This window comes from Halichoerus grypus, chromosome 4, assembly GCF_964656455.1.
Source record: "Halichoerus grypus chromosome 4, mHalGry1.hap1.1, whole genome shotgun sequence".
Taxonomy (NCBI): Eukaryota; Metazoa; Chordata; class Mammalia; order Carnivora; family Phocidae; genus Halichoerus; species Halichoerus grypus.
Genome location: NC_135715.1, coordinates 72,895,793 through 73,039,971, shown reverse-complemented (window position 1 = coordinate 73,039,971; position 144,179 = coordinate 72,895,793). Strand labels below are relative to the sequence as shown.

At 41.7% G+C, this 144,179-nt stretch overlaps 2 protein-coding genes and 1 pseudogene across 7 annotated transcripts; 2 read left to right on the top strand and 1 right to left on the bottom strand.

Annotated features, from left to right (window-relative positions):
* Positions 1-45,875: 45,875 nt before the first annotated feature.
* LNX2 (ligand of numb-protein X 2) lies at positions 45,876-124,239 on the bottom strand. 6 transcript variants are annotated; one of them, XM_036077037.2, is made up of 11 exons: positions 124,042-124,238; positions 116,002-116,041; positions 81,568-82,081; positions 69,918-70,165; positions 68,489-68,688; positions 63,210-63,578; positions 59,536-59,676; positions 55,899-56,076; positions 53,093-53,324; positions 50,033-50,191; positions 45,876-48,174 (listed from the first exon to the last, which is right to left on the bottom strand). In XM_036077037.2, exons 3-11 carry the CDS (start codon positions 81,972-81,974, stop codon positions 48,039-48,041), a joined length of 2,070 nt encoding a protein of 689 aa, XP_035932930.2. In that variant the 5' UTR covers positions 81,975-82,081; positions 116,002-116,041; positions 124,042-124,238; the 3' UTR covers positions 45,876-48,038. The 6 variants fall into 6 exon arrangements, with proteins under 6 accessions (XP_035932930.2, XP_077926662.1, XP_077926663.1 ...); XM_078070536.1 differs by lacking the exons at positions 116,002-116,041; positions 124,042-124,238 and adding exons at positions 90,813-90,888; positions 105,132-105,177; XM_078070537.1 differs by lacking the exon at positions 59,536-59,676 and having other exon boundaries at positions 124,042-124,239.
* LOC118526064 (transcription factor BTF3 homolog 4 pseudogene) lies at positions 111,707-113,221 on the top strand (annotated as a pseudogene).
* Positions 124,240-124,486: 247 nt separating the features above from the next.
* Positions 124,487-127,259, top strand: LOC118526065 (DNA-directed RNA polymerases I and III subunit RPAC2). The gene is made up of 2 exons (XM_036077042.2): positions 124,487-125,726; positions 126,682-127,259. Exons 1-2 carry the CDS (start codon positions 125,701-125,703, stop codon positions 127,055-127,057), a joined length of 402 nt encoding a protein of 133 aa, XP_035932935.1. The 5' UTR covers positions 124,487-125,700; the 3' UTR covers positions 127,058-127,259.
* The last annotated feature ends 16,920 nt before the right edge of the window (positions 127,260-144,179 follow it).

Sequence of the window (144,179 nt, the reverse complement as noted above, 5' to 3'; positions counted from 1 at the left end):
TTGTGAAATGATAATCACGATATGGTTAGTTAACGCCTCCATACCCTCACATAATTACCATTTTAAATTTTATGTGGCAATAACATTTAAGATCCACTCTCTTCACTTTCAAGTATATAATACCATATGGTTAGTTACAGTCACCATTAAATAAATTCTTATCCATTTAGAGATCAGGTATGTATGTTTTCTCATGTTTGTATTTTACTGTGGGTTCCATGTGGAATTTTAGCCTACCTCGTGAGATAAGAATTTAACTTTACTTGAACTAACAAGTAATAACTTGCAAAACACTGAAACAGAGTCCTGAGCTGAAATCCTGGTGCAGGCATAAATTCCTGTGTGACCTTGAACAAGTTACTTAATCTCTCCAAACATTGGTTTTATCACCTGTAAAATGGAGATAATAGCACCCATTTAGCTGAATTATAATGATTAAATGATATAATACATGCAAAATTCCCTACAAGCAGCCTCTTGTCAAGAACTGTGAAGAGTCTGAGATTTTACCCTGCTTTCCAGCTAGCAAGTTAGCCGCCACACTTCCAACGATGCTGATAGAAGACACGAGACTCCGGTATCAGAGACAAAGGACTTTGTTACTCAAGGCACGGCGGCAGCAGGAGCATCACATATTTGCCTCAGTACCCTGGCCCCAAGGCCCCTGGCAGTGAATGGGTAGGCACAGAGGGTGCATTCCAGAAAAGGAATCCTGAGTTTAGGGAATCCAAAGCTTCCATAATGCTCAGTGAGCATGCCTGCTCTTTGCTCTAAGGGACTCCTCTGTATTCTGAGGCTCTTTGCTATATGACCATCCTTAAAACGATGGTCTGGAACAAAGAACAGTTAGCATCTCTCCTGCAAGACATGCAGAAAAGTGAGAGACCCGTGGAAAATTGTCTCCCAGCATCTGCGTATAGAAAATGTTCAATAAAGAGGATCAGGTTGTTATCACCTATTAATAGATATTGTATTGATTGTATATACTTGGGTCTGTCTCTGGGCTCTTTATTCTCTTTGACTCTTTTATCAGTACCACTTTGATGTAGCTAATCTTATATTCTATGAGAAAAATCAATGTCAATTTGAAAAATTACTTTGATATAAATGCTGAACAAAGGACTAACTTAAATAAAGTTGTCCATCGAATAGCTGTTTTAGTATGTGTCAAGGAGGAAAAATTAGTTCACATGGAAGCCACCCCCCACTTCTTTCTGTGCTCCAAACACATACCAATGATAGACAAAAACATCTTTCAAAACAGTTTGAAACATCTTTAAAAAGTTTTTGAATAACCGTCTCAAAAACAAGATAAACACGTCTTCGAATCAGAACCAGGATAGAAACAGGGAAAACCACAGGTGGACTTGGCTCGAGGTCCAGAAACAGGACCACCCTGTGACAGCACTAGGGGGCAGTATTTGCGCTCATGTCTATGTAAATGGCTTCCTATGGGGTACAGCGAGCTGGGCCAGGGGGCCGAAAGGGCTCCAGAAGAGGCAGGATCTGGAGGCAGGTTTGTTAGTAAAACAACCTATAGAACAGTGTGAAGGGGTTTAGAACACTGCTCAGGACGGGGGCTGGTACTGAGCTGCATGTCTGCTGGAGTAAACACTTGTCATTTGGGGCTGCTTACTACTTTGACCACCTCTCCACATTGTGAGAATTCTCTATATGGGGTCTTGCCTTTCTGAAGTGGAAGCCAGAAAATCTCCATTCCAGGAATTCCCTGAAACCAGGCTCCAGGTGTATGGCCTGGTTTCCGCCAATCAGGTGAGTCCCCGTGAGGCCGGACCCCGTAGTGAGCAAGGTGCTGTGGACCGACTTGTGTGCCTCCAAAATTCATAGGTTGAAGCCCTAACCCCCAGTATGACTTGTTTGGAGATAAGGCCTTTAGGGAGATAATTAAGGTTGAAATAAAGTCATAAGGATGGGACTCTAATCCAAGAGGCCTGGTGTCCTTACCAGGAGGGGAAGGGACACCAGGGACTGGTGACTGGATAAGAAGCCACGTGAGGACACAGTGAGCAGGCGGTCACCTGCCATCCAAGGGGAGACACCTCAGGAGGAACTGATGTTGATCTCATCCAGCCCCCGGAACTGTGAGCAATAAATTTCTGTTGTTTAAGCCTCCCCATCTGTGGTGGTATTTTGTATGGCCACCCGAGCTGACCAAGAGGTGAGATGAGGCGGCATCCTGCATGCTGGCAGAGGCATCTGTTTCTTTTGGAGGTGGCCGTGCTGAAGGTTCTGGAACCTAGCCCTGAAGTCCATCAGGGAACAAGCAGCAGAAGTGCTGTTGCCAAAAGAACAGCTGCGATGTCGCTGGGCTTTGTTCCTAGTTGTGTGGCTCGGAGCTTGGAGTTCCAGCCCTGCCAGAGACCCTGGAGCTACCCAACATCCTTTAACAAGTCTCTTTTCTCTTTCAACACCACTGTGATTTGCACCTTTGAACCCCAGCCAATGTAGTGATTTTCTGGAGAAGCCAGTGTCAGAGAAGACCTGACTATAGTGACTTAACCATGAGAAGTTTGTGTCACGCACCAAGTAGACTTGAGGTGGGGAGTCCCCAGTGGGTCCGGTGGCTTTATGAAGGACTCTCCCTGCTCTGTTGTCCTTAGTGTGTGGCCTTGATCCTCATAGCCGTGAGGGGCCCTCTACATCAAGGGTCAGCACGCTTCTCCTGAAGGGCCAGAGAGAGGCTTTCTGTCACAGCTGACCCACTTGGCTAGTGTCACACAGAAGCAGCCGCACACATGCAAACCAAAGGGCAGAGCTGTGTTCCAGTGAAACTCCATTTACAAAAACAGGTGCCGGGTGGAATTTGGCCGACAGGCCGCAGTTTGCCTATCCCCTGTTCTACAGCTGCGCTCCAGGAGGAAGGAGGAAGAGCAAGGGTCAGCACTGGGTGCTGTCCGCTCGGGCTCATCAGCCAGAGCTGTGTCATGGGACCACCTCTAGCCGCAAAGGCAGTTGAAAGACTGAGCATTTGTTAACATGCGCAACCTTCAGGGCCGCGCTTCCCAAATGTCTCATGCCGTGTGATGCATAGAAAGTAACATTTGTGTAATGTACTTGGTCAAAGCTACTCATGGCCAGAGCACACAGACCAGGGGCCAGAGCTGTCCCAGGTCCCCCCCGCCACCTCCAGGGCTGGCGGGATCCATTTTTTAGGCACACGTGTAGCTCATTTGCAGATACTGCTTGGAAGGCTCTGCTCGTGAGTTATCCAGGCAAGGAGGAGGGTTGCAAGACTGAGCAGCTTCCCCAGTGTGTGCACAGCCTCAGGGGCTATATCTTTAAGAACCTTGCAAAATGGAAACCCTCAGCCACTGTGGGAAAACTGGTTTTAATCAAATACCTATTTTAATTTTGATCGTAAATATCTTCATAAGTGGAACCATCTTAAAATGTTTTGTGCTATGGTGTGACGCTCTCCCTGTGGTGCTCACCAGGAGGTGGGAGGTGACAGTTCAAGCTGTTTCTTCACCAGAAACAAGGACTTCTTTGTGTACTCGGTGAGTGACAGACACCCCAGGACTGGTCCCAAACCACAAAGCTCCATATTTTTGGACCAGTGTGGCTGTTTTAAAAATAATTCCAAACCAAACCACAAAGCTCCGTATTTTTGGATCAGTGTGGATATTTTAAAAACAATTCCAAACCTTAAAAGTCTTCCCTCTGCCCAGGCCCACCTCCTGGTAGGTCCTCTTTGCTGTTTGGTGCTCAAGTCCCTTGCTCTATTTCCCCTTTGGGCTTCCTCCTTGTACTGGCCCAGTGGGAGCAGGTGCTCTTGTACCATAGCTGGAGGCCTGTTTCCTGACACACCTGTGAGGCGTTCCGCGTGCCTCACCTGTGTTTGCATTTGGCTGCAAATAGTAGAAGTCTTTGTTCGGTGGTACTTAAGCCAGAAGGATTCATATTGTTTATTTAACAGGAAGTCAGGAGGTGAGCAGCATAAGGATTGGTTTGACAACTCAACAATATCACCAAAGACCAGACTCTTTGCTGTCATCCTTAGTAGGTCAGGTGTGCTTTTTCTTTGTGGACACAGCATCGACTTCGCATGACAATGTCCAAAGCATGAAGGAAGAGGATGGGGTTCACGGGTTTTCTCTCCCTCCTCCTCTTTTTTAGAGAAGCCCCCGCTGTATTTCTCCGTATGTCTCATTGGCCACGTGTCCAACCTTAGAGAACACGATGGCAAAGAGAAGAGGCGATTGGGAGGAGACCAATCACAAGTCAACCCCCATGACCGAGCAGACCCCACTGACCAGACAAATTGGGGTTCTGTGGGCAAGAAAAAGGAGGAAAGGCTCCTGGGTAGGTAACGAGCAGCACCTTGTCCCTTCAGCGCTGACTTGTTCCTTACAGGTGGACCCTTCCTGAGCTTAGCAGGGGTCCCGTCTTCTGTGTCTTTGTTGTCCCCTCTTGTAGTCCTCTAGAGCGGTCTATCCAAAGGGAGACCAAATAGATGTTTTTTAAACATATATATGTGTTCTTGTGGAATACTACTCAGTCATAAAAGAGACAAATTCCTGATCTACGGAACAACATGGGTGAATGTCAGATGCTATTGAGTGAAAGAAGCCAGACACAAAGACTCCCACTGCATGATTCCATTTATATGAAGATCTAGGACAAGCAAAAACATTTTAAGGTGAAAAAAAACAGATCAATGGTTACCTCTGAGGATGTGGGGATTACCCGCAAAGGGATAGGAGGGAGCTTTCTGCAAGAAGGGAGATGGTCTATTTTGTGATAAGGTGTGGGTTACGAGGTGTATCATTGGTCAAAATTGTCCTTCCGAGCTGCGTGCAGTCCAATGTATATGTTCTGCGGTGAGTAGGGAAGAGAGGGTGAGCATACAGAGGTGAAACAGCAGAAAGTTGCTCATTGTCAGAGCTGGTTGATGGGAACACGAGGTTCATTGTTTTCTTTGTTCTGTTTATGTTATATTTTGAGTTTTTCAAAATTAGGAAAAAAGCATTTTCTCCTATCTCCTTCATTTCAGTTGGGTCTTTAGGTTGCTTCTCCTCACTCTGAGGCTTCTCTCCAGAAAAGGACCTGGTCAGCTGCCCTTTGCTGCATTCTGGCACGAAGGGTGGGAGCCTGGTGGTCTAACTGGAGGCACCTGGGTCGCTGGGCAGAGGTCCAGGTGCAGACTGCCCCCACCACTCCATGAACTCTGTGGCGTGCACGTGAGGCCTGCAGATGGTTCTAGATTTCCAGAAGAACATCGCCAACCTCTGCTCGCTGGGGCTGGGCCAGACCTCGAGCAGGGAACGATGGAGGCCTCTCCCTCAGGATACTGAAGCAAAGCTCTCTAGGAGATGGTAGGACCCATTCCCTACTGAATGCCTACCATGTGCTGTGCGCTTGAGGTTTGATGTAAAAACGATCTTGTATTACTCTCATGAATTACCTAAATATCCCCACTTTACAGATGGGGAGACAGAGGCTTGGAGCAGGTTCTGCATGGAGATAATAAAGTGCACGAACTCACTCAAGATACCCCATACCCAGTGTCTCAGGGTCAAAGCCCTCAGCACCGTCCAGGTGACTGACTCACTCCGGCCCTCCAGCTCAGGGACTAATACACTGCAGCTACAGCTGTGGGGCCACAAACCCCATCCCGTGGTCAGCCAGCCTGTGTGAGGCGAGAAAGTCTGAGCACGTTATCGGGTTGAGGTGCCATCCCCCCGAGGAGACCCTTGTATCCGTTTCCTGAGGCTGTCGTAACACATCAACACAAACCAAGTGACTTATCACCACAAAAATGTACTCAGTTACAATTTCAGAGGCCAGCATTTGGAAATCAGTCTCCCTGAGGTGTTGGCAGGGCTAGTTCCTTCTGGAAGCTCCAGAGGAGAATCCGCTTCCTTGCCTTTTCTGGCTCCTGCAGGCTCCTGGCATTCCTTGGCTCTGTCTGCCCATTACTCCAGTCTCTGCTTCTGTCCTAGCATTCCCACCCCCGAACCTCCACGACTTTGACCTTCTTCCCTCCCTCTTCCAGGAGACTTGTTTGTGATTATATTTCAAATAAACCAGAAAAAGCTCCCCATCTCAAGAGCTCCAAGTTAGTCACATCTGCAAAGTCCCTTTTGCCATGTAAGGTGACCTTTGCATGTTCCTGGTTTCAGGCCATGAACATCTTGGGGGACCATTATTCAGCCGACCCCACCCAACATCGCCACCAGGACCTGGTGCGAGAGGGCTTAGTGGGCAGGGCCAATATGGTAAGCAAACAATTCACTCGAAAATGTAAACTTCAAAATATTATTTGTAAAAGTATAGAAGAGAAAAACCATCCCACTAGTTACCCCTTGAACAAGTCGACAACTATTCTTTTTCCTGTTCTCCCTCCTGTCCTTGGCTAAACGCAGACATACCATCACGTAATTGCTGTCATAAGCTTAATGTGATTTCTGTGCTGCCTTTTTCACTTAATATGTATTTTAAAGTTCTCTGTAACCGAGAACTTATTTTAGCTTATTCTTCCATGCCAAAGAGGGGGTGGTAACAGACTTCTATAAAATACCAGGGGACTACTGAGATTAACAGGTGTTCCTAGGTGGGATTTACAGCATGCTTCTTTCCCCCAAAGTCAACATCAGGGCCCCGGTCCCCGGTCCCCTGATGCCTCACCTCCAGGACAGCTTAAGATGTTTTCAGTTGACCTCAGAAATATATCTGTCCCCTACCCCCCCTTTTTTTTGTCATCTGCAACCCCCTTGGCTTTCTGCTGGATGGGAAGGACCCGTGGGAGCCACAAGGATGGTGGGGAAGATGAAAAGAGAAAATGAATGTCTGAGAGGACCCATTGGACAGACACTGACTTGTGTATCATTCCAAATTTATTCCCTCACTCACCCCCACCCAGCAGCTGGGCTCTTAGAAGACAGTGTTGGCTAGACATTCAGGCCTCTCTTATTCTGGAAGGATTTCTTGCTGAAATAGCAGCTGCGGATGCCTCCCACAGAGAAGGGAAAGGCAGCCAGCATGAAAGTTTATTCAATTCCCAGGTCCAAAGGTTATTCTGATTCTGCCATCTTTTCTTTTTAAATCCTATAAAGGTAAAGCAGGAGCAAATTTTACTGTAATAGGAAAAAAAAAAACAACAACCCTTGGGCCTGTGGTTTCAGTAATTAGCTCAATGTGCTAATGAGAGTCTTCAGGGAGAACAGCATTAATTAATGGGTGAATTTCACTTTAATAAATGTATAGGCAATTTTCTAAATGCAGATGGCAGAGTGCGCTCTGATGGCTCTACCTAGAGCCACTCAATATGGTAAGTGTCTGAGGAAAGTGGTTAATTTGTAAAATGCTTCATGATCCTGATTAGAAGAGAAATAATGCTTATGTTTGCTTTCCAATGTATTATTCATCTCTCCCAGGCTGAGAACCCATCTTTCTCCCACCTCCATGGTGTCCTTTTAGTTGCTCCTATTGTCCTGAGTGGGAAGACACCTCCCTTCCTCCCTCCTGGACGCCCCCCTCCTGAGGGCTTTCTCTCCCAAGACCAGCCCACCATGTCTTTATCTTCCCAATCTCTGAGTACCAGAAAGGGCCAGAATGTAGTCCAGGCAAGATCAACATCACTGTCTCAGCGAAGGAGTCTTCCGGGAAATGTGACACGCCCAAGTCATCTTTCTTTAAGAATAATTAGCTAGTTAGTAGTTAGTTAATGACATTGGAAACCACCAGCCAGCCCTGACAGGGAGCTAAGAGAAGTGAATTCCTCTCTTCTTGTAATTAACCTTCTGGTTGGGTTCATCCTCTTACTTCATGGTCATGTGAACCTGGGCTCCAATTTAAAAACAGGCTTCCAGGCCTTCGGAACTGGCTCTCTCCTCAGAATTTCCTAGGCATGTTCATGGGCACTCCTATGGGGAAGTCACAAGCACGATAAAATTCAACTGCTCTGGATCAATAAACTTGAACACTTGTAAGAAGTCAAAATTCATCACAACCATTATCTTGACAGTAAAATCTCAGCTTAACAAATTCTCTATTAGTTAGAATCAAACTAATTGGAGTGTCCAGTTAAATGGAAATGACTTGGCCTGTGATTCCATGTTTTAAGAGTCAAAACAGTAGGGGCGCCTGGGTGACTCAGGCGGTTGAATGTCCGACTCTTGGTTTCGGCTCAGGTCATGGTCTCAGGGGTGGTGAGATCCATCCCCGAGTCAGTCTCCACACTCAGCAAGGAGTCTGCTTGAAGATTCTCTCCCTCTGCCCCTTCCCCAACTTGCATGTGTGTGCCCTTGCTGTCTCTCTCTCTCTCTCTCTCTCAAAAAAATAAATATTTTTAAAAAATAGAATCAAAACAGGAAACTGCTCCGGGATCATTGCTCACAAAAAAGGGATAAATGACAAGATCACCTGTCTGCACAGGATCAAACTCCTCCCTCACTGGGCATTTCCCACACTCACTGGAGACTGTCACCATCATGGACCCCATAAAGCTGTGTTGATATTTGGGAGGTGACTCTGAGGGACAGCAGGAGCCTCAAAACAGAGCCCACCCTGCCCACCTTTGGATGGCATCTCCCGAGGGCGAGGTAAACTGCCACATTCCAGGGACACTTATGTTCATGAGGTGGGATTGCCTCCCCCTCAACCCATGATGAGTAGTAAACTAAGTTAATTGGACATTATGTTCTCATAAATAGATTTGGAATCTAGCACAAAAATCTAACACAATCACAGAATCTGTACGGTCCCAAAATCACAGGGGTTTTTTTAGGAACAGAAATGGAATGTGGGATTATTGAGTGTTCGCAGCCCACATAAGAAGGGCGAGTCCTGGAAGGGCAAGGGTCCACGCTCAAAGCCAGCCAGGTGGAGCAGAATGAAGCACAGACCCAGCCCTCAGCCTATAGATGAAGGCACCAGTCTCGAAACAAGGGGACGCCAGGATCTGCCTGCTTGCTCTTTCCTCACCAACCCCTCAGTCTGCACACTTTGACCCGGCCAATTAGTACACTGGCACCATCGCTCTAGGCTTGGCTGGATTCTAGTCTTTGAGTAAATAGGCTGCTAAATTTAGACAAGGGGAGCAGACTTAGCAAAGTCAAGAAACCATCATTGTCACGTCAGGATACACAGCAGCCTTACCAGATGCAATTGCTGTTATCTGCTGGAGATGCCCTCCTAAGTCATGGGCTCTTGGAAGGCAGGAAAACAGTCCCCCCCACCCTTTTTTTTTTAAGATTTATCTTTTTAGAGGGTGGGGAGCAGAGTCTCCAGCAGACTCCGTGCTGAGTGTGGAGCCTGACATGGGGCTCAATCTCACGACCCTGAGATCACGACCTGAGCCAAAATCAAGAGTCGGACACTTAACCAGCTGAGCCCCCCAGGTGCCCCCAACAGTCCCATTTTATAAGCAAGCTGAGAAGAGAAATGCAGAAATGCCTGCCTGACTCCCTTCCATGATATCGGTTATGGAGACTTGGACAATTTTTTAGAATGTGCTTAGAAAATTCTTGCTAAGGGTTAGAAGAAAGAGTGTGTGAAGGGCCAGAGACATAACGACCCCTCCTCACTCCAGCTGGACCCCATTCAGAGGCTCCGGCTGACACCAGGCATGTCCCTTCTTCTCTGCTATGAGAAGGCAAGGACGGCTAACAGTTGGCTTCCATGGCTGAGGCTGTGTCATTGTTTAATGGTCTATTCTGAAAAACCCACTGGCCCACATGAGCACTGAGAGGGACACTATTTACTGATCCACTCTGAGGGCAGTGTTTGAAAGTGCCAGGGGAATGGTGCCTGGGTGGCTCAGTCCGTTGGGTGTCTTGGTTTTGGCTCTGGTCATGATCTCAGGGTCGTGGGGTAGAGCTTTGTGTCGGGCTCACACTTAGCACAGAGTCTGTTTGGGATTCTCTCTCTCTCCCTCTCCCTCTGCCCCTCACCCTACTCACTCTAAATAAATAAATAAATAAATAAAATCTTTTAAAAAGGAAAAGAAAAGAAAGGAAGAGGAGAAGAGAAGGGAAGAGAAGAGAAAGAAGAGGAGAAGAGAAGAGAAGAGAAGAGGAGAAGAGAAGGGAAGAGAAAAAAGATAAGACCAGGGGAATTGCAGAGACCGAGAGACCAAGAATGCAGCCTCAGCTGTGAAGCCGGGTTTATTGTCTGCCAGGTAGGGCTACCGTGGGCCTCCAGTGGAATGATGCACATACAAGTGCACAGTGCTTGCTTCACGCAAAATGTTCGCTGTGGGCTGGCCAAGAGCTCTTGGCCAGAAATTCAGATTGTTGAGAGCAATTCCGTGTATTTGATTAACAATAACAGCGATATAAGCAGCACAGAGGGCCTGGGAGTCTATCATAGAAATACGGAAGCAGAGTTCAAAAAGTCAGGCCGATCTCAGACAGAAGGGTCCTGCAGGTCAATGGGCTGCCGCAAATGGAGCTGTGGCGGGTTGTGACCGTAGGGCTGACCCTAAGGCTCCGCCTTCCGTTTCCTGTGGCAGCGAGATAGAGGTTGTGGGAGGATACAGACTGCGCACGGGAGTCAGGGAGAACTTTTAAGAGTTCTGAAGTTAGAAAGTTTTCCTAAATTTTCCGTCTCGCTCACCTTTATGCAGGACAAGCGCAATCGAGGTCGCGTTCACTCCTGCTTGTGAGCCCAGCTATTCAGAGGGAGACGAGACCCAGTGTTGTTCTCTGCCTAGATTTTCACTGGAAGCCTGAGAAGTGAGGATGCCTGTCCTGTGCATGTATGCAGGAGAGTTTAAGTTCATAGTTTAGGTTTTAAAACTGCAATTTGAGCCCATTAGAGAGATTGGGCTGTGCTGACATACACGGGAAACAGTGCATTAGCCTATTTCCTTCCTGTAAAGACCTGTAAAAGCCAGCGTGATGTTTGCAGAATGAGGTTGTCGCAGCCAGTAATCGGCTCCGACAGCACCAGGAGCCCTGAAATCAACCAGCCACGGGGTCACAGAGAGCTGGGCTGGCCCGGGGCTGGAGCGAGCCTCCGCGCCTGGTCCGGGAGGTGAACCAGCTTATCTTAATACTCACAGAAATCGGATGGGGTCACAATCAGCCCAACTTTAGGGACGGGGAAGCTGAGGCTGTCCAAGGTCAAAGGGGAAGGAAGTCCTAGAGCCAGGATGCTGCTAACTCCCATGAGCGGTGGAGGAGGCTCAGAGAGGGAAAGCCTCCCCGGAGAGCCCAGAGCCTCTCAAGCAGGACAGACGGACCCTGCTTGCAATCCCACCTCTGCGCCCGCTAGCCACACAGTCTTGGGCATGTTTCTTGACTTGTGTGTCCTTGGTTTCCTCATGTAAGTCAACTTCCTTCACAGCGCAGTGGGGCCGATTAAAACAGACAATGCACAGTGCGCCTAACCCAGCGCCTGGCTCTTGGCCTGTTGAAGGGAAAAAGATCAGGTGTCTCAGAGCCTTCTCCCTGCCCCCAACGACCTTGACGAGAAGCTTCAGGCTACCCCAGGACTCTCTGCCGCCCACCTCCAGCAGCTCTGCACCGGCCCACGCGCCCTCTCCTCTGCGGGCACACGGCTCAGGAAGCAGCCCCTGGCTCGTTTCCTGGACTTCTTGCCTTTTGGGTCACCCGGCTTCCTCACCTAGAGGTCATGAAGTGGCCCACCCTTTGGGGACATTTTGAGAATAGTTGATATGATGATTGAGAGAGCTCTGAGCTCTTGGAGGTTAAGGTTTGTCACTATCATGATCACCACTGGGTTAGTGGAGATACTTACTTCACCTTATATCTTCCCCAAGAACCATGTCTTTGAAAAGCAGTATTTGTAATTTTACAAATTGGATGGCCCCATCCCGCTCAGCAGCCCACCAGGTGACTTTGGAAGTAAGCCGAGGAGGGTCCTGGCCTGGCGTCTCTGGGCCTCCCCAAGGGCAGAATGGGGACATGCCACCTCCTTGAGGGTCCTTCGCTCCTGCATCAGCAAATGCCACAGCAACACAGACTCCAGAATCAAAGAGGGATCCCGCAGAAAGTAGCTCGTCCTAAGCTGTCAATGCCCGACGGCCCGGCATTCATAGGAAGCCCACTCCCCTCCTCCTCCCGGGTCCATGGCCCGCCTGCATTTCCCCCCAGGTCACCGCAGCCAGAAAACCCACCTCGAGGCTCTTTGCAAGAGCATTTATTTATGGAATGCTAACTCTGTTCTAGGTGCTGTGGAAGATAAGGAAATTAGATATTCCCTCTCTCTCATAGGCTGTGGTCACAGAGGGGGAAGAGCAGACCATTTGAGGTGGAAGATGGGGGGCTGGGTGTGGGGAAAGAAGGGAGGGGGGACTGTGATGATTGCAATGTGGGTTTGAAGGGGATGCTGAGGGCCATCTTGCCTTTCTTTTAGGGTCTCAGTGGACCCGTTAGGCAGGAGTTACGCCTTTTCTTAAAGGATTCCCGATTTTGCAGTCCCAACGCTGAATAAGTCTACCAATGACTATGGTTTGCAGTTAATGAATATAACGGGCCAAGGGATGCTCACGGGGAGAGGGAGCCGGGACCACACGCACGCACACGCACGCACACAGTCCCTGCGGATACCTTCACTGGTGCGGAGGAACAAAGTGGTCCTGTAGGAAGGATATGGGTGAGAGAATCCAGATATCAGGGATGGGCTCTCACCTCTGCTACTTGGTCTCTGCTTCTCAGCTGGCCATTGGAAGGCTTCATGTCTACGTTCCCTTCTGGCTGATTCTGTATTTTACCCACCTTGGCAGACATGACCTTATGAAGCTGATACAAATCAAAGCTCTTGTGTAAAGGGGTTTCTGAGACGCCTCCAGCATTGCTGGGTACGCTGCACCTGTTCCCCTTTGGGACCTCTTTTTTTGTCTCTTCTTAGTAGTTCTATTGTTGCCTGAACTCCTCATGTGTTCTGGGGTCTGTGGAGATCCAGCATATGGGCATGAGTCTCATACCTCCTGAGAGCCTTTGGGTTTCCTGCGGCAGCACTGAACATCGGCACCCTTGTCCCAGCTGGAAGAGGGGAAGGACAGCTGGGACTGGCCACCAGGCCATTTCTGAGTGGTATCCACAGAACAGTGTGTTCACATTCCCCTAACAGGGGGCCACACGGCCCTGGGAGCACCGAGCGCTCGCCTGAGAGGGCTCCTGAATCCCCCACCTCTTTATTAACTGAGCCTACACAGCTCCAGGCTGGGCTGCCGCCAGATGCAAAGCTTACAACGCCATGGAGCTCACGGGAGCAGGATTACGTGACTATTTCTTCTTAATAAATCACTCACTGCCTTGTCAGGGGCCATGATTTCCCACTGATGTCTGATTGAGGGAACGCAGACCTCCGCTGTGGACAGTCTCTGAGTCATTGGTCCTAAAATATTAACCCGGAGGCAACCAGTGGTACAGCCTTACCGGGGAAATGGGGGCCTTCCATGGTGTGGCTTTGAACGACTCCGAAATCATGGACCCGAGCACTGGCAGAAGAACACCCAGGTTCAGACCAGCAAGGTAGTCCTAACACCTCTGCACGGCACTACTCTGGGTGGTCCAAAGATGCAGCCGCAGGAGTCTTGCCCCGCAAGGCTTCCCCCCGGGGAGGGATACGCTCCAGCGCTGTCCAGTGGGTGATTGTCGAGCTCGTCCGAGGGTTTTCTCTGCAGAGCTTTTCACCTGTGCGGCTTATTATTCTGTTTCGAGCTCCTTTAAATTAAGACAATCCATGTCAGCATGGTCCTGTCATTGTTGCCTTTGGTCTGTTTACTCCCAGCTCTCTTTAGGGAGAAAAAGGCTGGAAACTGCACCCTAATGGCTCAATTAGTCCTAATGCTGCATAGTGTTGACTGTTTAGTTAACACCATATTGTGTACAGAACTAATTGTGGTGAAAGCAAATGAATGGTCAGGAAACAAACAGGCTACTAGAAAATAATTACTTGGAGTGTTTCTCTTTAGTACCTGTGCAGCGGATTTCATTATAGTCAACAGCCTCTAAGCTGCTCGAAATAGTGGTATTTGTCATTTTCATAGAAACTTGATAATGACATTAATTTATCTTAATGGCCTGTTCTATTGTTATAAATAGTAAAATTAGCTTAAATTGTCTTGCTTTTGCTGGTTTTGGATGGCTGCAGAGGGCCCTGAAGCAGCCGACGAGTAGATAATTTGGTGTGCTTGACAGATTTCCAATAATTTGTTATGTGGGGCATGAGTAATGCTAGTACCATTAATGTTCATTTTCCTCTAAATTCATTACTGCCCTTTTCCCTTTTATCTTTTTTAATGTCTGGGCCATTTTTCTATATTTCAAGTGGAGCCACAGAGCCTATTCAGATTCAGCCAGCTATTAACATTCTGCACATAGCGAACATCCTGTAGAAAACAACTCTTTATGAAATGATGAGCCTGGTCGCTATTTATGACAGAAAAACAGACAAAATGGGGGGCTTGCTGGTATCAGGGCCTGGGTATAATTAAGTCAAATGTAATTTTAAAGAAATTTAAATGTTTTCATTTTACGGCAAAGGTAAAACATACTCAAGGGAGACTCGAAGAAGGTGTAAATGCATTAATCACACTCCCACCTCCCGTCCATGTCACTCGTATTTCAACCTCACATGGTATTTTATCAAAGGTTAGCTTGCCACATTCCCTATCTATTCGATTCTAATTAATCCCTAAAAACTGTTACGATTAATTTCATCTCTGCTCGCGGATATGTTGCTATACCATCTGGAACCAACATAAAGGCTATTTATCATCAGGAAAACTGCTAGGTTTTAGTTTATTTACTCACAGATCCCAATCTCTGTCTGTGTTGCCCCAGGGATTGGGAAAGCCCACAAAGTCAGCGGCTTTGGCCTCTCAGCCTTTTCTAAATACAACTTCCCTTCCGTCATGTGATATGAAGCCTACCAAGTAATGGAGAGGCTGATTAGAGCCTTTTATAATTTCAACGATGTACACATTTGGGCTAAAAAACATGAAAAAGTGTGCAATGTTTATCCTGGACAAGGGAGAGACCACAGCAAGTCAAAGCCGCTTTCTTTTGATAATCTTGGGCTGAACGATGGTGAACGCTCAGTGCTTAGAGAATCTTGTTCCTAGCCTGAGTGCCACGGCCCGCCCACCCCACCAGCACCACCACCCCAGGTGAGAACGCCCATGTGGGGTGCAGTGAAAACATAAGCAAGTATGGTGAGAAATGGGCTCTTTTGTCAAAGTTGTTATTCAAATTCCAGTTAGCTAACCATATGGTATAATATTTGTTTTGGGCATACAATATAGTGATGCAACCCTTCCATACATCACCCGGTGCTCATCACGACAAGTGCCCTCCTGAATCTCCATCACCTATTTCCTCCATCACCCCCACCTGCCCTCTGGTAACCATCTGTTTGTTCTCTGTAGTTAAAGTCTGTCTCTTGGTTTGCCTCTCTCCCTCTTTCTTTTCCCCTTTGCTTGTTTGTTTTGTTTCTTAAATTCCACATATGAAATGGGCTTTTAGATCAAAAACTGCATCTTTTAAAAAATGAACTTAACCATAAAGAAAAATTGACTTTGTCATGATGTTTTATTCTCAAGATAAGGGAGATGCTCCTTTTGGGATTGTGCAAAACTTCTCCCAGTGCTGATGGTCCCACTGGGCTTGTCAAGGAAAGAAGATGCACTGAATTTTTTTAATGACACCCTGAACACTTCTGTCAAACCAAAAGTCCTCAAATGGTGACTTTCACACTGAAATAGCAAATCAATGTTTAAAGAACTTTTCCTATTCACGAAACAAAAGTATTTCTTTTTTTCCACTGATACAAACAGATTTTAAAGGCAGCCTGTTCAATAAAATCACCCAAATGTACTCCTGAGTGTATGCCAGGCCCTTCAAACCTTGGGGAGGGATGAAGGATAATGTACTAATAATGTGATGTATCAGAGGGGCAATTCATAAAATATTTATCCTAAAGCAGAAAATGTGTCTGTCTGCCTTGTTCATTTATAAAATAATAGTTTAGGGGAATTAGGTACCCCCTAAATCCCTTAGTCAATGTGGTTGGTTTCACCCAGAGTCCATTAGACTAGGTTATGTATCTGCTAAGGAAGACGCAGCCTGTCAGTGGTGCATAATGGATCATGAAAGATAAATGGAATTAGGCAATTGAATAATTAGAGTAGTGCCCACCGGAGAGGCTCTAAGTAAAGGGCTGCAAGGATTTCCATTAGAAACCTCCATTTCAATGGTTAGAAATCCATCTGGGAAAATTTGGCTGGTGCTGCAAGTTAGTGCCTGGTGGGGAACTCAGGGGAAAGAATCTACCCAGGGGGCATCCTGGTACCCAAAAGCCAGTGTTTTAGGAGGGTGATTTAGGAGGGACTTGAGCCCTGCCCCCTCCCCCAACTAAGTAAGTCTCCCAAGCACTAGATTTGATGGAATTGAACATTTCCCTGGACAGGTGGAAGTCTGATCTGCTCCTCTGTCCTCAAGCCTAGAGCACTCAGCAATCCCTTAGGGAAAGGCTGTGCTATGAATGGTGTATCCTCAGACTGTGCAGTATACAACCTACACAACTGCTCCAGCCCCTTTCAAGGGCCACATCTCCAAAACAGCACAGCACCTGGCAATTAGTGGCTGCTTAACAATACCTGATTAATGAACAAATTACTCTGACCTTAACTGAATCCAATGAGAAAAGAGAGAGAGAGAAACTTTGCAAACAAAGTTGGCCCCCGGCTTGACAGACAAGGTTAGAAGAATAGGTACGGCTTTCTAGAGATGCATTATGAGAAGAGAATAGTCTCTGGGCCATTGGTAAGAAGGGCAGGATGCATTTCTTCACTCAGCAAGTATGTATTGAGCAGCTACCATGTGCCAGGCTGTGCTGAGTGATAGGAATGCAAGGATGGGACACTGACTCCTGTCTCGAGGAGCTTTGAGCGTCCCGTGAGGACATCATACTGGAAGAGAGGATTGTTCCCAGTGTGGGGAGCATGCTGAAGGAGGGCCCAAGGAGTCTAAGCACATGTGTATGCAGTAAAACCCGCACATTCGAGTGCCTGTTTTAATCCGATAGGCTCTAGCTCCATCCTGAACACTATTGCTGGAAGCAAAAAAGGGTTTTGTTAAAGGTGTCACTATGTATAGAGGGAAAAGCAAAGTCACCCGGCCCCAAGCTTGGCGTCTTATTAACCAGGTAACCTTGGGCAAGACTGAACGTCTGCAAGCCCGTGTTATCAACATTCATGGTGCTAATAATAGCCAACTCCCAGGGCCCTGGGCACGACGTGAGAGGCGATACACCGAGGGCACTGTGAATGCGAGCGTACACAGCTCAGCTGTGGTCATCAGCACCTCCCGGAAAGGCAGACAAGTCCCGCAGCTTTCATGCGAGAAACACATATGCATCTTGTCATACACTGCACACGTTTGAAGTCGGTCATGTTGGCCCCGTTCTAGAGGGGAGGAGACGTCAGAGGGCTCAGGAATGTGCTCTACTTCAATAGCTGGTGACTAATGACGCGGGCAGGACTCAAACTCAGGTCTGCCTGCCCAGCACACAGGCTTTGCTCAGCCACGCCCAACAGGAACATTCTGGCCCCCCTGCTTTCAGACAGGATCTCCCGTGCAAATCCCTGCCTTCTTGAGATATTCCGAGGGACAGACGCTCCTGACAGGATGCTGCTGGGACAGGTGTGGGACCAGGCCTGGCTTCAGAGAGCGAGCCCTGCCCACTGGAAGCTTTCTGGGAGGACCCAACAGCCCCCCTGCTGTCCCAGTATTTGCTTTATGGATACCTTTTGCCCAGAGTCTCCCATGAATGATTCAGTACCTCTTAGGTTCTGTTCGATAGAGACATGCTCACATTCCAAGTTTCCTCCATCTTCAGTTCTCCTTGTCCCTTCCCCCCTCCTCCACTGGGCCCTCCCGTCACCACACATACTCCTCTGTCCCCCACCCCGACCCTCCGCTTCCCTGCACCATCAACCATTTGTCTCTTCTCCATCTCCCACAGGCTCTTCCCCAGCTCCTGCATGGCAGCTTAAACACAGCCTGTCTACCCAATCCTAAAAATGCATTCCCTGAAGGACAATCATTTAGCCCTTCTATTCTGTGGGTCCCTCAGCTACTGCCCTAACTTCTTTATCTCCCAAGACTGTTGCTTTCTCACGAGAATCCGGTGTCGTTCTGCTCCCACCACCTCCCTTTCTGTCCCCTTCAACCTGAAGCATGCCCAGTACTCGGCAGCATCCATTTTTGCTGTGGTCGTTGACGACCTCCTCCTCCAGATCCACTGCCTTCCACCCATCTGCAACACAGTGGTCCCCGCCATTGTCCCCTCTCCCCCAAAGCTCTCTTCTCCCTCAGCCTCCCTCCGACGCCCCTTGGTTCTCCTCTACATGCCTGTCTACATCTATATTGACTCCTCTTCCCCCTCCTCTGGCCCTGGAAGATGTGGTATCACCAGGACTTTGTCCTGTGGCCTCAGTGCTGCGTGCTGGGCAGGGGCAATCTTGTCCACGTGCCATGTCTCCTGATGACCGGTCTGTGTCCAGTTTCCATTGCCCTCAGGCTCTCCCTTCTCACACTTTCTGGCCTCCTTCTCTTTCCCCTCCCAACATTTATTTAGCACCTGCCATGTGTCTGGTCCTGTGCTTGGCTCTGGGTACCAAGAAGGACTGAAGTAGGGTCCACTCTAGTTCCAGACCTGAGTGTTCCTTCTGGCCCGGGAAACATGGGATCACCGAGACACCGCCCGGACCTGCTGAAGCCTCCCCACTTTCCACCTCTCCCTCACACGCCACATCTAATCCACCACCAAATACATTCAACCTTATCTCGGAAGTAATTCCTCCCTCTGTCACTGCCCTCTTGCATTCTTCCCATATTCCCCAAACTTGGACTCCTGCGAAGTCTCCCAACTGGTCTCTCTGCTCCAGCTTCACCCTTCATTCTGTTTTCCACACTCACCGCCCCCCCAAAAAAACCTTTCTAAAATGTAAAACGCATGATTTGTTACTTCAAACCTATGTGTGTGTGCCTGCCACATGCCAAACATCACTCTGGGGACACAGCGCTAAAGGAGCAGGTGAGGGGTCTGCCCTCACGGAGCTTACAGTCTGCTGGAGAGGACACCATAGTTAGCGGCGGGGGATTTCACAGGGGGAAGTGCTTGTCTGGGAGCCCTCTATGGCGCTGACCAGTTCAAACCCAAACTGCTTACGTGACATCCACGCCCTTCAGGATCTAGCCCTGCCTACATTAGGTGAGGTCATCTACTGCCATCCGTCAATTGTGTCCTTTGCACTCACCACACTCAACATGTCACCATTCCCTGAAAACACCAGGCTCTTCCAAGTTTCTGAACTTAGGTGTGCCCTTTTCTGCCAGGAAATTCTCTAATTTTTTTTTCAATTGTAGTGAACTACACATAATGTCTAGTTGACCATCTTAAAGACGGTTAAGTGTACAGTTCAAGAGTGTTAAGTACATTTCCGTTGTTGTGTAGCCAATCTCCAGAACTCCTCACCCTGTGAACTTAAAACTCTGTGTCTGTTAAACAACACCTCCCGCCTTCCCTCTCCCCACAGCCCCGGGCGACCACCATTCCGCCTTCCGTCCCTATGAACTTGACTACTCCAGGTACCTCATATCGGTGGAAATCATACAGTATTTGTCATTTCATCAAGCGTGATGTCCTCAAGGCTTATTCATGTTGAAGCTTGTGTTGGAATTTCCTTCCTTTTAAAGACTGAATAATATGGCATTGTATGGCTAGACTGCCGATCGTTTGCCCGTTCATCTGTGGACACTTGCGTTGCTTCCGCCTCAGTTATTGTGAATAATGGTGCTATGAATGTGGGTGTACAAATACCTCTTCAAGACCCTGCTTTCAGTTCTTTTGGATATACAGCCAGAAGTAGAATTGCTGGATCGTATTCTATCTCTATTTTTAATTTTTTGAGGAACCTCCCCACTGCTTTCCATAGGGCTGCACCATGTTACATCCCCGCCAATAGTGCGCAAGGATTCCCATGTTTTCACATCCTCACCAATACTTGCTATTTTCTGATTTTTTGATAGTGCCATCCTAATGGGTATGAGGTTGTATCTCACTGTGGTACTACTCATCTTTTTTTTTTTTTTTAAGATTTTATTTATTTCTTTGAGAGAGAATGCGGGGCGGGGAAAGGGGAAGAGGGACAGGAAGAGGGAAAGAATCCCAAGCAGACTGTGCTAAGAGTGGAGCCTTATTTGGAGCTCAATCCCATGACCCTGAGATCATGAGATGAGCTGAAACCAAGAGCTGAGTGCACAAGGGACTGAGCCACTCAGGCACCCCATGGTTCTATTCATCTTTTAAGACCTAGCTTAAACCTCTTCTCTCCTGCCCAAATTCCCCCAGTTTCCCCAAACAGAGTTAGCATCCTGTGCAACCTATGTGCACCGTAACACCTGTTCCCGACCCCATCGTGCTTCATGAGGTTCTGTATTTATATGCTTATCTATGTCCCCTGCAGGATTTGAGTTCCTAGATGGTGTCCTATTCAGTCAGTGAGGTGTCCTCAGCAACCAGCACACAAGAGGTACATTACAAATGTTTGTTGAATGAATAAAAGAAATCTGTCACTCATATTTAGCTTAACATTTTTGTTGGTTCACTGGTTTTACTTTTTACAGAGCTATAAGCCTTACGTAAATGGCACAGGCCTTAAGTGTGCAGCTCAGTGACATGTAAGTTTATACTTGTGTAACCATAATCCAGAGCAAGACAGAACATTTCCAGTACCCTAAAAAGTTCCTTTGGGTGTCTTACCAGTCAAATACCCACTCCCCAAAGTGACTCCTTAGATTTTTTTTTTACCCCTCAATTGCTTTGCCTGTTCTTACATGTCATATAAATGCAATCACCAGGTACTTACTTTTCAGAGTTTTACTCCTTTCACTCAACCAAGTATCTGGAGATTCATCCATGTTGCTGCGTATGTCAATGATTCCTTCCTTTCTCTCACTGAGTAGGATCTCATCGTATGAATATATCGTGGTTCATTGAACCATTCCCCTGTTGATGGACATTTGGGTTGTTTCCAGTTTTTGGTTATTGTGATTAAAGCTGTTAAAAATATTCTTGGCCACTGCAAATAAACATGCTGTGTCTTGCACACGTCTTATGAGGGATCTATGCACTCATTTTGTGCTTGGTCATATGCTACATGCGTGTGTAGCTTTAGCAGTTCGCAGTTTTCCAAGAGGCTGAGTGGATTTACACTCTCCCTGAACAATGTGTGGGAGTTTCCAGTGATTCCCTATCCTCACCTACACTTGATATTGTCAGTCTTCTGATTTCAGCCATTCTGGCGATGGAACACTGCTTTTTCACGATCTTTTATCAAATTTCAGATTTTTTTCTTTGTAGCAAAATTGTATTTTTATATTGATATCTAAAAATCCATTTGTCACAGTATTTTTCTTTTTAGTGTCAATTCCTTCTGCATTTGAGATAGATATTTACATATTTGTTAGAGTTTTCTTTTCTTTTCCTTTCAGGGCTTTTAAAGCATAACTATTTGAGCAATTAGCTTAAAGCCCTGGCTTTGTAATGTGAGAGGAGAAGCAGCAGGGTGTCGGGAGGGCGGACCTGAGACTGGGTGCTTGACCCGGTTCTGCCGCTTAAGTTGCTCTGTGGCTTTGGACAAGTTTTTACAGGCTCTTGGTAACTCAGTTTCTTCATCCATGCAATTGGGATGATAATAGCACATGCCTCGTGAAGTTGTTAAATAAGGTCTTGCACTTAGAATAACCCCTGGCACAGAGCTAATACTCATTATGTATTAGGTATTATTGTCACTCAGTTTCGTCAATGACATTTATTAAAAGTTACTTCCTTTCCAATTTTTTATTTTTTTAAGATTTTTAAAAATTTTTATTTATTTGAGAGAGAGAGAAGGAGAGAGAGGGAGATAGAGCATGGGGGGTGGGGAGGGGCAGAGGGAGAAGGAGAAGCAGATTCCCCGCAGAGCAGGGAGCCCTATGCGGGGCTTGATCCCAGGACCCTGGGACCATGACCTGAGCTGAAGGCAGACAACCCACTGAACCACCCAGGCACCCCTTTCCCATTTTTTTCTTATTCCAGGTTAATCCTGGGACTTCATGAAGTTTAGGCATATACCTGGAATCTATGCTTTATTTTATCTTATTGGCTTTTTTTTTCCTGTTCTTAAGCCAATGTGATACAGCCTTATTGATTGTCATTTGATAATATATTTTATAATTATCTGGGAAGTGAGTTCTCCTGAGCTGCTTTATTTTTCTCCCTCAATGCAATACTCTGGCCAATTTATTTGTCCAGGTGGATTTTTAATATAATTGTTGTGAACATTTTATTTCATTTTTGAGCTCTATCTATAATGAACTGCAGGAGCTTTTTGATCTTTATCATGGGCGTTGGAGCCGATGGGCCACGCTACATCTTCTCTCACAACCTGTATGGGACACCTTGGGCAAGCAACCATCTTCCTGGAGCCACAGAGTCTTCGCCGGTGATGATAACATGGGGTAATAATACTAGGGAGGACTTGTGCGGAAACTCCAGAGCTTCTTTCTTTCTTAAAAATCATATGAGCCACTGGGTATATGCTCAAAAGAATTGAAAGCAGAGTCACAAAGAGATATTTGTAGACCCACGTTCATAGCAGCCTTACTCAGAATAGCCAAGAGGTGAAAGCCACCCAAGCGTCCACAGATGAATGGACAAGCAAAGTGTGGTCTATCCATACAATGGAACGTTATTCAGGCTTAAAAAGGAGCAAAGTTCTGACATGTTCTATAACATGAATGAACCTTGAGGACATCATGCTAAGTGAAATAAGCCAATCACCCAAAGAGAAATATTATATGATGCCACTTACATGAGGTACCTACAGTAGTCAGATTCATAGAGACAAAAAGCAGAATGGTGATGGCCAGGGGCTGGGGGTGGAGGGGGGCCCAGGGAGGTATTGTTTAATGGGGACAAAGTTTCAGTTTGGTAAGATGAAAAGTTCTGGATGGTGGTTGCACAACCGTGTGAATGTATTTATTGCCGCTGGAAATGTTGCACTTAAAAATGGTCAAGATGGTAAATTTTGTGTGTATTTTTATCACAATTTAAAAAAGGATATTTTAAAAACAGGGCGCCTGGGTGGCTCAGTTGGTTAATCAGCTGCCTTCGGCTCAGGTCATGATCCCGGGGTCCTGGGATCGAGTCCCGCATCGGGCTCCCTGCTCCACTGGGAGCCTGCTTCTCCCTCTCCCTCTGCCTGCCTCTCTGCCTACTTGTGCTCTCTATCTCTCTGTCAAATAAATAAATAAAATATTTAAAAAAATAAAAAAAATAAAAAAATAAAAACATACAAGCTGGAGTTGGCATTCTGGAAACACATCCTTAGCAGATGGGAATTATCAGTGCAAATGAAACATACGCTATGCCCCCAAAACTGTAGTGCTCAAAGTCACCGACAAATGTGGAATTGTGCACATTTTACATCTCCTGATACGCAGTAAAGGGGATCATAATTGCTCCTTTCTTAAGTTGGCAAGTTAAGGAGGAAATCAATCCTTCTACAATCTCCACGGGTGGGGAGGGGGGTCACTGTGGGGGAAGGGGTGACAATACCAGGTGAGAGAAAGGAGGACGCCAAGCCGCAAGTGTGGAATAATCTTATTTGTAACATTAATAATAACAAAATTGACAGTGAGTAGTTAGTCTTTGTGCTAAAACATTTTGTAATTGTTATTTTATTTAATATTTGTAGCAACCCATGAGGTAGGAATTATTCCAATTTTCCCAACATGAAAACTGAATTTTCGGGAGGTCAGGGAAGAGAGAAGCAGCAGTGTATTTTGCTGTTCTTGCAAATAGGCTTCTTCACTCTGTGGGGGGCACTGAGGTTGTATTTCTGGGTGAATTTTTTTATTTTTCCAGTCAAAGGGGAGAGAATGGGTTATTCTGTCCCAGGTTCAGTTGGACGGATCCCACTGAAGAACACTGGTGGACCTGTCTTGGGTCACATGTCCTTTCCTGAAGCAATCACTACGGTCAATGGAGATGGAGCAATATGATTGATTGACTCAGTGAGAGAGGAGGCCCTTAAATCAAACACACACCCTTGTCTTGTTCCTGATTTTAAGGGATATGTGTCTGGTCTATCACCATTAAAAAGCATGGGTGACAAAAGAAAAGAAACAGATAAATTGAACTATATCACAGATAAAAAACTGTGCTTCACTATCAAAAAAGTAAAAAGACAACCCATAGTATAGAGGACAGATATTTGCAAATTTTACATCTGAGAAGGGACTTATATCCAGAATATATAAAGAACTCTCACAACTCAACAATAAAAAGACACATAACCCAATTTAAAAATGGGCAAAGGATATGAATACACATTTTTCTGAAAAGGATGTACAAATGGCTAATAAACACGTGAAAAGATGCTCAACATCATGAGTCGTTAGGGTAATGTGGATCAAAACTATAGCGATAGCACTTCACTTCCACTAGAATGGCTATAATAAAAAAGACAGACAATAACAAATGTTGGCAAGGATGGGAGAAACTGGAACCCTCATATATTGCTTGTGGGAATGCAAAATGGTGCCACTCTTTTGAAAAGCAGTTTGACAGTTCCTCTAAAAGTTAAACATGGAGTTACCATATGACCCGACAATTTCATTCCTAAGTATTCATCCAGAAGAATTGAACACACATGTCCACCCAAAAATCTTTACATGAAGATTCATAGCAGCATTATTCATAATAGCCAAAGAGGAAACCATCTACATGCCCGTCAGCTGATGAATGGATAAACAAAGTATGGGACATCCATACAATGGAATATTATTCAGCTGTAAAAAGGAATGATGTATTAATACATGCTAAATGGAGGTGAATCTTAAAAATACAATGTTAAGTGCAAGGAGCCAGTCATATGAGATTGCATATTGTATGATTCTATTTATACAAAGTGTCCAGGATAGGCAAATCTATAGAGATAAAAAGTAACTTAGTTGTTATCTGGGGAAGGAGAATGGGGGATTGATTGTTAATTGATACAAGGGCTCTTTTTGGGGAGACAAAAATGTTCTGGAATTAAATAGTGGTGATGGTTGCACAACTTTGTGAACACACTAGACTGTACACTTTAAAAGGACAACTTCTATGATTTGTGAATTTTCTCAATTTAAAAAATTAAAAAACCAATTGGATTTCCATGCATTAGCAATAAACTTAGAAAATATAAAAGTATATTATTTACAATATCAGCAAAAGCATCAAATATGTAGGAATAAATTAACAAAAATAATTTTTTCTTTTTAGAGAAGAATTTTAAAGGCATTGAGACATTTATTTTATTTATTCATTTTAGCGACTTTTTAAAGATTTGTTTATTTTATATATATAGAGAGAGTATGTGCAAGCGGGGGGAGGGGCAGACAAAGAGGGAGAGGGGAAGAAGACTCCCCTCTGAGCAGGGAGCCGGTCTTGGGGCTCTATCTCACGACCCCGCAATCATGACCTGAGCTGAAACCAAGAGTTGGACACTTAACCAACTGAGTCACCAGGCGCCCCTCATTGTAGCAGTGTTTTTTTTTTTTTAAGATTTATTTATTTATTTATTTTGACACAGAGAGAGAGAGAGACAGCGAGAGAGGGAACACAAGCGGGGGGTGGGAAAGGGAGAAGCAGGCTTCCCGTGGAGCAGGTAACCCGATGTGGGATTCAATCCCAGGACCCCAGGATCGTGACCTGAGCTGAAGGCAGACGCTTAACGACTGAGCCACCCAGGCGCCCCTGTAGTGGTTTTTAATCAAAGTTTAGGATTACTTTATCCCTGCATCTTCTCAATTGTTTTTTCCTTATATTCGCTCTTTTCATTTCCTCTTGACAAGATTTGACTTTACGTTCAAGGATCTTTGGGGGGTTTTTGTCCAGTTTTGGTCTAGTGTTAACAACCTTGCGAGGATGAATGCCACATGGAAAGTCGTGCCATTAGTCTTCTGCTGCACCTGTTCAGTGTAGAAGATGGAGCTCTTGTAAACCTGGACTACGTTACCAATTTGCTGACCTTTGTGGTGTCTTCAAAACCTGAATGTCATCATCCTTTTAGATGGGCATGGACTGAACACTACTTCTGTCTCCACTCTTTGGGCAGAGAGGAGACATACTCTTGCTGCAAATGTGGAAATTGGTATTGAAATGCCCTTTTTGGTTCTTATTCTGGTCAGAAGTCACAAAGGAATTGAACTTCATTTTGGCCGCTGGTGCTTTAGCAGTGGTCGCAAAAGGGAAGACTTGAGACGTATTTTAAAAGACCAAAATCAATGTAGAAAACATGAAGTTCATGGATAGCAGATATTGACATTGTAAATGCAATATTGTGAAGATGTCAACTCTCTCTGAATAATCTCAATGCAATTGCAATCCAAATCCCAGCAGGCTTATTCAAGGAATTTAGCAAGCTGAATCTAAAATTTTATGTAAGGGTAAAGAACCAAGAAGAGACAAAGAATTCTTGAAGAAGAAAAAAGCAGGACTTTCATATTGAGTATAAGGTCTCATTATGCAGCTATTTTTATAGGTGAAAAATGAAACTGGATCTCCATCTGACACCATGCACAAAGTTCAGTCCTGGTGGAAGAAAGGCTGTAATGTGAAAGGGAAAACCTACATATAGGGGAGCATCCTCATGACATAGGCACAAGGAAGAACTTCTTAAACAAGTTCCCCAAGGTACTAATTATAAATGAAAAATGCAACTACATTAAAATTAAGAACTCCATTCACCAAAAGACAACAGAAAGGGAATTAAGACAATTGACACGAAATGCATGGTGGTATCCTGCAGGGATTGGCTCCTGGAACAGCAAAAAGACATTACTGGAAAAACTGGTGGAATCCACAGAAAGTCTTGAGCTTATATTAATAGTAACATATACCAATGTTGGTTTCTTTGTTGTGACAAATGCCCTTGGTAATATAAGATGTGAGCATTAGGGAAAACTGAGTGAAGAGTAGACGGTAATTCTCTATACTATCTTGGCAACTTTGTAAATCTATATTATTCCAAAATAGAGAGTTTATTCACGAGCTGAGCACTGGTTTTTAGAATATATGTAATCAATAAAGGAATAATTTTGGAGAACAATAAAAATTCAGTAAGATATAGTCATGCCATCCAACAATAAAATGGGCCACCAAAGTCACGATCAACTATCTATCAGAGGAGAAGTAAGTGACAAATAAACTTAAGGCAAGATGACAATCCCATCTTAGGAAGTAGGTAACTGTAAATGAGCACCGCAATACCATCCCATCTCCATCAACCCTCCGGGGAACTCTGCTAGGAGGGAAAATGGTACGGCCACTCAGCAAATAATTTGGAGCGGCAGCAACTTTTTTTCTAGGTTCATGCTCTAAGGTCGCTCTTGCTCTCGCACCATGGTGCCAAGGGGCATCTGGAAGAATGTTCGCAGCAGCACTGCTTGGAATAGACAAAAACTAGTGACAACTGAAATGTGTCCATCATGGGGGAATGGATAAGTAAATCATGATGAGATCACCCGATGGAATATTATACCGTGGTGACAATGGATGTCCGTCAGCCACATGCAAAAGTAAGGATGAATCTTAGAAGAAATGCTGAATCAAAAAAAGTCTCAGAAAAGCCAACATAGAGTATGATATTTTATGAAGTTCAAATCATTCAAAATTAAACTTCATGTTACAAAACTGTAAATAAAAAAACAAGGAGCTGATACAGAGAAAATTTAGGAGACTGGTTATCCCAGGATTAAAGATGAGGCAGGGGGATGGATTCAGGGAGGGATACTCTTGTTCTTGTGACCTTGGTGACATTCCTGTTCTTAGGCCCGGTGGTGGGTTTGTGTTATTCATTTTATTATTATGCCTCTATCTTATATGTATTATTTTGTATCTGTTAAATGTTACAGAATCTTTAAAAATAGAAAGATAGGTTAAAAAAAAAAACAATCAATGGGCAGAGCAGGCATGTTTCCAAAATTTATGAGAACATGTTTTTTAAACTCTAGTCTTTTTAGAGGAAAATGGAATCCTTTAAGGTTTCCAAGAGACAATAGAAGCATCCACATGCCTTCTCAGCTGGAATTTATGCCAAAAATGGAGTAAAGCCTGCTGATCTTAGTTTGTCTAGAGTCAGTTTGTGGGTGGATTACAGGTGCAATGCTGAGCGGCCCCCCAGCAGACCTCCACCTCCCAAGTTTGGTGAGCGCTGCCCCACTGGGGCTCTGGGCCATCCCCACAAAGAGCTTACAGGGAGCAGCAGACCTTGCTGCACAAAGAACATATCCAAGAAAGCCAAAAATGATATGTTTGGAACACATGCAGATCATGTCATGCCCTTTGCCTACCTATCTCCGAGGGCTTTCTGTTGGCCCTGGGATAAAGCTCAGCCCAGTTTCGGGCAAGGGAGTCCCTTCTCTGGTCCCAGTCCTCTGCAGCCCCAGAGCTGGGTAGCCACACTCCATCTGTTCTCTCTGAGACTCTTACTGAAGTCCCTTTGTCCCTGGAACATGCCCAAGCTCTCCCTTCCCTGGGCTTTTCCACACTCTCTCTGCACTGTCTCCTGCCATTTGCTCTACCCCAATGAGTCCTCCTGACCTATGCAGTCTCCTCAAAGAAGCATTCTGTGAACACTGGACCCCAGTAACCCATGGCTGCCCGTGTCTGTGGGTGCCCCATACTCCTGTCAGCTCCAGTGTCAGTCTTGTTCACCATGGGGACCCCAGCAGTGCCTGATCCATGTGTGCTGGATTAACTGCATATATCGTAAGCATTCCATCCAGATTACAGAGCCGGAAGCGATCAGTGTGTGTAGAGGGCAGAGGGGGAGGGCTTCCAGGAGGAAGTGGCGTGGGATGTTGGGACACGGCCATGACTTGTATCAGCTCTCAGTTACCAAGATTTGGTCACACTGCGGGTTGTTCTCAGTGGGTGGGCTGGTTCTCCCTGCAGTGACAGCGGCGCTGGGGAGAAATGAGCTTTCTCTCCAGGCCCAGTTCACTAGCTCCATCTCTGGGATGCTGGAAGGGGGGAGCTCTCATCTGCCCCATGTGCTCCATCCTTTCCTGGTTCTAGCACAAGGTCACTGTATCCCAGGGGGCCTTCCAGTCTGGAAGAAGCTCTGTGTCGATCTGGAAGGACTCGTGGCCACCTTGTGTTCCAATGGCGGTGCTCTGTCAAACCCAACCCAGAGCTACAGTTTCCCTTCTCAGCCCGGTCAGGCCTGGCGTGCCCACAACGGCAAGTCCCGGGGAGAAAAACCGGCCTGGTCGGACATCTGTGCGCTCAGGAAGGAAAGGGGCGTATGTGCGTGGAAAGTGCACAAACTCGTGAGCTCTGCATCTGCAAAAACAAGAGAAAGGTCTGGTGGCGCCTGGGTGGCTCAGTCGTTCAGCGTCTGCCTTCGGCTCAGGTCATGATCCCAGGGTCCTGGGATCGAGCCCCGCATAAGCTCCCTGCTCCGCGGGAAGCCTGCTTCTCCTCTCCCACTCCCCCTGCTTGTGTTCCCTCTCTAGCTGTCTCTCTCTCTCTCTGTCAAATAAATAAATAAAATCTTTAAAAAAAAAAAACAAGAGAAAGTTCTGTTGTGGCGCTGCCTTCAGGTGTGGTCTTTGTGAAGTCCAGCATACATTTATGGTCTGGGCATTTTTATTTATCAATGTTATGTTTACATTTTTAAATGTTAGAAAAACGTCATGCTCGATTGTCAATCCCCTTTCTAACTTAAAATACATTCAAGAGGTTGGATCGGGGGGATGGTCTGGCTGAAAGTCCTAACTTCATTGACGCCAAGGGCTGATGGGCTCCCCTGGTTGAGCCGGCAGATGGCACCTTCCTTGCTCACTGCCTGAGACCCTGCCTTCGGGGAGGGACACACTCCCCAGTCAATGGCAAAAGCAAAGAGGCTTGGCATTTTTCTGTCGAACCATGGAGCCAGCCCCGGGCCAAGAAACAAAATATGAACAGGGTCGCAGAAGCCCTACCCTGCATGTCCTCTTCCAGTATCTTCTCTTTAAAGTTTTGGAAAACGTCCACTGTAAGGTGAAAGGGGTAAGGAGTTTCCTGCACACGAACCACCTGTTCCTTCATGCCCCCAAGTACTACCAAGACACACATTGTCTCAGAGCTCCCTCTGGTCCTTGGGACCGTTTTCCTGGGCCCCACTTAGCTGAATCACCATGCTTAAGATGCTATAAAAATCAGAGAATGCGGGAGTGCCAGAGCTGCGTGGTTCCTTGGAGAGCACCTTGCTCAAGAAACCGTTCTGGACCTCAGTATGAATCTCAAGCAGTGTGGGGCTGGACCTGGGTCCTACCGGCCCCCAACAGCCCACTCTGCGTTCAGCGACACCATGCTGACGGCCTGCAATTGGCCACAGAGGGACTATTTCCACCAGGGGCATCGGCAGACGCTCCCCATCAGGGCTCCCCCTGGCATCCCCAGCCCCCCACCCCCTGCCGGGGGCAGGGTACCAGCACCCCACGGACAAGTCGAGCTCCATGCGTGAGTCAGAAATAAATTACCCTTGGCGGAATGCCACTGGGGTGACTCTCGGAACGAGGCTGTGAAGTAACATTTGCTTTTAAACCAAGGTGTGGCTCAGCACGCTCTGCGCTCGGAGGCGTGTTCTCCGGTGTCTGGTTCAGCTAAGTAACAGAAGACATGTCGGCTCAGAAAGAGGCTAATTTGCAGGCTGTACCAAGAGACTCTTTGTTCACGCGTGTTGGCGCAGGCTGCTGGCTCCCCAGAGCCCCAGGCCAGGGAGGGGGGCCACTGCGGTGGGGAGGCAGCCAGGCAGACTCCCCAGGATGACCTGGCATCCCCAGAGCGCTTGTGGGTATCACTTGCTGACTTCTGTCAGGAGGCCAAGTAGGCGGCCCTCTGCCAGGAGGAAATCCCATTATGCCTTTGGGCATGGAGCTCTTCACAATCATTGTTTGGCTCATGGGATTCTTACACGGGACCTGTCAAGCAGGTGCCCTGACCAGGCAAGGAAACAGAGGCCGAGTGCAGGAAATGGCTGCCACGGGTCACGTCTGGCTCCAGATTCCCTGTTTCCAGCTTCACCCCATGTCCGGCCCAGCTGGTGCTCTGCTCCTGTTCCCTCCTGAGCAGCAACAGTACTTACACCATGGGTAAGCCCAGTGCAGGGAAAGGACGGTAGATAACCAGCCCTGCGGGGAGCGGACGGCGATGGGAATGACCAGAGTGGTGGCTATCCCTCTGATAGCCCAGCAGTGCTCCCAGCCCTGCAGGAGCCAGCATCGGGGCTCCAGGCTGGAGGAGAAGCCTCCCCACTAAGGACGGACGTGCACTTGGCTTCCTTCCCCTTATTCTTTTTTTTTTTTAAATCATCTTAATTGGGATCCCCTTTCCCCTAGGCCTCACCATCCCGTTTCTTATCTGTCAGCCTGTGTGGCGGGCACAGTGAGGACGTGGGGACGACATTGGGCTTGAGATCGGGAGACAGGATCCTGGTCCTGACTCTGCCCAGCTCTGGGAAGTCACTCACCTCTAAACTGGTGGTTGGTCTTCACCTCCTGCTAGGATGCCTAAGTGATCCACAACTCCCCGCTCCTTCCTATCCTGCCCACCATCCCTCACTGGGGAGCAGCACTCCCCGCCCAAGGCTCCCTTACTATTAGCCAAGTTCCACTAATAAAGGCAACTCCAGCCCAGAAAGTGCAGAGGGACCCCACTGTAGGGACCATCGGTACAACGAAATGCTCCGTAGAATAGAGCTATTCTCTTGTCCCTAGAACAGTGCCCAGTGATAGTGCTTGGAGCTGACTGCCAGGAGGGCCCTACAACAGCTAACTTGGTTCTACACATTCTTTTCTCAGTCAGTGCTACCCTCCTTCTAGAAAGAATGGGAGGCGGGAGGAGAAGCCTTTACTCTCGTTGATATGACCTCAAGCACTAATGGCGCTCCAATACTCTTCCCTCAAATATTCCCCTCCAGAAACCCCTCTGCAAGCCCCAAATGCTACCCAAGGAGCATGGAGGATGAGGCTCGGTCCCTGGCAATGCCCCCTCAGTCCCAGTGGCACCAGCCAGAACCTCGGAGTTGGAAGGGTCCTCCGAGGCCACCTCATCCCGCTTCTCCCCCAGTGGAGGGCCCCTCCCTACATCCACCTGGTCTCCACACGAAACCTTCCAGAGATCTGGCTACATGCTGAAGCGCCTGGCATTGGGAGGAATTCCCCTCGCCCTGAGTGCCCATCGGCCTCCCTGTGTTTGCCGACACCAGCACCAGCTCAGCCCTCCGGAGAGGTGCAGACTACGTCCTCCCTCTTCCAGACGGCAGCCTTGCAAATTTATGAAGACAGCAGGTGTGTGCCCTGGGTTATTTCAGGGTAAACATCTACGGTTTCCTCAATCATACCTCGGATGACAAGGCTCTCAGAGCTGCCTTCTGGACACAGTCCAGATCCCACAAGAACTAGATGCCATGTGCCTAGAACAAAGGACCACGGGGGCCACTCCCTCCCTTTCTGTAGACTCTGCTCCAACTGGGCTAATATAGCTGAAAACTGCCCAAGTAGCGAATGACATGTTAATCATATGGGATTTGTGGCTGTCTAGAACTTCCAACTCCACCCCCATCTTCTCTTTACGTCTTTAATTATTTGAACTGAAATGAAGCACTTTACCTTTTAAAAGCTTATCCTTTCCTTATCAGCTCATCGGGATCTTTTTCCGGTCCTGATACTCGGTCATCTAACCTATCAGCTCCCCCACGTAGCTTTGTGCCATTTGGAGGTAGTAAGTCACGTGGGGTTACCCCAAAGACAGAGCTCTGACTCGTGACGTTATAGTCTCTTCTCAGTTGACCCTGGAGCATTGAAAAGTAGTTAATGTCACTTTCCAACTACATCTTAACGGCTCTGAGTGTAATAACATTTATTCCACATCTCAGAAATCTTTTGTTTTTTTAAATCACATTTGCCATGGAGATTGTGCTTGGAGGCCATTTCATCACCAGTTCAGACAGGCTGGGGATGGGGAGGTTCTTACTAAAGTGTTTGCACCGAACCTAATGCCCACTACGGCCAAGCCTGTGGGATGTCCATCACCGCCTCTCACTAATTTTTCCAGAATCTTCTACTAGGGTTCTAGGTGCAATGTTTCTATGCCACTCACTCTCTTCCTAGTGTTTCATGGGTGAATGAAATAAGGCGTGAGTGTGAACAGATGTGTATGCAACATCACAAGGAGACACAATTGTGCCTTCCACAGAGGAATTCCTGAGTGAGGAGAGGCTGAGAAGAGTCTTCTCTTATGCGTCTTTCTTTCTTTCTTTTTTTTTTTTTTTTAAGATTTTATTTATTTGACAGAGAGAGCACAAGCAGGGAGCGGGAGAGGGAGAAGCAGGCTCCCCGCTGAGCAGGGAGCCCGATGTGGGGCTTGATCCCAGGACCCCGGGATCATGACCTGAGCCGAAGGCAGTTGCTTAACCAATTGAGCCACCCAGGCTCTCCTCTTTTGTGTCTTTCTTAACATTACTTAAAGTCTTTTCATCTTTATCCTTCTTAGTTTTCTTTTAACCACCAGTGCCCTGACTAACCTAATTTTGAAATTTCTCCCAATGTCTACACCTTCTAAAGATGAGATCTATGCCCATTCCCTCCTAACCCCACCCCTCCCAGAAGCAGGCAATTTGAATTTGGTGGGGAAGGAGTCAAAATTAAATGTCCTGAGCTGAAGTGTCCCTCAAGTCCCTTCCCAGCCACAGGACCAGGCAGGGGTGGGAAGTGCCAGCTGATGGGGGGAAGAATGGAGACACTCCCATCCTGAGATTGTATCTCCCTCCAGGTGTCTCCAACGGGGAGGGGCTGCCTGGCTGGAGGAGGTATGCTGGGCAAGTTACTTTACTTAATTCTACATCTGTAAAATGTGAATGATAATACTCACTGTGCAGGGTTTGCTTTGCTCTTGGTCAGTAGGCTGGACCCCACTTTTCTCCCTCTCCCGTCCTAGGTTAGTGTCTGTAAAGGACACGCAATCTGGCCGAACATGTTTCTTCCTTGTCAAATGAGGAGATCTCTCGCAGTATTCAAGAGCATGTGCTAGACGATTTACCTGAATTCCATTTTCATCAGAGTTGCATGCAGACTGAGGTACGGTTAATCATTCGCTAAGTAGTTCAGTGTTTATTTCAGAGAAACACCTCCTGCACAGGGTATGCATGAGAAAGGTTTGCATTGTATGAATTATTTTCCCATTTGAAACCCAGAATCTCGCTCAAATGGCTTTCCAACCCATATTGTACTGAAGTATCCTGTTTGTTCCATTAACTATTCACAGAGTCAACTGGGGAACCGTTGTTATTAATTTCAATGGAAAGCTAAAATGCAGTTCATTTTCTATAATTGCAGGCCCGCGGTCTAAAGAGCCAGCAAAAGCTTTTAATCTGAGGCATTTTTAGAGGAGTATGATCAGAATTACATTGAACATCTTTTGAAGGTACATAATTATGAAAACCTCAATAACATTGACATTCAAAGAGCCCTATAGCATAGATGCTAAACTCACATGCAGTGAAGAAGCCGGATTGCCGTCTTAGTTACTCTTCGTGGAGAAATGCCCACGGGAAGGTCGACAGTGTTTGCACACCTTGCTTTTCTAACTTATTCAAGCTATGCGAGCTCTTCATACCACACGGGTGGGGATCTGCCCACTCCCTTCTACACGTAAGATGTTTGTAGCTTCGGAGAACCTGCACCGGACAGGGGGTTACAAACACCGGGGCGCAAGTAAGGGTGGGCACAACCTCCAGCCACCAGAGGGCGTGAGAAGGCGACACAGCGAACCACGGCTCGTCCGGAGCGCATGCAGGATGCCCCGAGCCCCCGGGATTCTGATGCTCGGCTGCTCCACTTGGCAGAAAAAGCTAACCGGTTCCTCCACTTGCTACCTTCCTCCAGACTACTCAGGAGTCACAAGTGTTCGGTCAGGGCTGTCATCCCGTGGGTCACAATTCCATGAGGATGGAGCCCTGCACCTCCTCGTCCTCCCCCGAAAGGAGGACACTAACAGAGGGAAGGGGAGTGACCCTGAGCAGCCACTGTGAGGCACCTCGCCCCCCCCAGGCAACTTAAACATCATCAGCACCACGACAGGTGGCCCGGAGGCTGTGGGAGACGAGGTGCAGGAGAGATGTCGCTTTCATTCCAAACTGAAGTCCCTTTTACAAACACACCCGCTGCTCGGTACGGGGAGTGCGGGCAAGAGGGAGGCACATCAGCCCTGTTTCAAGTCCACACCGACACCTTCATGGAGTGAGGGTTAGCGTGCTGGGGAAGCAGGGACAAGGGACACGGGCGGCCAGGAAAGGTCGCAGGAGGCAGCTTTGGCAGAGAAGATGTCCAGGGTGCAGGGCTTCAGAGAACGGCAGGAACAAACGGAAGAATGGAAGAACGGGGACAAGTCCCAGGGGGAGCAGGTAGGTGGGGTGAAGCGTCAAAGGCAGGTGGGGGAGTGGGTGGCGGGTCCTGTAAGTCGTAAGGCAGACCGAGGAATCTGGGTTCTATTCAGTTGGCCACGAGAAACCGGCGGTGTTTCCAGAGCGTGACATGGTCAGATGTCTGATTTAGGATGCCCACCCTGAGCCTTTGCTGTCACCACAGCTGGCTGGGTGAGAGGGAACAGTTTAACCACGGTGAAGCAAACACACACGCCCCACCGGTGCTCCCTGCTGCCCCCACAGTCCCTGGGGGGCCACCCTTGTCAGTCTCTTTGAATGGTGGGGAAAATATTAGAGTTCTATTCACTTTTTCCTTAAAACTAAAAAACTTAAACTTTAACAAATAGTTAAAATACCGGCACTGTCATCCACTCTGCATGTCAAAGACATGTCATGTGGTAGATGAGAAAAGCCATTACAAAGAGGTGATCCTCAAAGAAGGGTGTCGGGGGAATCCTCACCTCTCTATTCATTTTCAATACATTGTGACTTATTGCGGGGTGTGTGTGTGTGTCTGGTTAAGGGGACTAAAGATATTATTATTTAATGTTAAGTACACTGAACCTGGAAAAAAGTGATAGGTGGCTTCAAAAAAATCACTGCAAAGAAACCACAGACGACAATATTAGTAGTGAAGACACAAGTAGACACAAAGGGGCCGCCGAGACTTCTGCTTCTCCCGGGAAGAGCCCTCATCAACCACCTGGCAAAGAAAGTGGGGAGGGCCTAGCCCATCTGGCAGGCTCAGGCCACCAGCGTTTATTTTAAAAAGCCAACAAATCCATCATTTCAAGAAAAAGATGCTTTAGCAGTAAATGGAAACACAATTCTTTTTTTTTTTTTTTAATTTTCCCCCAGAGGAAATGATGCTATTGGGATAGCGTTTTGAAAATGAGATGTTTGGAAATGTCTTACTGTCATGGCATTTTTGTTGTCGAAAAGGTTAGATTTGTAGTTGCAAACTATCAAAACACTCCTACGTGCACACTTCAGGTTGAAACAGAGTGACCCTGAGCAGTAATTTCTAATTACATGAGAATCTCCTGTACAATGTTTTGAAACCATTTGTCCAAAATGTAAAATTGCAAGAGCTTCTAATTAGCATGCAAAAATAGACTGACATCAGAGGAGATGGAAATTCCCATAGCTGAATTGAAACAACAAACTGTATAATTGGTGGATGGACGCAGAAGTGAGGATGGGGATAAACCGGTCTCAGAGACATGTGACAGCTGAGTACCAACACAGATGAAATTCTAGAACCAGTTCTTTTTGTTTTGTTTTGTTTTTTTAAGATTTTATTTATTTATTTGACAGAGAGAGAGACAGCGAGAGAGGGAACACAAGCAGGAGGAGTGGGAGAGGGAGAAGCAGGCTTCCCGCAGAGCAGGGAGCCCGATGTGGGGCTCGATCCCAGGACCCCGGGATCATGACCTGAGCCGAAGGCAGATGCTTAACGACTGAGCCACCCAGGTGCCCCTAGAACCAGTTCTTCTAGATACTGTATCACCAAATACAAAATTAAGGTTTAAAAAAGAAAGAATGATATATATCCAATCAGATTATTTTCACTAAAACTTATTAATAAATACTTCAGCTCAGTCAGTAGAGCATGTGACTCCTGATCTTGGGGTTGTGAGTTTGAGCCCCACGTTGGGCGTAGAGATTACTTAAAAAAAAATTAAATCAAATCAAAAAATAAATACTTTAGTGAGGGAAAAGATTTTTTACACTTTTAATAAACTCAAACCATTTCACTATTTATTTTATCTTTTTCTTCTATTTTCACATTTTGTCTTATAATGAATCTCTATATTAGTTGAGTCATATATATATAAATAATAGATTAATGTATATGTATTGAGGGGGTGAGTGCTCCTAATTCTTTACTGAGGGGATACACAATCTTAAAAGTCTGAAGAAACCTGCTCTGATGAGCAAGCATGGTTTGTGTCCCTTCGCCTCTGGGTAGGCCTGCCCGATCCCCCAGGGCACAGCCATCCCGGAGAAGGGCTATGAAGGCCACTCCTGCCCATCCCCCCCCCCACTCTCCTTTGCTCTTTGTGTTCTTGGTGGGAAGAATCTTGGGTGCCTGCCTGGGGTCCGTGAGGAATGCTCTCAGCTGGGGAGGCTCATGGAAATTTTAGAATGGAGAAGGCTGTCCTGGACACAGAGATGGGCCGGGAAGAGGCGTGAAGGCGAGTGGGACGCACATGGCAAGGAGGGATGAGTCTGTGGTGACTGCCCCTCCATTCAGCACATCATAGAAAGACAAGGGGGGCCGATGGGAGTAGGTGTGGGAAGGGCAGGGAGTCCGTGGCTGCCGATGGGACCTGGACCTCCCGCCACCCGCAGCTGACGCATCTCCCGCTGAGGCTCGGCACTGATCTGTGCCTTCTCTGGGGCAGGCACCTTGGAGCCCTGAGAAACAGCAAAGCCCTGGTGCCGGGCCTCAAATTGCCCAGAGAACTTTCGCCCAGGTGAGAAGGTACAATACAAGATAAATAAATAAATAAGAGAACATAAAAAGAGAACCAAAGCTCAGGTGGAGCGCTAATGTGGGCCTTCCCTGGGGGCGGGGGGGGGCGGGTTTCTGAGGAGCCTGAGAGCTGGTGGGGGTGCTGGGGGCAATGTAAGAGGAGCACTGGGGGTAAACTGAGCGGCCCCACAGGGCTGGTGTGGGGGATCAGATATGAAAGAGAAGAGAGAAGGATGGAAATGAAGGAACCAGGGGCTCCCGTGTCCCCCAGGGGGAAAGTACACAGTCAGACCTTTGAAATTCAGCCACAGACACCTTGAAAACCCGGCCAAAATGCAACAGAAAAGAGCTGTGGGAAAGAGATCCAAGATACAAAGAAGGTGTGGTTCAAAGCAGTGTCGTTTTCAGGCTGGGGAAGCAAAAAAGAAACAGAGCAAAGAAAGCAAGGACCAAAGTGAAGGAAATGAGGGATGGACACAAAACAGAGACAGACAGGATGAGGCGGGGGGTGGGGAGGAGGAACGCAGCAGGCCGGAAACCCTGGCTGAGGATTCTCGCATGATCTTGGGGTTTTGTTTGCCTGTTTGTTTTCTTCTTGGGTTTTACTTACACTGAGCTGTGTCAGTCCTTCCCCCGTGTATCCACAAACCACCCGGGCAAGGCCTTGACCAAGAAAGGCACTGATGCTGCCCGCATGGAGCCTACACACACGTGGGCTAAGGAGAGTGTCGGCCGGCTTCCGGCGGAACAGCCCTGAGCCTTGACGGAGAATGCCTTGCTCCTTGTTCCTGCGGGCCCAGCCCCCAGTGTAATCAGACCTGCAGGAGCGTGGCCAGCCGGTCCTACCTTTGGAGAACGGGCATTTTTGTCAACGATACATGATGTTTCTAAGAAGCTCTTTTTCACATTTACTTCTTGACAATAGGAAATCCCATCTATGAATTTACATGAAAATAATCATGCCTTGAGTATAGTTCTCATCGTCAAGTAGCTGGGACAGATCATACCTTCTTTCCAGCAGAAGGAACCGTCCAGGGACGGGCTGATGCAATTCAGGTCTGGCCCGCTGGGCTGCTGCTGGTTCAGTCTTCCCCTTGCTGTCTGGCCACGTCAGATGTCGGATGGTGACAAGGGAAAGGTGACAAATAGGGAGGCAGATGACAGACAGGAAGACGAAGGCAAAGGCCGGGTCAGAGTGCAGATTTCTGATCCCTGGTCGGGGCTCACACAGAAAGCCCAAGGAGATGAACCCTGGCCTGGTATGGATCCTGCATGGCTATCAGTATCACTGTGGGACAGAATAGAGCTCAGTGGGCTCATCGATCCACCAAGGCTCCGCCCTGAGAACTCAGCTCCCTCTGCCTCAGCTTTCTCGGCTGTGGAACTGGGATGACTGCAGTATTTACTTCGACAGCTTGTGAGAAGGGAGCAGATAAATGCGTGTGAATAATGCTTGGCATAGAGTCGACTTTCAATAAATGTTAGTTCTTATAATTTCAACTCCACCACAGAAACCAAAGGGATTTTCTTCAGGTGGAGATGCTGTATTGATGGAGTTCTCCAAATCTCTTACTGAATTTCAATGTCAAGTTCTCAAGCTACTGTGTCTGAATCCTGAAGTATACTTGAGAATTTCTGCCAAGATACATAATGTCAGAGCCAGGAGCAGGAATTGAGAGGGCACCTCCGATGAGGTTCCCTGTTCAGAAATTAAAATGGAAATGTGAAAGTACACAGCTAAGACCAAGAGGATGGGCTGAAGTAAGCTGGTTGGGCATTACAAACTAAGAATGCCCGTCTTTTTCAAAGTCAAGGATAAGAATAAATCAGAATATAGACTTAACACAGTTTGCAACCTTGCAAAGCTCCTACTCAGTAGAACGTTAACTCCTAGTCTCGCCAAAGGTCCAGCAGAGGACAGTGACCCTGTTCCTGAGATGACACTGCAAGCCTCCCAAGGGACAGGGCTGTCCTACTCATTTTCATTGTTTGTTGAATGAATGTTGACTGTGGCACAGCCCTCCTCCTGGGGAGGGCAGATGCAAAAAGAGGAGGGAAGCAGCTCTCTCCCCTATTTTCAGGATGAGCCTGTGCATCAGGGCACAGACGGTGTGTGCTGGGGTAGAGGCTGGTCCTAGGCAGCCGGGTGTGGGTCCTGGTTTCTGCAGTGTATTTGTCCATTTGTCAGTTGCATGCAAATAAGTAAGTCCCTTAACCCCCGTTTTCTTCATTTATCAAGTGGATATATCTACACCCAACATTGTAAGGTTATTATGAGAATCAAGTGAAAAATTTATGATGAATGCAAAGCGTATACAAAACGATGTTAGAGTGTAGTGAGATAAATGCATGGCGTGGGCGTGTTAGTCATTTGTCACTTGCACTCCTTGAAACACGTGTAGAAGATGAGAACCGGCAAACTTGCCTAGGAATTACACCAAAATAGGTAAGCAAAAAGAAGGAAATCACAATCTTGTGTTTTCCCGTACTGATTTCAAACTACAGAGGTCTGGCTAATGATGGCATTTTTGCTCCCTTCCAAACTTTTTTGTTGCTTTGTTGCTATTGTGCTATTTCTATTATGGAAAATTCAAAGATTCTCTTACTCCCTTCTTTCTACTTTTCCCTTACTCCCATTTTTCCTTCTTTGTTTGCTGGAGTGCTTGCAAGCCCGTCCCAGACATCATGTCATTTCACCCACAAAGACTCGCACATTCTGCCAAACTTGTTGCGAGAACGGCCCAGAAACTCCTCAGCTGCTCCGCATCCACTCCTTTACCCCTTGGCCTCTGGTCTTCGCAGCCCTACCCCGCTGCGGGATCTATTCTCTTAAAAGTCACCAGTGGCGCTATCCAGAGGTGTTCCTCAATTCCCATCGTCGGCTTCTCTGCAGCCTTTACACACTGTTGAGCGTTGCACAACACCACGTGTCAGGCGCTATGAGGCGTGTGGGTGGCTGAATAGCCAGACCGCGAAGGAGCTCGTTGCTGCCGAGGGGCACAGTCTGTGCGGGCTGCAGCGGGGGGCAGGGGGCAGCGACCGAAAGGCAAGCACACGGGAGGGGCCGAGGGGGCAGACGGATGGGGCAGACGGGCTGGGAGAGGCAGGGGGGAGGTAAGAACTTGGGCGAGCAGCACTGGGGAGCTCTGCGGCAGCTGACATTTGGGCTGGGCTGGCAAGGACTAGCAGGGCCCAGTGGGCTGGGATCAGGCATTCCTGGAGGGGTGGAACAGCATGAGCAGCATCCTGGCCTTGGGAAAGCTTAGCACCATGTTTGGGGAAAGTGAGTCACTTAGGTGATTAAGGTGCATGACAGAACCTGCTGGTTAGTGTACCGTGTTTGGAAAAACACGCACAATACTGAGTGCAAACAGAAGTTTGAGTTCAGAGGAAACTCCCACAGTAGACAACTCACTCACTTCTAGTGATTCTCGGTGACTCCTGGGGATGCGGAGCCAGTGTCTCTGTGTCTACACGTTAACTATAGTCTATTTCACACTATGTGTCAACCACCTTATACGTGCAGTCTCTCAAACTTGCACCTACCTAGCGAGGTAAGCTCATTCTTCTCATTTGCTACATGAGAACACTGAGGAGCTGAGATTAAATGAATTGCTCCAGGTCTTTCAGGCTGGTAAGTGGCAAGCACAGACCCCGGCCCGGTTGGTTCCATCCACCGGGCCATCCAGGTGGCCTCCCCCTAAATTAGTATCACGTGCGCCCCAGCATACATCGGTGCTCTTGTTGCAGAGTGGCAGGAAAGGAGGAGTGGAGGTCCGGCTAGCGTGCCCAGAGCCCATCACGTGGGCACAGCCGGCCCAGGTGAGTGATCACCACCACGTGATCCGGTGGTCTCTAAACAACCCACAGGTGCACAATCCAACGGCAGCAGTGAGCCTGTATTCCGCCTGTGATGCTTTCCCTGACCACCTCTCTTGCACAGCTCCCTCCCCCTGCATGGCCTCCGTCCACCTGGCTTTTGCTCCTTCCTAGCATTATCACCACCTAAAAGTAAACGATTTCTTCATTTTATTGTTTATGCTTCCCCTCTTTAGAATGTAAGCTAAGAGATAGCTGGCGACTTTGTCTTGGTAACTGATGGGTTCTGAACCCCTAGCACGGTGCCTGGCATGTAAGCAGATGCTAAATAAATCTTTGTTGAGCGAAAGGAAAAAAAAGTATCAGTATTTCGTGTATTGTGCCTGCCTCATATTCATTTAAATATTAAAGATAACATGAAGAGCTATCCCCCTCTCCTGAGTGTCTACACTCTAGCTGGGGAGAAAGGCAGGGGCAAACTATTACCGAAAGCAAGCATTTACAATTACAAACGGAGTCATGAGGTCCCTGTCATGGAAGCATTCAAGCAGGGGCTTGATGACCATATTATAGAAGTGATTCCTGTATCAGAAAAACACGGATAAGGACTTCCTGACTAAGGTTCTATGATTTGGGGTCAATGGGGGAGGAGACTATCGAGGGTATGGGGACTTGCATGCCACAAGGTCATCGCAGCCTTTGGAAGGACTTGTAGGTAAGAGGAGACGAGAACTTATTTTCCTTACACATTCACTAACTCTCCACAGGGTGAGCTTTGCTGCCGTGAGCACCCCCCTCTCCGCACAGTGCTCGCCTTTGTTAGCACAGGCTGGGACCCCAGGAGCAGGAAGAGAGCCCACGCTGTCACGAGGGCAGGCGAGACCTGGAGGCTTGCACCATGGAGGAAGGAAAGGGGCACAGAAGGAAGGGGGCAAATCTGCAAAACTGCTCTGGGGTGTCGCTTCCCCGGGAGGGCTGGTGGTGGGAGGGTCGCAGCCATGGGTATGTGACTCAACACCTCCCACGACCTTAGACATGCTTGCGGAGCTGTGGGTGAGAGAAGACTTCCTAATGAAATCTCAGCAAAGATGTCCGTTACTTACTTATTTATTTTTCCAGCTGCCTCCACCCTCAGGACCTTGACACTGGACAACTGTGGCTTCCCTACATCAGAGTCCGAGCAACAGATGTTTCCGACATGACCTCTCTTCAACTAGGGGTCAGTTTTTGGGCAATTCAAGGAAGGGTTGTTGTTGGATTCACCCTTAAAACTGAAAACTTTTGAGGAACAAAGCGAACGTACCGGTAGGAATTTGCAAAACAGCCCAACTTCAAAGCACGACGTGCAGGCAAGTCGTTAGGGTTCAAACGGAAGTCTGGGAGCGCTCGGCCCCTCCGCATGTCACCCTTCTGGCTGGAGGCCTGCGCTCTGCTGTGTGCGGGGAGGTGCTACGTCTTCAGGGGCTCCAGGGTACTCCGCGTGTGACTGCACTTCAGCACCTCTTACCTTGGGCGATTTACAGCCGGTAGGCCCTGCGCCTACATGTTCAACTTTACTTCTAAAGAGCTTTTGTGTTGCAGAGAAATTAATTGCTAGCATAGTTCAGTGGAGATTTACACTGTAAGATGGCCAGAGCTTTCTAATAAGGACCCTGAGGAGTTGAAACCTTTCGTTCAGCAGGCAGGGAAGAGAGATTTCAGAGAAGGAGCTCACTTCCTGACTTCCTGGCCTGTGACTGGGCAGCAGTTCACTCTGCCATGTAACCTATACGGTTTTATCACTGAATAGGGACAAATGGAAGGTGTGAATTAAAAGATGAAATCAGGCGTTACAAAGAGGTGATCCAGAGCCTAGGTGTCATGCACACAGTAGGTGCTAGGTGGACTCTTGTTTACATGACTACATGGGAGAGAGAACTACCAGTCACTGGAACGGGCCTGGGTATTCAGGTGCTTAAGGCAACTTGGAAACTGTATACTTCAGATGCAGCTTAGATATCCCACTCTCACTTTTTAAATGTTGATTTAAGATACTCATTCTTTATATAAAGTGCCAAGGTAACTGCAACTCTGTTTAAGCTTTCAAATTCCACATTAGTTAAGTCTGAATTAATGGGACCTTGATGTATTATCGCATGGGTGCTTTCGGCATGATGTACAGGCTGAAGTACCCTTAGCAGCTGAAATTCAGGTTTGTTAACTTCAAATTTAAACCATCCGCTTATCTGACTAAGGCTTCAAACACTTGAGGAATCATAAAGCAACAGCCTGCTTCAATATACAAAAAGAATGGAAACCAAGGCTGGAAGTTACAGCAATAGAATCTGCAGACCACATTGTCTTATCGTGAGAAAGCGCAGTAGCTAGTTGGGAGCGTGAGGACTCCACTGTTTGAAAACTGCTCACAGGGCACAGGATCCTGAGAGAATAAACCCTCTAAGTCCTCTGGATTCCGTTCTTTCCACCCACAAGGCCTCCCTAAGCAGCACCAGAGACCCTCTCGTTCTGCTGACCAGCTCAAAAATAAGTGGAGCATATAATTCTCCACACCTGTGCGGGCTGTGCAGCGTGACTTCCGTCCAAAGACGACAGTGCAGAGGGAAGAGCAACTTTACTGTGGAGACACCCGACACACACTCTACTTAGGCCAGGTGGACAAGGTCAACACCAATAGCCACAGGTCATGCTGATGGTAGGCAGCCTTGCTGTACATGAGGGGAATGGCACTTTACCTGCAAACCCATCACCCCAATCTAATCAGGAGGGGGGAAGAGCAGACAAATTCCAATAGAGGGCATCCTACGACATCCCCGACCAGTGCTCAACATTGTCAAGGTCCTCCTCAGCAAGGGAAGTCTGAGAAAATGGCCCTGGCATGGGGAGCCCAAGGAGGTGTAACTAGATGTAATGTGGCATCCTGGAGGAGATCCTGGGACACAGAAAGGACACCAGGCCTACATTCTCCCTCTAGAATACCCGGGCTCTTCAGAAGATATAGAATCTCTGATATTTAATGTCCAATTTTAAAAACTGCTAGAGACAGTGGTAATCAAGCACCTACCTGCAAGTTTTTCTTCTTCCTAGTACGCATCCATGACCATAAAAGTATAGTTTAATAAAACCTTTTAAAAGAGAGGAAAAAAAAGGGCTAGCCCCAGGAGGTTTGTGAAGATTTCCCAAAGAGAGGTAATGCCACTTGAGCCAGGTCAGCCCGCGTAGGCACAGGCGTGGTGGCAGTTCTTAAATGAGGCAAGGAGTGGGGAGGAGAAGTTATGGGAGAGATGGGGGTGGGGGCAGATGGTGAGGGGACTTTTCTGCAGTGCCAAGATCCCTCAACAGTGAAATGACCGGAGCAATGACCAGAGTTAGGGTTTGTTTTTGTTTTTTTAAGATTTTATTTATTTATTTGACACAGAGAGAGAGAGAGAGAGAGAGAGAGACAGCTAGAGAGGGAACACAAGCAGGGGGAGTGGGAGAGGGAGAAGCAGGCTTCCGGCTGAGCAGGGAGCCCGATGCGGGGCTCGATCCCTGGACCCTGGGATCATGACCTGAGTCGAAGTCAGGCGTGCAACGACTGAGCCACCCAGGCGCCCCTAAAGTTAGGGTTTAGAAAGGTTGCCCATAAGAGTTCAGAGTGAGAGAGAGTGGAGAGAGATAAGCGCGTGAGAAAACACAGAGTCGGGGTGCAGAAGTGAGGTTGGGTGCCTTCAGTCTGCAGACTGTGGGAGCCACAGCGCCAGGGCATGAGCGGCCTTCAGAATTGCAAGGTGGCATCAGACGGGACTTACAACTCTGAGGGTACTTAGGTCAGAGCCATATAAAGGCAGATAGAGGCCTGTGGAGATTCACCCTCACACGGGGGGTAATTCTCTCGAAAGCGGGGAGTATCGGCCGGAGAAAGCTAGATGGGCAGCGTTCAAGCTACACCTCCCAATATGGCACACCCTGGCCACGCACAGAAGGGCGACTACAGGCGTGTGTGGAAGCAGGACTGAGGGTGTGGGCAGCCTGCTGGGCCATGAACAAACATAAAGATCACGTACTGAGTCAACGTCTGCTGCTTAAGAAAAGAGACAATATCACTAGTATGGAAAGGATGACTTTTATTTCCATCCTAAATGATTATCACACCATTATTTAAACACATTTGAAAAATCCTGAAATAATTTAAACCGAAGGCACAGAACAAATCAAAATATTTGAACTATTTACGTTAAGATGAGAAAATTCAAATATTTCAACAGTAACAATAAATTATGAACAAGTTTCCATCACCAAATATCATTCTGACCAAAAACTATCATGTTTTGTAATAAAACCAAATTAGCTTAAGCTGAGTCTGAGATTTCCATGATAAAAATAAAGTCGAAAAAAGTGTCTTCTTTCAAAATACTCATTATATCCCCAGGTTCAATGTAAGTATTTTATATATAACAAAGTAGCCATTGGGATATTTGTTGATGGATGGCCACTCCCCAAGAAATGATACATTCTTACAAAATTTTTAAAAAAATAGCAAAGTAGGATATAAAATTTCTATTTGGGGAGCAGGAAGAAAAAAAACTTGTTCCACGTCAATTAGAATATCAAAGCATTTCAATACCAAATCCAAATCAAAAGCCGATCATCACGTAACAGTAATATACTGTATGGGGCATTCCACTGTATCTTGGTTATATGTTGACCGTACAGTGTAGCTAAGGGGTTGGACAAATCCGTAGCAATTACTATTGCCATTTCTTATTTATTCAAAAGCGATATGTTTAAAAAAAAAAAAAATCACTAAAAAACTAACAGGAATAATCAGTGACATGCTGCAGACACAATAAGCCCCAGCAATACAACTGCCAGTTTGAAAACAAAGTGGTCATGCTTCATAATATACTGTAGTGTTTTTGAAACACATTCTCTGATAATCAATACCATTTATTACAGAGGGCACTTGTCAAGGAGCTCAGATTCTGAACTAGGTTTCTAAGTGAAACTCTTTTCAAGTATGCTTAATATTAAGAAGGTAAAGAAATTTTGATCTTATTCGCTTCTTTATGCGTTCTTCCAAGGGACAATCAAGTGGAATGAAGGACTAACAAAATGGGCTGGCTGTAGTTTTCAAAAACATTTAGAAAAATAAGAAATAGCCTCGTGACCAAGAACTGACTGAAAGATATTAACATCTAAAACCTACTATTTTAGATAAAAATCCAGGACTTTCCAGTCTTTTTCTTGAAATAATTAAGCTCACAAGAAATAATGGGGAAAAAATAAGGATTTCTAGAACACTGAAGGCTCTTCTCGGAATGAAATAAAAAAAGTACACCTTCTCCTACACTGAGCTGCGATATAGGTGAACGTGTGTGGAAGAGCAACACGGTTTTATCTTTAGTTTAACTACAGGAATCACAAAAAGCACGTCCAGCCAAGACTGCTGATAAGTACAATACAGACTCTAGAAAATGAATTTTAGCAAAATCTGCTTCAAAATTTCCCTGCATAACAAAACATTCCTTTGGAAAGGAATCTTTAATGCTTCTGGACTTCTGCAAGCAAGTGTGGCTTTTACCATCTCCAGCACTAAACTATAATTACCTCCCAAATGCCTCTGTCAATGGAAAACGTGACCTTTGATTATCTAGTATTCTAATTAATGGTACATTATTTTTTAAAAAGCTCTTTAGTAGTGTCAGACTTCCCTAAGAAATTAAAGGGGAAACAAAACAGTCAGAAATATCACTTTATAAACAGTATGAAGTTTTGAAATGTTGGCACTGATGGGGAGAAAACGGGAAAGGGCTACAGCTAAACGAAGATGTATCCATTCGTGGCACCGGCTGCAATAGGGGCAGCGAGGGCCACAGCCGCGGGCTCCACTGGCTCCCACGCTCGGGCACCCGGCTCACTCTGTGATTCGGCCGGGAAAACCAAGGACCGCCCTGAGCCCTCTAAGCCAGCTGGCTGGACCGCAGCCCGCGCGCACTTCTTTCATTATTTTAGGTCACATTCTGACAACGGAGAGTCTGAATTTTGAAAACACGAGCTTACAAGGGTTAGTGGAAGACCAAGCTAAAAGAAACGTGGCTAACTGGAGGAAAGCCGTCTTACTAATAACAAAAGGACGACCTCAGTGGTTTTGGGCCCTGCAAACACCAGCTGTGCTGTAGCCCCCAAGCAGAAACACAATCCAACGGAAGGGGTTTCTTTCCAAAGCCTAAAAAAGGAAGATGTTCGACTCACAACCGATTTCAAATCCTACACCAGGCTTCCAGGCCAGCAGGTAACTGTCAGAGTGACTTTGTTCCTCTGCTCCTTCAACATGGGAACTAGTGCGGAGTGGCTCATGCCCACCGTTGACAGGCCGTTGACGGCTACGATCATATCTCCACATCTGGCCAAAGACAAACGGAAACGGACCGTTAACTATCTTCATGCGATTAGAAAACATTATCCTAATGGAGATTTGTTTAGCATGAAATTCACAGTTTCACTTAACCATCAGCTGTCAATGGTGAGGGTGTATTTTCTACTTTGCAAGACATCTGGGGCGATTTTTAAGCCTGTATTGGCCTTCCCTTGCCAGTCACGGGGCACCCCTGGGCCCACCTCTCCTCTAACTGCTGGGTGATTCTGAGGGCAAGCAGAATAATTTTCATGTAAGCTTAAGCAAAATTTAATTAGGAGAATAAATGTGCTGCCTCTTTAAGAATTACTAAATAATGCATTTGGAGGGGGTTGCTTATTATTTTGACGGTTCTTTCTCTGTTCATTCTTAGAACTCATACATTTGAGGGTTCAATTACGTTGAGAGTAAGACCCACACCTCCTCTTCTTTCAGCTGCTGATGCCTGCTGTCCTCTGACAGGATTATCACAAATGGATGATAAATCTGAAGGCCTTTCTCTCCTTTATGATTTTTGCTCTTTAGTTTATAATAGCAATATGCTATTTTATTGTTAGCTACTACAATTTTTTTGGAAGTAGGTGGAATGCAGATTATAAACTAATTAACTGAGACCCAGATTGGTTGAGTAACTCAGCTAAGAGAATGGTTAATTCATTTCCCCCCTACTCTTTCCACCTAAAATACTGATTTTTTTCACCCATCTCTGTCAATGTAAGACTGATCAGGAGCATACTGACCCTGATCAACTTTTCACAAGACTATTCGGATGGCACTTTGTCTTTGTGATCAGTACACACTCTCCATTTGTGTGGCCCTCTGTCTAATATGTCAACAGTTACTTTTTAAGAATTGGCTCTTCCATCAAAAAACTAAGCACTAAGACCTTACACTAATCCATTTCCTCTCTGTTTGTAGAATCTCTTGATCTAACACCTCTTTCTTCTCCCAGTGCCTGAGCTTTGATAAAGGAAAGAGGCTGCATGAGGTTGGCTGAGGACTTCCTGCCCAGCAGAGGGGTAAATAGCCCAGGCTCTGGAGAGAGAGTCCTGGGTGTGAACCGCAGTCAACCATTTCCAGCTATTTGACTGTGGGCAAGTTTCTTTATCTTTCTGAGACTTAGTTATCTCGTGTATCAAACAGGAATAGCAATGACAACACTCACCTCACAGGGCTATTAAGAAGATTCAATAATACAACCCCAAGCACTTAGCACTGTGCCTGGCAGCTCTCACACATTCATTCATCAAATATTTATTGAGACCTTATCATTTACACAAGGCACTGTTATGGTGACCAGGAATGTAACAATAAATGCAACAAAGCCCCCCACCCACACCCCTTCATGGAGCTTGCATAAATACAATGTTAGGTAGACATAAGTGCTGTGGAGAAAAATGAGCAGAGTCATCTAATGACAGGACTAGACCTAAAGGGTGTGTGTGGAATGACTGCTCGGAGCTAGCTGTCATATCGAATGTGTTGAATCAGATGACTCAGGTTTGGTCCCTGTTATTAGATTAGCAAAATAGAACTATCAGCGGCAAGATGGTCAAAGTGATGCTTCAGTAGAGATCTGGCCGGCACATTGTTTCTGTAAAGGGCCAGTTAGTAAACAAGTATTTCAGCCTTTGTGAACCACATGGCCTCCGTCACAATGACTCAACACCACCACTGTGGCTCACGGGCAGCCATGGAGGATGTGTAAGCAGATGAATGCAGCCATGTTCCAGGAAAACTTTATTGACAAGGAAGGACAAAGGCTGGGTTTGGAGCTGACCCCTGGTCAAGATTGTGTCCATCACAATAAACATAAATCACATTATCTGATTATCACAAGACTCACTTTAATCTTCCATCATAATAAGCAGGAGTCCCCAAGACGATGGTTTTAATGAAGAAAGGCTGATTGGTGTGGTTCTCTTCATATCCACCAACAATACTAAAGCCCCAACTTCCCAAGTAGCTTCTTCGTAAAACGATATCATGGCAGCTACGAAGGGCACTACAACGAACACAAAGATCCAGAACTAATTAGTGTGGAGGCCTTTACACCCCGTTCACCTTTGTTGTAACTCCATGCTCATCACTGCTGGGAAACGAAAAAGGGCTACTTTATTTCCTTCTGAACACATTATTCTGACAACCCATTTTCTAGCACAGACTCAGTCCTAGGTAGACTGGAATTTCTCCAACGTTTTTCGGTCTTCTTTTCCCAAGTGAACACACACACACACACACACACACAGCTAAACACACCTGGTTACAAGTTACACCACAGAAAGTCATATAAAATGGTTCTGTGCCTACGTCTGCCCTCTGCACTGCCAACAATGTCCTCAATTCGGATATGCGTCTGTATCTACAGAGTTTGTATCTACAAAACAGTGGTACAGAAGGGACCCAGTCCTGCTAATCTCAGAACTCAAATGAAAGAAAAGTAGAAAACTTTCTCTCTTTTTAATCTATGCGAGGAGTTATTTGTTGTTCTTTCCTCCTTCCCTTAAAATGCACTCATTTTAAGGGAGACGATTGACAAAATAGAGAACTCAATCTAGAAAACACTAATGAAAATCACCTCTTCCTTTCCCCCTTCCCTTTTTTATTTTTATTTTTAACCAGGGACACTGTGACGCTTCAGTTAAAATGCCACTGTCAGTTGGAGGATGTGAGCTCGATGAATAAAAACTTAAAAATAGAAAAAAACCCCACCTAAATGATATAGAAAAAATATCTCTTTATATGAAAGAAGTATCTTTCATTTTTAGATGAAATTGGATCTAGTCATCTAAGGCAAGGTTTCCTGTTTTTAATCTATTAAAAAGATTTCTTAATAAAGCCAATTCTGTAAGCGATATATGAAATACTAGAACTTTTAATCTGGTCCAGTTTCTTAGCTCACCAATAAGAAAGGGCTTTTAAAAAGGCTTCTGGCATAGAGCAGGGTCCCAGGCATTAGCCTGGTACTTTAGAGACGATATAGGTTATTTTCATGGTTCTGAATCTTCTGCAAAAAACAATCAAAACAACACAACAGAAAACAAGTAACTGTTCTGTCTGGTACAGCCCTAGCCAACTGCAGAGGAAGGACCTCCCTTTTCAGACAGAGCAGAGCTGCTACCGTATGTGATGTGGAACCTGCTTAAAGGAGGTTTCTGACTCGTGGCCCTCCTGACATGTGGTTGTGAGTACAGGTCTGCACACAACAGAAGACCCCAGACCTCACAGAACAGTGTGGTTGTGAGTACAGGTCTGCACACAACAGAAGACCCCAGACCCCACAGAACAGGGACCGTTGACTGACAGGTACTCTTTTGATACAGGTGGACCCCAAAATAGGTTTTATTATCCTGTGTGTTTTTCATCTGAAATACTCATTAGTCTTGCTGGTACACCTGAAAATGCTCTGAAGACAAGAGGTAAAGTGCTGACCGCAAAGCTAGCCTGGAATACAAGATAACGAGAACCAGATAAGGAGCCCCAGCGCGGCACAGCGCCAGCGTCTGCCTGGCCACCAGCAGCGGTGCGCATGTGCACGGCCACCGCGCAGCAGGGGAGACCACTCTCACCCACTGGTGTGGGAGGGGGCCTTCCTGACACGCTAGGTTTCAAGTGACAGGTCAGTGTATTGGGCTGAGTACTTAACAAGATAAATGAGTTCCCTCTGATGGCTGACACCTCACCATGAGGGAGCACGTCTGCAGTTTCTTAGCAACCATTTGAATCGATCCCTACAGGTCCCTGAGACATGAATTCTATTACAGTTTCAGGCCTTTTTAGTCTTTTTCAACCAAGAGGACAAGTCAGAAAGTTAGATCATTCATCCTTGCTTTCTCTGCTATTCTTTATGTGAAAGTACTTTTCTTTAGTAAATCATATAGAACTATACAACTGCTAGTTATTACAAATTACATCCAAATGAAGCTAGATGGCTCAGAAACTGGCATTCCTATTGTTTATTTTTATTTTAAAAAATCAGTCATTTTCATACTTGGCTCAAGAGTCAAAATGTTTCCTCATAGTTCAGTTTTAGGATTCCTCTACACATTAAGAATCTAAAGTGATCTGGAAACAAAGACAGTAACACACATTCTTCCTATCTCAATACCGAATTATACAACCCTCAGGAGGTTGCACTTTCATGACCAGACAATGACCAACTGCAGAATGTCTTGGCAGGTGACAGTCCTGAAGCAGTGAACTCTTCACTAAGGTGGTGAGGGGCACCTATTCTTGAACACCAATGGTTTGGCTTAAATGTCCAATAAAAACCGAGTTTTACATCCTGCCTTTTTAGGGAGAGTTAAAAAGATTAAGAAAGGGGTTTTAGAAAAGCTTCTGGAGTAGGGAAAGGCCCCACACTTTGACCTGGTTTTTCTGGTGAAAAGTGCACATGAAGTCTAAGCACGTATCAGAATGCATGGTGGTAAATGACAGCTTTTCTAAAGCAAGAGACTGAACATGGCTGGTCCACTTGAGAACCTTAATAGGAATGGACAGAACGGCTTTATTCATTTTTACAAACAGATACAATAAGTCTTTTTAGCCTAGTTCTTATTATTAAACTTACCTTAACTTACCTTTATTTTTTAAGAATGTTTTAATTTTTTAAAAATTAAAAAAAAAATTTTTTTTAAAAATTCACGACCCTGAGATCAAGACTGGGCTGAGATCCAGAGTTGGATGCTTAACTGACTGATCCACCTAGGCACCCCTTAAATTTACCTTTTAAAATATAACATTCTAAGAAAAAAATACCATTTTCTTTTGTAACTTGATACGCCATTGCCACTTTTATCTCTGACTAGGGCCTTTTTCCCCCTGGATGAGTGAATTTACCGTGTTACACACTGAGAAAGGTTGTCACTACGATTATTCCATGAAACCACCAAAACGTTGTCAGTACCTTGGAAGCCCAAGCCACATGACCCATGATGGGGACCAGGTGGCATCATATTCATTCTCACTGAAGGTGCCGGGCTGCTCTTCGGTGGCCTGGGATGCCTCCTCAACAATCTGGACCTCAAGTGCTTTCAGGACAACAGCAGGGGATGCGGCACTGGCTTTCAGCATAGCAACGGCCTCACTATGACTTAAATTGGTCAAATCAATGCCATTGATATTCAGCAATATATCACCTGTCCAAATGAACAAACAAGAAAAATGAGATGAGCTACCAAGTCATCATCTTCCCTGTACATCCTGTTATTTGTAATTTTTTCACTTCTCTGTCATTGTTACGATACCGAGGGAAAATCCAATTCATGGAAAACATTCCAAAACAACTCAAAACTTTAAGATAATTTCATCATATATAGGAAAAAGTGTGGCTTGAGGCACTGTGATTCGACAGGAAGTCCAAATCATTAGACCTAGTTTTGCTATGTGCAGGACCTGGGCACGTTCATTTCTCTTCTTTGGGCTTCAGTGATTTCTATAGTTCTTTTCTGCTCAAAAATTATTTGATCCTTTGCTCTTAGAAATGAATTTGTAATATATCCTGTCTTATAGTTACGCAGTTTTATACATAAAGATAGCCCTACATAGTTTGCTCAGCGCGAACATATCAGAATACTTAAAGAGAAGAGATCCTTGGGCCTACACAAAGAAATGAAACTTGAGATTTGAACATCTTCTCTTGCTTGAGGAAGAAAAAAAAAGTGTTTGTTGCCCTGCCAAGTAATATAATAAAAAAAGGGCAATGAGGATTATATAAAAGGTTAGGAAGGAAAAGATTAGTTTTGTAGGTACCAAGAAAGTCTATGGAAAGTCCTTCTCTCCCAATTCATCACTGATTTTTCAGATTATGAAAACAAAACATTCTCATTGCAGAAAACCTGGAAAACAAATAAAATTACCCTAAATTCCACAATTGGGCAAATAACTTTTTTTTTAAAAAAAATAGCAGCCTTATGAAGGTATAATTCATTCCACTCATTTTAAAGTATACAATTTTTGGTTTTTAGTACAAACACATTGTTGTGTAACCGTCACATATCATTTTTAGATCCCTCCCCCCAAGAACCCTGTATTCATTAGCAGTCACTTCCCATCTCACTGCGCACCCCCCGCCCCCAGCCCTGAGCAAACTTGAACTATTCTACTTTATGTCTCTACAGATTTGCCTATTCTGGACATTTCATATAAATGCAACCAAACATGGTCTTTTGTGACTGGCTTCTTTCACTTAGCATAATCTTTTCAAGGTTTATCCATATAGTAGCTTGTGTTAATACTTCATTCCTTTTTTTTTTTAAAATACTTCACCCCTTTTTATGGCCAAATAACATCCATTGCATGGACATAATAATACATTGTGTTGATCCATCCATCAGGTAGTGGACATATGGATGATTTCTCCTTTTTGACTATTATGAAAAATAATGTATAAGTTTTTGGGTGAGATGTACATTTTCATCTCTCTAGGAACAGAATTGCTGGGTCATGTGGTGACCCTGTTTTTAACTTTTTGAGGAACCGCTAAACTATTATCCAAAACAGTTGGACCATTTTATGTTCCCACTGGCAATGTCTGAGAGTTTCAATTTCTCCACATCTTTGCTAATATTACAATATTACTGTCTTTTTTATTATATTCATCCTACTGTGTATGAAGTGGTTTTGATGTGCATTTTCCTAATATCTAATGACACTGAGCATCTTTTCATGTGATTTTTGGCTGTTTGTGTATCTTCTTTGGAGTAATGTCTATTCAGATCCTTTGCTCATTTAAAAACTGGATTATTTGTCTTTTTTATTACTGAATTGTAAGAATTCTTTATGTACTCTAGATAGGAGTCCTTTGTTAGATATAATGATTTGCAAATATATTCTTCCATTCTGTGGGTTATCTTTTCACTTTCACTATCTTTTGCTTTCTTGTGGTGTCCTCGGTAGCACAAAAATTTGTGATTTTGATGAAGTCCAGTTTATCTCTTTTCTTTTTTGTGTTGCATGTGTCTAGATGTCATATCTAAGAAAACCACCGACTAATCCATTACCTAATCCAAGGTCATGAGGATTTATGCTTGTGTTTTTTTCTAAAAGTCTTAGCTCTTACTTTTAGGTCTTGGATCCACTCTAAGTTAATTTTTATATATGATGGGAGGTAGGGATCCAACTTCATTCTTAGAAAAATAGCGCTTAAGACTCACTTTCCCATATGAACAAACCAAGTGTATGGAGAATGCTCTTTTCACTACTACCACCCCTACCTCTACAAATTGTACAGTACTGGTGGGGGGTGGGGGGGGCAGGGAATGTGAAATTATGAGTGAGTTAATCCCTAAAACTATGCCTTTTTATTAAGATTGTCTTCCACTCTACCTCTTCTGTGAGACCCCTCCTACATAGGTACTTTATCATATAAGTAACATCTGTTATTTTAGTGAGATAGTCCTTCAGAGTATCCAGTCTGCCAGGATATGAGAAGCGTTAATCTTTTAGAGGGTCTTTTCCAACATAAAATAATCCAATGATCTGAGTAAACATTAGAAAATAATGGAGACCTCATCAAACTGCAGCAACTTTCCTTCACATTAGGCATTTTCCTAACCTTATAGAGAGGTTTACACTTACATATGGAAGGGACATTTTAAAGGATTAAAAAAAGTCATGTTTAACAGAAAATTTTGTAGATACTTGTTATTTTTTAAAACATGAACTGAATGAAGGGAGAAGATGTAGCGAAACTGGTCCCGACCCTATCTTACCTCTCCTGATGCGGCCATCACGAGCAAGGCAGCCATGAGGTGGCACACTGGTCACAAAGATGGGCAGTTCACCACTCTTACTTCCTCTGCCCCCAGCCACTGTCATTCCCAGGGACTCGTGTGGTTCCTTCTTTACAGTAATGTGTTTTTCTTGGCATGTAACACACTGGGTAAGATCCTAACACATGAGAGGAAAATTTATTGGATAATACATAATACATAGCTGAAGTAAAGTAAAGTAAACTGAAGGAAAAAGTACCATGGCAATGATAAAGTCATTTTTAAAATCACTTACTATAGAAGTAATACACAGTTCGTCATGGTACAAACACGACACCAAACACTGTGGATCACAATGTCAAACTTTGGACTGCTGTATTTTCATATGACTATTTATGGAATGGAAAAAACTCAGGACTGTTGACATATGGAAGTCAAAATAAAATAAGCACATCATTTGTATAATTATCTTGGGCTCCAAGATATGATCAATTCTACGAAAGTAAATAATGAATTTATTCTGAATGCATTCTGATTCTGAAGACAAGCCAATTAATTTTATTTCCATCTCTCTCCTCTGTTCTTTGAAAGAAATGTTGACAGAATAGAACAAAAGTAAAGTGAGGATTTCATTAACTGCCAGAAAAAAGCTACAGATCTATCTTCTGTTTCTTACTCATGAGGATTATCAGAATGCTCAATCATGAAACAGGTGCAAATTGATCTTCAAAACCTTCATGGAAAGCTATAAGGATATGAAATAACTGAATTTTTTCATTAATGAAGAGAAAAAATTCCCAACAAACTATGTTCTCAGGAAAAAGCAATTTTTACTGACAGTTATTGTTGCTACTTATGGAGACACTCCTAGAAGAAAAGGAGAATTTAAAACATCACCTTTCTTTTTAATTAGAATGCAATAAAAAACAAGGTGTACATATGCAATATCAACATTAAAACAGCAATAGTAACTACCATGTATTGAAGATTTACTATATGTGTAAAGCGAATGGCTTTACATGCATTATTTCATTTTAATCTTCACAATGGTCCTGAATGTAAATCCTATTGTTGGCCCCATTTTACAGATGAGGGAACAGCCTTAGAAAGGCTGTTTTGTGATTTGCCCCACACTATACAGCTATATGTGACTACACTCGGATTTGAACTGATTCAAGTTAAAAAAAATTATATACGCACACATATATAGTATGTGTCTATACATATACATGTATTCATATATGGTTTGTGTATGTTCATGCAGCACGACGCACTACGTATATACTGGTTATATGCATCCACACTACAAGGGCACTAACCCCTTAAATGTAACATGGAAGTTAATGTCTCAAAAGGTTCCTAACACTTATCAACTATAAGAGCATACTGTAGATAATAACTATTAACGTGATTAACAATATCAACAATAGAACTAGATGAATTCTATTTATAGAACTATAACATTTCCTTGAGTGACACTACTTCAGAGCGGACAGGTACCTGTCTGTTAATCAAGCCCTGGAGCTGCAGGTGCACTTGCTCTTCTCTGGTCCTGGAACCCATACTCTTAAAATTTTATTAAGGGAACTACTCATAGTCAACAGCCTAGAGTTCCTAGAATTTTGACCTCGTAGAAAACCTGTAAACAGCTAAAGGTGGTATGCTAGCCTTATGACATCTATGTTAGCATCCTTCAAAATTGGGCAAGACCCACGTTATTATGAAGACAATCCAGGTAAACTCAGCGGTGAGTACATTTATTTCAACAGTTTTGGCTGTCAGGTATTTAATCAATTAGAGGCGGTTGTTTTATTCCTCTATATGGCTGAGATGTATGCATCTTAGCCAAACTTCACAGATTACACTTGGTACGCTTCACGGAAACTTCTAAGGGCTAAACACTGTATGAATGTTTATCCAAGCAGTTATGCAGAGGCTTAGTAGTAGACTAACGTGCACTTTAATTTTTAACAATGATTATCCTCTGAACAGGCTCTTTTGGTGAATCTGTGTTTGTTTTCCCTAGGAGACCTTTATTTTTCTAAATCAGGACTTGGCATAACAAATGCTATATGTTAACATTAAATTGTTAAATTAATGCTTAAAAGTACATTTCATGTGGTTGTTCCAACCAATCAGGTTTGTAGAGTACCTAGAATAAGAATTCAGCATTCCTATTTAAAACACTGCCACATAAAATTAACGAATAAGAATTAGTAAAAAGAAAAAATGTGCCTAAAACAAATAAAATGAGATAAACAGTTCTCTATATGAATGTTGAAATGATTAGTTTTTAAAATGTCTTAAAATTATAGTGTCTTTGGACACCCATATTTCAAATTACTGTAGAATTCATTGATATAAAAGATTCAATGATCAACTTTTGCCTTACATTATAATTCTTTAGGAATATGTATATATACGTAACTTGTAAAGCAAGGACCAGCTATATGAACAACTCCTATTCAAATTCCTTTTCAAAACAATAACTGCTTTTCATAGCCATCATTGTGAAAGGAAAATTAGAGGTTTCCTTCACACATTTCATCTTCTGTTCAAAAATAAGAACAATTTTGTGGTTATAATTTCTTAGAAGTATTAACTGAACCAAAGACCAGTGACAAGTCTATACTTCAGCTCAGAAAACCAGATAAACCCAATGGGCCGAAAACACTTGTGCCTTTAAGCGATGCTTTCTTGGGCACCTGTGACATTCCAGAGGTACTCTCTCAAATTGTACTTACATTAAGAATCCACTTTAAGCTAAATAAGAGCTTCTAAAGTCATTCTCCTTAAGTAAAATTAAATTGCTTTACTAAATAAAAACTTATTTATTGGTCTACTTAAAAACTATAGGAAGTTTCCTATGTGCAATTTTCACACAGTTGGTAAACAGCATTGTTTTAAAATGTCTGGCCTAGTGGAAGTTGAGTTCAAATGAAAGATCAAATGAAGTAAATAATACTGAGAACACAGTAAAGTACCAGTTTTTTGATTTCTACTGATTTCTACATCTAAAGTGAGACAGAATCAAAATTCTTAGCATAGATAAATGACCTAGGAATATATTATAAAAGTGGTGAAATAGTAAAGATGCAGCAAAAAGCTCAACATAAGGGAATTTAAAATGATTTAGGGTAGTATTCCTATAAGCTATAACATAAAGAGAAATGCTTTACATGCTTTGCATGTACCCTATCAGAATGTATGATTTATGCTTAATATTCACATAGAGAATTCTGTTGTTGTGGGCAACCTGCCCAACTGCTAAGTATGGACTTGTCGATCATTGTCTTCGTTATGCTTTTTCAATCACATAACCAATTGTTACATTTGAATGAGCAAACCAAGATAAATCCCACTTTAAAGGAGGACCAAACAAAGAAGTTCTTCTAGAAGATCAAACACTTCTCCTCCATCACCTGGCAGAGGGAACTTCTTATTAAGAAACCACCCCTACTGGATGAGGAACTGAGACTGCACAGTGACTCTCCAGGCAGCCCAATCCACATTTCACCTCCCAAACACTTGAGTGCACCTTTTCCAACAGAGTAACAGCCCTCATTTAAATCTTACCGGCTTGTAACGAGGACCCTTGAGGGTAGATGAATGAAAACATGCAAACACAACGCCTCACCTTATGTGAGCTGGGTCTGTTGTTACACAGCGGCTGTGCATGATGCTGGCTGCTACTCTGAGCTCCTGCGTCTCGGACAGGGTTACCAGGCTGGGATTTCCCTGGTCTAGCAATTGTTAAATCCACCCTCTCTCCACTAGCCTAGAGAAAACACACATACATAACCACCAGTCATTAATAATGCTTCTCACTTAGAAAATTATAGGGAGTGTAATTTTCAGTGCACTTATCATCACTGTACCAGCCTCACCTGAGTGGTGACTGCAGACACCTGCTGGGTGTGGGGGGGGAGGGAGTTCATTTCAGGAGCTTTAAAACTTCTGCAGTTAAAACACCCACACACAGGCCTCTTGGGTAGGCCTTCCCTAACCCTGGAAATACCAAGGACATAACCAAAGCAAAGCAGTCAAAGGGTGACTGAAGGGTAACTGTCTTTTCGTACTTCTTTCCCCTGCAAGACTGACCTTGGCACTGAGAGAAAGAGAGCAAAGGAAAGAAGATAAAAGGAAGAACTGATTCAAAACTGGATTAGAACCCTTTGTGACTTCTGAAATAAATTCCAGGGTGGCTACTTTGAGAGTGATAATCAATGAAATTATGTACAGCTTTGTTTCTGCTTGCTACAGGTTTAAATTAAAAACAGGATATCAGCTTAAACAGTCCTGAAAAGAATGATAACAAAGGTCCTGTAAAACGAGATTAGTATTTATATACACTGCATACTGTGTGCGTATATATATCACATACGTGCACACACACATAAATGTTATGTTAAATTATTTTAGAGGTTATGACTACCACCTTGAATTTAGAGGTCCATTATCTGTATTTATAGATCTATATTTGAAACACAGATTCACATCTATTGTATTTTTTAAAGCTATTTTATCTTTGCTTTTAATGTACAGCCCCGATCTATTTGATGCTGATTCTTGGTCATGACTACAAGTTCCCAAGTTTACTATTATTCCTACGGTAAAATCTGACAGCCTGCTTTCAAGAAGCTGTGGTGGAAAGTAGAACCCTCCCCCATGATTATAGTCAATAATGTTAAGAAATCACTCCATTTTCAGTTCTCAAGTTGGAAAATGAGTGAAAACCAATTTTTTAAAAAGATTTTATTTATTTATTTGAGAGAGAGAGAGAGAAAGAGCAGGGTGGAGGGGCAGAGGGAGAGGGAGAAGGCAGCTCCCCGCTGAGCAAGGAGCCCAATGTGGGGCTCGATCCCAGGAGTGACGTGAGCCGAAGGCAGCCACTTAACCGACTGAGCCACCCAGGGGCCCAAGTGATAACCAATCTTAAGGCCCTATTAAAAATCATTTACTTATTCAAGCATTTCATTAAACCAGTTTCAGATAATTCTTCAAAATAACTGTAAGAGTAACACTTCACATGTGGCCAGAGTCTGGGGACTTGATCTAACGGGTAAATGCCAAAGTAGAACATTTAGAATCCTGATATTTGAGATCCTGACACTTCCAATTATTAGATCACACAGTGTGAAGGGTGAGGAGCCCCTTTGTGATCCCATTTCAATGTACAGAATTGTTTGCTTTATTGCGTAACACTCACCACCACCAAATACTCTATAATCAGTAATTCAGCTTTATTGGAAGGCTGCTGCTTATGCAAACCCATTAACATTAACAAACAAATCCCTGATCTTTCTTGATTTCCTGAAAGACAAAATTCTGGGCATGTGATGGAAGTGGACATATAAGCTTTAAACGATGGTTCTACATTTCGGTTTAGGCTAGTTTTAAATAGACAGCACATCTAACACTTCAGGGTTTCAAATACAACAAAAGAATTCTGTAAAAGTCAAGATTTTGAAAAATGCAAGATGCCTAAATGACAACACCTGTATTTCATAAAAAAGTGGCATGCCCTATTGCTGGGAGTATATATTGGTATGATCTTTCAGGAGGGAAGTTTAGCAAAATGTCTTAAACTTGAAAACAAAACATTGAAGTCTGTCAACAGGGGAATGATTAAATAAGTTTTAGTACAACATGCCTACTATACAGCTCTATCATGAAGAGTCTATTTTCAGGGTAAGAAGTCCACAACACTGCTGACATAAAGAAAGGTTGGCAAACTGAGAATGTGCAAGATGAGTGCACGTGTAAGTATCTATGTAAATATGTATCTATTTATTTGCAGGCCTGTACAGAAAAATGTAACGATGTTCTCCAAAACATTAACGTCGCTTTCTTTTTTTTTTTTTTTTAAAGACTTTTATTTTATTTATTTGACAGAGAGAGACACAGTGAGAGAGGGAACACAAGCAGAGGGAGTGGGAGAGGGAGAAGCAGGCTTCCTGCTGAGCAGGGAGCCCGATGTGGGGCTCGATCCCAGGACCCTGAGATCATGACCTGAGCCGAAGGCAGACGCTTAACGACTGAGCCACCCAGGTGCCCCTTAACGTCGCTTTCTTATGAAGTTTAGATTGAATGTGATTTTAACTTTCTTTATTTTCTGTATTTTTTCTTCATTAGTCTCCTTTTTAGACATGCAGTACATGTTACTTTTAGAATCTAAAACAGTAAGATTTAGTTTTTTTCACAAAGAAACTTCAGCAATATATTATATTTGATATTATATATATTATAAGGTATCTGTATCCTATTTTTTTAAACCTCAAGTCTGTGACATGAGACCAATGCCTGAATCTCCCTCCTAATGCAATATGGCTACTGGGTGTGTGTGGGTGTGGGTGTGTGTGTGTGCGTGCACGCACTCAAGTGTGTGTGCGTGTGTGTGTTCTTATGGTTATGATGAACCAAAAATTTGTGAAAAGGAGTAAGTTAAATGGGATTGAGATTGGGTTTTCTTACACAGTAGCTTAAATCTTGTTATTCAATTCTGTCTACTATACACATTTCTCAGTGACTATCAACCTACTTTAATTCCTGATGCTCGATTATGTTAATGCTTTCCTTTATGTAAGAGTATTTTCTTGTGTTTACTTAAAAAAAACAAAACAAAACAAAACAAAAAACCACACACATCTTTGTTTCAGCTTTATCACTGTAGGAGATACCCATATCGTTAAATGCTGTGGCAGGTTACAGAACCGGAAGATCTGCTCTGGATGATTTTCTACTTTATCTATATTAATGCTCTTATTGAAAAAAAATTTTTTTCTAATAATAACAGTACATATACTGTAAGAACACAAGTTATGATGTGTTTGAAATGCTCTGAATGCTTTATAAAAAAGGCACTATAGAGATTAAGAGTTATTCTTAATAAAAAATTATTTTCCCCCACTTGTATGGAGCTGAAGCGGAGAGGGAAAGTTACGACAGGAGGTAGGAACTTTGGAGCCACAGCTCCTTCAAGCTTCGCTTATCTCACCTGTTAAATGTGGACATCCCCGTTTTTATGTCTGGGCCTAGGTGGAGCCCAGGGAGCAAATGAAAAACCCATGTGAAAATGTAGAGCCTTCACTGTATGTAAAGAGCAAGGCTGAACGTCCAAAGGGATACAGTTTTCCAGAAAGGATTCTACCCGTAATGAAGTTATTCTATTGTGCATTTTGAAGGATTTGGGAGCCATGTTTGATTTCCCCATGAAATACCAAATATCCCTGGGATTCTCATGTTATGAAAACAGACATCGATATACGGTAATAAAGGCTGAGCATTTTGGAAAGAACATCTGGCGTGTACCTGAATGATCTGGGCGGCAAGCTCAGGGGTCCCATGCTTCAGGTCATGTCCATTGATGGCGAGCACTCGGTCATTGCTGCTCAGCCTTCCGTCCTGTGCAGCCAGCCCCCCCTCCAACAGGTCAAGAATAAAAACGCCTGCCTCATCGGTCCTTCGTACGAGTTTAATGCCAAGCTGTTCACCAGAGTCCCGTTTGTGAAGGACCACATGGAAGACCTCTTCCCGTGGAGAGCTCCCATCGGGGTGGCTGTATGTCCGGTTCCCAAAGCGCCTCTCTCGCAGCACGGTAAGCTGCAGCGTGGTGCAGGGCTGGGAGAGGGCGGCTCTGGCATAGTTGTGAGATACATTGCTGATGTTACAGTTGTTGACCTGGAAGACAAGAATTATGACCAAAGTGTGACGATCTTTTATTTTCTCAACTTGTAGAAATGTTTATATACCATTTCCAAAAGAAACTAACTTTGGAAAATGACACACAGTCATTATTTACAAAGAAAAGCACTCCAAAGATGTTTGAAAATACACAGTTCCTAAGCTTCACTCACAATGACTAGCATGAAGTAGAGAACGGCAGTTAGCATCTCAGGCTTCAGTGATAGTGTTGAATCAGAGTCCTTGGTTCTGCCACGTGCTAGTGGGACGGATGTCTGAGTGTCCCCTCAGAGGTGAGATGGGTTTACTCTCCATTTCACAGGACCAAGAGGAGAATGCAGAGACAGCAACAGCATATGGCAAGGGCTAATAAAATACTAGTTCTAGTAGAACAGAAACCGAAGTTCTATTGGATTGAAGTGGCTTTTCCAAATGAAAAACACTTAAGCTGGAAAAAATACACTGAGTTTTATTTTAAGGACATTCCAGATACACAACCTGATCTCAGATCAGTGATTTTTTACTTCAAAGAAAAGCAGGTAATTACAGTTTCACTCTAAGTGTTCAGCACTCAAGTGTAATATCTAATACAATAAACGTAACTCAGTACTCACAGAACATTTATTTACTAAACCTTATGGCCCTGAAATGAGTACAGTGACTGACCTTGGACATGTAACATCACTAAGAAAATACACCCAGCTTCCATTATTCACCTAGTCAGAGGAAGGGGTCGGCACAATTCTTAGTATTTATCACAATTAGAATTCCTCTCTTCATCTGTCTGAAACAACAGTGAGGGGGAAATCAACATTCTCTGAGCATTGGTTATGTGGCAGGCTCTGGGTTAGGTGTTTGTGGTCACCCAAATCCTTCAATCTTTTTCACATGAATTTATGTTAAGGAAGGCCTTCCCCCTTCCTATTCATCTAGGGTTGATAGTTTTGAGCACTACTAACTTGAATTTTGTTGATTTGGGCCTGTTGACATCTTTTAAAATTCAGGCATCAAATATCATAGATATCACACACAGACTTGCTATTCTCCCAAGTTTGCAACATCTGTGCATTTGGTTGCCAACCAAATCCTTGATTAAAAAGTTGAATAACACAGGGTCAAGAACAGAACTTCAAGGTGGCTCCTAAAAAACCAGCCTGACATGGATCTGTTAGTCAAAACTCATCATTTCTGGTTATTCAGCTAAAAAGCCACTTATTCTAGGTTTTTATTTTTCTATCTTAAATTCTCATCTATCAAATGACTTTACAAACATCTGGCCAAAATCCAGCAATAGCCATGTGCAAGTATGTAGCTTCATATCATCTCTGTGATGTGGGTTGTGGAATATCCTACAATTAGAAGATTTTCCCTTCACAAATGTGTGGTTGCCAGTGAAACTCAGAGAAAGCAGAGACCAAATAAAATACTGTTGCTAGATTTTGTAAAAATAGCACCAACATAGTAAACTCTACCAAATCTTTAGCTAAATATATTTTGTACCAATGCAGTCAAGACATGACTGCAATTCTTTTCCTTCAAAACCAAAAGGGAATAAATCGCTGACAACTCAGATCACACTGAAAATACCTACTCTTTTTTTTTTAAGTATTATGTTATGTTAATTACCATACATTACATCGTTAGTTTTTGATGTAGTGTTCCATGATTCATTGTTTGCGTATAACACCCAGTGCTCCATTCAGTACCTGCCCTCTTTAATACCCATCACCAGGCTAACCCATCCTCCCAACCCCCTCCCCTCTAGAACCCTCAGTTTGTTTGAAAATACCTACTCTTAATAATGTTCTAAAATTTATATTATTTTTAATAGTGATATTGATGTAATCTCTTAGAGTATTTCTCTTCAAACTGCTCAAAATGCTGCACAGCAAAAGGCCCTGAGGGTATATGGTTCTCCTTTTCAAAGAAGTTATTTAATAGAATAACGTGTGTGTGTGTGTGTGTGTGTGTGTGTGTGTGTGTGTGTATCAGGTGGGAAAACCAAAGCTACACACTGTTACTGCATTTAGTTTGCTAAACTAAAAGCACAGGCTAGCTAGCTCTTTGGTCTGTAATTAAACCATTTTAATGACTCTAAGGTATTTTCAAATTGGCTCACAGTATTATTTATGCAGCTTATATGAAGTGGAAGATAACCCGGTAGTAAAAAAACACCAAGTAGCCTTCTTTCCAAGTGTTTCCTTTTGAATGACCATAAATACTTCATATTTGGACAAGTGGTGTGGCTTTACTTATTGGCTCCAGCATACCAGCCAAAGGCCAATGAGAAGTCAGGCCCACCACAGGAGAGACCCTTTGTGAATTCACTAATCAGGTTATGTGCTCATAGTTTTCTTATCAATTTGAAATCATTAAACTCGATTTTAGATTGCCATTATTAGAGTTATTAATATGTATGCCTCCATAAACAATAATAACGCACTGGAATTACTGCAATGCAGATTTACAGCTTTGAGCTAATTCCCCAAATTACAGCCAATAATTTCAGATAATTAGATTTTTATTTGAGGTATATGGATTCAGTTATGTTATTAAACAATTCTCCAGAGCAGACTGGTAAAAAAAGCCTACAGATGAAATATATTAGCAAACAAAACCCAAAAACTGACCTCAATTATACTCAAAGAAATGCAAATAAGAACAAAGCATTTATTTTTACCTTTAAAATTCAGAAAAAGAATGAGAAATGTGTAAAAATGTTAATATCCAATGCCAGCACACTGCTGGTAGCAAAGAACAAAACACAAAAAAATAAATGTATACTCAAATTATAGCCAGAAAGGCCAGAAGTGGAGAAAAAAAGAACACTATGTAAGCTGCAGAAAGGGCAATCTGGTTCTTTTGGTCTTGGCCACCAGGGTGTCAAAATACAGGGTAAGGTGTCCAGAGAGCTGTGCCAACCTCAGAGTACTAATATAATAAAATGACATCAAATACAGTAATGCCGTAAATAGCTAGCTGTGGTTGGATCAGAAACTGGATTTTATATAAGCTGGATTAGTTATGCTTCCTGTATTCTCCTATTTCCTCTTAGGATTTAGTAAAGAACAAAACACTGGAAGTTCAGTCTGTGTCAGCCAGACTAAGTGCAATGAAGGAGGGGAGTGTTGAAGCGGAAATAATATACTACAAGAGGCAGAATACAGATGGGAATGCAAAGCCAGGAGCCCCGAAAGGAAAGGTCAATCCTTGCTGCTCTGGGAACTTAGTTTGTCTTTTTTCCCCATCTGGACATTTCTTTTGAAGAGCTAAAAATCCTAGAGGTTCTAAGTTTTGTTCTGATGAAGGAGACAGCTATTCCCGATAGGATATTATATCCAAATCCACTCTTTTATTGATTCAGCAAGTACTTCCTGGGCACTTACTCCAGGCACAGCACAGTGGGAGGTCTGTATCATAATATGTACCATTAAGGTGGCGGCAATCACCATAGAAAGACAGTGCATTTGAATACTTCTCTGTGATTGATGATGTGTGAAGTGGTGAAGGGAAAAGCAAGGAATGTTGTAGGCACCTAAAGTGAGGAGAGATCTGAACAGGTGAAAATGGCAGGGCGGGGCTTTCAGGATGAAGGTGGCGAAGCTGCAGCACAGTGGGGACAGGCTGGAACGTGGGAATAAGCTGTCTGGAGGGAAGCAAGGAGATCGCTAGGTCTGGTTTCTCTGCTAGATTATAAATTCCATGAGTGCAGGGGCTGCTTTCTGTGCTTAATTATATCCTCAGCTCCGAGCACCATGCCTATGACATTTCAGCAATACACAAATGGCTATGGCTGAAAGAAAAAGCAAGGGTTAAGGTTGAGGTGACAGACCACAGATGACCCTATTAGATTAATCAGTCTAGACTTGATCCTCTGGTCAAATCTTCCCAAGGAAAGCAGAGTCACAGATGTATTAATCTGGCAATGGTCGCGCCGGATTTCAGAGCAGAGAGCAGGGAGGCAGGGGTGTTGATTCTACTGGGTTAGACGTGAAGCAGTGAGGGCGCAGACCAGAGAGGTGGCTGGGAAAACGGAAGGGGTGAATACCAACAGACCGTGGGGAAGGACTGAACGGTGAAAGAGGCAAGAAGTCCTTGAGCTTGGGTTCCTAGAAGACACCTTTTCTCATTCATGACTATTTCTTCTCTCCTAAATATCCATTTTTTTTTTAACTTCAAGTATCACACTTATCTGGGTTGTATATGCAGGCCAATTTTCACATAAACTCTCGTCCTAGATAGTAAAATTCTGGCCATCCCCACCCCCTCAGTGTCAACATGCCCTCTAACAGCATCTTGTCCTAAGCTAGTTCTTTTGTGCGAGTAGCTTTTTCTCCTTAAAGAGAAGAGGGAGAGGGTAGCCTCAAGGGTTAGTGCAGAGTCAGGCTGTTTGTGGAGGAGAGCAAATTTGAGAGCCACAGCCAGCAAGAGGTGGCCATGATTTCTAAATTCTATCTGAAGTTGAATGGTATAAGTTTTAAGTAACTTGTGCTGCATGATCTGTCTTTTCTAGATTACAGTAATCAGTGTAGAGAAGGATAGTTAGACAATGAAGCTAACGGATGGTACACTGGACTAGGGATACAGCCAAGGGGACAAGAGAATTTAGCAGTGAAGGTGGCCCTGAAATAGCCAACCAAGCCAGGAAGAATCCAGCTGGCCCAAAGAGCCAAGCACTGAGTTACACGTGGGATCAAATTTAAGATAGGGAGAAGAAAAATACATTCCATGTGTTTGGGGAAATAGAGGAGAAATTACAGATAAATTCTGATCTGTTTTGCATATAAAAAACAGTAAAACTTACCTTTATATAATTCAGGTTCTGCAGTACCACAATTTCCTAAGTTTTAAATTTATGAATAAGAGCAAAAAAGATGCAAGTTAACAAAATAATTTAAAATTGATACCTGAAGAATCTGGTCTCCAGCAAGGAGTCTTCCGTCTCTGGCGATTATCCCATCCCGATAGACTTCCTGGATAACAATGTTAATCAGTGGTGTTTCATTGCCGCCCACAATGCTAATTCCTAACTGAATATAAGGATTAGACCGGTGAATCTCAATCGTGGTAATTTCGCCTTCTGGTAAACTAACTGGCTGTTGCGTAGCTGCCAAGTTAAAAATGAGAGAGAGAAAAATAGATGGAAAGAAAAACGTTTTATATTTTGATGATCTTCAGGTAAGTAAGTTATCATCTATCATTAGTTATCAACTTATATTAATAGATGATTAATAACAAAGCAATACCACTGGATAAGAAAAACAGAATGACAAAAAACATCTATAGGTTAAGATTACCAAAACACTTCTTCTTCTAAAGGTGATCAGTAAATAATCAACAAATAACCACTATGTATCAGATCACTGGGGATGACACAGTGATCTGATAAAGAAAAATACGGACAATGTCATCTTGTTCTAATTGATCAGAGAAAGTTTGACCTATGAAACAACTGTAAATAATGCAAGGCAGTACATTAAAAAAAAAAAAAAAAAGACGAACTCTGTGGTATACAATCACCATAGTGGTTGACAAAGTAACCACATTAAGCTCTAAGAAGAGGAGGGTCTTGATCTGAGCATTAGGAGATGGAAAAAGTGTTATAGCCGTGGCCGGGAAAATTTGGGATTTGTAGCAAAATTTCGAATGTTCATAAGAGAAAATCATATTTAAAAGTAAGACATAGGGCCAACTATCAAGATATGCCCAAGATCTATGACTAGAGACTCTCTCCCTATTTGCTGGTGGGTCGTGCAGACAGATCAGTGGCTGCTATCAAGGACAGCAATAGTCAGAAGCATGGCCTTGGAGTCAGACACCCATGCAGCCATTTCCTGGCTCTCGGACTATGACCATTGATTTCTCAAGACTCAGTTTCCTCACCGTTAAAAGAATCCAGTACTGGTACAAGCATTTAATCAGTTAATATATGTCAAGTGCTTGGCACAGTGCGTGACAGAGTAAGCACCTAGGCTGAGGTATTACTTTTGTTGTTCTCGATGTTGTGGATTTCTTAGTCAAGAAGCAACAGGCTTCAAAACAAACAAGAAGCAGCCTATTAATGGCCAGTGAATTCGTGGACTACAACGGAAGAGGGGCAGGGGGAAGGATAACCAGCCTTGGGGTAAGATTCACCTTCTGTTTCTAAACTGGAAACTGTTAGAACTGTACACTTAAAGGGTGAATATGCAGTATGTGAAGCCTATCTCAATAAAATTATTTTCTGCAGAGGAAAAAAAAACGCATGTCGGGAAAGTAATAGGGAGTAGTGGGAAGAAAGGAAATGTCTGATTTGCAAACAGAGATGAAAGCCAAAGCAAGGTGAAGAGCACATACTGTCAGTGGCTGCGTTCTCCTCGAAGGCGGGATTGTCCAGGCCAGGCTCCTCAGTCCACGCAGGAAGAGACGCCGACGTCACATTGCGCTCAGCAGGCTCTGTGCCTGTCCCTGAACAGTCCGTTTCAGGTGATAAAGTACCTGGTAGATCTATTACAGTGGTTCCGTTTTCATTCTCAATCTCTGTCTGAGTTTTACCAGTTTTCCTCCTCTCTAGGGCAAGTCTCCGATGAGAAGCTCCAGGACATCTAGAAAGAGACCATCAGGTGGTTCCCAGATGATTTGAAAGGAAAAATGACTAATAGCTTGTGCTACAACAACAGAATAGCCATGGCTTCGATGCAAAACTCACCAAGAGGTAATCCACAAGTAGTACGTAATTCTGATTTTAACCTCCGCTCAAACGAAGTTCCTACCACACTGCAGAGCTAATTTAAAACAAGGCGTAAGGCACAGTGGCTTCGTGCGTATTTCAAAGAATACTTCAATAAAAAACTGTATTCAGATATATACTAGTACTAGAAATATACCAGTACAGTTGATGCTACACTGCAAATATTATTCTGACATTCTGATTACATAACCCTTTTTTCATAGGTGAAACGGCTTAACCACAGGAGTGGAAACAGCAGACTTCTTCCACAACGTGCTCTTGCATCCCGACTTGACCTTGAGTGACACTGTGTCTTTCCGCTCTCACGGCCAAGGATACACATTCATTTATTAGTGAGTAGCAATACATTTTGAAGCTCTGCCACTTGCAGGAAAGCATGGCAAAGGCCCAAGAGGTTGCGTACAGTGGGTGGTGGTCTTGCATCTAGCGCCGCAGACTTCATTCAATGACAATATTTTTTTTTTTTTTTTAAAGATTTTATTTATTCATTTGAGAGGGAGAGAGACAGAGAAAGCACAAGCGGAGGAGAGGCAGAGGAGAGGGAGAAGCAGACTCCTGGCTGAGCTGGGAGTCCGACGTGGGGTCAATGACAATATTTTTAAAAATCTAAAATTTCATTAAAAATTAAGTACAGGATTAAATTCAATGAAAACTAAAAGCTATCCCTTAACTGTAAAAGTAATACATTTCCCCTCACAAACTAAGATAAGCTGTGGGTTTCAAGTTCTTGAGAAAGATCATTATAGAATTTCTTTATTCAGTTTTTTCTCATTCCTTGTTTTCTCATCGCCTTGTTAAGAAAGGGGACAACTGATGTTTCCTTCTGCATTGTTGTGCAGCACTCCGGGAAATGTTCCTGCAAGGACCTGACGAGTATCTTGGAAAATTGTATCTCTGAGAAAAATTATTTTTGTCAAGTAAGCAGATTTAATGAGAAATGCATTTTTAAAATATTTCATTCAATAAAAAAATGGTGACAAAAACTGGATCATAAAAAAATATTTGAGACTAAAAATATAGGTAAAGATTCAATTCCCCAAATGCATATCACACACTGGTATCCACATGGGTAACAGCTAGTCTTTGATAGGGAAATGAACTAGGAACAGGAAGTGGGGAGGAAACACAAGCAGAATGTGCACAGCTGGGAAAGAGCCTAGCTAACATCTTATGCAAGAATAAATTTAAAAAGGGAAACCCGAAGTTGTTAGAGAAAGGTAAAGAAACAGGTGTACTTCCATCCCAATGGGACAGCAAATTGCTAAGAGGGACTAAATAAAGGTATTTAATTGATATCACGTAGAAATATGGAAGAACGTGCTCATCCAGCATTCGAGGAAGGTTACAGAGAGCTGCGCAACACCCACCTTTAAACAGATGGGCTAGCTGCCAGAGACAGAACAACTAGCCAGGAGGAGACCATGACAGAAAGACTTCAAACTAAAAAAGGGAGGCAAGAGTGTCTACAAAGTGTCTACAAAGAAAAAGTGGACAGTAGTGTAAATGCCACAGAAGAGGCCAATAAGGTAAGGAGCAAAGAGCGTTTCTCTGATTTGGCGGTTAAAAGGTCATGGTAACCTTAGAGAGGACACTTTCAGGGATGAGCGCAGAAGCCCAGACTACAGTACAAGCATTTCTGTTCACACAGTGTATGCCTTCTATAAAAACTGCACACTAAAACTTACCGGGCTTGAGGGAAAACGAGGATTGGGACAGATGATTCAAAACCTGGGCATCTAGGGAATGGCTGCTAATGGGTATGGGCTTTCTCTTTGAAAATGTTCTAAAAATTCGGTGATGATGGCTGCATGCTTCAGTGAATATATTAAAAGCCATTGACTTGTACATCTTAAAAATAGGTGAATTTTACGGTAGGTGAAATATACCTCAAAAGAACTATTTTTTAAAAGACTGTTAGGGAATGAGTAAATCAGAGCAGGCCTGGAGCCACAGACAGCTCAAAGCCATCGTTCCTCCAGTCTGTAAACACTTGGAAGTGAAAGAGAAAGGAAGAATCATTTTTTGAGTGTCTAATCTGTGCCAGCCACTGTGGAAAGACCTCTATCTACCGTATTTCATTGAATCCTCACAACCACTCTGTTATCCCTATTTGACAGATGGGAAACTTGACACTTGACTAAGGCAACATCACACAGCTGTTAAGTTGCAGAGTCAAAATCCAAACAAACTCAGATCTGATACCAAAGACATCTGCTGTTTCCACTACATCATGCTAAATTCATTCTTTGTTTTCTTAAAGATTATTTATTTATTTGAGAGAGAGAGAGAGCAGGGGAGAGGCAGAGAGAGCAGGAAAGGGGCAGAGAGGGAGGGAGAGAGAAACTTTAGCAGACTTCTGTGCTGAGCATGGAGCCTGATGTGGGGCTTGATCCCAGGACCCTGAGATCATGACCTGAGCCGAAACCAAGAGTTGGAAACTTAATTGACTGAGCCACCCAGGCACCCCTTTGCTAAATTCATTCTTATGGAGTTCTTTTTCTAGGCCAAAGTGAATTTGTTCCACAAAGTGGTGTCCAGAAGCACAATCAGAGAGTATGAGAATGAGGAAGTCCTGAGTGAAAATTAAAAAGCAAACAAAAATCACAAACAACAAAACTGATGCATCCTTTTAAATGGAGCATTTAATAAAGACACCACAAACCGCAACTGGCATCAGGGGTTAACTTGGATTATTCAAGCAGGTAGGTCAATGTAGCAGGAGGCTAGTATAGAAAATATTAACAATGAATAGAACCAGGATGGCTGGTAATCACTGGAGGACTGGTGGCAGGGGGCGCAGAGCTCCAGTGTCTGGTTGTGGGTGGGAACTGAAACCGCACTGCTGCCAACAAGACCTTGAAAGCTGCACGTTACCAGTCTTGGAGGGGGCCACACTGCGGCCCGCGAGGCATAACAAACCAGTCAATTACTCGTAGTTTGAGGACTCTGACAGCAGTGACAATTTTGTTTCTGCAACTGCACCTTGAAATAAGAAGCCCAGAACAACACCAGAGGAGTTAAGAACTAGAAACACCAAAACCTAACACCGAAGAGTCTCCAGAAAGAAGACATTCCATTACCAGAGAAAAACCCTAGAGAAGGATGGCTTTGGATGAAAAGCTCTGCCAGAGAGACGTGGAGTCATACTGGATCTACCAGTGAAGCAACTCCAACAGTCACCGTGCATGTGGAGGAAGCTCAAGATAAAAGCAAAGGAAAATGGGCAACAGTGAACAGACCAATGAAGACGTCTCCCCACATCTCCAACTGCTGTGTAACCAGTGATTATTTAGATCTGGGTGAGATTCCAGAGGAAGGGGATTTTCACGGTGTTCCCGGAAAAGAAAAGCAGCAGTGCATGCCAGGGTACGATAGAGGAAGACCCACAGTGGTGGGGGCAGGGTGAACGACTCTGAACTAGACTCTGCAACCGGTGAAGAGTCTGAGGGCGATTCTGATTTTAGTGAGAGTGAAGACATGATGTAGATTTCCCTATGAGAAAGAGTAAAGTTAAAGAAATTAAGAAGAAATGAAGATAAAATCCCCAGTTGAAAAAAAAAAAGAAAGCTAAGTCCAAGTGTAGTACGTTGAAGGCCCGTAGGAAACCATCACAAATAGTCTGTCAGCAGGAGGCAGAAAACCCAGGTGGGTCCCACCGGTGGTGTGCAGAAGTAGCAACAACAGCAGGAGCCCAGGCGCAGGAGTGTCTGCTAAGGCTCCAGATCAGTCCCCACCTTGGCTTGTACAGATTAGCAGGAGTTAAACCTCTGCATCCAAAGGCAGCCAAGAGCTGAGTGTGGTAGTAAAGAAATGTTTCATTAAGAGAATCAGTTTTACAAGTGTTTATACTTGATGTGTGTTTCTGTTTATGGAGGGTATCTAAAATAAAGGAATCCTTTAACGTCATATAAATGATCTCTGCCCGTTCTGTGATAATGTTCTCTGAAGCTATTCAATACTTTGATAAGAGATTTGTTTACAAGAATTATACCGTAATATCATTTCCTTCTGAAGAACATATTCTATTTTTCTTATGATTGGTAAGTCATTGTCATTAAGTGGTTGTCATTTTGACATGGAAGAAGTCCACATTACATGATGTTCTTTTCTAGTAACATGAAGTTCCTTTCTAGTTTGGTCTAATTTATGGTACCTTAACTTGAACTGTTTAGAGTTTATCTAGGAAAAAGGAAACATTCCCATTTTTTTCCAGGGGACACTTCTGAAATCTTACTTAAGTTACATTGCCAATTTTGTTGCAAAGGTGTTTCATATTTTAGCCACACATTTTTATAGAAAGAATTCAGAATTATTTTACACATTAAAATGGTTGCTATAAATGGCATGTGTCTCCTACTTAGAAGTAGAGGTTTACTGTATAACAAATAGAATGTAATGACATTTTATAAAGCTCTCATTGTCAAAACCTTTAATAAAAGCGAAAAGGTTTTGATACACTCTTTTCCTTGATACCATTGTATCCATGTCTGTTATATGATTAAATGAAAGCTTTGGGGGAAAGAAAGGAATAAAAATAGAAAAGAAATGCATGCAACATCTAATTAGATCAGAGTAAGCATGTGCTGACACAATGCAGGTGGAAGGGGAGCTCTGAGACAGCGGGCTGCCCCTTACAAAGGACACTGTGACCTGCCATAGGCTGAGGGCCATACCGCCCTATGGAGGTATCTCTATATGCTGGTGTGTCTTTTAACTGTCTTAAATAAAACCAAAAGGCTCTTACAGCAAGCAGAGCCAACCTTTCCTTTCCTTTCCTGCTGAAGGTTTTATACCTCTATTCCCACTATTCTGGCTCTCTTTAGGAAGAAAATTACATTGAACTAACTTGATTTAAGATATAGTAGCATCAAATTAAAAGAAAGAAAGAAAAAGATATAGTAGCATCATTTCTTGATATAACAATGATTCTAGGAAACATGCAGTGTAACAGAACACACTGTATCATTAGTATTGGTGGTGGTGTGGGTGGTGGTGGTGGCGGCAGCAGCAGAATTAAAAAAAAATGATTTACAGTAAGTACTAGCACAATGCCCAGGTACTTAATGAAACTCAAAGAACATGAGCATCTTAAAACCAAGAAAAATGATAAAAATTGTTACGAATTAAAATATTCAAAAATCAATTCAAGTACTCTCAGTGAAAATGGTAGATTAAGAATGTCTGTGGAGCTAGAGTGTATTATGCTAAGCGAAATAAGTCAGTCAGAGAAAGATAAATACTGTATGATTTCACTCATGTGGACTTTAAGAACAAAACAGATGAATATAGGGGAAGGGAAAAAAAGAGAAGGAGGCAAACCATAGGAGACGTTAACAATAGAGAACAAACTGAGGGTTGATGGAGAGAGGTGAGCAGGGGGGATGGGTTAAATGGTGATGGGGATTAAGGAAGGCACTTGTTGTGTTGAGCACTGGATGTTATATGTAAGTGATGAATCACTAAATTGTACTCCTGAAACCATTATTACACTATAGGTTAATTAACTAGAATTTAAATAAAAAAATAAAAAATAAATAGGTGATGGGTATTAAAGAGGGCACTTGTGATAAGCACAGGATGCTGTACTGAAGTGCTGAATCCCTATATTGTACACCTGACACTAAAATTATACTGTATGTTAACTAACTAGAATTTAAATAAAAATGCACAAAAAATAATGTCTGAAAATCCTCTCCTCCATAAAGCAATGAGAACTCTGGCAAAATTCACTGGAACCAACTATTTCTGAGCTCTGGAAATTAGTCAAAGTTCTGTAGCAATCTGGAGTGCATTTATTCAAAGAAAAGGGTGGAATCTCAGTAGGAACAGTATACCCAGAGAGCTTATTAAAAATGTCTAGCGTTCAATACAAAATTAAGTAACATGCAAAGAAACAAGGAAGTATGGCCCATATATAGGAAAAAAATAGCAGAAACCATCCCTGTGGAAGCCTAGACATTGGCCTTAGCAGACAATGCCTTAAATCAGGCATTACAAATATGTTCAAAGAACAGACAAAATCTTTCCTAAAGAAGTAAAGGAAAACATAAGAATGATGTCTCACCAAATAAAAATGTCAACAAAAAAAATATAAGTTATAGTAAAGAACCAAATAGAAATTCTTGAGTTTAAAAGTATAATAAATAAAATGAATTCACAGCAGATTTGAACAGGCAGAAGAAAGAATCCATGAATTCGAAGATAGGTCAATTGAGATTATCCAGTCTGAGGAATAGAAAGAAAAACAATGAAAAAAAAAAAAAAAGGACAGAACCTCAAGGACCTCTGAGATACTATCAAGAGTATTACTAGTAGTATGCAGAATTGGAGTCCCACAAAAAGTCAGAGAGAAGAGGGCAGAAACAATATTTGAAGACATAATGACCAAAATCTTGCTGAATTTGATGAATCTTGAAAGCAGCAAAAGTACCTCATATCACATACATCTGATCCTCAAAAAGACTGACAACTGATTTCTCTTCAGAAACCATGGATGCTAGGAGGCTATAGATAACACAAAGTGCTAAAACAAACACTGTCCACCAAGAAGCCTATGTCTAGAAAAACCATCCTTCAAAAACAGGAGAAATGAAGACAGTCCCAGATGAAGACTTTGTTGCTATCAGACCTGCCCTACAAAAAAACACAAAAGGAAGTCTTTCAGGCTGCTATGGAAGGAACTTAGTACCTCATACCCACACGAAGAACTGAAGAGCCCTGATAAGGGTAACTACATAAATATAAAAGCATAAAAGTAGTTTTTGGTTCATAACTACTTTTTTGTCCTATCTGATTTAAAAGACAACTGCACAAAGAAATAATTATAATTGTTTTGATGGGCAAATAATGCATAAAGATGTAATTTGTACAACAATAACAGCACAAAAAATGGGGAAGGAACAGAGCTATCTATGAGCTGAGTTTTTATACTCTAGTGAAATTAAGTTTGTATTAATCTGAACTAGACTGTTATAAATTAAGATGTTAATTATAATCCCCGGGGCAACCACTAAGAAAACAATTAAAATACATATATATATGAAGAAGAGAAATGACAAAGGAATTAAAAGGGAATACTAGAAAATACACATTAACACAAAAGAAGTAACAGAAAAACAGAGAAACAAAAAAAATGACAGAACAGCAAAATGGCAGACATAAATCCTGCCTGATCAGTAATTACACCAAATACAAATAAATTAAATACTCCAATTTTACAGTGATGAAAGGTTCGATCTATCAAGAAGCTGTTAACAATTATAAACGTAACTAACAACAGACCCTCAAAGTCCATGAAGGAAAAAATGACAGAATTAAAGGAGAAATAGACAATTCAACAATAGTTTAGGACTTCAATACCACACTTACAATAATGAATTGAACAAACCAACAAGAACAGGAAAAGAGAGACTTTAATAACACTACAAATCAACCAGACCCATTGGACACCTGTAGAATACTCCACCCATCAATAGCAGAAAACACATTCTTCTTCACTATACATGGAGCATTTTCCAAGGGTAGACCACGTGCTAGGTCATAAAAAAAGCCTCAATTAAATTTAAAGGACTGAATTACACACAGCATGTTCTCTAATCACAATTAATTAAAAATGAATCAAAGACTATAAAAGTCTTAGAAGAAAACAGGTGTAAGTCTTTGTGACCTTGGATTAGGCAGTGATTTCTTGGCCATGACACCAAAAGCATACGCAAACAAAGAAAACACAGAGAAACTGGACTTCATAAGATTAAACCCGTCTGTCCTTCAAAGGGCATAGGAAAGTGAAAGGACAATCAACAGAACAAAAGAAAATATTTGCAAATCATATATTTAATAAGGCTAGTATCCAAAATATATACAGGATGCTTACAACTTACAAAAAACAAACAACCCATTATAAAAATGGACTACTGAAGGGGTGCCTGGGTGGCTCAGTCGTTAAGCGTCTGCCTTCGGCTCAGGTCATGATCTCAGGGTCCTGGGATCAAGCCCCGCATCGGGCTCCCTGATTGGCGGGAAGCCTGCTTCTCCCTCTCCCACCCCCCTGCTTGTGTTCCTTCTCTGGCTGTGTCTCTCTCTGTCAAATAAATAAATAAATCTTTAAAAAAAAAAAAAAAAAGGACTACTGATGCTGAGCATTCATTCACATGCTTATTGGCCATTTAAATAATCTTCTTTGGAGAAATATCTATTCAAATTCTTTGCCCATTTAAAATTGTGGATTACTTGCCTTTTTGTTAGAGTTGTAAAAATTCTTTTTATATTCTGAATACTCTCATCAAGTATATGATTTGCAAATATATATCTGCTTTTTACATTATACATAAGAAAAGTATGCTGGTAAGAATGTTCCAAACACAAACCCAAGCCAAAGGCAGATGCTTAACCGACTGAGCCACCCAGGTGCCCCTGAAATTCTATGAATTTTAATGAAACTTATCAATTTCTATCAGATGAGTGAGACTGTGTGCAGAGATGGCACAGTCAGAATAATCATATTCTGTGACTCATGGTACCACTCAGTAGCCTGTGTTGGTTTTAAAACATGGCTGCAAATGTTTGACCCCCTCCCATCACAAAGTGAAGCCCAGGTTCCCTCTCCCATTGAATCTGAGTGGACAGCTTCAAACACAGTGACATAAGGGATGCTATGTGACTTCAAGGCTAGTTCATACAAAGCCATGCAGCTTCTGCCTTATTCACTGGAACACTGAATGCCATGTAAAAACTTTAAATACCCTGAGGCCGCCATGCTGGAAAGGCCACCTGTAGGCTCTCCTAGCTGAGCTGGTGCCTCTGGTTATCTCCATCAGGGTGCCGGACATGTGAATGAAGAAGCCATCTCAGAAGTAGATTCTCCAGTTCCAAATGCTGTAGTCCCTGGCTTTCAGTTCTTCCCTGCTGTGGCCCAGATAACACATAACAGGGACAAGTCATCCCTGCTGTGCCCTGAATTCTTGACTCACAGAATCCATGAGCAGAATCAAATGCTTGTTTTATGTCACTATATTTGGGGTGGTTAGTTTCTCAGCAACCGATAACCAGAACATAGATTAACAATTTAATTGAAGAAACGTTAGCTGAGTGTCAGTTTTGGGCAAAGGGATGCAAAGACTAGTAAAGACAATATACAACCCAGCATTAGATTCTAATTTGCTCTCAGCTTGCGGAGACTACTTAACATCAACATTTTTAACTGAGAAACTAGAGAAAGGTCAGGCTGTTCCACCCATGTCTGTTCCGATGGGATATAAAAATTATACTTTATAATTTGCCTTTTTATTTTTCATAGTCAATAATCACTCTTAGCTGTTTATATCAAGCAAGTCACTTACCTTTTCAAATCATTCACCTTTTTCAATTGTTCACTTTTTCAATCATTCACTATACAGGCCTAAGATGTTTTGGAAATGACTGAATGAGTAGCTCAAATATTAACAAGCTTACTTGGAAAATGGAACTTGCAACTGGGCATGACTGCTTAGCCTTTGTCAACCTACAAATGAAAGAAATTTGCTGTCCCCAAGTTTTTACATCACCAACATAAACTGCTTGATCCAAAATACTAATGATACTTCAATTACATATTAAATTCTTGTAGGCATTTTAGTTAAGTGAATGTTCCTAAAAATTTGTGCAACATTTACCTCACTGCTCTCAAAATAATTGGTAACTGAACCGAGACTTTGTTCAGTTCTTCTGACATCCTATAACTGATGTTCGTAAGAGTCACAGAAGAAAACTATCCCCTAAAAAGAATAGCCCAACTGAGAGAAATAAGGCAAGCCTAAGATATTCCTCAACCTCAGTAAGTAGGCCCCACCCAGAAGACCACATTCACAAGTCCAGCGTCGATTTGCACCAGGTCTCTGCTGTCGTGCTCAGATCCTACACCTGCTGGTGACTGAGGACACATGGAAACCTAAGGCCACATGCACTTTCACAAGTCTCTGTACCTACCCTACACGTTTTCTTACCTCCTACTAGACAATACAGCTTAGATTTAAACCTTTTCTATAAATCTTCCTGTTTCTGACAATGTAATAACATCTTGTTCTTTCTCATATATCTTAACGATTTCTAATGAGTATCCTTGTTTTCTAACACTGATATTTAGGAACAGAAGGCCCACATATACTCATGTCTATAGGAAACTTACTACCACACAGTAGTAGGGAACACGATTTGACCTGTGGTCAAGTCAGCGCGGTATATTAGAATGGTAAGTAAGAATATTAGAAGTTTAGGCCTAACTATACCATTAACTAGCTCTAAATCTTTGTGATTCAGTTTCCTGATTTGTAAAGTGAGGGGCTAAGATTAGATAATCCCCGTCAATTCTATGATACCCCATATATTGTACTGTGAATTTTTTCACAGCAATCCCAGCTTTCTACTGCACAAGTGGCTGAACTCTGAAATCTAGAAATCAACACATTTATTTGTCATATTATATGATTCTTCATACACAAAACATAAGAGATGTATTTTAACCCTTCCTAAGGGTATAAATAATTCTAAAACTCAAGTCTTTCACCAAAGTCAAATTATAAAACTCACTTATCAGCTCAATAAATTACTTGACCTTTTAAAAAGCTTTGTTAGAACAAAAGTCTCCATTGAATGCTTTAAGGTTTCTAACCCCTAGTTCTTAGTCAGTCTAGTCCTTGAACACATATTCTTTATAAGATTCTAGCAAATAAAATCATGTACCCTCATTTCCATATTGCAACAAAATTACCATTTGTACTGTCTGCATAATATCCCATGGAGTTGATGTACTATGGTAGTTTTAACCCTTCCCTACTGTTAATTAGATCGACTCTGATTTATTGAACTATGCACAATGCTGCAGTGAACACACCTTTATACATAATTTTTCCTTCTTTTGGATTATTTCCTTAGGATAATAAGCTACATAAAAGGATATTCACATTCACAATTTTTGAAACAAACTGCCAAACTGCCTTGGAAAAAAGTCTATCACTATACCCTGCTGCCCATATGAATGTAACAGCTTCATATTATACCAGCAAAAATTAATAGGTACTTCTTCACTGAAGTTTTTGTATCTACGTTTTTGAGAAATTATCATGTAAAATACTGTTCCACACAACTTATTTATTGTCTCTCTTGTATTTGATTTGTCCATTTACTTACTGATGCCTTGGTACTATAACTTTATGAAGTTTTTGTCTGACCAACCTTTTTATAAAACCTAGACTTTCTCTTTCCTTCATATTTTTTGCTTACCTGTTTTTAAGATGTGCCTCCAGATCACAGCGTTGCATGACATCTTGGCACACTGAAGAAAATGGACATAACACTAATAATTTGTCCAGAAGCTTATGAACTAGAATACTAGACTTCTTACACAACTTAAAGTGGAGTCTTTTCCGGTCCAATGGACAAAAGTCCTTCTCCTGTAAGAAGTTTCTGAGGCACTTGCAGCAGAATGTGTGTCCACAGGGGGTGTCTAGTGGCTGCAACAGAGGCTGAAGGCAAATATGGCAGACCAGGTCGTCATCTACTTCATTCTGGTAATTGTATAAGTGGTTCTCTCTTGTCCAGTGCTGCTGGCCACATTCAAAACACAGAGGATTGAAGGAGGAGGAGGAGGTCTGCTCCACAGACACCATCTCATCACTTGTGGTTCCCATTCTGAATCAACCAAAGCAGTTTCTGTATCTTCATACGTTAGACTTCCACTTCAGGTATGGTTTCCTTTAACGGGCACTGATGTATTTGACTATAATCAAGGTTTGTTCTAGATAAACAAAACAAATCAAAAATGTAATTAATATCAATCAAGGGGGGCTAAAAGTTATCAATATAGTATCACTAGTTAACTTCTTTTTTAGGTAAAAGATAAAATAAAATTTAGACAATATATTTAGAAAATATAATTTAGGTTATAAATTAGTCATAAAAACCTAACTAATTTGCTAGCTGGCTAAGCTACTTGGCTGCATTGCAAGTTCTTGGTGAAAAAAGAACTTGTGATTAAAAGCAAAAGATGCTGCATATGGTGTGACATAAGAAAGAATCAATCTGTTTTACTGACTGAAATCCTCCAACACTTCACTGCTCAGTGGTAGTTTTTAAAGCCAATTAATCTACATAGCATGCTAATAATGCAAATTGAGGTATATTATGCAATACATTTGCATCTGTCATCCCAGTCATGGTTCTTTGCTTCTGATTTTATGCATTTACATTGCTATACCAAAGACTGTGTCTTTGAAATGTTGTCTCAAGGATAATTCAGTGTCTATTTAAAAATGACCTTCGCCCTGTACTATATTTGGAAAAAATGGATTTCAAAATATGTATGATTTAAATATTCTCTATATAGCACAGATTATAGAAAGATAAACTACACAGCATATACAAATAACACCTGTGCAAGCTCCATAAAGTGCAATACTATTTTAAGGCATTAAAGGAAAAAGCCCACTGTAATTCAATTAAATCAGTAAGATGTGTCATAAATAACAATTCCACCTCATATTATTCCACACTTTGATCTGTTCTTGCTTGCTCAAAACAGCAATTTGTGTGTGCGTGTATGTCTGTCTCCTCTCCAACCGTAAGACTCTCAGAACAGCCTCTCCAGTTTAGTGCAAGGCTAGCAAGGAATGCTCCCCTCCGGTTCCCCAGAAGCACCAGGGGTTAAAAATCAACTCCAGAGGCAGCAGCTGTCTATATCTGCTCTTCTGTAAATATTTATAGTCTCTAGTATGTGCTAAACATTGAACGAGGAGACAGGAGAGGTAGGGAGAGGATAGTTAAGAAAACCTATCATTAAAATTCAATGTACTCCAAGAAAGCCATGTGCAGGAGGCTATTATGTGAATACAGAGAAAGATGAGGAGAACTGGCATCTAACTCAAGTTTGGCTTTATAGCTGGAAATACTTTCAAAAGGGGAAAAACATGCACTGCCGAGTTGTGACAGGGTGTGTTGGTCAAACGGAAGCAGACAAGGGCCCCTGTGCGGAATCTCAGGGGCTTCAGAGCACCTGGCACACTCAGGGAGTATGCAGCAGGTCAAAATATCCAAGGCACAACGTACTCAGCGTACCGCTATCATCAAACCTGGGTCTCCCTGCCACAAGAACAGAGAGGGTAGGATACCATGTCAATGCTCCCAACATCTGTTTCAATGAGAAAATTCTCCCATCACACATACGTATTTATTATTTTATTTATTTGGAGTTTTTATTAGAAAAACAATATTAACATTTTAACAAAGTCAACAAGAAGTGCCATGAATTACGAGCAGGTGGGACAGGATTCAGATGGGATGGCTGACCTTCGATAAACTGTTTTTAAAAACTACTTAATAAAATAACAACAGCAGCAGCCTGTGATCTAAACTCCTATCAGTACCAACATTAAGACAGCAAATGCTTCTTGTATTTTGTAACTTACAAGGCTTGCTCTTTACCCTCTGGGCATCATAACTTTTCAAACATCAGTGCAAGGTATGTGAGATTAAGAAGAGAAACAGCATTTATCCCACACAGACAGACTAGGTATTTTAATACAGAATGCCTACAGACTCTTATTCCCCACCCAATTAGCAAGAAAATTCACATATCCTTTGCTCTTCTTTCTTTGTGATAGTGTTTATTCTAATTTCTCTTTTCATCAAGAAAACATACTGCAATTCTAGCCTCCCACATAATGACTAAGAAAGCATTTCTCTTAAGACTATTATGTTTTAGCTCTTTTTTAAATCTCTAAATAACTTTTAGTTCTTTATTTTCATTTTATCACAAAATCTTTTCATGAGGAAAAATAACATGTTCCCATTTAAAATACCAAGTAACAACTGCATTATCTTCCACCCCTGAAATACCTCTGTTACCATGAAGCAAACATTAAGGGACAAATTCTCATGTGTAGATCACCAGCACGTGCATGAAGTACGATTAGAGAACTGCAAGGCTGTATAGCAGAAGCACTTAGGAGCACATACTCTGGAGCCCGTCTGTGAGGGCTCAAATCTTCGCTCTGTCACTTACTAGCTTTGTAACCTTACTAAACGTCTGTTTCCTTCTCATATGTAAAATGGGGGTAATCATAGTGCCTATTTCAAAAGTTTGATATAAAGAATAAATGAACGTATAAAATAATAAATGAGTGTATAAAATAGTGCCTGGCACATAATAGGTGCTATATAAGTATTAGCTATTATTACCATTATTAAAGATAAAGAAACAAAAGTTCAGAAAGATGTTATGATTTGTACAAAGCCAAACAACTTATAATTACTTTGTAAGAGATAAGGAAGATAAATCTAGTTCTTTCTTGCTTCAAAATTACTCAATAGTAAATTAAGTAATTATAAAAAAGAGGAGAGGTATTTCATGAAAGCCATGGTTGTATGAATTTTGTAAGGACCAAAGGCAGCCTGATCCTGTCTTTCTAACCCCTAAACCCATCCCTCTACTCCCAACCCAGGCAGATGATTTCATTCCTTCTTGGTGTACAAGTCTAAATCAACACCTAATACTACTTCTCATACTAAACTGTGAGCTCCTTAAGAGCTGGACCCTCTCACAGAAGAGCAGCTCAGTAAATGCTGAATGACCACAGAGGTGACAATTTACTTGTGCACTCTTACTACATTTAGGCGGCCAGAAGTACACCTATGTTTATAGGAGAATATGCCCATGTTTATATATAATTTTGATTTCAGATATTCTATGAGCACAATCTGAAATATTAAAATACAAGTTAAATAAGCAAGTCTTAAATATTTTTCATAATATAAAGGTAAAATGTAGTATAATGTGTATCTTTACAAGCTACATTGTCTGTTTAGATAATATTCCACGAATAGTAGATATGGAAGTTATTAAATTGGCTGAGAATATTACAACACATTTTATTATTTTTTTCAAGATTTTATTTATTCACTTGAGAGAGAGAGAAAGAGAGACCAAGTTAGCAAGCAAGCATGCAAGCGTGCACAATCGGGGGAGAGGCAGAGGGAGAGGGAGAAGCAGACTCCCCGCTAAGCAGGGAGCCCACCACAGGGCTGGATCCCAGGACCCAGAGATATGACCTGAGCCGAAGGCAGATGCTTAACCATCTGAGCCACCCAGGTGCCCCATTCAACACGTTTTAAATAATATCTTGAAAAATAGCCAGTACAATAGAAAGGGAGTAGGAAGACACTGTTTTCTACCTAACTCTAGTTATGAGGAACAGGCTTGCTCTTCCTGGTTTATGAGATAAGAATACCCTGGTGCATCACAGAGACTCTCAGGAAGAGCTATGGTTTTTCATAGTTAGTTTGCAAATTCCAAAACTATATATTATTCAGATCATTTCTCTTGGGTTCTTTTTTTTTTTTTTTTTAAAGATTTAATTATTTATTTGAGAGAGAGAGTGCACAAGAGAGCAGGGGGAGAGGGAGAGAGAGAATCTTATACAGATTCCCTGCTGAGTGTGGAGCCCGACTAGGGGCTCAATCTCACCACCGTGAGATCATGACCTGAGCCAAAATCAAGTCAGTCGCTTAACCAACTGTGCCACCCAGGCACCCCTCTTCAGGTTACTTTTAATTCAGATTGAAGGTGTCCTCACGGTCCCTAACCCTGGAGATCCAGCCCAGAAAAAAGGCCATGAGCTAAAGATTCCCACCAAAGTATGGTTAGATGGGAAACCCCTAGGGTTCCTTTGACTCATCAACATCAAGAGTCTCAGGCTACTCTCTCAAGTGTCCTCCTGGCAAATTCCTACTCAAACTCTACTTGCTCTGTAGAACCCATCAGCCTCCCTCCTACTCTTGGGTACATCTCCCTTCCCTTATGCTCTTGCTGCTCTTTACACATACCTTCATTTCAGCAATTACTACATTTGCCTACTTGCTTATCTGTCTTTGCAGCTCTTTGAAGGTAAAGATAACATCTTCTTTATCTTTTGTATTCCCCATTCTTGGCACATATTATGCACTAAAAATTTTTTTTGTTCTCAGGCTCATACTTGAGCCTGAAATGTTTAAGAGTCCTGAAATGTATAATATCACTATATAAACATATAGGAGAAAACCTTGCAATTTATGGCACTGCAAAGCAGTCGATATACTGGACCTTGCTCTATGATAACAAAGAATGACACGTAATTTCCTTTAGTCTTCAAAAGTCTGAGAATTTTAAAGTTATTTTTTTACTTGATATCAATACAAGAAAACTCTCTTACTGTGTATGTTACACATCAGCTTTGATAGTACCTTTGTATAAAGCAATGGATGTCAAACTTTTACACCTAACGATCCCTTTATCCACTCTGGACAAGTTTGGCAGTTCCTTAAAAAACTAGCATGCAACTACCATACAATTCAGCTACTGCATTCCTGGATATTTATTCCAAAGAAGTGAAAGTCACGCATAAACCTACAGCTTTATTTGCAATGGCCCCAAACTAGAAACAACCCAGACGACCTTCAATGGGTGAGTGGGTAAACAAATCATGGTACATCTGTACTGCAGAATAGTACTCAGCAATAAAAAAGAATGAATGATTATTGCCACACACAACCTGGATGAATCTCCAGAGAATTATGCTGAGTGAAAAAAGCCAATCCTAAAAGGCTGCATACTACACTATTCCATTTAGAGAACGTTCCTGAAATGACAATGGAATTAATTGTTTAAATATTCATTTGTTAATGAAATAATAAACCCATTACATGCCAGGATTTTTATGAAAAATAACATTTCTTTTTCCAAAATAAAAATACAGTGAGAAGAGAGGCCATTGTTTTACATCTTTGTAAACCTGGAGTCTCAAATCTGCTTGTTTTCAATCTACTGTGAGATCACATGTATCTTCTGGAAACTCCATTGGGCACTCATGAGAGAACGAGAGTGAGAAAGGCAGATAATGTCTTAGCATTAATGGGAAAACAGTTTTGACCTTGTGGACCCAATAGAAGAGAATAAGGGACCCTGAGTCACACTTTGAGAAAAACTGGTACAGAGCACTAAAGGGTTCTGATACCCTTTTTTCACAAGAAGTACCAGTAATAACTAACTACTTTTAAAAAAGACAAAAACTGAAAAAGGTAAAATGTTGAGATGAGCCTGTACTGGAGAAGTCTGTCTTTCCTGGAATAAAGTTCTTTCCCCTACTGGAAGAAGCACGTTTAGGTATTTAGCTGTATAGAAATACTTAGCATGCTAGATGACAGTCTTAAATAAATTCTATTCCTTTTTTTTTTTTTTAAGATGTTATTTATTTATTTAACAGAGAGAGAGCGCGCACAAGCAGGGGAAGCGGGAGAGGGAGAAGCAGGGAGCCCGATGCGGGGCTCGATCCCAGGACCCTGGGATCATGACCTGAGCCGAAGGCAGTCGCTTAACCTGCTGAGCCACCCAGGTGCCCCAAATAACTTCTATTTTTAATCAAAACTTATTTCCTATTGCATGTCACTAAGAAAACTACCAAAGAGCAGTTTCCAACAATTCCACATATATAATTCTCTCATTTTTCTACATAAAACTGTAATTCAGCACACTTAACTACTTGTCTATCCCTTCTCATGGTGTTTGAAAAACCATTTTAAAATTCTTAAGATGCTACTTGTAGTAACATGTACTCTACTTAATAATCTAGAAAATTAGTAAGCTAAGCAAAAAATGCTAGAAGCTATGAAACTTAGGCTCTAAGCTCTACGCCAGCTGGGTAACTAGGTCACTATGCAATTAACTCTTTCATTCACCAAATGTTTATCCAATGTCTACTATGTGCTAGTATATCATATATATTCTGGTGCCTTGGCTTCCTGTGTATAAACTATCAGCTTTGCCTAAATACTAACTGATCTCTCTCTCTCTCTCTCTCTCTCTCTCTCTCTCTCTCTCTCTCTCACACACACACACACACACACACACACGGAGTTAAATGTAGTTCTAAAATTTACGATTCTGTCTTTTTAAATTTAATGAAATGCTCAGTGATATGTCATATTTACCTGTCAGTCCCAACATTTGTTGTTGTTTTTGGTAACTTCAAGATTTAAATATTCTACAAAATGGAGGTTAAATAGTGGTGAGCAGAGAAATAACCAATCTGAAATGTCCTTCTACCTTTAATCTTCTAATTTTGAACCACTAAGCTATGATGAAAAACTTTTTTAAATGCAAAAGGATAAAGGCCAAAATCAAATTGCATTACCTTCCCATGTCTCAGAGGTTCAGACAGTGATACTAAAGCTGTATTTTTAAAAAATCATACTATATTATGTTACCTTAGAGTAATTTAACAATAGAATTGATATAAAACTATTTCGAAAAAGAAACATACCATATGGAATGCTAAACATGTCTAGACAGCTAAGTATCCAGACAAACCTCTGCCAATAATTAAAGACCTCTGTGGAAAGAACTTTATTCCAGGAAAGACAGGCTCTGGCAGCATGTGGTTTCTTCCCAACAGCACTCCTCACCAGCCAGCTGAGTTGGGGCATTTCTAATGTCTTAGAGAGTGTCACAAATTCCTAAGTGTTGCATATACCTAAAAGATACAGGGCTGATGGTGAGAGAGAACTACAGTTTTCACTGGTTCGGTTTTATTGCAGAGGTTTACCTGCTGGCTATCATTTAAATGCTTCTATTACATTCAAAGGCAAGGGTTCTCATCTTAATAAATTAAATCATCTGTTTTCTTCTAAAGGATGAAAACTTCACCTCTTACACAGTACATATAGAAAACATTTGTTTCCAAGTGATAAGTTCTTAATTTTAAGGTCTTTTAAAAAATCTCTAGTTTCAATGACTGTAGATCACAATTCCTCCACTAACTCAATTATCCATCGAAAGAGCCCCTGGAGTTAGTTTGTCGAATTTGAGACCTGGGTTCAAAATTTGGCCCTGCCCCTCCCTCACTCACTAGCAATGTGACATCGTGATGTGCACAGCACTTAAATGTCCATAAATTTCAATTTCCTTATGTGTAAAATAACAATGGTTTCTTGCTTACACACAGGATTAATGTGAAGCTAAAAACGTCACATAGTTGGAAAGAAAAAGAAAGTACAACAGGGAAGACAGTACTGGGTGAAGGGCAGTTTTCTAAGTGGGGTGATCAGGAAAAAGCTCACTGTCAAGGGACACTTCACTTAAAACCAAAAGGAGTAACTAGAAAGCCACACAGGTACCTGGCATAAAAATGTTCGTTCCAGACAGGTGCAATAGTAAGTATAAAGGCCCGGAGGAGAGAATGTGCCTGGTGTGTTCACTGAACAGTAAAGTGGCCAGTGTGGAAGAAATGCACAAAGCAGAGGGAAGAAAACAAGTCAGAGCAGTAACGGGGGCTAACTAAACCTTGCAGGGCTTATAGAACTTTGGCTTTTACTCTGATTAAGTACCTTAACAGGATCACCGTGTCTGTTGTGCTGAGAACACGGTGAAGGGGGCAAAAGCAGAAGCAATTAGGAGCCTACTGAAATAGTCCAAGCAAGAGAGGAAGGTTGAAAGAACCAGGTGGGCATGGCTGAGATCATGAGAGGAGACTCAATTCTCGATGTATTTTGAAGACAGACCAATATGATCTGCTGATGAATAAAATGTGTGCATGGGCTGATGGTGGAGGGGGGGGGATGTCATAGATGATCCCAAGGTTTTTGGTCTAAACTAGAAAAACAGAATTAACACAACCAAGATGCAAAAGTATATCAGAGAGTAGGTTAAATGGCTCTGCTCAAGTTTGGACATCTTAAGATTGAAATGACTATCAGATCTCCAAGTAGAGACCCTGAGCAGGCAGGTAAATATACAAGCCCAGTTCAAGGGAGAGGACTGAGCTGGTCATATAAATTTAGGAAGCATCAGTGTGTGGAAAGGAAAAGTGTATAGATAGGAAAAGATCACCAGAGGAGAGAGGATGAGTATAAGCAGAAGAGAGGTCAGGGGACTGAGCCTTGAGACAGTCCAACATTATAAAGTCTATGAGATAAGACAGGACCAAGCTGAGGCGGAGTGGACACTGTGGTAGGAAGAAAATTAGGAGAGTACTGTGTGCAGAAACCAAATAAAGTGCTTCAAGGAGGAGAGAAGAACTGACTGTGTTAAATCCTGCGGTCAAGTAAAATAAGATTAAGACTGAGAAATAAGCCTTGGATTTAGCAACATGGAATTCACCAGTGACCTTGATATAGAGTTTTGGTGGAATGAGAGGAAAAGCTTCCTGGAAAGAGTTCAAGAGAGAATTGGAAGAGAGGAATTTGAGCACAGACAATTCTTTGGAGAAATTATGCCATATGGAAAAGGGGGAAATCTTGAATTCTGGGAGGAATTGAGACTATCAGAGGTCAAAGCAAACCCCCCCCCCCACTTTAACAAAACAACATTTTTCCCCTCCACAAGTTCAAGTTTATTATTGTATTTATATACATCCTTAATTCCTTTCTTCTTGCAACAGATCTCCCCATTCCCTGTCTAAAGGCGAATTCCCCACCCCCGACCTGGGCTCAGTGTCCCATACCTTTTGGCAACCTCTGTCATGTTTCCTATCTTTCTTCAATCTCTCTCCCCTCCACATGAAGTTCATGTCTTGACAGCTTTAAAAATGAAAACAAAAGATTTGTCTACAATTATTACCCTTTCCCCCACCTTCGTTTCAATATTTCTAACATGTAAGACCATCAGTGCAGTCTCCCAATTCTTTACCCAAAGGGCTTCCATCTCCATCAGCCCAAGACTGGTTTTGTTGTGGCCAGAACTAACTGCCAAATCTCACGGTCACTTCTCAGTTCCAGCTTCTGCTTTACTTCCAAAATTCTGACTCCCACCAGCAATGTGTAAGCATGCTAACATCTCCCAAACTGTTCTAATCCTGGTTAATTTTATTCTTTTTAATATTTATAAATCTGACCATTGAAAATACAAGTGTAACATCTAATTTTTCCTTTAGTTTGCACCTCTTTGACTCTATATGATTATTATACTTATTTCTCTTGTGAGCACTGCTATATCCTTGGCCCATTTTTTTTCTATTGAATTATAGTGTTTTTCTTGACATGAACTTAATATATTGAGGATCAAAGCTCTTTATCAGATTATAATTTTTCCCCAGGCATCCTGTGTGCCTGTGTGTCCACTGACATAGAAAAGTCCATTTTCATGTAATTGAATACATTCATTTGTTCCTTTAAAAATTCTTCCACTACTCCGCTCTTCCATAACAAGATGATAAAGATGTGCCTCTATTTTCTTTATTTGTATAGTTTTTAATAAAATGATTATCACATTGTTCTGGTCAGTATATGAGAACAGATCTACCTTTATTTTTCTCCCAATAGGTATTACATAATTGTCCCAGTTCCCATATCTCTGACTCACACTTATGTTCAAAAACCATGTCATTATTTCCTTCTAAATGATCCTAGTACAGCACTTCCTAATGGCACTTCTAGACTCACAGCACCCTATAACTAGAACCAGAGAATCCTGTTTCTTTCTCACTCTCTTCCTCATTTTCCACACCCAGTCAACAAGTTCCCACCGACTCCCCCTCCAGAACATGTTACTTGTGTGTCTTCTACCCTCCATCCATCCCACTATTACTCCCAAATTAGACTGCAGTTATTTGTTGCACCTGTTCTTTTAGCCATCACTCAAAAGGGTTTCCAGGCATGCTCCTCCTCTCCTAGCTACCCTTTACAACACTAGCATCCCCAGAACAGTGATATTATTTTCTTCACATTCTTCTGCAGCCCCCAATTGCTTCTACAAAAGGAAAGCCAAATTCTTCAACCTGGCACTTAAACCTTCCAGATCTGGCTCCTCCAGTTTCATTTCCTGACACAATTCTACACATTCCACCCTTTGGCTATGCCAAACTACTTACAACTTCCTGACCACAGCATGCTAGTCCCTCTGCTTGGAATGTCCTCTCCTACCTTGTTGATCTGCAGATCCCCTGTCCATTTAATGGCCAGCTCAAGTGAACCCTCTGGCTACAAAGCTATTTCTCATCCACCCAAACAAAATCACTCATTCTGTCCCTTGAGCCACCATTTTATTATTATTTCATTACGCCCTTCACTGCTGTAGTGCGCAATCACTTGCTCAGATGTGTCTTCCCTACTGGGCATCCCTTAAAAGCCAGGCGGCATGTCTTACATTATTCATAGGCCCAGCATCTTGTAGCATGCCTGACACAACACGTGGTTAATAACAATCTCAAGAATGAAAGAGAAATTGAACAAATGAGTCCTCCGCTTTCACTTGCCTCACCAAATCTGGATTCTAGCTCTAGAATTTTTATTCCCACTGCCTCTGTTCTAAATCAGGTTCCTGTTACTTCTTGATTACCTCCTGTCTCTCGTTTCACCTCCCCATCACAAAAGGTGATCTCATGACAAACAACTATGATTCTGTCATTTCCCCCCAGGGGGGAAAAATCTGTTAATAGAAGAAAGGCCAAGTATCTTAAAAGGATATGTCTGACTCTTATTCCCACCTCTAAGGCTCCAAATCCTGTGTTCTAGCCAGAGGCTGCTTCAAACCACTCCCTGAACACAGACCTCATACCACTCTGTTTCCAGGGACTGCTGGTTTGTCACTCTCCTCTGATAATATCTTCCTGAGTCTCTCCTTCCTTTTTCTCCCTACACTGTCCCTCTGCACCCCCAACATTATACTCCCATTATTCTTCCCACCAATTTCCTAGGCTTCTTCCCTGTTACATACTTATCTTCTTAAATAGAAAATATTAACCATAAGTTTTCATCTAAAAATTATTATATATATATACCCATGATTCTTCCACGTAAAGCATTACAGTTGAGTCAATTTGTTAGTTTTTCTGTCACCTCCCTTAATGTTTGCCACCTAATGGCACTTCTAGACTCCCAGCACCCTGTAACTAGAACCAGAGAATGTTTCTCTCTCTCTCTCTCTGTCACAGATACAATACACACACACACACACACACACACACACACACACACACACACACACACACACACGTAGTTTGTTGCTGCTAATCTGCTCTAGGCTGGGCATTCCCATATCCAAACTTGTTAGGAACTTGGGAGCCAGGAGCTGGGCTTGGTGAGGCTTGGAAAAAAAAAATCACAAGGTGTGTGGCTTCCATGAAGCAAACTGGACACAAATGGTTATGGTGCTCGCCAGTCTTTTTCATGTCTGGTATTTCACCATTCAAGGTGGCTTCCTTAAAAATGAACTCTAAATGAGAGTACCCGATGGAGTAAAAAGTACTAAGATTGGTCAGGACTCTAGCCGATCTCAAGAGTGACCCAGCACAGTTGAGTTACCAGAGCTGCGTTACAGCCTTGCCAACGTAAAAACTCAACTGGATTTGTTTACTCAAGAATGGTTGGTTCTCTCTCTACCCCTCCTGCTCATGCTCTCTCTAATCAATAAATAAAATCTTTAAAGGAAAAAAAACAAGCAGAAGAATGGTTGGTTCCAGTGAACTAAATCACCTCATCCAAATGTGTAAGTAGGTCATTCATAAACCAAAATGTCATCTTAAAGTATCACGTGAAATGTAACTGCCAAACAGATCAGGTGTAAGGGAGCAAATTTTCACTTGTTTGGTGAGCCTCTCCCTCTGAATTTTATATATATGGACATATATCTTATCTGGAATACATACATATGTATACCCCTTTGATGGTGTTTACCAAGATGGCATCACAATGCATCTCCTCAGCTTACCTTTATAACATTTTACACTTTACCAATTTACAGGTTTTACTTATAAATTTTTCCTATGAGGGGCGCCTGTGTGGCAGAGTTGGTTTAAGCATTAGAATCTTAGGTTTGGCTCAGGTTGTGATCTCAGGGTCCTGAGACTGAGCTCTGAGTGGGGCTCCGTGCTTAGCAGGGAGTCTGCTTGAGACTCTCCCTCCCTCTCCCTTCCCCCCACTCGCATGCACTCTCTCTCTCTCAAATAAATCTTTAAAAAAAAATTTACTATGAGATTTACCATTTTCAGATACAATATAGGGAGAGGAATTATGGGGAAATGAAAAAAATCAAATCATACTGTAGAATAGGGTTACTTCTGGAACATTTTTTGTAGAGTATCTATTCTTAAATATGGGATGTAGATTCTTGTTCAATTTCTCAAAGACTAACAGTTCTTGAACGTGTTCTTAAATTTTGCGATTTTTTTGTCCTTTTGGGGCTTCTAATTTAAGATAAATATTATGAGAAGCTTTTGAAAAGTGGCAATAATTACCATTAGATATTTCAATGGTTTTATCATTAAGAGACCTATAGACAGAGACAATTTAAGAAACAAGAGATTTCACAATTCTTATTGGTTCCTATATCCTAGTCCTAAGTAACACCCCCACAAAAATCTAATGGTCTTGTTGAAAAAAAACCTTAAAATTTAAAATAATTAATATATATACACACACACACATATATGCTACTATTTGACATAGTCATTTTCTACTCCAGCATCTTGTACTGTTGCTTCTTTCTTCAAATTTATTTATTAAGACAGTGGACTTAAAATTTTTTACTTTAAAATACCTATCTGTTGCTTAGTAGTCCAATATGAGAACTTATCCTGTTTCTAGAAGCCATCTGATTGAATCTGAATTAATCTATGAACTATTCCACATACACATACATAAATCTTAACACTCTCAGAAAAGAAAATCATAAATTAGGATAGATGTTCAGCATAAGCTAATACAAAATAATTAAGAAGAACAACAGTTTTTCTACAATTATGGAGCCTTATATTATTTCTCTCGATGTACTAAATATATTCAGAGTTCATCATAACACCTTAGAAATGCTTCTTCACTTTTAAGAATGCCTGAAGTGTTTTGACCAGTAGGAAACCTAGTTTAGGGAATATGAAAAATATCCTTAATCCCCATGTTTTTTTACTTAAATACAGAAATTTAAAAATTATACTTTCCTTTAAATTTAAATGAATTCACATAAACAATTAAGCAATTATAAGTTATGAATCAATTACCTTATATTTACAACATTTCTTGTTATTAAGTACATCTTAACATATGGTATAAACAGCTCAGCACCATATGCTTATTAATCTTCTGAATGATGACTATGTCCTTCTAGCTATATTTCTGCAGTGGTTGGAGATATACAATAATACACATGAAAAGCACTGTATTGCGACGTATGTATTATGTATGTGGGGGAGTAAAATGTACAATATGTAAAATATTATTTCACCACATAACAACTTATAGTCAGGCTTAGTAAAATTACATTAAGGATATGCATACTATTTTTAAAGTAGATGAAATGCTATTAACTACTCAAATGTAAACAGCAAATATTAGCTGTAGTGCGCTTAATAATTGAAAAGGGCAGTTAGAAGAGTCAGTCTTTATACCATATAATTTACAAATGCCCCAGACTTCTAATACCAAATTTCGAAGTTAAAGGAGCAATGAAAAAGATATTACCGAGTATATTAACTTCTGATAGAAAAGGAGTTAATATAAGTTAATTATTGATTTTAAAAATATTTTCCCTTAAGCACTATCATCTTCTATCATCACCCATGTAATTGCCTTTATTTTTTTGGCAGGGGCTGGGGGGGGGGAATAAGTATGTTTATCATTTAAAAATATTGACTTAAAAATTTTAAAGCCATATATTATTCTAATTTACATCAGTGAATTATAAATCATTGGCAAACTGGTCAAATAAAAAAATGGCTACATTAGACTTAATATATTTGTCCTTTAACTTAAAACATAACCTACAGAACATTAAAAGCAGTACTAACTGGGATGGGGATCACAGGTGACTACTTTCTTCTTATGCTTACCTATATTTTCAAAGTTTTCTAAAATGGCCATGTACAACTTGTATAATAAAAATCAAGTTCATTTGTTTATTTAAGAAGCAATACATACTCTCCAAATTAACAAAATAGTGTGTGAAATTGATAAATGAAGGGAAAGAAAGAAAAAGAGGACCTACATAGGGATGGGGCATGTGAGGACAGGTCCCTAGCTTCTTAGCAAGTTCGAAGGTTTCCTACAATTCAATGGTGGGAGCATGACATGGATAGAGTATAAAGATCTTCAGGATCTCTTTGGCGTTATTATTTCTTTTCATATGCTAGTGTCTAGATTAAACTTTCTTAAAAATGGAGGATTTCGGTAACATATCCCAAGGAGGTGTTAAAGGGGACTGGTTAGACCAAGAGGATTCCAGAGGAAGGGGATCAAATAAAACAGCAACTTCTGTTACAGGAAGCTCCCCATCTCCGTAAATGCACTCACTCAGGGACTACCACCCCAATGAAGCCAGGCATGTGAATCTGAACAGGACCTATCTTTCCATGCCTCCCAGGATAAATAACTGTGGAGGCCCAGAATTCGGCGAAACCCCTGTGGAAATTAATAAAGGGAAAGTTCACTAAATAGAGTGGGGAGGCTAGAAGTAGGAGCCATACCACTCAACGATCAATTACAGGAAGAACCATCAATTACAGACTACAACAGAAGAATCCTTAACAGGAAAGACTCACCAATTACAGGCCCCAACAGGAAAAGATGGACATTGCATCTCCTACAAGGAATCAGCTGCCCCTGGCAACTCAACCAATGAGAAACCATCATCACCCTGAACTCTTGCTTTTCTCCAAGGGACTTTTGTTCAAAACAACCCCTCCCAACTTCCTCCTTCTTCTCCATAAAATAACATTCCTCTCCTTTGTGGGGCTTGCCTATTGTTTTGCCAAACCTTGCATGTCCTAAATTAAAATTCACTGCTATTCCCAAATAAATTCATTTTTGCTGTTAAAGTAACTTTTATTTATAAGGTTAACACACATAAATAAGTACAGAAAGAGTTCATTCAGTTGTATCTAGTCTTTTTGCATGAAAAGGGCTTATTAGCCTGTAGAATTCTACCTGTGAAGAAGTCCCAAGGACCAATGGGTCCTATTTTGACCCTCTCCATCCCAATGAAGAGTTTAATAATCTAACAGTGTTTGATCAACTCAAAACAAGTAAGCCCAGTTATTCCCTGCCCCTATAGTCCTCTATACTCGACCAACTAACTTTTCAGCCTCTTTACATCTCAGGTATAACTGCAACCCCCTACTACTACTATTCTTGGACCATTCATTTAGTGCCCATCCCAGAGATCCAATGACCCATAATTTGCTCCCTCCCCACAAATCCTCTTCAAATACAGGTTTCCCCCACTATCTGAGAGCAGAGCATTCCAATGAAATCTATTGCTAAGTTGAAATGACATAAAGCAAAGAAGCAACACCATTAATTTATATGGAAAAAATTTTGAGCATTCCCAGACCCCAAAAATAACCTCTCTTAAGCTTTTCTGATACCTTAGGACACATCCTGCCAACAGATGCACAAAATAAACGGAGACAAAGCACAGATGCTCACAGACACAGTTCAAAGCTGTGGTGGCTTGATGGCAAGACGCTGAGCGCAGCTCTCCAGGAAGGGCTGTGGGGCCGCTCTGGCCACTCTGGCCAACCCGGATGTGCGCTGCCTCTGTTCACTGCAAAACAAACACTGAAGGCTGTTTTTGCTTTTGGGTTTTTTTGGTTTTTTTGTAAAAGCAAAAATCCTCTTTGGATTTCTTTCAATTAGTGAAAACAGGTACTACTGTAGGTCCTTTAAAAAAACAAAGTGGCAGAACACAAACTTTTGAAAAGCGGGGATACCTGTAATTTTGCCTGTGTAACTACTCTTAATAATAAAATATACACATATATAAAATTACTGAGAGCTTCAGTTAAGCATGAGAGCCAGTTTTTCAAACGTAGAGGTGTTAAAATGGTGGCTGCCTATTTTATTGAGTTAAATAATTCTACCAACATACAGAAAACAAGGAAATTTATGGCTTTTGAGAAATTTATTCATCTTTTCAAAATATTATCTCAGGATATCACTTCTGAATGCATTTAGAATTTCACGGCCATAGATGTTATACTGTAGCCTTTAATGTAATTTTTAATTACATTAATTACATTCATCTTTAATATATTAAATTGCACCCCATGAATACTTACTGAATGTCCAGGATGTGCTAGGCTGGGAACTAGGCAAATAAAATTGAGTACCTAATACACAATTCTATTAATTGAACACATTTACATCTCCATTTTCAACCTGTATATTTAACAACAGTTTTTAAGAGAACAAATTTGATCAAAATTGGAAATAATAACAAAAGAAAAATTCATTTTAATCTGTGGCTCTTGGCAGATAAAATGTTTTCAATGTACATTCTCTTCATTTTAATTCATTTCACTGGAATTTGAAAAGCAGATAGAGGCACATGGTAAATGCCCATAAAAGGAAATCCTTGGCTTAGAGAACAATCTTAAAGCAGGTCAGAAATCCATTACACAAAAATAAATATTTTCAACTAAATATGACTTATATCATTATTTGTACTTATAAATTGTGAGGGCGACTTTTAATCTACATGAGTACTGAAGTATCCAGTTCACAGAGTTTACAGATTCATTAGTTAGCTAGATGAACTTTATTTCTAAAAACAAATTCTAACAGAAAATATGGTAAAAAGGAAAGGACCCGCTGGAGGGACGTTAAACTTAGAGGTGGGGCCAGCCCTCAGATCAATGCTATGTCATAAATTTTATTTTCTTAATCTTTTCTCTCATCTATGTCCTTCCCTTTCTCTATTTCAATATTACATTCTCTACCCTTACCTGCCTTTTCTTTTTTAAACAAAACCTACGGTAATAAATCTCAATAAACTGGTTTGTATACGATTTATGAAAATTTATATACTACCTTGTTTGAGGACATTTGTTATATACAGAAGACAAAATGAAATATTAAAGGAACAAATATTTAATTAATTTAAGATACTGCCAAAGAAAGATATCTGAGTGGAGCTGACTTAACAAGGAGATTTTCCCATACTCCCATTATCATAAGACATGTATAGATGCCTCTTTGTAAAGTTTAACCTGCTGGCATGAGAGTCTCTAACAGAGGGGTTCAGACCTTCCTCCCCTAACTAAATATGCATTTTCCCCTCAAAAATGATCAGGCTTCCTGTCAGCCTTCCTGTTTTTTCCATTATCAATAGTAAAACTCTCTATCATTACATAGATTATTGCTGGAGGGAAATGATGTGAATAGGTCTGCATGTTGGGGAGAGGACTATGGCAGCAGGTTTGGTACAGGTTAGGAGGTATGGCAATAATGCAAGAAGGCAAAACAGGAAGTTCCTGCAATGGTCAAGATGAATGGTAGTGAGAACTTGAACTAATGTAATGAGTAGGAATAATCAAACGAGGGGTGGATTTGAGCAACACTGTAGGATGTTCAAATAATAAAGAGAGAAACAAGAGGGCAAGGGGTCAGCATATCAAAACCAGCACAGATATATCAAAGAAAAAAGAGCTATAAGTGAACTTTCCTCATATTTCCCACCAAAATACAACCACTTTCCCTATAATTCAAGATTAGTTTCTCAATCATAAATATAAGAATTTCCTAAAGCCCAAATTTAATAACCCATTTACTATCGTACTGTGATTTATCCTCTGTGGAGAAATAAAATGCCTTGCAAGATTTACAAAAAATGCCCATCGTCTGGAGGAGTTGTAGTCTCAGGCTCTAACCTTCTGCTTTGAAGAACAAAGGCACTGGGCTAGACAATCAGCAAAGCTTCTTCCAGCTCAAACATTCCAGCATAGCACTGGGCAGGGAGTCGGAGGAGCTTAGAGGAAGGAAGTCTCGCCACTGTTCAAAAGTAAAACACAAAACAGCTATGGTCAACACCTATGGCCCACCCTGTCTGAAACATCGATGCCCAGTAAGCTAAGGAAAAACACAGTGTAGCCAGAAAAAAATTGAGACGCAGGCAACTAAAATGAGAACAAGTGAAAAGAACAAGACCATGGGGAGAGGACAAAATATTAGGATGTTTGTTGTTAGACAACGGCCATAGGACTGATACCATGAAGAGACAAAGGGTGTAAGTTAAACAGGGATTAACTCATGAGAGCAATTTTAAAATATAAAAGGAATGACTGAGGAGATAATTATAATAGCTGATATGTACTGAATGCTCACTATATGTCAGGCATGGTATTAACTGAGATGGGGAATTAACAGATTTAATCCTCATGAGTTTGATACATCCTTAGCAGCAGCAACCTCATTTTTCAGATGAGGAAGCTGAAAGTAAGAAACATTAAATAACTTGCCCAAGATGCCAAAGCTAGTAACTGAGTGAACATGATTCAAATCAGGCAGTCTGATTCCAGAGCCATAATTTTGTAAGTACATACACTTACAAAATAAATATGTAGAGGTTGCACAAGCCAAAATATGCACAAACTCATATATGTTCATATAAATAAATGGATGATAGACCCGCAGGGAAATTATTTACCCTCTGTTGTTAGTTAGCATTGTAGAGGCTCACTTCCAGAGGAAAACAGATATTGCTATTTGTATAAAAGGGCCAAAATACTAGAGAGACCTCATATTTTTAGTCTCAAGGGAATTTCCAGCAATTTTGCATTTTCATTTTTATTTTTACTGTGATAAAATGGGGCCTTCAAAATCAACATTCCTCTTTAATTCACAAAATCCAAATAACTTTTTGCTTCTGCATTCAATATCAAAATCAATCTGAATGAACATAAAACTATAGCATCTCAATTTTTGAGCTGTCCATCAATCTCTAAAAGCTTCTTGGAAAACATTCACTTATATTTGCCATGGGACATAAAGTTTTTACAAAGTTCTGAATGTAACCTTCATATATAAAAGGGTATGTAAGAAATGTTTTAACCATGCTTACAGCTTTCTTCCTGGGCCTTTAAGGTATAAAAGGAAACTTTATGTTTCTTAACTGCAACAATGCTGTCACCCAAGGCCATCTACTATTACCTCATAAATCAATGTCTCAAGATCTGGAATCCCACCTGTTTTTTCTTGTCAGTGACTCTGAGTTATAGAAGTAGTTTTGGATATAAATGCCTCTATCTCTACTAGCATCCTCAATGCAACATGAACTTTTTGTTTTTTTCCCAAAGATTTTATTTATTTGAGAGAGAGAGAGCACGCACACAAGTGGGCAGAGGGAGAGGGAGAGGGAGAAACAGACTCCCTGCTGAGCAGGGAGCCAGGCTCAGGTCATGATCCCAGGGTCTTGGGATCAGGCCCTGAGTCGAAGGCAGACGTTTAACTGATTGAGCCACCCAGGCACCCCAACGATCCTAACTTATGATTCCTAATAAGAGAGGTTCACTTATATTACAGACAATATAATTATGTTCTAACTATGTAAAGGTTTATTAGTAATACTTATTAACAAAGCATTCATTAGGAAAGAAAATCAGTAAGTGATAGACAGTAGAATGAAAACAAACAACAAAGTTATCTAGCAAAAATGGAACAGCATTCATGCTTACCAACACCTAGAGCTCAGCAGCAAACTATTTTAATGGAAAGGAAGACCTTCAAAAGAATACTGGAAAAAAGTGAATATTGAACAACTCTCCCTCAAATTAAATTTTTATACTTTGGTTCTCAAACTCAAGAAACCTCTATCTGAAAATTTAAATTTCTGTGTCTTGGTTAACAATGGCAGCAGCAAATATCACCTACAGAGTATTACAGTAACCCCAACAAGCTTGGTTGTCGTTTCCATGGAAACAGTCCAAATTAAGAAAACCTAACAGTAAAACATAATGTATTTTAAAAAACAAAACACTTTGTTTTTCCCTTCAGTTAACTAACATGGCATATAACAGGTACATAAATTAAGCACTAGAAAGTTCAGGATTCATTCAACAAACATTTGCTAGTTATATGCTGCGTGCCAGGCACTGTGCTAGGGGAGAGGGTTACTGTGGAGAGAGAAACAGACAGTCCTTGCCCTCACAGATCTTAATCTAGTACAAAGGTCTCAATTAGCCAGCGACACAAATATACATAAAACAATAAAAATACATGATATATCTTTAGAAGAGCCTAACAAGGAAGTTCAAAGTAAAGCTTCCCTGAGAATGTGACATTTTAGCTGATATTTGAGGAAGGTCAACTAAAAGGTCCTCAGAGAGCATGAGGAAAAGCTGGGAAGACTGCAGGGGTGCGAGCAGTTCACAAGGCGCTAGGGACAATGTTAAGGATTTATATGTTTGTTCTATAAACAAAGAGAAAATATTGAAGGGTTCTAAGGACAATGACGAGATGAGATCTGTAATTTCAAAAACTTATTCTGGATATATCATGAAACAAGAATTAAGGGGAAGTTTGAAAGAATGGAGGGAGTCCAGTTAAAAAACCATGAGAGTAGTCTGAGAGAAAAAAGAGAACTTGAATTAAGACGCTAGCGATATAGAGAGAGGATGATTATCAGGAGGCAGATAAGGACTGAAGAGACTCCCACATTATATTATACCTACAAGATAAGGAGCCACAAAAGGAAAACTATCTGGGAGGAGGTGGCATCCTTCATAGAATGATAAAACAAACACATACCTGGTTGTTTCAAAGACACCATAACAGACTCAAAATCAAACCCAAGATCATTTCCACCAAAATTTGGTCCTCCACTGGAGAATGGGCTCACTAGCACTCACCATATAGGCACATAAGCCAGAAACTCAGAAGTAACCTTCGATACTACCCTCGCCCTGACCTCCCACACCTAACCCTGTATAAAGTCCTACCAATTATACTCTGCATAATTCTGCTCTGACTTCACTCTCCAACTTTTACTTCTTCCACAGTCCTCATCGATTTCACTTCTCTATTCCACAGATTCTCTATTTGTTCCTTTAAAGTGTCATGCCCTGTTTGACTCAAGGCCTTTGTAAATGTTCCATCTGCCTGTAATATGTAATACTGTAATACTCCTTCTCACTATCCTCTCCTAGATAACTCCTTGTTTTTTAAAATGTGATGTCTAAAAAAAAAAAAATGTTCCATATGGCACTCAAGACTAGGACAGATCCCCTATTACCTGGTCTTAAACACCTTTGTGTTTCCCTCTTAGTACTTATCACAGCAATTATTTATCTGTATGATTATTTAATATGTCTCCCCCACCAGAATGGAAGCTCTGTGAGTGCTGGGCTCGTGCTCTGTTCAGCATTACAGACTTAGCACCAAACACACCACCTAGCACATAGGAGAAGATATTTTTTAAATCTATCATTAATTCAAAATTACTGATAAATTACCCAGGATATATAAAGGAGAGAAAGAATTTAGGCTAGGTTTACATATCTATATGAGAATGGAAAGTGTATTTAACAGGAGTAAGATAGTCTTTTCCCTCAAAGAACTTCCAATCTAACCAGCAGACAACCATTATACAAGCAAAATACACATACGTAGAGACATAGAGGCCTAAATGGAAGATCATACACTAAGTAAAGAAGCCCCTAAACAACACTACTTATAGATACAAACTGAATGAGCGTCTCTGTAGGATTCTTCCAGTTGCAAGTGATAGAAAATCTGACTGAAACTGGCATAAGTAAAAAAACAAAAACAAACAAACAAAAAAACAAGTCAGGTGACTGGACTTAGGACTCTCTCTCACTCTGCTTCCTCTGGACACACAGGCTGTATGAACCTGAAGTTGGGAAACTTTTTACCACTCCTTTCCTCTTCCCCATCAGTTAAAGAAAAAACAAAAAGGCATTATATAAACAACATGCAATAAACTCCCAGAGAAACCACACAACTTATAATAATCTATCTAAAGACATTGCCACTCAGTCCCACTTTTTTCTTTTCTTTCTTTTTGTGAGGTGGGGAGGGGCAAAGGGAGAAAGAGAATCCAGAGGAGGCTCCATGACGCAGATCTCAATCCTACAACCCTGAGATCATGACCAACCCAAAACCAAGAGTTGGAATCTTAACCAACTGAACCATCCAGGCACCCCCCACTCTTTAAAAAAAAAAAAAAAAAGGAAAACTCTGACAACAAGCCCAAAGAAAGACAATTGTATTAATGAGCTAAAATTACTTCTCTGTACTCTGACTCCTCAAATAAGGCTATGATTTAGTATAATTAAAAATATAGAATAAATATCACCGAAGCAAAGAGAAATAAAGTTTATATAACAAATCATGCATGAAAAAACAGGCCATAAATAGTCCCACTATCAATTAATATTTTTCCAACAATTTACTATGAAAGTTTTCTAAGTTTAACATTTTTTACAGTGAATGCCTATATCTTGCAAGTCTACCATTAACATTTTATACATTTGCTTTATCTCATATCTACCCATCCTTCCCTCCCTCTTATTTTCAGGTACTTCAAAGTATAATGCAGAAGTCAGTACACTTCTCTCTAAATATTACAGCATAGATTATCATTAACTGAAGTTTGATATTTGTTGATATTTTTGAGGTAAAATTAATATTTGTGCATTGTTTAAAGTGTATATTCACTGAGTTTCTGACAATTGCATACATCTACATAACACAAACTTCTATTAAGATATGGGACATAATCATCACCCCAGAAAGTTCCTTCATATCCCTTCCCAACCACTGCCCTGATTTTTTTACAATAGATTAGTTTTGCTTTTTCTAGAATATCATATAAATGGAAACACAGAGTATGTACTCTATTGTGTAAGACTTCTTTTACACAGCACCCAAGTTGTGGTATATATTTAGCAGTCTGTTTCTTCTCATCCCTCAGCAGTATCCCACTTTATCATGCTGCTTATTGGTGGACAACTGGGCTGTTTCCAGCTTTTGGTGATTATAAATAAAAGCTTCTATGAATATTCTTGTACAAATCTATGAGCATATGTTTGGGTAAATACCTGAGAGTGGAAGGCTTGGGACCCAAGACAGGTATATGCTTGGTTTCATTTCATACAGTGGCAAATAAGCTTTTGTTCAGTGAATGACAACTCAAATATCCTTCCACCAGAAACTAGATGTCCAATTGCAATTTTAATACACACATATCTTATTAGTACCACTCTGCAAAGCACAGATTTGTTTCTCTTACGTTTTCTGAAATGTTTTCCTTACTAAAAAAATACATAATATAAAAAGAAAAACTCCACAGCACAGAGTTAACCACTTTTGGCATGCTATGCTACCGGACAGGCAAGGAGAGCAAGCCCGGCCAGGGGAGCCGTACACGGGGCAAAGTCAACTGCACACACAGTGCAAATGCTCTTCAGCTAATGACTACTCTACAGGGCCACCCAAAACTGAATGCGTTTTGCAAAATGAATTGTTTTCTCAACTTTGGTCTCTCTTGCTGCTTTTTATTTCAACAGTCATCATCCGTATGACTACCAATGCTACTATGCATATAATAGCGCTGAAAATGAAGGATAAGTATCTCCCTAACTTTAAATGAAACCTTTACTATATAGGCTGAGGCACTTTCAAGGAAACAGTGGGTAAAGAATAAGAAACAAGTGGGTAAGGAGGAATTAGGGGACGTCTTTGGAGACTGTGAAAAATTATCATCAATCTCACCGTAAGTTTCACTGCAGATTAGGAAAACTGTCCAACAATTACAAACGGGGACAAGAACAAACAGGTATATACCTGGTAGAAGGAATTACACATCATATTTTTCTTACTCTTGCTTGTCTATTTTCCAGATTTTCTATGAATATCTATTATCTAGTGTTCTACCATTTAAGTATTTTAATAATATTAAAGTAAAAAAACTCTGTTATTCCACAAATAAAACTTTTTAAAAAAAGAAAGCCTAACACTCCAAGGGTCACTATGAAGAACATTAAGCTATGAAAATGTTACTCTTTTTTGTAGTAACCTATTTCTTATGCTTGCACCTAAACTGCCATTTTTTAAATCAAATTTTAATGCGGAGGTTGGGGGGGGGGAACAATTCCTTGTCCAAAAACACCATACAGAATAAATACACAAACCATGCAGGTAAACATCTCACTAAGTATCGTTATGAGAAAGATTTGATAAAACAAAATAAAATCAGAGTCCTTTTACTGATAGCTTATTACAAAAGTCAAGGTAAATACACTTTTTAGGTGCCAATCTCTGAAAAGAAGCAATTACTATCTCCCAAAAAAACAAAAGCCCAGGACCAGATGGTATCACTGGTAAATTCTTCTGAACATTCGAAGAAAAATTAATACCAATCTCAACTCTTCCAAAAAACAGAAGAGGATGGAACACTTCCAAACTCATTTTATGAGGCCAGTATTACCCTGATAGCAAAACCAGACAAGGACACCACAAGAAAAGAAAATTAGAGGACAATATCCCCAATAAACATAGATGCAAAAATCCTCAGCAAAACATCAGCAAACCAAATTAAACAACACATTAAAAAAATTATACATCATGTTCAAATGGGATTTATTCCAGGTATGTTAGGATGGCTCAACTCTACAAATCAATCAACGTGATAGATCATTTAAATAAAATGAAGGGTAAAAATCACCTGATCATCTCAACAGATTCAGAAAACGCATGTGACAAAATTCAATATCCATTTATGATAAAAACTTTCAACAAAGGGAATATAGAAAGAATGTACCTCACCATAATAAAGGCCATACATGACAAGTCCACAGCTAACATCACACTCAACAATGAAAAGCTGTAAGCTTTTTCCTCTAAAATCAGAAACAAAACAAAGACGCCCATTCTTGCCACTTTTATCCAACACAGTATTGAAATCCTGGCGACAGCAGTTAGGCAAGAAAAAAAAAAAGCCCCCAAATTGAAGTGAAGAAGTAAAAACTGTCACTAAATGCAGATGACATGATATTTTATATATAAAACCTTAAAGACTTCACCAGGAAAGTGTTAGAATAAGCAAAATCAATAAAGTGACAGGATATAAAATCAATGACAAAAACCTGTTTTGTTTCTATATACTAATAATGAACTATCAAGGAGACATTAAGAAAACAATCCCATTTATAATTGTATCAAAAAAAATAAAATACCTAGGAATAAATTAAACTAAGGAGATGAAAGCCCAGATACAACTAAAACTGTAAGAAACTGATGAAACACACACACAAATAAATGAAAAAATATTCAATGCTTATAGATTAGAAGAATATTGTTAAAATGGCCATATCACCCAAAGTGACATACAGATTCAATGTAATCCCTATTGAAATTCCAATGCCATTTTTTCATAGAAATAGAACAAACAATCCTAAAATTTGTAACCACAAAAAATCCTGAATAGCCACAGCAATCTTGAGAAAGGAAAAAGCTGGAGGAATCGCACTTCCTGATTTTAAACTATATTACAAGGCTACAGTAATCAAAACAGTATGGTACTAGCTTAAAAACAGACAGGTAGATGAACGGAACAAAATAGGGGGCCCAGAAATAAACCCACGCATATATGGCCAATTACTTTACGACAAATGAGCCAAGTATATACAACAGGGAAAGGACAGTCTCTTCAATAAGTGCTGTCGGCTAATAAGACAGCCAAATGCGAAAGAATGCAGATGAACCACTGTCTTAAGCATACACAAAAATTAACTCAAAATGAATTAAAGACTGGAACATTAGATCTGAAATTCTACAACTCTTAGAAGAAAACATAGGTGGTAAGCTCCCTGACATTTGTCTTGGTGATGATTTTTTGGATCTGACACCAAAAGTAATGGTAACAAAAGCAAAAATAAACAAGTGGGACTATATCAAACTAAAAAGCTTCTGCACAGCAAAGGAAACCACCAACAGAATGAAAACATAACCTATGGAATGGGAAAAAATCTTTGTAAATCATGTATCTGATAAGCAGTTAATAACTAAAATTATATAAAGAACTCCTAACAACTCAATAGCAAAAAAACCAAACAATCCAATTTAAAAATGGGCAGAAGATCTGAATAGAAATTTTTCCAAAGATGACATATAGATGGCCACAGACACATGAAAAGATGCTCAACATCACTAATCATCAGGGAAATGCAAATAAAAAACACAATGAGATATTACTTTACACCTGTTGGAATGGCTAATATCAAAAAGATAAAAAATAGCAAGTATTGGCAAGAATGTGGAGAAAAGGGAACCCTTGTGCACTGCTGGTGGCAATGTATACTGGTGCAGCCACCGTGGAACAATATGGAGGTTCCTCAAAAAATTAAAAATAGGAATACCATATGATACAGCAATTCTACCTCTGGGTATTTTTTTTTTTTTTTTAGATTTTATTTATTTATTTGACAGTGAGAGAGGGAACACAAGCAGAAGGAGTGGGAGAGGGAGAAGCAGGCTTCCCGCTGAGCAGGGAGCCCGATGTGGGGCTTGATCCCAGGACTCTGGGATCATGACCTGAGCCGAAGGCAGACACTTAACAACTGAGCCACCCAGGGGTCCCTACTTCTGGGTATTTATCTGGAGAAAACAAAAACACTAATTTGAAAATATATATGCACCCCATGTTCACTGCAGTATTATTTACGATAGCCAAGGTATGGAAATAATCTAAGTATCCACTTAAGGATGAAGGGATAAAGAAAATGTGTGGGCGCACGTGCGCACGCACACACACACACACACACACACACACACACACAGGAATACTATTCAGCCATAAAAAAGAATGAAATCTTGCCATTTGCAACAACATGGATGGACCCTGAGAGTATTATGCTAAGTGAAATAAATCAAAGACAAATACTGTATGATCTCACTTATAAGTCAGCAATCAACTTTTCTCTTTCAGGTTTTAGAATTAAAACCACAATTTCTGTAAAATCATTCAACTGCATTATAGCAAAACAATCCCACTTAGTTTCTTTTGAAAAATCATCTCATTATGAGTCCTAGAATAGGCCTATGACCTTTTTACACTTGAAACCTACCTCTTTTTTGGTCAACTATATGGTTGAAACAAAAATGATCTATGAAATACTCTTCACCAAAAAAGGAAAAAACAATTAGGGCTCTATCAGAACTTTATCTTTTCAGAGAAACAACTTAGTAAAGAGTAATGGCTTTTAGATCAAATAAGTATGATTTCCAATCATAGGTAACCCCTTAACCTTGTCCAAATCATATATTAGCTCTGAAACTTTCTGAACTCCAGTTCCTTCAATGCAAAGTGGTGACCTCATGGGATTACTGTCACAATTAACAGCTGAATGAAAATTTAAAGCTCCTAGCAGAGTGACAGCTAGAGTAGTCACTCAAATGGTAGTTATTATAATGATTAATATTGGCAGTTCTACTATTCTGCCCATTATGTTTCACAGCCAAAGGGAAGGCAGTTTAACAGTGAAAAAATTAAAGCCTCTAGGGTGATACACTTAAACTACTGAAAACAATTTACTTTTTTGTCCCTCCAGATCAATATCATATTCTAATTGGACTCAAGGAAAAGACCACCTTTCCCCTTCCTCTTTTTAGAATAAAATGGATGCAATCAACACTTCTCAAAATGAAAGCTATCCTAAGAGTGCCCACTACAAACATTAATACAGTAAAGGTACAACCTGCAGAATTGATCAACACTGTAAAATGCACCAAGACATTTCTGATTAGCAAGAAGATTTGTTAAACAATTATTAATTCAGCGTAATTTGTACTACAATATTCCCTAATAACCAAGCTTTTTAGCAAAATTTGAAATGAACTAAATAGATATTCTTCCATGGTTGTACTGTATTTGCTAGATCAAAGGAACCTAGTAAAAAAGTTATCATCAAGATGACTAAATTTTTATGTTTAGCTACCCCTTTAAAAAAGCATAAACAACAGGGTCATGATTTATAATTTTAAAAAAAGGTCAGATAATCCTTTTTTCTATAATTGTAACCAGCTGAGAAAACCCCTGCATGGTAATACGTGTTCTTCAAGAGATAAACACTTTTTTAAGGTAATACAATTCAGGTGAGATCAGCAAACAACTCAAAAACTGAATTTCAAAAAGAAGAATAAATTAAAACAAATTTTGAGCTAATTTAAATCAAGATACAGAACAGTATGTATGTATTTATTATTATTTTTAATCCGAGGGGCTTGAACTCAGGGCCCTGAGATTGAGACCTGAGCTGAAATCAAGAGTCAGACACTTAACTAAGTCAAAACAATCCCACTTAGTTTCCCAAAACTAAGTACCCCAAAAACAGTATGTGTTTAAAAACATCTGTCCATTATTGATCCACACATGAACTTTTATGCACAAAATATGTCTAGAGGAATATACTACTACTAACTACTACTACTAACAGTAGTCCACTCTGAAGGAACTGAGTGGCTGGGACACAGGAGTGGAAGTGAGGCTTGTTTTTCATAAAATATCTATTTGTGCAGATTGACTTTTTCTTAAAGTTCATTTATTTATTTTTAAGTGATCTTTACACCCAGTGTAGAGCTCAAACTCATGACCCGAGATCAAGACTCGCATGCTCTTCCAACTGAGCCAGCCAGGTGCCCCTGTGCAGATTGACTTATATGTGTATGGAAGTATACCATGGCAGGAGCATGTACTAAAGGAAATAAAGTAGAACATAGCCAAGCTTGGCTATGATTATACATGACTAAAATTAAAAAGCAAAGTAAGCCAACAAGACATGGTCATCAAAAAGCACAATATTATGGAGCACTAAAAATGAAGTGTTGTATCCAAGTGTTGTGCTTTTTCTTCATTGTCTCATCTCTGTGGTTCACAAATAAGTAAAACACAAGCCTAAATATTAAGAATTGTATTTATCTGCAAAGTGAGTGCATACCATAAAAATGGGAGAAATGCAGTTACCACATAATAAAAATAGTAAGAATTTTGTTGCAAGACACGTACACAGTTTATACCTACTCTATTCAAACTCACTGAAATGTCCGGTGTTGTAACACACTTCCAAGAATCAAGTTAACATACAACTGTAATAACACCCACAAAGATAGGCACATTTGTGTTTTCTTGTATTCACTTCCACTACTGCTGCTTAAGGGAAATCTGCCGTTGCATTCTTTGTTTCTAAAAATGTACCACAATGTCAACTGATGAGTCATGAGTCACACTCCAAATTCTTATGTACCAAAGAAAGCAGGGCACAAAAGTCTTACACATCAATTGTAGAGATGTTTAATCAGCTAAGTTACAAATCAAGAGTTCTTTATAAGATGACACAGATCATAGTTTTTTGAAGAAATATGAGAAACTTGACAATAAAACTGCGAATTCCGTAAGGATTGATAAAATCATTTGCCCTTGTTCCCTCCTAATAATTGGTAGGGTTTGTTTTTGTTAACTCAGAACATACGAATAGTAAGTACTGCTGAGATACTGACAGGTACAAACTCAACAAACTCTCAGCTTCATGAAAAGACAAATTATCTGAGAAACGACTTGCCAGATGCCTTGCTTCTCCTCTAAATTCCTTCCTACTTTTGCTGTTTAGCAATTTCACTGAGTAAGAAACCTCCAGGAAAGGATAAGGCAAAGGGCAGGAACCAGAGATGCCACTATTTGTTTCTAATTTGGCAGTATTAATTAAAAGTTCTCCTGGTGAAGAAGACAGACTAATGGCTGAAAGGAAATGTGAGGACCAGCTGTAGACTTTAGTCACCAGTATAACAGACTATTAAGATCTGACCGCATCATCTTATTTGCTTCCTGGCATGTCATTATCCTTTTCATTAATCTGCTTACCTGTTTATTGTTTCTCTCTCCTCCCCGCCCCCACAGCATGTATACTCCTTAAGAACAGGGATCCCACTTGTCTTGTTCACTGCTATATTGTTGCCATCTAGAACAGCCTGGCACATAACAGGCATTCAATAAATAGCCAGCGTTGGGGTGGGGGGGATACATAATCATTACTTAACTATCTCAGGCCCTGCACAATCACAAATACACTGGAATTATTTTTCACAGGAGACTACTCTTTACCTATAATGTATAATAATAATTACACTACTGCCTTGCCACAAGATTCTATGCCTAAGTTTTACTATTTAAATATCATATTTGGATCTTGCTCTTGCCATGTGCTGTTGTTGGAGGACCCTCCCTGCTTCAGATTTACCAAGAGCATGAATCAAGAAAAGTTAGCCAAACTTCAGGCTCAGGTCCGGATAGGGGACAAGGGTACAGCTCGCAGAAAGAAGAAGGTGGTACATAGAACAGCTACAGCTGATGACAAAAAACTTCAGAGTTCTCTAAAAAACTGGCTGTGAATAATATAGCTGGTATTGAAGAGGTGAACATGATTAAAGATGATGGGACAGTTATTCATTTCAACAACATTTCAACAAAGTCCAAGCTTCCCTTTCTGCTAACACCTTTGCACTTACTGGTTATGCAGAAGCCAAACCAATCACAGAAATGCTTCCTGGAATATTAAGTCAGCTTGGTGCTGACAGCTTAACAAGTTTTAGGAAGTTAGCTGTACAGTTCCCTCGGTAAGTGTTGCATAGCAAAGCACCAAAATCAGAAGACACTGATGAAGAGGATGATGATGTTCCAGATCTCGTAGAATATTTTGATGGGACATCAAAGAATGAAGCTAACTAAAATTTTTTCTGGAGTTTGGAAGCTGGCATGGACTAGATTTAACAAATCAGCTATGTGGTTCCAAACTTTTACAGACATGGAGAACATCAACTGTTACTAGTTCAGTAATATAAATATTTTGTATATTAATAATGCTGTTTGTTCAGCATTTTTCGGTCATTTGATTTTGCATTTTGCACTTCCTCCCAGGATCTATTCTTTTGGTCAAATTATGACGTATTGGTGCAGTTTGAGGGTGTTTTGGTGTTTGATTCTCAGTTTTCTGTTTTGTTTTTTTGTTGGGGTATTTTTGGTGTGTGTATGTTTATGTATGTGTGTGGGTATGTGTGTATACAGTGGAGAGCAAATTGGAAAACAGTTCTATTTATCCTCCTTCTTCCCCCAGTAGAAAATAAAACAAATCTTTACATTTGGAAAAAATAAAATAAAATAAATATCATATCTGTATCAAAATATAATAATTGTGATAAAACTATTACCTACTAGTCTCAATTTCTGAGAACAAGAACTTTTATAATTCACTTTCATATCCCAAATATGTAGAATGGTACACAAGTACAGAGCAGATACTCAAATATGTGAACAAATGATTTTAAAAGAATTTTAACTGGTGGCATTATTAGCCATTTTCTATTTTCTTTGCATAGTTTAGGATTTCCTAAATTTTCTACACCTAGCATTCCTATAATTAAAAAAAAATACAGTGTTAGAAGAAAAAAGGAAACCAGTGTACCCTTATGCCCCAATGTTCTTGATAATGTATGCAACAAGGCAAATCAGATTTACTGTTTGCTTCCTAAGAGTTATCAGATAGAAAAATATTCTTTAAAAAAGAAATATTGCGATATTAAAAATGAATTCGAAATATTTTTAAGAACATTAAGCTTTATCTTCCAGAAAGATATCCTTTCATAAACCCTAGTATACTTCAAGAGTAATTTCTTTGTTTTTTATCTTTTTTAATTTTTTTTTAAAGATTTTATTTATTTATTTGACAGAGAGAGACACAGCGAGAGAGGGAATACAAGCAGGGGGAGTGGGAGAGGGAGAAGCAGGCTTCCCGCCAAGCAGGGAGCCTGATGCGGCCAATCCCAGGACCTGGAATCATGACTTGAACCGAAGGCAGACGCCCAATGACTGAGCCACCCAGGCGCCCCTCTTTGTTTTTTATTAACAGAACTATTTTCCTTTCAAATAACCAAAAGAGTAATTTGTTATGGAGACATAAGGAATGCTGTACTATGAATAAACATTTTAAGAACTACTTAATAATCTACTTTGCTTTCTCCAGCACCAACTTTGATTTATTGCCTCTGGTGAACCCAAACTATACTAAAGAAAATTCAGTCACACTGTCATATTTAGAAAGACTAAAAAATCATACTGAACAGCTTCATAACACGTAAACCCTTTACAATAAAAAAAATTAACACAATATACATTAGTTGAAAGTTAATTTTGATGTTTCATAGATTTTATCATCCTTCTATATCCTGCAAAATGGATTCACTGAAATTTTTAGTCCTTTCTGTAAATAGCTGCCATCTATTTAAAAAAAATCCAGACTCACAGAATAAATCTTGAAAGCTTTCTTAATGTTATTATATGCCTTTCAAAGGTAGAAAAATCATTCAAATGTGTTGACAAATGTACTCAATATACCAGGAAAAAGAAAAGGTCAGAAACCCAGAAAAATTATTTTTAATTTTTTAATAAACTCTGAAATTAGTCTACTGAAGTCTCAATTAATGTATCTCATCTATAATGAAAGCACAAAGCCTAAAATGAGAGAAATTAATGAGGCTAATAAATATTTCATATGAGATCTAATTGCTATGGATACTTTTGAAATCTTTTTAAATGGCCCTGACAGAATGGCCTTAAAAGTTATGCTCAGCAACTGACCACATGCATTACATATTTGTAATGAAGGGGCACAAAATGCAATCACCTGCACTCTGATACTTGGCTTCTTCCCAATCATTTTATGTTTTAGCTTCAGCTAACCCTAGACTACTGATTGTTTCCATATTGGTGTCTCACAACTGTAAGAAACAAAAAGGACAGAGAAACTCACACTAGAATATATTACTAAGTATCATTTGAGAACTGTGTCCTAGCCTAATTACTGTCATCGGTCCCTCCAAATTAAATTATTCCATATATTTCAGCCCTTTTCCTCTTGTTTCCATAAGCAAAGTCTCAGAAATTTTGTTTGGACCCTTATCTTACACCATATTCAAACACTGACTTAGGTAGACTAAAGAACTGAAACTATAAAACTCCTAGAAGAAAACAGGGGGTAAGCTTCATGACACTGGATTTGGCAAGGATTTTTTTTTTGGCAAGGATTCCTTGACTACAACACCCAAATTATGAGCAACAAAAATAGACGACAGGACACACACTCACCTATATCACATCAAAGGACACAATTAACAAAGTGAAAAAGCAACTTAAGGAACAGGCGAAATATCTGCAAATAATGTACCCAATAAATGGTTAATAACTAGACTACATAAAGAACTTCTACTAATCAACAACAAAAATCAAACAGTCCAATTAAAAAATGGGCCAGGACTTGACTAGACATTTCTCCAAAGATGATCTACAAATGGCCAACAAACATAATGAGAAGATGCTCAATATTACTAATCATCAGAGAAATGCAAATCAAAAGCACAATGAGTTATCACTTCATACCCATTAAGATGGCTATAATCAAAAGCTACAATCAAAAAATAGAATAACAAGTGTTGGTGAGGATGTGGAGAAATTGGAATCCTTGTATACCACTGGTGAGATTGTAAAATGGTGCAGCCTCTATGGAAAACAGTATAAGGGTTCTAAATAAATTAAAAATAGAATGGCCATATGATCCAGCAATCCCACTTTTGGTATTTAAAGAACTAGAATCCAAAAGAATTGAAAGCAGGTGTCAAAAAGATATTTGCACATCCATGTTCATTGCAGCACTATTTGTAACAGCCAAGAGGTAGAGGTAACCCAAATGCCCATCAACAGATGGACGAATAAGCAAAATGTGGTATATATATACAATGGAATATTATTAAGCCTTAAAAAGGAAGCAACCCTGCCACATACTATAATAACATGGATGAACCTTCAGGTCATTATACTAGTGAAATAAACCAGTTACAAAAAGACAAATACTGTATGATTCTACTTACATGAGGTATCTGAAGTAATCAAATACATAGAAACCAGGCCCTAAGGGAAAGAGGAAACAGGGAGCTTTATTTACTGGGTATAGTCTTAGTTTTGTAAGATGAAAAAGTTCTGGACATCTGTTGTACAACAATATGAATATACTTAACACTACTGTACACTTAAAAATGGTTAGGATGATAAATTTTGTTATATATTTTTTACCATAATAAAAACTGAAGCAGTGTAAAATACTTTTGTTAAATTATTATCATTTTTTTATAAGGATTTTTTATTTATTTATTTTGACAGAGAGAGACAAAGCAAGAGAGGGAACACAAGCAGGGGTAGTGGGAGAGGGAGAAGCAGGCTTCCCGCGGAGCAGGGAACCCGATGCGGGGTTTGATCCCAGGACCCTGGGATCACGACCTGAGCCAAGGCAGAGCCACCCAGGAGCCCCTAAATTATTATTTTGATAAGATTCTTTTTACTTTACTTTAACCACTGAACATTTAGTGTCTGCACTGAGATATGCTTTAAGTCTAAAATATAACCAGATTCCAAATACTTAATAAGAAAAAAATGTCAAATACCTTACTTTTAGGTTGACTACATGTTAACACATTTTTAATATATTGCTCTAAATGAAATATAATGTTAAACTAAAAAACTATTGTGTTATTCTGTAAGAAGAATAACTAGAGGGGAATGTAGGGTCAGTGGAGCTTTGTTTTAAAGGTTTAAAAAGACTGGAGCATATTTAGGCTGGTACAGAAAAGCCAGCAGGGGGAAAGAGATTATAAACACAGATGGGAGTTAACTAACAAAAGCCTCTCCTGAGAGAGACTCTGAAGGATGGGATCAAGAGCACTGTGTGGAAAAGCTAGCCTTCCACAGATCTGAAACGTACATACCTAAGTGGGGAAGGGCAGGGACAGAAACCTGAGAAATCAAATCAGATCATCATTAAGTGACCAGATGACTTACAGACTATAGAAGTGGGGCTTGGACAAAAGGGTTTGTCAGTAATGAAGGTCTGGAATAACCCATGAGTGATGAAGAACACGTTCCTTATTTAGGGCCAATAAGGCCTACATGATCTGGCCCTGCCTTCCTCCCTGGCCTGATCCCAGGCCTCTCTCTCCCAGCTCCCTCATTTATCTTCTCACCCTCCTTCAAAAGGCCATCCACCTGACTGCTTTTCTTTTCTTTTTCTTTTTAAGAGTTTATTTATTTGACAGAGAGAGAGCACACAAGCAGGGGGAGTGGCAGGCAGGGGGAGAAGGAGAAGCAGGCTCCCCGAGGAGCAGGGAGCCCGATGTGGGGCTCGATCCCAGGACCCTGGGATCATGACCTGAGCTGAAGGCAGATGCTTAATGGACTGAGCCACCCAGGCGCCCCCCCCCCCACTTCTTCTTTTGAGGAGAGTTTACCTGTGTAACACCTACTCAGCCAGGTATGTGTTCAAAGACAACTTCCTCAGGGAAGGTTTCAGGGACACGGAGCTCCCCAGAAACCAGTTCCCCTCACCAGTGCTACCTAACAGAAACAGGGTATGCTCCACACAGGTCATTTTAAATGTTCTTGTAGCCACATTAAACAAAACAAGAAACAAGTGAATGAGTTACTTTTAATATTCTATTTAACCCAACATACCCAGAATTTATCATCTTATTTCAACATGTAAATATAAAAATTATTGAGATATTTTACCTTATGCTGATGCTAAATCTTCAGAATCTGGCGTGTACTTCACACTTAGAGCACATCTCAATTCAGACTAGCCTCATTTCCGGGCCCCTGGGTGGCTCAGTCAATTAAGTGTCTGACTCCTGGTTTCAGCTCAGGTCATGGTCTCAGAGTCATGGGATTGAGCCCCAAATCGAGCCTGAGTCCAGCCCCAAGTAGGGCTCCATGCTCAGCAAGGTGGCTGCTTGAGATCCTTTCCCTCTCCCTCTCCTCCTTCTGCCCCTCCCTTCACTCGCGGTATACACTCTCTCTCTAAAATAAATAAATCAATAAAATCTTAAAAAAAAACCAACAAACAAAGAAGACTAGCCTCATTTCAATAGCCACATGTGTGACTACAGTATTGGACAACATAGCCCTATACTATTTCTCCAGAGCACTTTGTTACTATAGTGGATGTTATTACTTGATGAATGTCTATCTCCCCTGGAATGTAAGCACGATTAGGATACCCCAGTGTTCTTAGCTCAGTGTCAGAGCACTCGGTAGGTGCCACATAAACATAACTGACCGGGGGAAATGGTAGGGAGGGGTTGTTTGAGAGACAATTACCTGCATCTAGGGCCTGGCCTTTCACTGGTGTTACCAAAGCAACTCCGGAGAAAAGGCAGAGTTAATCAGAACAGGGATATTTTCTGGCAGACACAGCACAAAAACAAGTTCAAGAGAGGCAGAGGTACCAGTGAAAGCATATTCCAGGTGCTTAACAAGGGCTTCCAAACTGGATAGGGAAGAAGACCTCGAGGCCAACAGATATTAAAACAACAGGGAAGGGGAGGTGGGGTGGAATTAAGAGATGGGCAAGCTGTCTCTGTCAAGAAGAAGGGCACTGTAATAGAAAGTGTGGGTGGGAGAAAGCGGGAAGGACAGGGTAGGAAGCTGGGGTCAGAGAACTGGATATATAAATTCAGGATTTCTGATGTGAAAAATTTGGAGGAATGTTAAAATACAGTGGAAGTGAAGATCACTGGAGGTGAGCAAAGGTGCTAGAAGTGAAAGGCATTAGTCACCCTGCTTGGAATGACTAACTCCTTGACTGAATGTCTTTTAAGATTTTCAGCTGTACAAAGGCAGGGACAGTCTCATGGTCCACACAGCCCAGTGTTGATCACATCAAGTATGCTTACACGAATACAATTCAAAGTTCAAACGTTAAAATCATGTGGAAGAAAAGTGGCAATGGTCACAACAATGAAGATGTAAGTGAAGGACTCCAATTTATTTGTTCAATATTTATGTAGTTTGATTGAACAGTATTAAGAATTCTGAATGATGCATTAATTTTTTAGATTGGTAGCCAAACTCTTAATTTGGGGGAGGGGGGATAGGAGGGCAGAGGAAAGGGTATAAATATTTCCCAGACTTACTTTACTTTTATCTATAAAACAAAGTAATAGCCAACAGAACCTTTAGAAGCTTTATTATAGTCAGGTACACCTTATTTTTGTGAGAGATACAGGTCCTCATAACTTGGTTATAAACATTTCTTACAATGGCTCCTATTACACACTTTAGGGCAATTTGTTATTTAAAAGAACTCTAAGATTACTGTTTCAATAAAGAGAAAAAATTAAAACCTCATTTGTTTTACATATGGAAGTGGTATGCTTTTTAAGTGGACACATGACTGTTTATAGCACATTTATATATATATAAAAGCACATCTATACTTGTGTGTATATTGTATACAGTTTTACTGGCTTATTGCCTATTTCCTGCATTTTTCTATTTCTCATTTCTCTTACCCAGTCCAATTTTGAGCAAAAATAATTTTTCCCCCAAATAATTTCTCCACTGAGGGATTCTGATTGTCAGAAGTAATAGTACTAAACCTCAAGACTGGAAAGATAAAGGTGTAAGCTATGTTTAAACCCTCTGCCCAAAAGACTTCTACTATTTTTTCAGCTTTTCTAATCAAGCAAGACTTCCAGGGTTTTGCTAATAACCAAGAGAGGACAAAGTTATGACACAGCTATTGTTTGTTCAACTCTGAACCAAACAATAACCTTGCCTAAGTCTGTTCCTCCCACCACACCCCTCACAGCTGTCAAAGGAAAATGTGAAAAAGGAGGGAATCATGTAAATAATTACAGTAGTAGGTACTACAGTCACTGAATTGGAAGAGCCATAAATTCTATTATAGTTGCTATATCTTCCTGTGGGTACATGAAGCGCTTTAGGCTTCCTTGCTGGCTCAATTCTCTTTTGTTTTCCCTCTGACCAACGACTGTTCCAAAGATTCAGAGAAATCTGTGAGCCAAGACTGATCAAAGCCAACGGATCCATTTCATTCATTCATGCATACATTACTATTTATGATTCTAAGCACTTGGGGATTTTTCAGTGAACAAAACTGATATGATCCCTGCTCACTTGAAGCATTCTCTCTAAAGAACAGATCCTACGATACCTGCTTAAAAGCATACTAACCAGATGACAATTTATTATCATGATGTATATTATGAGCACTTGCTTTTTAAAAAATTTCCTTCAAATTTTCATTAGACTAATACGCAAAATAGTCATTTCTTTTAACTCCAACCAACCAAAAACTTACATAATCACAGATTTTTCCACTGTTTTGTACTTTCAGGGGAAGAGACATAGGAGAGGAAAACTGAAAGGGATTTTCTTTGTAAATCTCCCAGGCCCCATAACGGAGTCCTTTTGGGCCTGGCCAAGTCTTCTACAACCATAATTCGACATGCAAGATTTGCATATATATATGTGTGTGTACGTACACACATATATACAACATATATCTGTATACGTGTGTGTATATATATACACACATATGTATGTATATATATGTATATCTTGCGTGTCAAATCATATATATTACACACACATATATACATACATATATCTTTTTTTCAACCAACACTGCTTCCTGAGTGGAACCTTCGAAACAAGACCTTTGATTCTTCTAGAAACCTTGTTGGATTTTGATACAGGAAAGTGGGCCTGGAGTGAATTTTAGCCCCATAAGCACGGAAAAGTTAAATGACACTGCAGAGTAAAAAATAATTTAATTTGGGGAGCAATCAGAAAGGAAAGAAAGAGGAGGGGGAGAAGGGCACAGAGCCAACCAGATTATGAGCCCGGAGCTCCCCTGTGATGGTGGCCAAAACGATTTTAAGGATAGAGATGCCTAATACTCAACATAAACACTGCTGGCACTGCTGTATTACAAACCTCTTCTTTGCCTCCCCTTTCCTCAAATCTTCCAAAAAGCTAACCACAGGGGCACCTGGGTGGCTCAGTCGGTTAATTGTCTGCCTTTGGCTTGGGTCATGATCCCAGGGTCCTGGGATGGAGACCCATGTCAGGCTCCCTCTTCTCCCTCTGCCTCTGCCCCTTCCCCTGCTTGTGTGCGCGCGCTCTCTCTCTCAAATAAATAAATAAAATCTTAAAAAAAAAAAAGCTAACAATATCCACAAAGGCTTTATACGAACTCTTTGTTTCCTCTTTTCCATTCTTTCCTAGCTCCTGCCCAGCACATCTATCCAACATCTTCATCACAGAAATCTCAACCATTCATTAGCACTTCACTGGATTGGTCCAAAACTAATTATCTTCTCTTCCCCATTTCTACCTTCAGCTGCTTTTAATCACTCCTTTTCATATCTTCCAACATTCTACTAGCTCATTAATGTCATCATCACTAAAGGAACAACTAATATTTACTGAGTACTTGTAACATGCTAGGTACTCTGCCAAGGGCATTTTATGCGTAATTTCATTTGATCCTCAAACCCTACCACACAGGTACTATGATCATTTCCTAAATATTAGGAAACCAAAGCTCAGGATGGTACTTCTAGAGGTAAACAATGGAATTCAACTTTTGTACTGACTTCACAGCCAGTTTAACCAGTACACTCCAATGCCTCAAGTCAAAAAACCTAGGAATCATCCTCTCATTAATCATGTCTAGTCACTTATCTAGTCTAACCAAATATACCTCCTCAATGCCGTATCAGCTCTACCTCCACTGCCTTCACACAGAATAACAACCAGCGTCTAGCAAGTCCTCACTATATGCCAAGCACTATTCTTTTTTGAAGATTTATTTATTTATCTGAGAAAGAGAGAGAGCGCGCGCACATGAGCAAGTTGAGAGAGGGGAAAAGGGAGAGAGAATCCTTAAGCAGACTCCCCACTAAGCACAGAGCCTGCCTCTGGGCCCCATCTCAGGACCCTGAGCAGAAACCGAGAGTCCGATGCTTAACCAACTGAGCCACCCAGGTGCCCCATGACGTTCTATTTAAAATTAGCAGCTTTGGGGATGCCGGGGTGGGACAGTCAGTTGAGCATCTGGCTCTTGGTTTTGGCTCAGGTCATGATCTCAGGGTCATGAGATCTAGCCCAGCGCAAGCCTCCCTGCTCTGTTTCAAGTGGGCTTGGGATTCTCTCTCTCTCCCTCTCCCACTCCCACCTGCTCCCCACTCACCCTCTCTCTCTCTCTAAAATAAATAAAATCTTTTGAAAAAATTAAAATAAAATTAGCAGCTGCATATACTAAGTAGATAAAGTCCAATTTTCTTAGTTTGGCACACAAAATCCTCCATGTTTCTGTCCAAGTCAGTTCAACAAGTATTTGAGTGCCTACTGTAATCAAGGCAAAGTGCTAAGTGCTCTGAAATGAATAATACACCAACCCCTGACTACTATTCCAACCCCAAACAATGCACCCCTCAGCCAGAGTAACTACATGTGGATCTCATAATGCAACACCCTACATGTTAGTCCCTTTGCCTAGAATGTACTGCGAAAATTCCACAGCAGTTTGAAGAGTTAAGTGCCCAGATGAGGTCCTCCCTAGCAAACTCCAGACAGAAATGCTCCCTTTTCTAAGTCCCCACAGCACTTTATTCAAATTACTTCCAGGTAGCTAGCTAATGGAACAAGTATGGATCAGCTTCCAAATAAGACTATGATCACCTTTAGGGAAAGAACTGACCCTTGCCATCAATGTCTGGGCATGCAGCAGGCAACAGGCACTCTACTACATGCTGAATAAATAAATAATGAAAATGTTCTAACTTTATGAGAAGAGAGAAACAAGATACATAATTGGGAATGTTAACACACAAGTGGGCCAAATTAAAAGTAGTGTTACTGTACTTTGGTTCTGATTTGGACTACATTTTACTCCTCTGGGAAAACTCACATGTGGGACTTGGGACAAGCAAAAAGGCCAAAGTTTATTTTTCATGGCTCAAAAAAGCTTGGACAGGCCAGAAAGGATACTAGATCAAACAAAGTCCATTTTCTGAACGGTTGTGGAGATGGGAATCAAACCTGTCAGAGAAAATAAAACTGATCTACTGAGATCCAACCTCATCAGCGCTGCATCACACTACATGCAAGGGAAAAAAAAATTTTTAAAAAATCGGTCCTGGGAGGAAAGCCAATTGACAAATAAGTACTACTGCTGCAAGAACGTGAAATTCTTAAAGTGAAGGCAGTTCCTATAAACCAGGGCTCGCAACTGGTTCCTCCTGCCACTGCTTTACACTCAACTTCGTTTCTGGTTTCTGTGATTTAAGGAGAAACATCTATACAGTTAAGCCCATGCCTCAGTGTACTGTAGCCCCTGGTAGATAAGAACGTCTTGATTCCTAACCTTAACTGCAAACTGAAATATCAGAAGAAACACTACCTATGCCAAAAGTCCTTGTTTGAAACATACAGCATAAAGCTTTGAAAGCGAGGCAAGTCCTTCCTGAATGGTGCTTTGTGTGCAACTGCTTCCAAATCGAGATCCATATTTTGAAATTACCTCCTTGAAGACCTGAGATCTCCCACCTCCCCAGCCTCAAGGGAAAGGTCAGAATTCATAGGCAACAGGCTGGGACGGTGGGTATCTCCCTATTCCTTTCCTGGAGAACAAGATCCGATGTAAGGTAGCTAGTGCCACTCTCATTTACAACACACACACAGGAAATAAGAAACTCATCCCCACCTCTCCCCTCCTGGAAAAAGCAAACGACGCAAAGAGCAGCAACACTGGCCGGAACCACCAAATGGTAACAGCCGGGGGCCTCCCGCCTCTCCCAGGCGCCTGGCCGGCGGCGGGCACCCGGCTCAGGACAGCCCGTCCCTCCCTCCCCGGACCAGCGCGGCCAGCCCCACAGCGGGTCCGGGTCTACGTCCCCCACAGCCCCGGCGAGCGAGGAGCAGAGCTGCGGAGGTCTGCCGCCTCCCCCGGCTCGGCGCTGCCCCACACCCCGCCGACGCTCGCACCTGAGGCGGCTGCCCGGGACCCGCGACAGGGCGCGGGGCCAGGCGGGCAGGGCAAAGTTACTCACTGGGAAAGCGCGGCCGCCCGGGGCGCGCACCGGCTCCCGGCGCCGCAGCCCAGCGCCAGGTCCGCTCTCCGCTGCCCGCTGAGGGAGCGGGGAGCCAGCCGGCCTCGGCTCCGCGGGGAAACGCCGCCGCCGCTGCCACCACCGCGGCTTTCCTGGCAAGAAGTAAACTCTGGCCAAGACTTCACTTCTCAACCGCCCCTGCTGCCTGCCCGGGGGCGAGCGCCGGGGCCGAGCCGCCCAACCCGACACGCACCTGGGCCAACCGGCTGCAGCTCAGGGCGGGAAAGAGGCGGGCCAGAGAGCGGCTCCACCTATCCGAGAGCTCAGGGGGAGGGCCAGGCCGGGGCCGTCACTCCCGGGTTAGAGTGAGCCCACTCCGCCCCTCGCCGCCTGCCCTCCCCCACCCGGTCTCGGCTGTCCCTCCCGCCCGCCTGACTCCCCCGCGCCGCAGAAGACACGCTCGAGAAGTGGATCGGCGCTCACCGCGGACCGCCGCAAGGAGAGTGCAACAGCTGGGGGAGGCAGTGAACATCTAGGGGAATCGGGTTGGGGGTAAGAGAACAGGTGGCGCAGGAAAGCAGAAATATAGGTGTGTTGGGGCGAGAGGACTCTGGGGTAAGGTGCGAGGGACGGGGACTGACCCGGCTGAAAAGGGCGAGGGGAGTAGGAGGTTGAGGACGGGAGAAGGGGGTTTTTAGCGAAGAACACCTGAGGCGACGGAGAGAGGAGAGGTACGAAGGAAAAAGGAGGGCGGGGAGCGAGTCCGGGTGGTGAAAGATTGCCGAGGCGGGGGCAGAGGCACCTGGGAACAAAGGTGAGAGGGAGGTTCCGCAGGTGAGGAGGTTTAAGCCAAAAGGGTAAAAGGAAAAGGAAGTCCAGAGCAAGGAGTACGTACGTCTTACAGGTGTAGAAAAGATTCTAGGAGAGAAAGGAAGGGGGGAGAAGAGCAGTTTCCTCCAAGCTCTCGCTCTTCCCCACAAAGATAAAAACGAAGGCTTATTTTGACCCATTTGAGGTGTGCAGCTGCAAGATCGCGGATGACAAACACAATCTTAAATTCATCCTTTTCTGTTGTGAAATTCATCAAGGTGTATTGATCAACTATAGTTTAAACCTGTCATCCCCTGAACACCCCCCCCCCCGCCAGGCTTGGGGTCCCGCCAGAGTAACACCGTGCCCCCACGGGTCGAGCGGCATGTCTGAAAGAGGTGTGATTCCGCCCTAAGAAGGAAAGTGATTTGGGGGCCGCAGGTAAAGCCCCGCCCCCTTCGCCATCACCTGGCGGAAGGTGCCAAGGGCTGAACGCAAGCGCCCACAGGCGGGTCTCGGCCTTGAGGTGAGCCGGGAGACCTACCCCACCTGTCCCCGCTAGCTCAGCAGGCGGACTGGCTCCGGGAGCTCCAGGTGAGCAAGTCCAGCCTGGCCACCGCCCTCCTCGCGCCGAGAGCCTGGCCTGTGGGCGGGGCCTCCGGGCCGAACGTACACGCCCCGCCCAGCGGCTGGGCCTCGCCGCGCCGCTGCGGCTCCTCCTTCCTCCTTCCGTCCTCGGCTCCTTCCGTCCGTCGTTCCTTCCTTCCTGCTTCGCCTGCACGTTTCGCGGTATGGGTTAGCGCCTCCGATCCGCCAGCACCACCTGAGGATCCCGGAAGCCGCCCCGCGATGGAAGAGGACCAGGAGCTGGAGAGGTAACGGCCGTGGAGGCGGGTGGGCGGTGGGGGCGGGCGGGAGGAGCAGGCCGCGCCCTGCGCCGGGAGCGGGTGGCCGAGGGGCCGGTGGCCGATCGGGGCCTCCGCCTCCGCGGCGCGGTCCGGCCCGGCAGCGAGGGCCTGGCTGGGAGGACAGGGGAGGAGAGAGAAGTGGGCGCCTGAGCGGGGAGAAGGGGCCCCGACTGGGAAGGGAGGGGAGGACATATGGATGTATATGAGTAGAGGCGCTCCGTAGAACTAGGTGTCCTGGAGGGAGCACAAATTATGAGGCCGGAGTTAAGTCCCTAAACTGCCCACCCGAGTGAGAACAGCAAGAGTAAATAAAACTAAGGTAAGACCACGCCCCAGGCCTCCGATCGCCGAGTGCTGGTATTGGTGCATTCTGTCAGGCCTACGCCCCGTAACTGTGGCCCAACTTAACTCTGTAGATTGCTAATAAAGCCACTCTGTGCGCTCAGTTCTTTCTCCCTCCTGCTTAATTGACACTTCTCAGAATTTCCATTCTAGTTTATCCCCTCAAATGGAAACCATAGTGGGGCCTGCGCGATGATAATCTGCAGTCCCAATTTTTCAGAAGATTTGTGTTTTTTGAATGCCTTTAAATACCCTTTCATTCTTCAGCAGAGCCCACCCTATTCTAATCCTATCCCTTTCTCGTGATTCTACCGAAAGAATATTTTAGGAAACATTTAAGTTTGTGCCCTTGTGGCCATGTGGACGGTCAAATGGAGTAGGGAGAAACTGGAGGCAATAATTAAATATTTACTGATAGAATATGTGGAGGCAGGAAAATAAGGGGCTAATACAAATAATTCTATGTAATTGGAGTGCATTAGAGTAATATGTTACAATTGTGATATAGTAAATGAAAAGAAAAGCTAGTTACAAAACCATATTCAGTATGATCTCATTTTTATAAAAAATATGTGTGTAGAAAAATATCTGGATTGAAGACCTCAATGGCTGAAGGCGAGAGGAAGACAGCCCTGGAAATGGTCCAGGCAGCTGGAACAGATAGACACTGTGTGACATTTGTATTGCACGAGGAGGACCATACCCTAGGAAATTCTCTTCGTTACATGATCATGAAGAACCCGGAAGTGGAATTTTGTGGTTACACTACAACCCATCCTTCAGAGAGCAAAATTAATTTACGCATTCAGACTCGAGGTGCTCTTCCAGCTGTTGAGCCATTTCAGAGAGGCTTGAATGAGCTCATGAATGTCTGCCAACATGTGCTTGACAAGTTTGAGGCCAGCATAAAGGAATATAAGGATCAAAAAGCAAGCAGAAATGAATCCACATTCTAGTCCCTTATGCACTATACGGGGAGGACTATCCTCTAGGATATTCTCTTCGTGATCTTGCAAAACCCAGAAGTAGAAGTTTGTGATTACAACACGATCTGTCCTTCAGAAAGGCGTGCTTCTAGCTATGACCCATTACAGCTGTTGGAATCCCCGCAAGAACCTTTGTACTCATCTAATAAATTCCCTCTTTTATTTAAACTAATTTGAGTGGTTTCTGTTGCTTCATCTGGAAGATTAACTGTTTCAGGGGTTTTTTGTTTGTTTTTTTTCTTTTAATTGAGCCGACAGTGAAAGTAAGAAAGCTAGGAGAAAATTAGAGGCCTAGACAAGGGCTTTGATCAAGGGAATTCAAAAGAATATGCATTCATGGCTGTGATTGGGGGAGAGGGAGAGATGCAATAGAGCATGACCCCAGATACACTGTGGTTGGTTGAAAGAAAGAAAGAAAGGTGGAAGTGGGAGGAGGATTTAGCTTCTTGCTAGATATTTTTTAGTAAATCATGAGAGAATTACATCTTTTGCTATGACTGGTAGGTTGGGCAAGGGTGGGGAAGAACTTGAAAGAATTGTGAGAATTCTGGTTTCACAGGAGAGTTAGGTAGGATCTAGCTCCATCTTTGTGGTAGCATATTATAGGATAGGTGCCAGTTTACTGCTTTAATTTCAGGACACTAATAAAATATTTTGCCAGAAAGGACCTAAGTAGGTCCAGAGAGTTTATATTATAAAAGGAGAAAGCTGGCATGACCAGGTAACATCTTCAGTCCTTATGTGGGTATCTAAGTATAGCCCACGGTTACAATAAGGATGGGGAAAACGAAATTTCCGTGTTGGGAAAATGATTTTTTTTAACTTAAAATATTAGTGAACCACTTCTGAGCTGTCTTATTAATCTCATCAACCTTGTCTCATATCTGTCCTACCCCAACTTGGCTCTTAATTCATCCTAAATCTTTTGTCAACTTTGAACCTGAGCATCCCACCCCCAGCACTCTGTGCTTTGGGGCCTTTGTTTTTGCTGTTCCATATTCCTGGAACACCCTTACTCTGCTCTGCCCTAGGGTACGTAAGAACTTACAGGTCAGACTCCCACCCTAGTTTGGGCACTTGTATGTGCTTTCATTTTACTCCTGCGTTTCCCAGTCTTGGATTTACTATGCTATTGTTAGTGCTTATATTGTCTACCCACTATACTGACTTGCAGCACGATGCCTGATGGGTAGTAGACAATTAGAAAATACTAGCTAAATCCATGTCGGTAGTTATGGCATATAACCTTTTATTCACTCCAGTCAGACCTCCTTCTACTAGTCTGGCCTAGAACCTACATTTCCTGCACTCAGCTTCTTTGCATAAATATATTTCTGTATTTATTGAGCACCTGGTATGAGACATAGGTCTTGTTCTCCTAGAGCATACATATAGGAGTGAGTTGTTTTTGTTTTTGTTTTTTTGAAACTTGTAATTCTGTGAAAACATACAGGGTCAAGATAGAAAACATGAGAGGGCAATCAGCTTGTGGTATGGAAGTCAGGGAAGCTCTTCCAAAGATTACAGGAAGAGAAGGAGCTAACTGCAAAAAGGAGAATGTGTTTTGGTGGAATAGCTGTGCAAAGGTCTTGAGGCAGAAAACTGGTGGTCTGAGGAATTAAAGATACTGAAAGATTTGCTTATCTGTAGCATGGTAAGCAAGAAGGGCGTAGGCTATGGGTTCGGTGAGAAGAGAGTTGGGGTGGTAAGGGGTTTGGATTTTAAGTACAGTGGGAATGACATCTGAATACTTTGAGTACAGTGAAGGGATGAATTCGAGAGGAACTCTTAAGAGTGTCATTGGCCTGGAAGGGCAGCAAGCTAGTGATGGACAAAAGAAGGTTGATTTGAAATATATTTTAGAACTGAATTGGTACAGAATTGGTAAACCTCAGGAATTGGATATGGAAGGCGAGGAGACATGACTCCCACTTAGGTTTGGGGCCAAAGTACTGAAACAGGAAGCTTAAGGGGAAAAATAGGTTGGAAAGTGGAAAAGGTAACTGGAATCAAACGTTCCATTTTGAATGTGGTAGACAGTGGATATGTGAGTTGGAGGCCATGCACAACATCTAAGCTATAGAGAAACTTTGTGAGTTCTTGCCATCAAAATGATATAAATCCATAAAAATGAGTGTGATAAAAGAAGTAGGCCCAAGACTAAGCCCTTGGAAAGCTCAGCATTAAAAGTTAGGTATAAAAGTAGCAACCAGTGAGGTGTAGAAAGTAGAGTTGTGGAAGCCAGTGCTTTCAGAGAGGGAAAAATGATGTTGAATGAGACACATGGGGACAGAAAAGTGTTGATCGGCATTAACAAGGAGGTTGTTGGGCACTGGGCATATTAGTTTAGTGCCTGAGAAGGCTGAACATGAGCACTCATTGTATAGAAAAAGGGCTTAGTTTGGGTTTTCCAATCAAGAAAATACACTGTAGGGCATTGGAGAGTTAAATGTTAGTGGGAGCAGGGATGAGGGAAGGTCAAAGTCATAGTGCTAGGATAGGGAGTGTTCTAGAGTGATTTGAAAGAGATTCTGGAAAGCCAGTGTCATTGCAAGGAAATTAGCACTTGAAGATGTAAGGAAGACCTAAGGGGATAGGTGGGAAAGGATCAAAAATTTCTTTGCCTCATCTAAAATTTTGCCTCTGAGTATTCCTTGTGGGGATGGTAAACAGGATTATTTAAGTGAAGTTTAATACCTCTGAACCAAGACCTTCAGGAGATGAAAGCAAAGCTTAATTAGTGGACATAGAGGTGTAGGATGATGATAGTAGACTGAAGTAATTAATAGCAGTACAGTGGGAAATGCACCCATTGGTGACTACCACCACAGCTCATGGCTTCATTGCTCTTAAGAGGATTTATCATCACTGATAATGTGGCTTGCTGGCTTGAATCTGTTTAGAGTGGCCATAAACTCAGAGGTTCATACAAAACAACTTCAGAAGACAGATGGGGGGAAGGAAGAAAGTGAGGGCAGGGCAGGCAGGATAACCAAGAGTCAAGTATGAGTGGAAGGAATTTGCATGAAGTCTGTGGAACCTGAGGGAAGACTGAATTGGTCTATAAAAGGGTGAGGGACATAAATAGGAGTCAAATGTATTTATATAAACTGAAAAAATAACTTGATCAGTACCTCTGATTTGCTCTCTAATAGCTTTTCACTCTAAATAAACTAGTATTAATGATTTAAAATTAGAAATCTTGTTCAGCTGTAAAGCACTATGCCTTTTGAAGAGCCAATCATTAAATAAAATGATTACATACCAAAGGCTTTTAATATATACTAATTTGAGTACTTGCGCAGCACTTTCTATTTTCAAAGCACATTACAAACTAATTATTTATAAATTGCATATAGCTGTAACATGTAAGTGCTCTAAATAGTTGGTGTAACACACAGGTGCCTACAAAATCTCTGTAGTGATTAAAAAAAAAATGTCTACACAAAAAGTAGACCATTTAGTACCTTTCTGACCAAAGAGTGCCTTGCATTTCAAGAAATAAAGCATATCAAGTTTTATGGCACACCATTCCCCACCCTTCTTTGTCTCCTTGAAACATTAAGATTGTAGATAGTCCCCAGATCACTAGACAAGAGTCATCTTTTTGGTTAGCATAATTTAAAGTCCGAGACCATCTCTGTAACATCCCTCAGACTGGGCTCCTAGGAAGTATACCCAAATCCACCAGTCTGCTTTCAAATACTTATAAAGACCCCAAATCCAGCGCTTTTGTCCTCAGATTCTTGGGTTTTGGTTTTTTTTTCTTTTTGAAACTTTATCAACTGTCTTGGTACAATTACTGTGTGGTCTGCAATTTTTTTAATGACTTCCTTCCGTACCTAGATTATTGGATCTCTGTACAGCAAATGTGAACCTAGTAGGGGCACAGCCCTAAGAAATGGAAAAGATAACAATATAATATGGGTCTGTCAGAAAAAGCCTTGTGAGGTTTTGGAGAGAGGGCAGACAACAGTTACACATGTGAAAAAGAAAACAAATTGTATTTATGATAAAGTGTCCTCTAACGTACAGTGTTGAGTAAGTCTCTCAGACCAGGATGGGTGAGAGATGCTTGTGGATTGTTCCATGAGCATCTACTCTGCCAGCCACTGTCCTAGGCACCGTAGAGAACAAATAAGATGGGCATAGTCTGCCTTCCAGTAACTCATTGAGTATTAAAGTTGGCAGACTTGTAAAATAAATACAGTATTCCAGGATAAATCGTTTTCTCTTTCCCAGTGTAAAGGAGCCAGTAAAGATTCCTGAGCTAGGGAATGCCCCAAAGTTTTTAATTTTTTTTTTCTTATCCCTTGCCTGTGCAGAATGGATAAGTGGAAGGAAGCATTGTAAGACAGTAGCGCGTTCGGCGGCGTTTCTAACAGTCCAGGTGTAATGTAAGGAGGGCGTAAGTGTAGGAATGGAGCTAGGAGGATGGATACACAAAACTGCTAAATAAGAATCAAAATACTTGGAGACAGAGTCTTTGTAGGAGTAAAGATAAAAGAAGGATTGAAAATGGTCCCATATCCCTGTCTTTTACCCCTTTGTTTTTCCACCACTCCCTCACAATGAAAACCAGTATGGCAGGATTTACCATCTCCTCACCTCCCCAACCTGTCCTTGCTTCTCAGTGTCCATGCATGCAACCACCCTCCTCTCCTTCCCTCACCCACACCAGAATTCACAGCTTTAACAAGGCTGGGAACCCAGGGCTGCAGGTGGGAAGATGGAGGGTCAGGACACAGCTGGATCCTGACCTTGCCGCTGTCTGCCCTCAACCAGTTGCTCTCCCCAAAGGCAACATTTCATTCATTCATATTCATTCCATAAATATTATTGCAGGTACAATTTAGGTGGTAGGAATATAGCAGAGAACAAACTGCCCCACAAGCAGTTTATTTTCTAACAGCAGATATATAAAATACATAAATACATGATGTGATTTAAGGGTGGTGGTATAAATGGGAAGTAAAAGAAGGATGGGGATAGGAAGGGTGAGAGATTGAGTAGTTAGGGCAGGCCTTTCAGAGAAGTTGACATTTGAGCAGAGAAATAAAAGAGAGACCAAGGACATGTGAGACTATACCCAGAATTTTCTAAAAACGGATTATTCAACAATGAAAAAGCAAAATTACAAACCTTTTTTTTTAATACTTTACTTTTTTTTTTAAGATTTTATTTATTCATTTGAGACACAGAGATACAGAGAGAGAGCATGAGCAGGGGGAGAGGCAGAGGGAGAGAGAGAAGCAGGCTCCCCGCTGAGCCAGGAGCCCGATGTGGGGCTCAATCCCCGGACCCTGGGATCATGACCTGAGCCGAAGGCAGATGCTTAACCATCTGAGCCACCCAGGCGCCCCTACAAACCTTTTTAAAGGAATAAACTTTCAGCACTGTGTGTATGTGTTTGTGTGTGTGTCGTTCTTAATCTGTGCCTAAAATTATATCATTTATCTTTAATCTGTGTATGTATTTATAATATATAGTAAAGAATAATTATAGTAAAGAATACCAAGTTACTGGGACAGTAGGATATTGTAAGAGTTTTAGTTTGGCTAGTATATGTAGGGGAGTTGATTTTAATGGGCACTTTTTTCTTTTTCCTTTTTTTTTTTTTTTTTTTTTAAGGAAAGTATATCTTAGGAGCAGAAATTGATGCGCTTGGGATCCTGAATATCTTAGTGTATGAGTTCAGAGGTTGCAGTGTTGGAATCACACTTCCTGGGTCTTGTATTGGCTGTAGAGTTTTTAGCTATGTGACCTTGGACAAGCTGTTTGACCTCTTTGTGCCTGGGCTTCCTCATCTGTAAAATTGAGATGACAATAATACTTGTCATATAGAGATATTATAACTATTAATTTAGATAATATTTTCAAAGTTCATAGGATAGTATGTGGTCCATAGAGTATGTTCTTAATCAGTGTTAGTTATTAATGTTATTATAATATCATGAATTGTGTCGAACAAGCTGGTTTCATTCATATTTCTTCCAAGTGAAAACTTGAAGGCAAAAGACCTGTTATTTTTGTTTCCTCTAGCCTAGGGCAGCACTGTAATAGAAATTTGTGGACCCCTGTATGAAAGGTTATCAGTCTGCTACAGCCATTGCTTTTAAAGAACGATATTTTAAAATAACATTCCTACTTATAGAATATAGGTAAAAATCAAAGAGAAATTGATTGTGTTTCTCCTCTTTTCACAAAGAAATTAAGATGGAACATTCATAATCTTTCCTAAGCTTCAAGACAAAGGTTAAGCAGGAAGGAAAGCAAGTTCTATAGCAGATGGCCACTTGTCTTGGTGCTAGGTATCTGAATTTTGATAGGAAGCCAGGCTAAGCATAAAATTGCATGAAATAGAATATATTGATATTGTATCTAATAGTACTAATCCTCGGTAGATTCCATATTTGTTACACAAGACATTTACTATATATCAAAGAGAAGAGCTGCCTGTGTTTTTCTAAGTTTACCATGCCATTTGGGTCAGACCTCAAAAAAATTGTAGATGATACCTCAACCAATTCTATTAAAAGGATTCCACAAGAAGATCAAACTCCTAGAGCATGTAGCAGATGGAGACTGCACTATTGGCTTAAACAACAGTTTGGGGTTTGGAGTTTTTTTCTTTCTTTTTTTGTTTTCTTTTTCAAGGGTGAAAGAGGCTTTCTTTCTGGGGCCTCTTTTTCAAGATAGTACTATATAGAAGTGAAGGATAAGGACTCTGAAGTCAGAAGCCTGGTTTAAATCTCGGCTCTACCACTTTCTAACTCATAAATACAGGATAGTGTCTTAACATTTCTGACCCTCAGTTTCCTTATCTATAAAATACCAACTTTATAGGGTTATTGTGGAGAATGAGGGAAATAAAGCACTTAGCACAATTCCTAGTATAAATACTCAAATATTAGCTATTACTATTGTTGTTGTATTGGTCATTGTTTAAGTCAATTAGTGGTGATTAGCATAGTGGCCTTCATAGTATTGGTTCGGTCTCATTATCCGTGGGAGACCTCAAAGCTGGCTTGTACCAACTGGTCTCTGGCTTTCCACATCATCACCTGTGACTGTCTGCCCCACTGGCCTCAGTTCTTTCATATCTACCTAGCTGGTTCCCCTTTCAGAGCCTTGGCACTTGCCCTTTACTTCCCTAGACTCCCTGCCCTAAATCTTCACATGGCCTGTCTCTTCTCAAGGTCATTTACTCAGAGAAACATCCTTGACCACTGTATTACTTATCCATTGCTGTATAACAAATTGTCCTGAAACTTAGTGCTGAAAACAAAAAACATTTCTTACAGTTTCTGTGGGTCAGGAATCTGGTTAGAGCTTAGCTGGATAAATCTGACTCACAGGCTGCAATCAAGGTGTCATATGGGCTGCAGTCCTCTCGAGGCTGGAATGGGTGGATGATTTGCTCTGAAGCTCACTCACCTGGGACTACCTCCTGCCATGGTATCTGGCTTCCCCCAGAGCAAGTGATCCAGGAAGTAGAGAACTCAAGATGGAAACCACAGTCTTTTTATACCTTAATCTCAGAAGTGACATCTGCCATTTATTTCTGCCCTATTCTGTTTGTTAGAAGCGAGTTAATAAGTCCAGCCCACACTGAAGGTGGGATTATACAAGGGTATGAGTATCAGGAGGTGGAGATCCTTAGGACCATCCTAGAGGCTACTTAACCACAACTGCCTTCTCTAAAACAGCCTGTGCACCTGCATACAAACCTCCATCATTTTCTGTCCAGGACCTGCTTCATTCTTCATAGTACTCATCGCTACCCGACCTTGTATTGTGTATTTATCTGTTGTCTAACTCCACTTGAATATAGGCTCCCTGAGGGCAACGGCTTTGTCCTTGTTTGCCTTTGTATTCCCAGCACTTGAAATCATTCAGGCACATATAGGCATCCATTAATATTTATTCAGTAAATGAATGACCGTGTATGATTGAATGTCAATGTCAGTGTGACTGCCACAATAGGGAGGAAAAACTGCGCAGAAGGACTGAAGATTCGTAATGACATTATATTGTACACTCATCAGCTGACATTTGCATACTCAGAGAGCCACTGCAGTAACAAGCCTTTAAGAAAAAAAAAATTCTTAGGGCGCCTGGCTGGCTCAGTCAGTAGAGTATTGCAACTCTTGATTTCAGGGTCTTGAGTTCGAGCCCCACATTAAGCAGAGAGATTACTTAAAAAAGGAAGGAAGGAAAGAAGAGAGAGAAAGAGAAACAAAGAAAAGGAAAGAAAGGAAGGAAAGGGAGGGAGGAAGGAAGGAAGGAAAGAGAGAAAGAAAAAAAAGAAAAAAAGGTTCTTGAGTGAGGCAAGGAAGCATGCCTATCCTGTGACCTCTATGGGAAGAAGAGCTGAAGTGATTAACATCTTAGCCTAAATAAGGGTGGTTGTACTTTATAACCTATTTCATTTATGTCTTCTTCCTATCCCTAAGAGCCTTTGATATTGCCAACCCTTGCCACCTTTTCCCAAGCTACATTTATCTTTCTCCTATTGGTCTAAAAGAAATATCTCCCACTTGAGGGTGATCAAAGGACATTTTTATTTTGCAATATTGGAAGGGTGGTCCTGATTATCCTTGAGATCTTGTGTCCACAGAATTCTAGTGGGGCCAAAGTTGTAGGATCATTGTTTTGGGTACTGTGAGATAAAATTCAAAGGGTTTGCTTTTAAGGTATGCTGTTTTGTTGATACCAAATACTATATCCGTTTCCTGATTGGCTGTCTGATAAACCTGTGCCATTATTACAAATAGCATTGCTTTGGCAAAATAGAATATGGGCATTTTTTTTCCAGCCACTATTTTAAGTCCTGCTATGTGCTAGGTACTAGGGATGCAAAGATGTATCTCATTTGGTTCCTGAGCTATGTATTACTGAAGTCCTGAAGGAAAGGTATCGGTTCTTCTAATTCTTCCATCTTGTTTAAAATTGTGGCCCCTCCTCCAACACTCTTACCCTCAGCATTTTCTTTATATAGCGCTTAATGCCTTATGACATATATAGACTTTACCTATATATTGCATATATTCTATATTGCCTATTCCTCCGCGCCCCCCTACGCCAGTCACCACCACTATCACCTAAGCTCCACGAGGGCAGAGGTCTTGTCTGAATGCTCACTGCTGTATCTGTAGACCCTGGCCCATAGTGGATGCTCAAAAAACATTTATCAAATGAAAAAATAGAAGATTGACTCTGTATTTTTTTTCATTGACTAGTCTAAGAGCTTAATTTTAATTTGAAAGGTTAAAATAACTATCCTATAAGCTTTGGGATTGTCAGGGAGGAGACAGACAAACCTAGGAATTCATTTAGGCAAAAGATGCCCATGAACAGAGCAGGCAAAGGTAGACTGCCAGAGGGGTAGCCTGCACAGTGGGAACGAAGTGGATCTCATGAATGAATCTACCAGGTGGTAGGTGGGTCCATAAAGGTCACCTAAGCTAAAAAGAGCTGGTCATGTTATTTATACACGTCTAAGAAGGAAAGGCTTTGGATCTGGAAGGCAAAATTGGCAAGTGAGTGCATCTTACATTAGTGAGAACTGACCCCCAAGGCAGCCACTGTTGGTTTCGAGAGCATATGCTCTACCTTACATACCTACTGCATGGTTTCAGATTTAGGGAGTTCACAGGTTAATATTTCCCAAAATAAAATCTAATAGGGTGAACTACGTAGGATTGCTTAGGTTTTATTTTGCCATTGAAAATGAACTTTCCCTTACTTTGATGGAAAATTGTCAGAAATCTCAGTCTCTCTATGGCCTGATAGCACGTGAAGCCTTCAGTGTGTGTTTTCCGGTACCACCAAGCAATGAGCAGCTACCTGAAGACAGCATCAGAGTTCACTGGCTTGGGGCTTCAGTGCCGCAGACTGTGCGCCCTTGCCTCGCCCCACTTGAAATGCCCATCATGAGTCCAAATTACTGCCTGTGCTTCTGACCTGCTGGCTATGAATTGGAGGCCCCTACAACTCCCTACTCAATTTGCTAGAGCAGCTCACAGAACTCAGAGAAACATTTACTTAGGTTTATCCGTTTATTATAGAGGATATAGAGGAACAGCTAGATGAAGAGGTACCGTAGTGTAAGGTATGTGGGCCGGGTGTGGAGTTTCCGTATCCTCTCTCTCCCTGGATCTCCACATGTTCACCAGTCCGGAAGCTCTCTGAAACCTCTCCTTTGGGTATTCGAGGAGACTTCATTAGGCATGATGAAATCCTTGGCCTTTGGTGACAGCTTAATTTCCAGCTCCTCTCCCTGCCCCAGGGGTCTGGGGGTAGGACAACCAGCCCCCATTTTTAGGTGACCTCGGGGCTTTCTAAAAGTCACCCCCATAACAAAAGACACCTTTATTGCTCTCTTCATTTAGGAAATTCCAGGGTTTAGGGGCTCTTTGCCTGGAACAGATAAAGACCAAATATTTATTTAATATAAATCACAGTATCACAAGGCCAAAACAAAGAATACATGGACCATTGTATAATTTGACGCCTGGTGTGCCATTTTTATTACATTAGCTCCACGATAAGATGAGATTCTTGCCGTTTTCCCTTGGATCCTCATGAACAGCTCTTAATTTCTCACCACCATACTTGCTAAGTTATATATGGGATCTCAGAATCAATTTTAACTGGAACTCAGATTTCAAGTTCAGGTCGTTGACATTCCGTAACTAAAATTATTTCAGATCTGGTTTGTTTGCTTACTCCGTTCTGCATACTTACACATAAATCCTGGGGCTTGGAATACTTAACAGGATTTTTATTCCAAAGCGATTAATATAAAATATAAAATGTAAGCATCAATTATCATTTCATTCCCTGAAAATGAAGAATAAAGAGTATAATCATCATGTTCTTTGTGTGTCAGAGTAAATGGGATGGATTTATGTTCTGCATCAGATTTTATAATCTAAGCTTTCTGGACTTGGTCCTACAAATTTATTGCTGTTTGTTTCTTTATTTACATGGCAAAGATCGTACTTTGTTCTTAAATGGATGGAGAAAATTGGAATGTCTGATTAGACACTATTCTGTTGAAATGTCTATCTTTTGAAGTGTCAGCCTACAGGTGTGTCCCTGCCTGCTGCCCAGACTTGCAGCAAGCACGCCAAGGGTTCCCTTCTATTTTCTTGCTCTAATAAATTGGTCCCCATCAGAGAGCAATGTGCTTCAGAACAAGCCAGGACAGGAGGAAGCCAACTGGGCTTATCCCTAGCCAGAAGCAGACAGCCAAGCAGACACGTAACTGTGACTGTAAAGTAAGATGATTGATTTGCCTAGCCACGTAGGAAAACCAGTTTACTTTTCCTTCAAGGTAGAGAGTGTTTTTCCCATTTACAGGAAAGGAAACTGAGGCCCGGAGAAGTAACCAGACTAAGGGTATATGGTTAGTATGTAGGTATGACGCAAGACAGCCTGATTCCTCAGGCTCAGCTTCTCATGTCCGTGATGATGCCCATGTTACCTCCCTCAGGTACATAGGAAGGTAACAAAGCTTTGTCAGAGCATATGCTCCAAAGAGTTCAATTTGAGGGAAAAACTGTGGACCAGTAATTCTTGTTTATTTCCAAGTTCAGGCTGAAACATGATGGAAATGAGGCTGCTCTTTGTATATCTTAACCATGAAAAGAGTCAGTGAGTTAGAGAGTATCTGGTTAGGAAACCAGATAGGGATTTCCTAATACTTGGTTGGTGAAAATACCATTTTCCATCTTGTTAAACTTCATCGGCATTATCTTTACATTCATTTTAACTGTTTAATCCATGTTGTACCAAAGCAGCACTTCATCATCCTGAAAGTGTAGAAAATATCTTCACAGATCAAGTAAATTAAGGGTGTGTGTTAGTTGAAAGGACTCTGGATGTGGAGTCAGAAAGGTCTGGGGGGGAGAATCAGGTGTACCCCTTACCAGTTGACCTTGGACAAGTCAGCCCTAGTTACCTAACGAGAAGGGAACAATAACTTCAAGGGTTCTTCTGAGGGTCAGTGAGATAATTTATTATGTTGTTAATCATTATGCCCATGATAGATACTATTACATAATATTTGTGTGTTTTAGTTAACACAATTATCAATACTAGATAGCCATTTTTTTAACTTAAAATAATACCTTATATTTGTTCAGTGCTTTATAGTTACAAAGTAATTATATGTATGATTGTATTTGATCCCCATAAGAACTCTGAAAGATCAGTAGAGGTATCTTTATTTTACAGATACGTAACCAAGATCACAAGATCACTGAGCCTAGTAAGTGGCAGGACTGGGACACATCCTTTTCTCTACTCTGTTGTAGCTGCTTTGTCATTTTCTTAAGGAGACTTGAACATGTCTTTGAGATCTAGAAAGTAAGAACGGCATAATCCCTCTGAGATCTAGAAAGTAAGAACGGCATAATCCCTCTCTGAAAAGCATCAAGGGATGGAGTAGGGAAGGTAAAAAGATAGAACAATTACTTGGAAATTCCATTTAATCTAGGTCTTTCAGGTAAAAAACCCTGCTCCGAAGTTTGAACTATCCAGAATGTGTGTTTTTGTATTGTACACATTAACTAGGAAGTTACCCACCTGCCCATATTGCCTGGAGCAGACCTAGTTCAAGAATGAAAGCAATGAACTGTTTGAAAAGCTGAAGAACTGGACTACTGGCTTTCTTTTTATACATAGGATAGGGGGCTTTTGTATAATTTGTTTCTGATCACGTATTTCATGGGTTCTGGCTGTTTGAGGTCTTTCTCTTCTAACTGGTTCTCCGCTGTCTCCCTGTTAGCCCTTTAAAATCTCACTCAGTTTCACCAGAGGACTTGGTTAGCTCTGTCAAGCAGGCTGATTATTTTGATATCAAGTACATTGTACACAGGGAATTTCCTCTGGCTATATATAGGAAGATAGAATTTCCTTTATGTTATTTGGACCGATATAATCCTTCCACTTTTCATCAAAACAGAAATAATACAAGGGATAAAAATGAACATTCTGGAAGCTTTTCTTTACAGAATAAAAATGGAGATACTGAGATTAAAAAATACTTTGTTTTGCCAAATTCAGATCCTTAAGGGAACTACATTGTCCCTCCCAAGAAACATCAATACAAAGAAAGCCCTTTATATCTCTCATCTTTCTCATTCCTCACAATGCATCTGCAAGCTAGGACTTAATCTCATTTTACAGAGGGAAACACACTCAGAAGGTGTATAACTTGCCCTCGAACACCCAGCTGGCTGGTGGACCTGGCTCCCATTATACCACACTGTTTTCCAACATAAAACATGGGTTTGAATATTAAAAGGTTTTGATCTATCATGCTTTGAAGTTAATAATTTAGGTAATTTTTATGTAGGTTTTCATTTTTATATGATTAGGCAATCATAGTAAATTACTTAAAGAAACATTTGCCAGGCCGAGTGAGTTCCAGTTGTACCACTCCTGAATCCAGCCAGGACTAAGTTTCCCAAAAGCCCTTGCTGGGCAGGGTTTGCTTCCTGTGTGTGTTTCAGAACACAGTTGTGGACATACTGTAGCCCTGGGATGGTGTTAGTGCTGCTCTTTGCAGTGTTGGTCTCTAAAGGTAATGATCCTGGGCGAAAATATCATAATTATATGTCTATCCCCTTATATTTCCTACCAGGATGATGGAGAAATGCCATCTTAGGTTGGGGAGCGGGGGGTGGAGAGAAATACTGATAATTTTGAGTTACATTTTCAAAAACAAAAGATAACTATTTAGTTTTTCATTTTGGTTTCTTTCCTTCCATATTATAGTAAAAAAAAAAAAAAAAGAGCCCTGTAAATATTTGGACTTGAGGCCTCTCTGGAAACACTGTTTAGGAATTAATATAGAAATTTAGTGTATGGCCCAATTTCTATCAAGCAAATGCTAAGGGAGAATTGTGAATTTGGGGGTTTGATATTTCAAGTGAGATGTGGAATTAGGTTCTGAGCCTTTGTATTGAGAACACAGTGCCCTTTTCTGTAAGCCTAAGTGTACATCAGACGTTGGGAGCAGGCCAGATTATGCTGTTTAGATAATCAGCATGATATATCTCTCTCAGAATTTTCCCCTGCAGTCTCAATTGGATACCTATTCCATTTTTAACACAGTTCTAAACTCTTCATTAGCATTGCTCCAGCCAGTGAAACGACAGCTGCTGCCCCATCCCTAAGGACGGATTACATGTCAGTAATACACACAAGGACTCTAGTAGGTGCAGCTACTTAAAAGCATAGCAGTAATAAAGGGACAGGACAAGTTGTGTTTAAGGTTTTTGACATTTATCTGTAAAATGCATAGTGAAACATTTGCTCCAGAGCATGCTTTCCTATTTCCCTTCTTGGTTAGATCATCACATGCAAGTCATTTATAGGTCTGAATAATGAAGTGTTACTTCAGAGTTGACTAGATCTTGAGTGTCCTGTAGCTGGCTGGTGCCCAAATCACCAGTTGTATCACCCTGAATGGATCCTTTCCTTTGGCTGTTGATCTGTTGTTTGTATGGTACGATATGAACCTAAAGCTTGGGTTAGCCGGCGATGGAATTGTCTCTGCTTTGGGCATTTCTCCTGCAGCACTTAGCCCTCCTGTGCTGGTTGGCTCCTACCCTTTGGGTATCTCCGCAGCCTTCCTGGTGCCGCCTCCTGGGCTGTTCGTCTCACCATCTGGAGGAACGTGTTTGCATTGCAGTGGAGCTCCGTACCTTCTGCGGGCTGCAAGGGAAGCCTCTCTGGGGGCTTTAGAAGGAAATATAAAACCTTACTTGCACAGTTGTGCGGTTTGGGCTGACTTGTTTAGGGAAGCCATCTAAGTTGAGTACTTTGAACTTCTTAAAAGGTTTTCTTCAGAGGGATACTACTCCCAAAGTTAGGTTCATATGTGTGCCTACCTGCTTAATTCCATTAACCACTACATTATAGAAATAATGGAATTTTCCCCCTGTGCACTTGTATGTACAATAGCCAAGAATTTTTTAAATTGGAAAATGGGATTGAAAATTGCCCTGTTTTACTTAAATTCATTGTTATATAAATTAACGCCTGAAAGACAACTTGAAATGCTGGAGGGTTTATAAAGAGTCTAGAACATAGTGATTGGTTTCAATAAATTATTTTTGTATGGTACATTCTTGTACCTAATTACCGATGTAGAAAATATTGTCTGTGTGTATGTGTACTTTTTTTTTCCCCCAGAAACTCTCTGCCAGTTTTGTAGGGGAAACTACTATATCTCTCAAAGTATTCTTTGATACCTAGTGTGAAAGATAAGGAACATGGGCGGTCAAGAGGAGGCCCAGGGCTGGCAGTCCACAGGCGTGAGGGAAGCACACTCCTCTGGATGGGTTCCTCTCTTCCATGGGCTCTTCATCATATCTTGCCTCTGTAGGCTGGACTCTGCCTTGCACCGAGAGGCCCGGGGTGGTCACTGAGCCTGTGTTGGTGCCTATGAAGTGCAGGCTTTCTCTTCCTCTCAACTCACTGTGCATTGCTGGATTTCTAAGAATTAGATGTATCAATAGGTTTCCTTCCTGTCCAATTTCTAAAAATTGCTTAATTCAATTGATGACAGGTAAATTTTTTATCTTGAAATGCTACTTCAAGAGAATAGTTGCTAAGGTGTGTTTTAAAATGAAAACACTTTTTAAAGATCATGAAATGATGAGGAAATCCTACACATTCTGGAACTTTCTGTCTTCATTTTTTCCATTCCTTGGCGCGTGGCTGTAAGTATGGTTCATGATCATGTGTTGACTCGAACACTGAGATCTACAAGGAGGGGGCAGCTGATTTTCCAGCAGGTTACTGCGGCCTGCATAATGGAAGGAGATAGCTTCAGCGGGGCTCACCAGGCTTTCTGCTGAGGAAGCATTGTCTAGGACAGTCTGCAGAGCCCTGCAGACCGCTTGTGTGAAATGGAGCTCCGTTAGGATTAAGACAGTGATTTCCAGACCTCGCTTGTGGTGAGGTGGAGTCTCTGGTATGCCCTGTCTTACCAAAGGACGGCATGCCAAACTTCAACCCTCGCTGAAGAAAGCTGTGCAGGCACACTTTAGAGGCTTTATACTGTCATTTTTTCTTTCGTACAACTGTCGTGGCTTGCTTTCTTTTTTGCATTTTGAATAACTATTTGGTGAGAGTTTGAATTTTATTTTATATTTTGGCTTTTGTGGCTTTCCGCTAGGTTTTCCTCTCCTTTACCAAATTCAGGCAGCTGCCATGTTAGTTTTTCTTTGCTTTCATACTGGCTCCCTTCCACGGCCATCTTTCTAGACGTTAAACGCTTTTTTTCTTGCAGTTTTTTTTTCATCAGCTTCAAAGCATCTGTTCTCTTAAGGAGATAACAAAATGCTTTCCTTGATTAAAAGAGCTCAATAATAATTTTGACTTTAGATTCTCTGGATTTATTTCTCCCTACTAATATTTCAGCATGCATAGATTTGCCCTACCAAAAAGATAATGCTGCTGTTCTTAGTAGAATTCATGGGCTTTTCTAGAAAAGTTAGAGTTTACTGTTTTCTAAGTTCATCCTCCACTATCCCCACCCCATCTCCACAAAGTTTTTTTAGTAAGAGATGCTTTCCTCCATAACATAAAATTTACCATGGCACATGTAATTAGGTCTTATGATATAAACTGGAAATGAATCCCTGTATTTTCTGCGTGTGGCTCCTTAATCAGGATTTGAGAATAAATATCTGTAAAAGATACTTAACTACTTTGAAAATGAGGTCATTTCCTTTTGAGGCCATTCCTATGGCGAAGCGTCTTATGACCTGAGTAATAAGGTTTTCCTCTAGGAGCTAAACTAGTAAGAGGCAGCCCACATATTAACTATTAACTGAAGAGTTCATCTCTCTATAATAATAACCCACACTCGGAAGTCACCTATAACAGAAGTTGTAGAGATCTGAGAATGTCAAAGTCGAGGTAGAGGGTCTGAAGTGTTACCTTCACTACAACAGTTCTTGTCAACTGAATACAAATCAATACAGTAAAATATTACTACCTTCCCTTAAGTGCCTCTCTCTCACTAGACTGAGCTTCTTGAGGGTTGGGAGCGTGCCTTCTAATAGAG

Bases quoted from the DNA above. Each gene is read 5' to 3' on its own strand.
- LNX2 (XM_036077037.2), bottom strand. From the start codon at position 81,974: ATGGGAACCACAAGTGATGAGATGGTGTCTGTGGAGCAGACCTCCTCC. The intron at 68,689-69,917 runs GTATGTGCTCTT...TTAACTTGGCAG, and splicing joins GGAGAACGCAGCCACTGACA to CTACGCAACAGCCAGTTAGT. The intron at 63,579-68,488 runs GTATCAATTTTA...CTTGTCTTCCAG, and splicing joins CTGGAGACCAGATTCTTCAG to GTCAACAACTGTAACATCAG.
- LOC118526065 (XM_036077042.2), top strand. From the start codon at position 125,701: ATGGAAGAGGACCAGGAGCTGGAGAG. The intron at 125,727-126,681 runs GTAACGGCCGTG...ATATGTGTGTAG, and splicing joins GAGGACCAGGAGCTGGAGAG to AAAAATATCTGGATTGAAGA.